Source organism: Pezoporus flaviventris, unplaced genomic scaffold (genome assembly GCF_033815535.1).
Source record: "Pezoporus flaviventris isolate CSIRO_AGI_PZ_B2104156 unplaced genomic scaffold, CSIRO_AGI_Pfla_v1 ptg000041l, whole genome shotgun sequence".
In the NCBI taxonomy this organism is placed as follows: Eukaryota; Metazoa; Chordata; class Aves; order Psittaciformes; family Psittacidae; genus Pezoporus; species Pezoporus flaviventris.
In genome coordinates this window covers 5,243,587-5,382,611 of record NW_026892589.1, presented here as the reverse complement: position 1 = coordinate 5,382,611, position 139,025 = coordinate 5,243,587, and the positions used below count along the sequence as shown (strand labels likewise).

General features: G+C 42.2%; 5 protein-coding genes across 19 annotated transcripts; 2 read left to right on the top strand and 3 right to left on the bottom strand.

The window, feature by feature from the left end:
* The first annotated feature begins 1,945 nt into the window (after positions 1–1,945).
* Positions 1,946–31,539, top strand: LOC133275800 (T-box-containing protein TBX6L). Of its 3 annotated transcripts, XM_061465981.1 has the most exons (13): positions 1,946–7,087; positions 7,756–7,876; positions 8,479–8,618; positions 9,842–10,032; positions 19,225–19,551; positions 23,883–24,027; positions 24,995–25,097; positions 25,546–25,710; positions 26,025–26,171; positions 26,679–26,749; positions 27,903–27,994; positions 28,771–28,963; positions 29,602–31,539. In XM_061465981.1, exons 5-13 carry the CDS (start codon positions 19,536–19,538, stop codon positions 30,026–30,028), a joined length of 1,359 nt encoding a protein of 452 aa, XP_061321965.1. In that variant the 5' UTR covers positions 1,946–7,087; positions 7,756–7,876; positions 8,479–8,618; positions 9,842–10,032; positions 19,225–19,535; the 3' UTR covers positions 30,029–31,539. The 3 variants fall into 3 exon arrangements, with proteins under 3 accessions (XP_061321965.1, XP_061321967.1, XP_061321966.1); XM_061465983.1 differs by lacking the exon at positions 1,946–7,087 and having other exon boundaries at positions 7,542–7,876; positions 27,903–27,991; XM_061465982.1 differs by lacking the exons at positions 1,946–7,087; positions 7,756–7,876; positions 8,479–8,618; positions 9,842–10,032 and adding an exon at positions 15,264–15,331.
* A 13,513-nt stretch (positions 31,540–45,052) lies between these two features.
* On the bottom strand, positions 45,053–62,599 carry CRKL (CRK like proto-oncogene, adaptor protein). The gene is made up of 3 exons (XM_061465980.1): positions 61,739–62,599; positions 57,800–58,262; positions 45,053–48,856 (listed from the first exon to the last, which is right to left on the bottom strand). Exons 1-3 carry the CDS (start codon positions 62,050–62,052, stop codon positions 48,722–48,724), a joined length of 912 nt encoding a protein of 303 aa, XP_061321964.1. The 5' UTR covers positions 62,053–62,599; the 3' UTR covers positions 45,053–48,721.
* A 5,693-nt stretch (positions 62,600–68,292) lies between these two features.
* On the bottom strand, positions 68,293–85,162 carry KLHL22 (kelch like family member 22). Of its 7 annotated transcripts, none has more exons than XM_061465972.1 (8): positions 85,039–85,153; positions 83,742–83,833; positions 75,669–75,938; positions 74,610–74,775; positions 72,730–73,448; positions 71,700–71,892; positions 70,189–70,422; positions 68,293–69,431 (listed from the first exon to the last, which is right to left on the bottom strand). In XM_061465972.1, exons 3-8 carry the CDS (start codon positions 75,893–75,895, stop codon positions 69,054–69,056), a joined length of 1,917 nt encoding a protein of 638 aa, XP_061321956.1. In that variant the 5' UTR covers positions 75,896–75,938; positions 83,742–83,833; positions 85,039–85,153; the 3' UTR covers positions 68,293–69,053. The 7 variants fall into 7 exon arrangements, with proteins under 7 accessions (XP_061321956.1, XP_061321959.1, XP_061321957.1 ...); XM_061465975.1 differs by having other exon boundaries at positions 75,669–75,921; XM_061465973.1 differs by lacking the exon at positions 83,742–83,833 and having other exon boundaries at positions 85,039–85,162.
* Positions 85,163–85,369: 207 nt separating this feature from the next.
* On the top strand, positions 85,370–115,523 carry MED15 (mediator complex subunit 15). Of its 5 annotated transcripts, none has more exons than XM_061465968.1 (18): positions 85,370–85,557; positions 92,119–92,206; positions 93,717–93,768; positions 94,156–94,185; positions 95,394–95,609; positions 96,161–96,423; positions 97,207–97,587; positions 98,690–98,779; positions 103,711–103,830; positions 109,581–109,723; positions 110,021–110,148; positions 111,042–111,176; positions 111,538–111,601; positions 111,770–111,836; positions 112,304–112,464; positions 112,662–112,828; positions 113,717–113,815; positions 113,956–115,523. In XM_061465968.1, exons 1-18 carry the CDS (start codon positions 85,490–85,492, stop codon positions 114,087–114,089), a joined length of 2,406 nt encoding a protein of 801 aa, XP_061321952.1. In that variant the 5' UTR covers positions 85,370–85,489; the 3' UTR covers positions 114,090–115,523. The 5 variants fall into 5 exon arrangements, with proteins under 5 accessions (XP_061321952.1, XP_061321951.1, XP_061321954.1 ...); XM_061465967.1 differs by having other exon boundaries at positions 113,953–115,523; XM_061465970.1 differs by lacking the exon at positions 97,207–97,587 and having other exon boundaries at positions 113,953–115,523.
* A 2,460-nt stretch (positions 115,524–117,983) lies between these two features.
* Positions 117,984–135,249, bottom strand: SMPD4 (sphingomyelin phosphodiesterase 4). Of its 3 annotated transcripts, XM_061465998.1 has the most exons (19): positions 135,211–135,249; positions 134,883–134,969; positions 134,258–134,400; positions 134,036–134,111; positions 133,006–133,114; positions 132,394–132,446; positions 131,654–131,805; positions 130,247–130,379; positions 129,549–129,620; positions 126,135–126,224; positions 123,577–123,722; positions 123,080–123,170; positions 122,096–122,196; positions 121,675–121,838; positions 120,746–120,951; positions 119,974–120,207; positions 119,146–119,277; positions 118,855–118,983; positions 117,984–118,446 (listed from the first exon to the last, which is right to left on the bottom strand). In XM_061465998.1, exons 1-19 carry the CDS (start codon positions 135,247–135,249, stop codon positions 118,120–118,122), a joined length of 2,484 nt encoding a protein of 827 aa, XP_061321982.1. In that variant the 3' UTR covers positions 117,984–118,119. The 3 variants fall into 3 exon arrangements, with proteins under 3 accessions (XP_061321982.1, XP_061321984.1, XP_061321983.1); XM_061466000.1 differs by lacking the exon at positions 119,974–120,207; XM_061465999.1 differs by lacking the exon at positions 126,135–126,224.
* Positions 135,250–139,025: the final 3,776 nt, after the last annotated feature.

The following is a 139,025-nucleotide window of genomic DNA, read 5'->3' as shown; positions in this document are numbered from 1 at the left end:
TTATTGTTCTGAAAGATTCCTTGGCATTAAGCATTTTGCCTGGTTTTTTTGTTTTGTTTTTTTTTTATCCAGCGCTTGCTAAAATGCCTGATCTTGAGCTTTCTTTTGACTTCTGGTCCTGCTTTTTGAGAAGGATTTAAATTTTTGCTGGTTAAGGAGCAAAAACAGTAAGTGAAACTGTTCCTGTCAGTCAAGAAAGCTAAACTTTGCTGATCTGTCCTAAACTCATTTTAATCTTCAAACTATGCAACTTGTTTTATCCTATATTCAAAACTCTTTTCTTTTTTTCCTTTTTTAATCTATGTTCTTTTATTCCCATAATGCTCTTGGGTAGCTCAAGGATTTTTTTCTCAAACTCAAGAAATTACTGAGACCAGATTACACAGGTCACCTCCTTCAAATTCTGCCCTTCTGCTAATGACTAAATAGTGTGTTGCTCAGCTGTGGGCCATCTTCAACAATGGCTAAAGCAGCTGTTCTTCATATAATATATTCTTTTGTGAAAGCGTCTCTCTTTGCAGTTTGTGTAGTTCTTCAGTTCAAGAAGACATATTCTGGAGTGAAGATGCCAAGATCACTGGATGCGTCTACATACAATGTTTGTCTGAGGCACCATCTCTAAAGATACTTGGAGCAAGAACTTCGAATCCTTACAGACAGAAGTATTCATTAATTTCTCATCTTTTGAAGCCTGGCAATACAATTTTGCGGAGTTTTCAGGGGGAAAAAACACCATTATGGTAAAAGTGCAGTTAGCTATGTGTTTACTTGAAGTAATTTCCTTGATTTCAGTCTAGTCCTAGTTGCAATACTTGAAATCCAAGTATAGGCAAGGTCCAAGTTCAGCAAATCAAATGAAATGTAACATCTGCCTTCAGGATTTGCAGGATAACCATTGCTTTTGAAATCTTGGTTTTCCCAGGTTTCTTGCTCATGTGCCAGACAAATAAATGGCAGCTGCTGAAGTGTATTGCTTTTGTATTTGTTCAGTTCGGTTGGGTTTTTTCTTATGAAGTTATGGGGACAGGAACATAAGGTCTGAGGTCTGTGCCCAAGTGGGGTGAGAAGGAGGCTTTTACTTTTCCCCCATTTCCCCCCCTTTTTTTTTTTCCTCCTGTAATTGACTAAAAAGCAAGTCCTTTTTGGCTGCTGAAAAGCCAGACTGTTGGAACTTGCAGGCAAATAACAAAAAAGGTTTTGTTCCAAAGCAAATGGAAGAAGAAATTATTTTGAGTTGGGTGTTGAGAGTAATTTGTAGATAGTTGATAGACTTTCTGTGCCATTACTGGGCATCATTTTTACACATGGTGAGATATCTTACACTGATCACCATTGCTGAGGTATATAGTAGTGGGAGTAGGCTGTGCTTAATGCAGTTGCATTTCCTGGCACAAGGTTTATATAATTTATGTAATAGTTAAGACCATCAAGAATTTATGTCTCTGAGGCAAGCACTAATGTTTTACTAAGAATAAATTTTGTTGGGCTCAGCTGTCATTAGTGGCTTCTGCCCACTGTCTGCAAAATGCTGTTCATTTCCTTTCACAACCAAAACATCGCGTCAAGGAAGAAACTAAGTATCTTCCTCAGTTTTATTTCATGCTAGAGTTTGTCAGTTGTTGTCTCTGTGGTTTTTTTTGGCTTGGTTTGAGGTTTTTTTGAGAGGGTTTTTTGTTTGTTTGTTTTTTTAATTAGAATTAGGTGTCCTCATGAATAATGACATCAATGTCTTTTGCAGCCAAAATATACCATATGGTCAGGGAGCAAGTGACCAGGAAAAGATGAGGAAGGGATGGCAGCCAAAGCTGATTAAGACACAAAACGAACTGAGTGGAAACAGAGAGGCCAGGTGAGAACAGACTAAGTCTTACCATCGAGGGCAGGGTCACACCTTTGTTAAATTCAGTACTCTGGTTTTGGCGGTACTGATCCTCCAAGTGGTACTGATATTCCAAGTAAGGTGAAAGAATCCGTGGTGTACGTAGTTTATATGCACAGTGTTATCTACCAAGCAGAGACCATTTCTGTTCCTGCAGGTGCTTGTCATATTTTTTAAGGAAAAAAAGGTGGCAGGGTAAATTAGTTGAGATGCTCAGAAGAAAAGGCAGCAGGCATAGATTTTTGTCATCTCTTACTTAGTCATGCAAAGCTGGGATGAAGAAGCTTTGTTCTTGAAGGTGAAGATGATGGCAAGAGCTTCAGTGTAGGTGTTGAGTGTTAATTGCTGTCTTTCCCTTTCTTCTAGCTGATGACTAGGAATCCACTAATGTTAAGCTTTGAAGCATGCGTCAGGATTTTAGGAGTAACCTTGGGATACTGTATATAGCACAGGCTATACAAGCCCAAGTTATGCCTTTATGAGAACTCCCTGTGAGACTCTTGAGATGTTGTTGCAGAGCACAGTCCAACAGGTAGCATTGCGAAGGGTGACAGACCAGGATGTGAGGTTTGTTGGCATCTGGAGGACAACTTCACTTGAATGGCTCTTTCATATTAATACTTAACTCCAGGTAAATCTCACCAGATGTTAATGACATGTCTCCTTGAATCGTCATCTTTTGTTCTGCTGCTGTTTATCTAATGCATGTATGAGGATGACACCCCATAAGCAAGCATTTGTTAGCCAACTCCAGAGCCCCTCTTCCACACTCTTCAAAGCTGTCATATCTGCACCGAGGTTGGAGAGCTCTTTGTTCACATCATGTATCTTGCTGCCTGTGGATTTCTTTTGGCCACAGCTGACCCTTAGAGTTGGGGCCTTAGAGACTATATATGGAACGTGAATGTTTGCTTTCCCCCCCACTACCCACAGGCCACCTCTGCCAAGCACATGGGGGTCAATCCTTGCGGATTTTCTGATGCAGGCTCAGATGGCAACCTTGCAATGCTCACATGAACCAGCACAGTAGCTATGGATGTCAAGGAGCTTTTCTGTATATTATCTCAAAAACTTCTTCCATCCTGTGGATGTGTTTATCCCTAATAAAATGACATCTGTGAATAAGAAGGCGGCACGTGGTGGGTCTGGCTGGAGTGCAGTCTCAAGGCTGTGGTCACCTCTCGATATAGCCGTATGTTCGAAGTTCATCCTCTCAGTTTGAGAGCTACGCTGTCTGCTCTGATAGCACTAGAGGGGGCCCTAGGACAGAGAAGAAAAAGGGAAAATAAAAAAGCCGGGGGGAAGAAGGGTTAAAAACAACCACCACTGCAAAGCCGAGGATGGATGACCAGGACCTGTCTTTAAACTACTGAAATACTAAATTACATTGCTAGTTTTGACCTCACTTTTAAGGGCCTTCTGCTACTGTACCATAGGTCCTTTTCATAATGTATGGTCTGGTTCAAAGCAGAGGGAATGAGAATCCTCATAGTCAGTTTACAAGATTCTGGCCATGTTCCTGGCCATAGCAAAAAAACCCAAACCCACAACCTCACTGTTTCCATCCTACAATTAACAGGAGCACAGCTTCACTATATACTTGCTTTTCACATGAACTCTGTTGGCACCATAATGGTGTTTTTCCTTTATTTTTTTTTATTTCCCTATAAAAAGTCTCCTGGGTATTTTCCATTTTCTCAATATGCAGCAAATTATAATGGGGGAGAGAAAGAGCATCTTTTGGCACTTAATCTTGTGTAAAAGGACCCAAATAATGCTTTCAGCTTTGTCAGTGTAAATCCTGATTAATTCAATCCTAGTCCATCACAGTGGCATGGAGTTTGTACAAGCATTATGGGTCCAAGAATAGTGACAAAAATGTAACCCAGGGATCTGTAAAGTGTTTTGAGGTAGTTCTGTTAAAGTAAAATTCTACTTAAGGACAAAAATGTATATGAAAACGATGGAAGAAGTGTATAGCTTTCAAGCTTGGAAAAACCCCTTATATACAGTCTGCTATCTAAAGTACCCTGGAGAAAAGAACATACTGTAGTCATCTGACAGAAATGCACATGAAATGGGATGGGGAGATGGAGCTGAGGCTACAAACTGACTGCAGAATCACAACAACAAAGTAATTTCTATGAAGGGGAAAAGTAGAATCACACTTTTGTCTGCATTTGAGATTTATCTGCGCAATTAAATGATTGTGTGCATAGCTCGGTACAAAAACATTAAATTATATAATCCCAGTGGGAGGAACACTTTACAGTCTGAGTATGTTGTCTTATTAAAGGAAACTGCTTATCTAAAACCAAGTCAATGTATGTGGTGAAAAGTAGGTTTTGCCCTCAGATCAGACATGGGTATATCCATCTCAGTTTTTTTTCAGCCAGTTTTTTTCTCTCCCTTCTCTTTCAGAGACCCTGCAAACAACAGTGAATTCCAGTATAAATGGAATATAAACAAAGTTCATATATGGTATAAACATATGAGAACCGCAGTGGAATGGTATTCATATAATTTTAGTTAGAGTGATGTTATTCTAACTACAAGTGAAAGGCCATGTAACAGACAAAGGTATTTTAGACTTAATGCTTCCTGTGTTAATGCTTAATTGTTCTGTGTAACTACAGTTAGCTTAAGAACCTGTCCTACTTATTCACACTCTTTTACTCTCTGAGGTATTTGGCAGATAAATAGGACTGTTGACAAGAAATAACAAGCAATTGAGTTTTATTTGCAAATACGCATTGCATGAACCATTATCTAATACAGCACTGAACACATACTGTTCAGTAATAATTAGAAAAGGATGTGGTATGAGCAAAAAAGCTTTATTCTTTAGAAGTGTTCTTTGATTCCTTGTAATGTAAGTCACACCAGAGGTTTCATTTCCTTAAGTTACACGCTAAAATGTATGAAGAGTCACATTTTCTCTTCTAAATGCATGGGTATATATAAAATGTAATTTCTTCAATATGATTGCAGTGATAATTTTCCCCTTAAGAGATGGCATTAGATATAGTCTCAAAGAATACCGTAACTTGTTAATTGAACTGCCATATAAAACCACCATCCTATATGAATGTCAGAAAGCAGTAGTTTTGAGTGTGGAAATTTGTCACTTAGGAACGTCTAGACTGTATATTAGATTTCCATTAAGTCAAAGTGGGTTAGAAAAAAAGGTTTAGAAATTCATAGTGGAAATTATTGAGCTTACATCAATTTGCAGCACTACACCCTCAAGTAATCAGTGCAAGTTCCAACAAATCACAATGCTGCTGGGACTTTCCCAGTAGACAGCACTGCTGGAAATGCTTCCTATACTTAATAAGTAAACGGGCTTTCCTGGGAGCAAAACAAGGAGTCTGACATGTTGTCTCACAGTAAAGAGCACCGGTACAAGATGATTTTTGGCTTGGCTTTCTTGAACATAACAGCTTGGGATTGCACATCATAAACTACTGCTGCAAAAAGAAGTGCAGGAGTTTCCGCTTTATAACCTGGGTCCGTTGATCCCCTTGCTTTGCTAGTGTAAAGAAGCCTCTGAATCTGCTTGTGCAGTTAGAAGTAGGCATTAGCATCTAGGCAGGGCTGTCTGTTCACACTTTAGTTGTGAGAAGACAGACAAAGGTCTTTCTTTGGAAGCTGAATAAGACTAGTGTATGTACAGGGACATGCTTGCATGCACCCTGGTGCTTTTCGTTGTCTCTAAAGTCAATCTTCAGATGAACTGAGCAAAGACTCTCCTACAATAGCTAGTTCTTCCAGGCCTGTACTTCTCTTTGGAAGTTTTTCATTCCAAAGCAGGTTTTCTCCATGTGAGAAGGAAAATGGGAAAGCAGTGCAGTGTCAGGGTCGTTTTAATTCCTTGATGTCCTCCACTGCCTCCACCTCGGCCACAAAGATGTCCCTGTTCTGCTGGGGTGGCAGGTGCTGAGCCTGGGCTGAGCATTGCAGCCCTTCATCTGCAGGAGCAGAACACTCCCCGCGCTGAGCTCCTTGGACATGTGTATTGGCAGCTGTTAAGGGGCAGACACAAGGTCCTTTAACAACTGCACATAATTCAGATGACTTCTCTGGAAATGCTAATGTATAAGTGAACAAGTTCACTTTTAGAGACAATTGATAATTCAATTAAAATGTAAGAGTAAATAGAATGTGCTTATATGCACTCCTTGCATTTGCTTTCTTAATAAGTTGAACTTCTTGCCATTTCAATGAAACTCAAATACTTACATTACCATTCTAATGCCTGGTTTGTGTGTATGGTCACATTTCAGTAATGACAAAGCGCAGTGTAGCAACTGTCACGTTACCTAGTACTGTGAAGACAAGTAGCTGTAAAGAATATGAAAATAGGGAAATGTTATTCCCAAGTGCAGACTGTGCTGGGGAAGAGGGGGACATGAGAAGGATGATATTTCATCTAAAATACATGTCGGGTTCAAAAAGGTACCTAAATATAAGTACAAAACACTACTACTGGTGACAGTGAAGATAGCAAAGGGCATCATCAGCTCTATTTCACCCTAGCCTTACACTGTGTACAGTTTCTCTAGTGACCTAAAGTCTTTCTTCAACTAAAATTTCCATTGAAACCATGTGCTTTAAAATAAATACATTTAACTTCCTTTGTACTCATAAATGCAAAATTTCACAGTTAACCACTGAAAAATGAGAAAGGCCAAAGAAAGGTTGAAGTATCTCTGCTGGTCAGCCCAGATTAAATCTGTGGGAAACTGAGTGACTATGAAGAATAGGCTTGGGTACGATAGGGTGTACAAATAAAATGACAATGTAATGTGAGGTTTTGACAACAAATCAATCAGAAAAAGCAGGAACAGACCATAGTTTTAAAGTCGTGCTGTGTTAATTTGAGAGCAGTACTAAGGAAATCAAAATTCACCAATTAACTCTCCCTGAAGTGATGATGGCTAGGACATGTAGATGAACTTTAGGGAGCAACTGGTGTTACCCACCTAAGTTCCAGGAAGAGAGATCATAAAATGAAGTTCTGTTTGGCGATACCCGCCTTACAATGGGGCAGGGTATTAGCAATACCATTTTCTTTAACACCTTTTCTTCCCCATCCTCACTGGTTGATACTGTTCCAGCAAGGAAATCCTGGTGGTTTGCAGAATAGTAGCAGCAGAACTCGTGATAGTTACTGAATATGATGGACTAGAAGCTGGTTCGGTTTTGGTGACTTCTGTATCTGGGCTTTGTAAATATTCACTTCCCACACCTCTTTCCTAATAACACCATTGATCTATTGGTCAAAAGAACTGAATTGTGCATCAGAACTTTCCCACTAGCTGGTAAGTTTTTTAATTACCCTTTATCTTCCATTTTCTGTTCCCATAAAATGGAAGCTACATGTCCAAGCTCCCACCCCACCCCAAATGGCCACTGAATTTGAAGCAGAGATTTTTATATATCGGAAATTGTTTATCATTTTACCTTCTGATCAATTTTAGTTAAAACCATGGATTTTTTTCATTCTGAGTGAATGAATAATAATAACCTCTCAGAACAGATTCCATAGTTGAGTTGAACAAGAGCAATACAGAAAGTCACCTGAGTTTTTGTCATGATGAATAACACAGAGATTCCCTTGAGCAGAATTCTGGAGAAGACTGACTTCTCAGTTAAGTGTAGAATATGCTTAGTTTTTTTTGGAGAACCCTTGGCTCTGATTGCTGAGAAACTGGGATAATTCAGTGCAGCAAAAAAAAAGTCTTTTTTTCTAATCAGGACTTACTTGTATTTTTCAGTTTTTACCTATTCCCTAGTTGAAATTTCCTGTGTCTTGTAACCATTTAACAATATGTTACTAACCATCCATTATGTCCTGCTTTATTCTCTTTTAGATGAAAGAGCCATGTAAAAAGAGAATTCACCAACCCCTGTGACTGAATTTGAGCGATAATGTCAATGGAATTAACACATTGCCATTGTTGAATGGTCTCCTGTGGCTATATAAACATCAAGGTAACACATTTCCAAAGCAGAAGACATTACTGCTGTGGTACTGCTGTTCTGTTGTTTTGAGAGTATTTCCTTACTGATATAGATTTCCTACTGATGTAGAGCTGCCATTTTGCCTGGTGGAGGATGATGTTGGGAGAAAAAAAAAAAAAAAAAGGTTGATTTTTTTTGCTGAATTCATATTTGCTAAAGAAAATCTATTACATTGTTTGGCTAAACATGGAATGAGAGCCCAAGTACGCTAAGGTTTATTTAAGATGGCCTCATACTGGCAAATACGTTTAAATGACATCTCTCTTGAGGACCTAATTCCATTTCTGAAGAAGACCTTCTGGAAAAGCTGGGACAGAACTGCCTTCAGGAAACCCAGGGTTCTTCAGCCTGAGCAGAGTTAACTCCAGAATAATTGCCTCCCATACTAGCTTCAGCCATTAGCATAACTTTCATCTCTGAGAATAGAAATAGACTGAGGCTTAAATACCTTCAGTATGTTGCTGAGTACAATGTTAGTAAGCTGCAAGTTTCAGTTTTAACTTCGAGGCTGGCAAACAAGTTGTGAGACCAGGCTAGTCAGAAAACTTTTAACTCTGGTAATTCCATTCTAGGCTCATTGTCACCGTCTCACCTAATGCAGGAGACAAGTAGCTGATGTGGATGTTGCATAGGAACTATAATTTCTTGTGTCACAAAACCACTGACAATGGCTGCATTACAGAAGCCAGAGCTGGTCAGTTAGGACATGCAGGTAACAGTAATGATTTTGTTTATTATGAGCTTCCTTCTCCTGGTTGCAAATGGGAAAAGAACCTGTATTTCTGCAAGTATATTTTCATTTGTCTTCAGGCAAGAAAAAACTCAGGCAGTAAAGTGCTTAACCAGAACAGAACCTGATGAGTTCCCTTCCTAAATACCCCATTATGTGAATTTCGCTTCTCTCCAGTCACCTTTAATCAACTGGTCAGTGGGTTTGCTGCATTTCTATGAATCAGAGACCATAACACAGGTTTCGAAAGGTGGGAAGTCAATCTAAAGCTTGACCTCACCAGGCAAAGACAGACGTATCCCTCTCCAGAATCCATTAGACGTACCCACTGCCTCTACCAGACCTGGAAAAAAATGCAGTTTGCAGAGCTGAATTTGGCACTTTCGTGAACATTAGGGCTGAAACAAAAGAGAGGGAGGTATTGTCCATCCCCAGAACAGCCCTGGGTTGGATTCCTCAAAGATGTTTCAGTGTAGGGAATGTTCTGTTTCTGCACTACTCTTGAGTAACAAGAGGTAGAAAAGAAAGTTGTGATGGAAGGAGCGAGGAGCTGCCTATGACAGGAATTGTTAGGACATGGAAGATGACTTGGTGAATTGTGAACACTGTGCATATGTTAAACTAAGTGAGCAGTGTTTGTGTACACTGTAGTCGTTTTCAGTCCCTTGAGAGCTCTTTGAAGCTCTCTGAAAACAGAGAAGATAACAGCTACTAAACAGCTACTAAACTTTGTGCTTTAGAATGCAAGAGAAATTGCTTTTTATCCATGGATCAATCTTTTGTCAGCCCATACACAGTGGCTGATGGCTCTAGTGTATTTTCATTGTCACTAAAAGGCTTTTCTTGGAAAATGAAACCCAGTGGCTCAATAACTTGTCACCTTTCCCATGACTCTTGCTTAGGCCTAGGAGTGGGGAAGAGGAATGCTCTGCCAGGCTCAGCAACATTCAGGTTGCAGTCACACTCACACCTCACTTAGGAGTCTTTTGTGATTTATGATGTGTAGAAATGCAGGATTTTATTTTTGTAGATCCTCAGCTGGGTACAAAAGCTGATGTCAGGCCCCTGAGCCCAGCAAAAAAGATACCAATGGCAAAAGCATGCCCCCCATCTTTCATTTTTTCCCTTCTTTCTTTCTACCCTCATTTTTACAGATACTTTTCCCCCACATACCCATTTCTTTTTTTGATCTTTTGGAAGAACAGAGGATCTCCTGAACCAGTAAGAGACAGCTCTTCAGAAGAACAGGAGTTATGGAGCCCTTCTGCATTTCTGCTCTAGGGTTCTTCAGGAAACTTGTCTGCAGATGGCTCACAGTTCTAGTGCCAAAACGGTCCCCAGCCTTGTGACGGCTGCAGCTTTGGCCAACAGCAGGGGACACCAGTGACAGTGGCAGGTAGGAGAAAGTGGTCCATCTTCTGAGTCACCTAATATGCTCATAATTTTATCACCTCAGACTGTAGTAAAGTAGTTGCATATATGCTATGAGATCTAAGCATTTAGCAGGTAATCTTGTGGGGAAAATCTAGCATGATTGCTCTAGTTTATTTCCTGTTATTAGACTAGCTCTCCATCATCAAGATGCTGAACAAAAGGCAGGCATAACCACTACTAAGGGTTATTGAGGTTCAAACTTGAGCATGAAAGATTCTTTCTTTTCATGTTTCACTTGATTTCCACTCTGACTCCTTTTGGGATGATGAGTGTTTCAGCTCTGGAGCAAACTTGGGCTGCTTTGAAATGTATTGATGGACTGGTTAAGCAAATAATCTTAGAGGAACAGCAGAGCTACTGTTTCAAGAGACAAATGAGGATGAACAGAGTGGGTAGAGGGGAAAACTGTGTGCTGTGTTCATGTCCAGCATGTTCCATTGGCAGCTGCACTTTTTTGCTTCTCCTGGAAGCACTAGGTAAATTCTAGTACCAACCCTGAAGTAACAACGCTCAGTTCTGCTCTCTCCTGCTGTGCAGACACGTTCCCTCCTTGCAGCTATAGCTTCAGGCCTGGACCTTTACTCTACCTCCCCAATGCTGATGAACATCATATCTTAGACAATGCCCACTACAAGTGAGAAACTGTTGCAAAGGCTCATCCCCTTTTCCCCAGACACTTCATCCAGATTCTCCAGCTCTTAGGAGTCACTGAAGAGAGAAACAGTCTCCTTACAGATAATTAAGATCACCAATAAAGCTCTGAAGCAGTATGATCATTTAAGAGAAGCCTGGACATTTTCCTCTTCCTGAATCTGTATTGAATGTGTAGTGCTGTAATCCACAGTGTATAAGTAAACCCTGGTTACATTGCCCTGGGAAGCAATCTGTTCATATGCCCGTAGAACATACATTTTTCTTTGTGGTCCTAGAATTCATTTAGTATCTGTTTGAAGAATCATAGGAATAAGAGATAAGCAGGTATCTCAGACCCTTCTTTGCTGCTCATGTGAAGGCAAGATTGTTCTCTGCAATACCACTGGTTTGTGCAGAAATCATTTAAAAGTCTAATACGATAAGGGTTTTGCCTGTTACTTCTGTGAACAGTCTGCCATTGCACAGCTGGTACTTTTTTTTCTGGATTCTCAAATTGCTTCTATCTCATTTTCATCCCTACTAATGAAGATAATTATATCCTTTTGTAGCATATTAATTCCTCTGTCATGTGTATGTTTACACCCTGCAGACATGTTCATTTCTTCTTTGTGCACAGAACCATCAGTCAAGAAAGCTTTATTTAACAACTCTTCTAATCTTTTCTGATGTTCAATTCATCCAGTCTCCCTCCAGTTCCCCAGTAGCTTTGATAATGAGGTGATAAGAATTACATGTAGTTTTACCAGTTTGTTTTATAGCAGACTAACAAAGAAGCCCTGCCACTTTCCTGCTTAACTATATGCTATTTTTCCATATGCATCCTGTGGTTATATTTGGCTGCTTTTGTTTCCTTGTTGAAAACAAAAGCATCACACTTACTGCAGAAAATCATCTGAACTATCTCTGTATTGTGCCCTCTTTAGTATTGCCATGGTTTTTTATAGGTGGATATGGCTGAACGTTACTGTTTTCAAAAGAAAAGATTAAATTATTCTCATAAACCTAGAGATGGGGGCAAGGAACCACAGAAGTCAGCAATTCCTCCCTTGAACAACTCCTTGGCAATAAGATGTGAGGGGAGGAAAAGGAGTAGTTCCATCCTGGAGAGGAAATAAAAGACAAGTCAGAAAGACAGAATGGGGGACCATGAATGGGTTTAGATTTCAGATTTTTGCCTCAGGTTTCTGATAATCTGAACCAGTCCTCCCGAAGTGCTGTCATAGCTTCTTTACCCTGTCCTGGAGAGCACAAGTGCTCTTTACATCTGGTAGGCAGGCTCCCTCTGGTCCATGAGCAGTTACTTGAAAATGAAGTACAATACTAGCAACTTCTCTAAAGCCGTAAGTGCCTACAGGGATGCAAGCAGGTTTGATGCCATTGTCTGGTCCTCCTGACTGCTTGTGTTGTCTTTGGCCCCAGATAATTTTGCACTTTGTGCACAAATACCAAGCCAGGTTCCATGTGGTGCTGACCAGCATGGATGCGTGCACCTTACCCTGGAGCACTGTAGCTGCCTTTACATTTCTAGAAGAGATTTTTGTGGCCATGACAGCCTATCACAATTCCAAGGTGACCGTTTAAGTTAATTTAAATTAGAATACATACACAATTAGTGTAATTGATTATTTTTCTTACTTTAGACATAATAAAACCCCCTAGAATTTTGCTACAGCTTTGTCCAGTAGAAGCCTTTGAAACCTCAGATCATTGTAGTGGGATATTCCCCAGAGTACAGTGAGTATTCTCAACCTTTATTCTTTTGAGATTGCTTCAGGTTAGCTCTTGATCACCCAGAATTCATATGTCAGGAACATTGTGAAGAGGCAGGAAAATTAAATGCTGAATTGTCCTGTCATAAGCAGTCCTTAACAAGTATATGTGAAATATATCTAAAGACTTTCTTGATCTTAGCTTGCTGCCTGTTTTTCTCTCCTAATAAATCTTTAACCCAGTCTCCCAATTTCAGCCCAACTGGGCAGAAGTACAGAAGTCACACAGATGAGTTAGGTCCTATGGGTTTCCTGAAAATGCTCTGTCTGAGGGAATGGCTGCAATGTGAGTTAAGATAATAGTAGACAACAGAGAATCCAAACAGGAAATCTCCTTTTTAAATGCCTTAATTGTGAGAAAAGCGTCAGTGAGAGCTCAGGATGGGCCACAGGTGTATGTTGTAGTAAATGCACAAGTGTGAGGGTTCCTTGTGCCCTGTGATAATCTGGCTGGGTTAGTTTTTTTACTTTGTATTAAGAGGAAGAAACTGAGCAGCACCAAGCAGTGAAGCAAGATCGCAGTGAGGAGTGCTGTGAGCTCCCTGGTGGTGAGTCCAGGCCTGCATTGCACGTAGACTTAACTCTCACCGAATCCTACCCCAACAGTAGCTCCCTGCAGAAGCTTAAACCATTAACTACAGGATTAGAGGGTGGCAAAAGCAGTGACTTCATTATTGATAACCATCGAAGCTGTGCTCAGAAGGAATGCTTGCTCTCAGATGTGACTTGGATTTCCTCCTGCACACTCCCCTGCACCCTTAGCAGAATTTAAATATCTCTGTTGAATTTACATTGTATTGTTGTTTGTATCTGCGTTTGGTTGGCAGGCATAGCTTAGGTTGTAAAGTACCAGTCATTTAAAACAGTTTTGCCATCACAAAAGCAAAGACTGTGTTTTTAAGAATGGTACCTATTCTGTGAATGACCACTAGGTGAGAGAGGAGAAGAAATCAAAGTCTTCTGTGCCTAAGTAGATGAAATCCAGTATTTTAAGTATAATGCAGTCATTGCATACCTCTGTTGTCCTCAGTCCCTGTGGAACTGCCTGTATAACTGTTCAGATACCTCGAAACTGTGTGTCCTCCCTTGGTTTCTTAAGGAGTTGCAACTGATTTATTTAAATTATTCAAGTGCTTGATGTTCTTAACAACTTAGAAGCATTTGTCCACTGTAGTAGGGCTAATTTTTAATTTATTTTTCTAAACACATCTATCCAAAATGATGGTGGGCTTTTATATTCACAGCAGGGAGCATTGTGAGGTTTAAATATCCCTTTAATCACTAAGGATGTAATAAAAACAAGAAGAGTTCTTTGAGCTGCAGAGTGTTACCCAGGGAAAAATCTACTCTTGAGCTTACAAATGTGGGTTGAAGAGACAAACTGGGCAATAAAATCCACAACTATGGACCAAACCGGCTAAAAGTTGGTCTGTAGCTGCCCATCAGGAGTTGAGACTTGGAGGGGGGAAAAGGCCATTCAGCACCTCTACAGCCATAAGAGCCAGGCCATAAACATTTCACTGGGTAGGGGGAGGGAGCCGTGGGTCTGTGATCCTGCCTGGAGCTTGTACCCTGGCCTGTGACTGCAACAAAGAATGAGTATGAGTAATTTGCCTGTATAAGAAGAATGGGGAGGTAAAAAATCTGGGCAGATTAGGGATTACAGGGAAAAGTGGTGGCTGTGACTGATGATGTCAGTTCACGTACATTTGCATATGAGTGTATGCACATGTGTATAAATATCGAAGTACTTCTGTATGGATGTTAAAGCAGAGCTATTTGCTGCCTGTTTTCTAAGGCAGGTCCTTTATGGCTCCTGCTGGAGAACGGTGGGTTCTGGCAGGGTTGCTGTCTCCCCAGGTGCGGGGAGGAAGAGAGCCTTCCCCGTGCAGGAGAGGAAAGGCAGAGCTTACTTACACGGTGCTGCTTGGTGGCCCTTTCCTGTGCTGTGTGGCTCTTGCTACTGTAAAGTCCTTTCAGTATGTATTTTTTGTGGATTTGAGTGGGACGGTGCTGAGCCCTGTCTGGGAAACACAATGAGCTGACAGGAAAGCAGTGCACCTAACATCAGGAGTCTGTGAAAACTTGAAAGAGCTCTAGACAGAAATATTTTGCATTTGACTCTGGACTGTGGCCTTTGAGGCCAAACTCAGTCTTTAGTGTTAAGTGGCTGCTAAGTATTTCCCTTCTTGTCCTAATGCTAACTGACTGCTGGGAGAAGGGTGCATATTCCAGCAGGGCTGCGGGAAGGCGGATATGATAAAGGGGAAGACAGAAGAGCGTCCTCTTTAGTTCAGGAGCACGGCTTTGTGGCCAGATACTTCAATCCACAAGAGGAAAAGCCTTGTGTTAATCTCATAATGTACAACTTTCCATTTACATGAGCCACTTTCACACATTCCCTTCCAGAACAGACCCCTCGCTGCCGAAATGCAGCTCCTTGGAGTGGGCAGAGGCATGCGGCTGGTCCCCACAGCACAGTGTGCCTGGGTCCAGGGATCCTGTGGTGAATTAGCGTTGAGCTGCTACCAAGAGGCCCTCTCCAACCGTTTTGTTTTGCCAAATGTGATTTTTGCTTTTTGAGAGCACAGGGCAGATTTGAGGGTGATACAATTTGGGGCTCAGCATGGGGTTTTCATCCCTACTGAGGTCTGCCTTCTGCGTGTTCCCAGGGTAGGAACATCTGCACGGCAGTGCACATGGAACATGCCTGAAGACACCAGACAACTTTTCCCAGATTAAAAGCTATCAAATCCAGCCATAAAGAGAAGGGAAAAGGTGCCATTTCCCACCATCAGAAGAAAATGCTATGTTGTGTGAGCTGCTGTAAGGAACTGGGTAGGAACTGTTCCTTATGCAATCGCATGATGGGAAATTGCATGTACTACTGCTTCTTCAGAGGATCTCAAAACACTCTGTAGGCTTTTATCATTCCTGTAGTCACCCATAGAGACTTACTCATAAAGCTGCTCAAATTCAGGCTGTGCCCATGCTGCCAGAGCTTAGCTACTCCACTCCCTTGGTCAGCTCCATGCTGTCTGAGGAGCTGCACTTTGATTTCCTTTTCTTCTGTATGAGATGTTGGTCACTTACAAGCAGTCACATGCTTCAAGGCTGACATGGGCCTAGGAGCAATAGTTTCATCAGGCCTTTTCTCTGGAAAACATGGCTTTTCCCCATGGCCCTGTGTGTGTAATCAGGCCCCATTTACTCTGCAGCAAGCTGACACTGTATTTAAGGGGCAGGTTGGTGGATTCTGCAGCCTTATGGAGAGTTTGAGGTTGCTTCATGTTTTTAAGTATGAAAGTAAGTAGCTATAGTGTAGGGCTATCGACTTTGTTTTGGTCTGTTAATGACATGCTGTCTTTCCACATTTTCAGTATTTGTCATGTTGCAGATGGCAGAGTATCCTTCATAAAGAGTTGCTAGGATGCTCTGGGACCATGGCCTATGTGTGCCAGGTGGGAATCTGCTAAATGAGTTACTTTTAAATGGCAGTAAGCCTATCCTCATGTTTGGAGGGGAGTTTATCTTCAGTGCAGTTTGCACTTCTCCACGTTACTTTCTCTTCCTTTTGCAAACTCAGGTGAACAACACTGCTTCACTTAATTATAGTTTTATTAAAGCTGACACAGAAATGCTTCCTCACAACCCTGTGCTCAGAGGGAAGCTGCAGGGGCTGGATTACTGGCTACTGCACCAAGTGCTGGTATACATGAGCAATAATCCAAGACTGTTTCTTTCCAAAGACTATTCTTGCATTTCAGCAGTCTCCCAATAGCTTCATGCCTCACACCTGAGCTTGCTCTCAGGCAGAATGTCCTGGAATTGTCCTGGAATTTCTGCTGGACAGAGATGGTGGGACATCCTGCGCAGCCGCTTGCAGACTCAGATTCTGAGCCTCCTGCAAGCTGACACGTTATCTGTTCTGGGTCTGAGAGCCCCAGACACCAGCCAGAGATGGTGAGATCATCACCCAGAGCTAGGAGGATATGCACAGATCAGTACCCTATAGGGTCCCGTTGAGTGTTAAGGGTTAAAGCTTCCCTTAAGGTGAGAAAAGTGCCAGAAAACATTTGCCTTACTACGAAACCCAGAGGGGAATGTTTCTTTCCAATCACCTCCTCAAAGAGATGCAAAGCAAAACTTCGTGGCCTCTGCTTTTGTCATCGCACATCCCCTCCCTTCTGCGCTGCCCTACTTCATCCCTTTCAGCGCAGGGGGAGAGCCTACAGTTAGAGCTAGGCACAGCAGGATTTTTACCTGCTGCTGTAAATGAGCTTGGAGCAGACCTGTGTATGTCACTGACTTACACATGTCAGATCCACTATCTCTCCCATCCCTTTCCACACCCCCAGCCTCCAATTTGCCAGTGAATTGTTAGACACCAGCACATTCACCTCTGGCTTCCCGGCAAACTGCCTGAGGGCACTCCATGGACAGAGTAATGTGCTAAATTCCCCCTTTGCTAGTGATTAATTTAGTGATTAATTTCCTGGGGATTGCTTCTGTTAGCCACGCTTTCCAGTAGTAGTAACAAATTCACTTTTTTTTTTGTCCCCACTTTTAAAACCTTTCCAGTGCAACTGGAATGGCTGGGAGAAAGCTAGTTGTTAACTGGTCATGGGTAATTAATGACTCCACCTTCCCCATCAATCAGCTGGGGAAAGCCAAAAGGATTTGAGTACTTGTAGCAAATGTGTGTTCTCTAGACATGCTGATAGGCAGTGTGCAAATGAAGTGGCAGCAGGAGACCATCTCATACCTCTTCCTGGAAGAAGCAGTATGTCATGATACACATCCCACGCTCTTGTCAGGTGGAGAGTCTGAAATTGCCAGTGCTGCTGCTGTTGTGCAGTTTCTAACTGTGTGGGATGTTGATCCATCGCTGCTAGCGTGAATCTGACCCAATTTTTGTTCTATTTTTTCTTCTCAGATTCTGATCATGGTTGTCTTTTTGACATTCTGAAATTAAAATACTAGCATTAGAGAAGCAGGACATGGTGGGGGGCAGATTTGATGCTGGCTTTCCCTTTGTGACAGAGCAGAAAAGCATTTCTGCATCCTGTTTTGTTTTTGTTTGGTAGTAGCAGTGCAAGTACAAGCAGAGGAGATTTGACCTTTATACTGTGTTCAGCTCACCTTTTCCTTTCCTATTTACATTTCCACAATGTAATAAATTATCTCCAGTTGAGCTATAAGTTGATGTTCTTCCAACACATGATAGTTCTCTCCTCAGTGGTACTGAGGCTCCTTAGCTCTGGATGACCCTAAGTTAGCTGAAAGAGAAGAGCCTGTGGTCTTCTGTATTACCCAGTAGTTTTAAAGGGATGTCGGGGAGGGTGGATGTGGTTCTTCACAGGTGCCAGGAGCCGATGGACCATCTCCTGCTATAAAATCCTCCTCAGGACTTCTGAAAATCTCTAACCTATTTTTTTTTTACGTGTTCTTCCTTGTCATCCTAAGCACTGGCTTTTCCCTCTCTGCTTGTACTGGGATGCCTGGAATTCAGCATACTGCTGAAAGAGAGCCAGTCCCTCTTCTGATTGAACTCCTTTGTTCTCTTTGCACGTCCTTGCATTGCCTGCTCCAAAAGGCAGTAAAAACAGAACGAAAGGGATGTTGTTTGGGTATAGGATCTGACTAAATAAATTCAGAGTATGTTTTACATGTCACTGACAAAAAATGTTTATTGGAAGCAAAACTAGAGGGAATCAGCTGCAGCTTTACAGTAAGCTCCTAAATTTGCTGTGCAGGATCCAACACTGGCCCATTGAGACTGATATCCTGCTTTTGACTGCCAGCTTTTGAACATCATCCACCTGTAAATGTTAGTATAGCCATTTCTGTATGTGAATGCATAGAACATGGTCTTAACCCAGGTGTAGTGGCTGTTTTGTGCCCTGAAGCAGGAGACTTGATTGCTGTCTCTTAGCACTTGTAAGCACTTATAAGTACAAAAGCTAATGGTCACACTTACAGAATAAACTAATTAAGGGAAAACGTTCAAGTCCTTCAGTTTCTGCTCAGCCTTCCTTCAGTAAGAGCAACACCTTGAACAAGGCCTAAAACCAGTGCCTGGCCCACTGTGAGACTTTTGAATCGTGCATTAGCCCTGAAAGGTGCCAGCCGGAGGAGTTGGGTGCCAGGAAAATGATACCCTAGCAGGGCTGAGCTGAGAAGTTACTGCATATAGAGCAGCCTCAGTCCTGAGCTTCAGAACAGATGTGGTGCAGTGCCCTGCTGTAGGAAAACAGTGCAGTAGGAAAATCAACCGTGCAGTCAGGGGCTGTGAATGCAGACTGGGTAGGTAAGTAATGTTGTATCATCAAACGTGTTTGTGTTAGTGGAGAAGGCATCTGTTGGTGAGTGAAGGCGTTGCTGCAGCATCCTAGTTGTGAGAGCAAACTTTACCACAGACTTAATCACCCACTTGGGAAGGAACAAGCTCAATACAGTCCTGATTCTGATACCAGAAATCAAGAGTTATTCTGTGCTTTGGCAATGAAATTTATATTAAATCCATGGACTAGCCAGAAGGAATTTTTTTCCTGCTTGCTGCTTAAGGGATAGATTTTTTTTTTCATTTTGTAGGTAAGTCTTCAACTGATGGTTTTGGTCTTGTCTCTATTTGTTTAAAAGTGCGTTAGCAGTAAATCAAAGTGCATTTCCCCTGTAGGGTTTCCTGTATGTCAAAGCCATGTTAATTCTCTTTGATTTTCTTCCCTTAGCCCCAGCCATTGCTGCAGATCCTTCCTCTCTTTGTCCCTTTGGACATCAAAGGATCGCAAGGGGACAGCCCTGGCCAGAAGCTCCTCCCTGCTCATTAGCCTCCATAAAACAGGAACTCACCTTGGCTGGCTGTGCTTGGAGTCCCATCCTCATCCTGGTCACTCTTGACACTGGATCTCAGAAGGAAGGGCTTTTGCTTATTTCAGGAAGTCAGACCTGCTTTTGAACTGGACTATTTTGGCACCCCTTGTAAGAACTTTGCTGTCTCTCCTGGCCGTGCAAGCTCCTAGACTCCACAGTACATGGCAAAATGCAAGCTTTACCAGGTAAGTAAAGGACTCCCTCCTTTTTCTTATTATGTGGAAAGGTCCTAGGCTTACGCCAAGTGTGCACAGTCATTTTAGAGAGAGAACAAGTGCTCCTGAAGCAATACCAGCATTTATAGTAGTGTGTGTGGCTGGAGAGGATTTATAAAATGGGTGGTTTTGGTAGGAATGGATGAGAAATTGTGGGTTTGAGAGTTATTTGTGAGCTTTGAAAGACCTTTCAGAAGGTAGGGAAGGTTTACTCACAGTTGTGCCCAAAACTCACTTGTCTGTGTCACAGTGATTGTTCACTGAAGGTTAGAGGTGTTACCTGTATGTTGTCTGCAAAGTACTTTGAGTTCCTTCAAGTTGAAGGCCACAGAAGGTTTGGAAATACTTGTTATAGTGCAAGTAATGGTTCTGATGCAAACTATTTGCTTTTTCTTTTGTTTTTTCTCTGCACTTTGAAAGCAGGCATACCCCCCCTCTGCCAGGTTCATGCCCAAACACAGGATTTTCCCGATTTCCTTAGGGTTTTCTTTATGTTTTTCTTCATCAGTCCATTTCATAACATGCTGTTAACCTCTTCTGTGTGTGGCATGATCAGACTGGCCGCAGTAACGGATAGGCATTGGAAAACCTAGATTGTATGCGTATGTTAGAGTTGGCTGGCTGTTCCCAACTTCATTTCTCTACATCTGCAAGATATTGTGTCAGTCCTAAGCAAAACGCATCAGATAATTTCCATCGTTACTGTTGTTTTGGGTTTTTATAAAGCAGTCCACACTGTGTTGATCCGATTCCTAATGATTCCTGCCACTTCAAAAGAATTTTGAGTTGAAAAGCAAATAAGCAACAACGAAAAATATAAACTGTATTATGGTATTTTACCCTGTTAAAGATTGCAACTATCGCAGAAGTCTCCTCATTTTCTTACTGAGTTGTTTCTGGTGTAAGACCCCATAAGGCAGAAATATTCAAGGTGATGACTGGGTGCATTTGAGAGGTGAAACTATTGTATTCGTAGAAGCACCATACTTTGGTTACTGCCAAAATGCTTTCTGAGAAATGAGGTTCCCTCCAGAGGGTTGGGGTGTCTTTATTTATAAGATGAGAGAACATGGCGTGTTTTTTTGGTTGTTGGCGAGATTAGTTTCTCAGCTAGCTTTATATATTGATGTGCAGTTCTTCCCTGTGGACACTGCATAGCTGTCAGTGACTTGCTCACTCAGAAGATAACAGCAACAAATGTAATAATAACTGGTTTTAGTGAAGGTAAGCAGCATACCTTTTGTCTTGTTGGAGTTTTCCCACTATTGCAAACCCCAACCCATATAGTTTTGGTAGGCTGCAACAAATTTTCTGATGTAACATTGTCCCAGTTATTGACAATTAACTGAGGGGCTGCTTTAGGTGAGTGGATTATACTCCAGCGTCTCCTATCCAAAGATCTTATTCCCCCTGCAAGCATTACCGAATTGTCTCTCATTTCTTTTTCTTTTCACCTCCAAGACAGGAAAGAGATATGCACAGCCTAGATGCAGAAACTGAAGGACAAGCTGCTCATATTTGCATAAGGACTTAAAATTAAGCATGGAAGACATTAAAGATCACTTAATTTTCAGTGTCTTTGTTACAGCAGCAGTCTTCTTTTTCAACCTCATCTTGGCATAAGGAATATGTTTTAAAGTGTGCCACATGCAGTGACACCACAATTATAATAATAATACTTTTAAAATAGATCTGAAATTCTTGCAAAATATTTAAATCTCTTTCAAATAGTACTTAAAATAAAAGCTGAGTTACAGAGAAGAGGAAACAATAAAAGTACAGCTTTAACAAGTTCGGTTCAGTGCTTGGACACCCTGCCACAAACCTTTTTTGCTGTAATTCCAACATAGAGGCATCATTGTGGGGGAGATGTGTGTGTGAGTCTTGCCATTAGTTACATAGGCACAAAGTAGGAGTGAATTTGAAGTGCCTTGCAAGCCAGCCTCTGGCTGTGCAAAGAAAATCCAGAGTGGATCCTACAAATGGATCTGTCGGTGCAGAATCCTGCTGAAGCCAATTGCACATGAGTGTGTAGCCAGCTGTGTGGATCCATTAGCAAGCTCACACCACTGCTGGGGTCCAGATCCCATGCAAACTGTTAATGTCCTGTTTTTCAGCCTCAGACTGCACACAAAACCTGAAAGGCAGAAGACATTAACTGCATTTCAGGATCTTTGTTGCAGTGTTTATTGTACGCGCAGCTCTTTTGCCCTGCCTGCTGTAGTATTTCACTCATACAGGTGAATTGTGGATTCATTCTGGTAAAAAAAAAACAGATTATAACATCTGCCTTTTGATTTTTTATTCAGTATTGAACTCCTTTCACTTCAATTCCCCTTGAGTTCATCGAAAGTCTCCCCTCAATAAGGACTCATTTAATGGCACTGGAATTTGCTTACAAAAACTTAATGCTGCAATTCATCTGGGGAAGGAGCGAGCATCTGTCTAGCTAAGCAAAATCTGTTTGCATGTATCTGTGACTGGATGACTCCTGTGGGAAATCAGCCCAATTTTATTGTAACTCCTTTTGATACATGTGCTGCATTGAGCTACTGAATGCATCGTCTCATGGCAGCTTTCATGTCTTTGCAAGAGGATATGGGGGAAGCTTTAGTAAGAAGATGTTAACAAGCTAATCTTGGTGAGCAAACTAGGTGTCACTTCTTAGCCAGTTCATTAATGTTGGATCAAAGCAGAAAAAAGGGTAGAGGATATATTTTTTTTTAAATGCCTAAAGACCTTTACAAACTGACAAAATTACATTTAAATGGTTTTGTTGTTTTTTTTTTTAACTTCTTAAATACTTTTTTTTACTTCTGAAAGAACCCCTTAGACTCACACTGGGTTGTTTTTGTGGAAAGATACTGCTTCCTGAACAAAAGCTGATTTCTCTGGAAAGAGTTGTCTACTTTTCATGCTTGTTCTTTTGAAGATGTTGCTCAGAAAAGCTGTAACAAGGTGAAAATTCCCTTATTTCTGTTATGTTCTGAATAAGATCTCGTCAGGCTGAGAGGCAGAAAAGTGTCTCTCTTTTACACAAATAGCGGTGCACGGCTTTTAACACCTCACCCAGCATAAGTGGCCTGCTGGCACTGCAGTGAGCACAGCACTGCTGCTCTGAGCGTCCCTGTGTCCAGCAGGCTTATCAGTACGTGGCTGGGACCGCAGGGCAGTGTTTGTGAAGCCCTGCTGGGTATGAAATCAAACCATCAGTGGCTATACCAGGTCATGTTTTCACCTAAAATTAAACCGTGGCAGCAGCAATCTTGTGTGTGTTACAATACAGTTAAGAATGCCTATAGGAGGTTTTAGATCCAAACAGCTTTAGAGAGGTGGTAGGTGCCACCAGCACCAAAATGTTCCTCCAGAATAGTTTCCCTTCCTCTTTCCAAGGATCATAGTCCTCTGCCTGAAATAGAAAGTGCAGGCATATTGCAGGCAGCACTTCTGAAGTGCCGTGATGTGTTACTGAAGAGGCACCTTCCACCAATGTCACAGGCTCCTCAGTGGTCTCCATCTCCAAGTCCAGCTCAGACCAGCCTTCCTCTTTTCAGAATGTTCCATGGTCTGGCTCTGTCACCTCCCTCTCTCCTTGCCCTCACTTAGATTCCGGTCTCCTGTCTCTCCCTTCTTTGTCCTCTGGAGAGATTTTTCACCTCTGCTACCACCTACCTGTCATTTTCTCCCATTACCCACCGGTACACTTAAAATCTTCAATCCTTTCATCATTCGTTCTGTTCTCTTGGTTAAGTGTTTTGTGGAGCCCTGATCAGGAATGAAAGTGGATTATGGCTGCCTGCCAGTGTGAGTTTTGGAACAAAGTAAAGTCAGGTTGAGTTTGTGCAACACATAAATCTTTACAAAATAATTTATCAGCTAAACCCAAACCTGCTGGAGAAGCCTTTTTGCCTTCTGAGCCTGCTAAATAACAAAAAAGCTTAGATAAAACATAATGGCTTTTCTGTAAGAGGTTCGTTGTGGTGCAGGCTCTCTACTTCTTTGCAGCACCTGGAATCTTCATGGGTAAAATCATGGCATTCAGCTCCCTGAGCTGAACCGGTGTGGTGCACTGCACAGTAGTTTGGGGCTGAGATGTACTGCGGCCAGACAGGAAGAGTGATGGACAGATGCACAGACCCCATCTTACAACAGTGTGTGAAATTCAGGGAGCTGGCACTGGGGGATACTGGGAGGGCTGATGTGGGTGTTGTGTCTCAGGGCCCTGGCCCTGAGCAGAAGCTGTTTCGTGTCATCTTTCCTTCTGCCCATCTGAAGTTACTGTTTTCTCCCTCTCTTGGTAGACATGAAAGTGCCATGTGAGGCCCTTCCTTCCCCCAGCCTGGAGCACTACCCACAGAGCTCCATTGTGGTCACCCTTGAGGACATGGATCTCTGGATGAAGTTTCATCAGATAGGAACTGAGATGATCATCACCAAATCGGGCAGGTGAGGGGAGCAGGACAGCTGTCCACACCACAGCTCTGCAGGCTGTTGTCAAAATCTCATGTTTGGAATGGTAGCCCTTTGACTAGTTTTGTAGCTAACCGTGCACATCTCCCTGGCCCTGACAGAGGATTTGTGCTTTCAAGGATGTCCTAGAAGTCCAAACTGTGAAGTGCAAAAGGTCCCTGTGTGGCTGATGTGCTGAGAAAACTGTACTCTTATCTCGCCACTTAACACTGATGTTCTTCCTGTCCCTAGACGGTTGCTCAGGATGGTGCCCTGGGCTTCTTTTGCCTCAGTCACAGGCAGCAGGAGTTGGGCAGTAAATACCTGCGTTTGAGGCTGCATTTGCAGACAAGAACATGGTGTAGAATAGTAATGATCTGTGCGTGCAGACTCGTCTGAAATTCAAATGAGTCATGCATTGTGGAGCTTGCAGTGAAAGAATACGAAGTTGTGAGATTGTAATGTAGTATGTCAAAGCTGCTGTGAGCTAAAATAATCCCTTTGGATAGGAAGGTAGGTGTCAAAGCTTTTTTGCAGAGTCAGAAGATGAAAGTGGTGGCAGGGAGTACTGGAACAGAAAGCTAGATGTGCTCTTATATGAGAGCACGTTTTCTACCCATGCTAGAAAATGCTCTAATCTATCCTCCAGGTCTGATAGCTGCAGAAGGCTCGGAACTAGGTGCAAATTCCCAATATTTTCTTTTAAGTTTCCCACTGTTGTGTTATAGGAATCAGAAGAACAAAAGCAGCGACAGTGTCAGGCCTTCAGTGACTGCTGCCCTGTTAGTGCCTATTCTACCTAAACCCATAGGACTAGATAGAAAAATGTTCAGTAGGTGGCCTGTAGAATTATGGCTGCCAGAACTTTGCACAGTAGTGAGTAAACATGACATGCTTCTTGATCATGAGACAGTAGCCACTTTATAGAGAAATCCTTATACTGTTCATTTCATTTCTCCTTCAGACGAATGTTTCCACAATGCAAAATCAAAGTCTCTGGCTTAATCCCTTATGCCAAGTACCTCATGCTGGTAGATTTTGTGCCAATGGACAACTTCAGGTACAAGGTGAGTGCTTTGAATAATAGAATTTATGCTGTCCTTCCATCTTTGTTAGAAGTAGATTAATCTTTATGCTTCACTGGGCAGGCTGATACATAAATTGTCTTTGGACAAAGTGCAGAAGTAATTGGTGGATCTTATCCCTCTCTTGAGTTTGTTTGTCAGTTTTGCTGGGGGAGCAGCTGGAAAGGTAACTGATTTTCACTCTAAGTGGTACAATTTTAATCATGATTAATATCAGACTTCTCTGGCAGCTGCTGGGACAAAGGGAGGAAGAATGAGGCCTAAAATGGGAGCTCTTTTGTTAACAGGATCATAGTTCTTAAAAGAGAATCTGCTACTTGTGCTTCAGAGGAGGCCACTAAATTGACAGTGAAGCAAAGTTGCTGGGGTTTCCCTGTAATGAAAGTAGGTTTTTGTTTTAAGCTCTAGATTTCTGTTTTTTCCTTCACAGTGGAATAAAGATCAGTGGGAAGTTGCTGGAAAAGCAGAGCCCCAGCTCCCTTGTCGCACCTATGTCCATCCAGATTCCCCAGCTCCTGGCAGCCACTGGATGAAAGAACCTGTCTCCTTCCAAAAACTGAAGCTCACCAACAACACTCTGGATCAACATGGGCACGTAGGTTGTAGCTGGGCTGTGTGTTATGCTGTCTTGGAATTCATTACAGATGGATGTTACAGGGCATAAGTGAGATTTGTGAGAAATTAGATCATGTGGAAATCTAAATATATTCAAGTGCCCTTGTGCCCTCATAACTACCTGTTAGGGAAGGCTTTAGTCTGTACTGTTACTGTGCTGTAAAGGCATGGTAGAGACACTAATCACAGGCAGGCATCCCTGGTTTGAAATGAATGTCTTGGGAGCCCCCACAGAAGACTTTGCGCAGTGTGTTGACAGTGATTGCACATGGAAACTTTCTCCTGTGTCTCCAGATCATCCTGCATTCCATGCACCGTTACAAGCCTCGCTTCCACATTGTGCAGGCAGATGACCTCTTCAGTGTCCGCTGGAGCATCTTCCAGGTCTTCAGCTTCCCTGAGACTGTCTTCACTTCTGTTACTGCCTACCAGAATGAGCAGGTACAGTGTGCAAGTACTGCTTTTGGCCAAGTTGCTAAATACTATCCTTAGAAATCTTGTAGAGGGGAGGTGTCTCTTTCCAAGCTACTCACCCTGGGTGGCTACAATGGACAGTGGGAAGAAACAGGCACATTATGGTTCCTGTGGAAAACATCTATTCTGTGATGAGATGAATCATGCACCTTAATTAAGTATTAAGTGTGCTGTCAGGGAGTAACAGAACTCTAAATGAAATAAAAAGTATGGGCAAAAGTCCAGATACAGATACTCACCCTATACATTTCTCTAGTCAGGTGAATCCCACCCAAATTCCTGCCAGCCTGGCAAAAAGTCATTTGTCTCTGTATGTCAGTTCCTAACAAATAATGGGAGCTGCTGGGAGAGCTCAGGTACTGTGGCAAGGGCCCTCAGACAAGCTCTTGTGACAGATAATGATGTAAAGGTCTTGAAACAGTAAATAACCCAACCAGTCACCATGAAACCGAATCTTGTTCCTTTTATTTTAAGATTACAAAGCTCAAGATTGACAACAACCCATTTGCTAAAGGTTTCCGTGAGCATGGGAAGAACACACGAAGGTAAACTGTTTTTTCTTCTTTATAACCGGTCTTCATTCGTGAATTTTACCCAAGACCTTTGAGCAAACTAGATCACCTATCTCTGCAGAGCCTGCTGGGTTGTGCACACTGCGCTTGCCTGTATCTGGGAACGATGTCCTCCTGTGCAGCCTCCTCCCAAGAGACTTAGGGTGTGGGAGAAGATGCAGGATTTCCTACAGAAATGTGGGAGGTGTGACAAATATATGAGACCTGCATTCCCTTGCAAATTGGAGCGAGGCTGGAGTCTGACATGTGAATGGCAGTGATAACAGGAGTCCACAACAGATCACTAAGTCTGTTTAAGATCAGCTTGATTCTGATATTTGGAGGTCCCTCATCTTTCCATATGTGTGGAAAAGTGTCTCTTCCAACAGGAGCTTTTCTCTGTAAGAGGGAAAATGGGTACCAGTATCAGTGAGATCTTCTGTCTTGTCTGAGGGCAGCCAGTGGATGAGAAAAAAAAAAGCTTAAATGCAACCATAGATTGGCAATAGAGAAGGAAAAAACTGTTTTTTTTCCAAGCAGAAAATGTTACAAAAATATCTTAGGTTCTGGTTTGTATTACTTTATGCCTGAAAAATATCTCATTTCCTGGTGAAAAAGGCCAAAACTGAGTCTTTTTTACTTAAATTTTGAAAATGTCATGGAGTTTTTTCCTCCTCTAATAGGATCATTTCTGACTAAGCTTAGACTCATTTTACAGTTAGGAAAAAGCTGCTTTCAAGCAGAAGACCCACCCTACTTTACTTGTACCTATGTGTATAGCATGTATATCCAGCATCGGACTATAATTCCAAACAGTGCCAAAACCTCTGGTGCTGATTTTCCATGTTGATTGTGCCTTTTGTACAAACATGAAGCAGGGAGCTCCTTCACCAGTGTATCCCCAGAATTCTGCAGGGTGAGGGCTCTCATACACTGATGGCAGGCAGCATGGCTAACCCTGTAATTCCACTATGGTAAGTGTATTCCCTATGGGCCTGTCAGGGTACTTTGCTAGGAGAGGTGTAATACACAGAGTCAGAGAGGTTCATCCCATTTTTGTCTTCCAGGGCTTGTCCAGCATCCCTCACATATTTGTCTAGGCAAACAGCTTTCATACAAGCTACCCCTATGTCTTGTTTCTTTCCAGGGAAGGACGAGCCAAATGCCAGAAGCCTAGTCCAGCCAAGGGCCAGAAGAGGAAGCTACCTGAGGAAAAGGAGTCTGGTGCAGAGGAACGTGGTAATATTGATCACAACAAACCCAGAGAATGATTTCCAGCAGTGCCTGGACTGCAGGAAGGAAAAGAAATAGCAACATAGCCCCCTCTGTGGGGAGAGTGGCCTGTGTGGAGTCCTCCCTAAAGAGTGCTGTGTATGGCTTTGAGCCTCTGACTCTTATTCTGGGGCTGATCCACAGGAGACTTCTCACAAGTCACTTGTCATTACTGACGACTCATCAGCTCTCTCAGCCTGGCTCTGCTTTGTAACCATGTATGATAGTAGGCTGTGCTTTCATAACATTTCAATAGTGACGTGAGATTGCAGTGTCACCCATCGCTTTCTTGGTTCTCCTCAGTGTGCCAGCAGTGCAGTGCAGTGTTTGTGCAGCTGGGCTGGGATGCAGATGTGGGAACTGATACTGTTAAAAAAAACAAAAAACAAAATGAAACCAAAACCCAAAACCAACCAAAGCAAAAACCAACAAACCCCAACTTGACTGTTTGTTAGTTTGCTTTTAGGCTTGATCGTTCCTTGCTCTAGTTCGCAGTGATGCTTGCAGTAGCATAACCAAGGAGAGAGGACAGAGCAGGACTGAATACAGTGTAAGGAAAGAAGGAAGCTGGAAAGTGCTAGGACAATCACTTTAAGACAGTATGACTGCAGAAGAGGAATTAGTGCATTTTCTTCCACCATCCTGCGATCAGTGCAGCTGCCAGTAAACCACTGTGAGCTCTGGCTTTCTCTTCCCCCTTCTCATTTTTTTTTCCATTCTTTCTTTTCCCCGCTGTGAGTCAGATTTTGAGAAAGATGAGAATGTGGATGTGAAGGAAGAGAGTAACCCCGTGGTGGTCAGCAGTGGATACCCCTTCTGGGTCTCAGAGCAGAACAGCAGCCATGCCTTTCCTGCAGCATCCCCAGTGCCCGCTGACCAGAGGGAGGGTCTGGCCAGAGAGCAGCAAGTGCCTACGCCATCCTACCAGACATATCGGTGAGTCCCACCTCCTGGTGCTCATGTCCAAAGCCTCACTTCGACTGATGGGATTCCTCCTTTTCTACTGAGTATTCCCTAAGAAAAACACCCAGTGGGAGTGGGGAAGGATGTCTTTCTGTTGGGCAGCATACCTGGGTGATAGGTGCTTAATTAGCATGGAGATAGCTCCACAACAGAGCCTTTTTGTGTTACTTCAAACCCACTGATTCTGGGCATACTCATGCCTTTGTAATGCGTTTTATTTCCTTGTCCTGAAATGCTCTCCCAGCCAGCTCTGTACTGCAGAGCTTGCCTGTCCTTTGGAGGAAGTGTGTTGGAGGAGTGGCAGGACTCCAGTGATTTTCCCCTCCTCCTTATTGTTGCAAATTCAGGCATGAGCTATAGTGAGCCCAGACTAGAACTGAGCCAGAACTCACCTACTCTGGGCTTACCTCCTCTGGCATTAAGGTTTTCTGTGTAAGTGACATCAAGGCTTGGACTAAAATCCATACCACCAGTGAGATGAAGCAGTAAGCAAGGGGAAAAAGGCGTGCTAAAATCTTGCCCTGCCTTTCCCCAGGGGATCTGTGTGGGTTTTCAGTGGTTTCCCACTGCGGTAGGTTTGACTCAGTCTTCTCTCTGCCCTTGGGGCTCAGGTTCCATGAAGCTGGGGACAGCCAGCAGCTTCCCACCCGCGATGCCACAACCTTGAACGACTTCCGGGCAAGGTGCCATGCCTTGGATCTCTCCACAGTGCCTGAGCACGACTCCAAACAGCTCCCAGAGGGCTTCACCAACCTGCCTCCTCTCCCCCCGCCTCTGCCTCCTCCCCAGGACTACACAGGAGTGGTGAACATGGCTCTAGACTCTGTCGGGAAACCCGGGGCCCGAGCACCCATGTACAGTCCCTATGGCACCGAGCAAGGCCTTGGCCAGTGGATGGTGCCTTCCCACAGCCAGTACAGGGCAATGAGCTACTCAGCCTTCTCCACAGAGTACAATACACAGGGGGCTCCGGGACATGCCCATGGGACCATGGCAGAGTGGAGCCAGTACCCTCTGTTCCCCTATGCCTGCTGGTGAACTGGGAGGACCCTTCCCAATAAAAAACTGAAAGAAAACTGTAAATGAGATCAGACCTGCTCTGGGGTGTTGACCTTTTGAAGCCTTGCATACACAAGGCAAAGAGGTATTGCTGCAAGCAGTAGCGTGGGACTTCCTTGTTGCCTTGCTCAACAACCCTTGCTATGTTTCACAAGCAACAGCTAAACTGATGGCTGCCTGGCCATGGCACTGTGGGTCTGGCTGAATAAATGTGTTCTGCAATATTGGGGTGTTTTTCAGCAGGAGTAGGAAACTGCAGGAGCTCCAGAGCAATATTTAAAGAGCTGATGAGCTCTCAGACCCAGCCTGTTTGCATCTCACATTTGGCTGTTTCCAAAATCTCTTCCTCCCAGGACTTATATGCAAGGAGAGAGAGGCTGAAGAGTTTCAGTAAACTGTCCAGGTGGCCAAAAAGCTGTAGAGAATTATTGCAGAGATGAACAAAAGAAGCAATCCTGGTGTCCCCTTGAGCAGTTTCCTCACTTAGTATAGTCAAACTAAAGTTAGAGTCTTGCCTTTCTTCCAGCAGCATACGAGAGTAAAATGCACAGCAGCACCTGTGTGTCTGGAGTGCAGCAGTGGCTCGTGCAGGCAGGGAAGAGTTTGTCCTGTTCAGGAGAAGCAGCAGCAAGGCTGTGTGTTGTGTCTGCATGTCCCCTGTGCCCTCTTCTGTCACCCCTAGATTCGAGGTTAGTGAAACACTTTTCTTTCTGCTGGTGGTGGAGGGAGGTTGTTCAGAGTGTGGGGGGCTGCTCTGGGGGGTTACAAAGGCCTGTGCTGGTCAGGAACAGGGCCACAAACAGCACTGCTGGCTGTGCCTCTCAATCTCTTCCTTTCAAGGGAAAGGATATCTTTCACTGTGACCTTTTCATCCTTCTTCCACCCCCTGCAGCCCCACGAGAATATAATTTATAGTTGTTGTTATTGTGCTACACTCTGAGCAAGCTCTGTCAACAGGCAGTTCTCACCAGCCTGGCATTGCTCATCAGGAATATACTTCAATTAATACCCTGTAGGCACTGAGCTACATGCTGCATTGCTGGTCAGCAGTCATCTTTCACTGTCTGGAGGGTTGTAGGGATCTGCTTCCAGGTTCAGTTGTTAGAGGCGTTTCAGCTCCCTCATCTCTGTGGCCCCATCGTGGGGAGGAGCTGTTCTGCCACTGAGCAGCCTGTATGCTGCCTTGCAAAGAGGATTTATTTTCATCTTCATATTAGAAGGGGGGAGCATCCCTCTTTGCCCAAGTGGCAGAATGGCCCTGGCAATGGGGTCTTGTTTGAGACGGGCTCTTTGCCTCTCAGGGAGAATAGACGCGTTCCTAGGTGTTATTTAGGGGATGTTTTCTTGTAACACTTTAAATAAACTGCTGTGTGGCCTGTAGCCATCAGTAGGCAGTGAGGTGTGTCATTTATCCTGTATGCCAGATGGGTTTCTCTCTGTGTGTGCAGCAAGGTGTGGTCTGTGAGCGGTCCTGCTTGGGTTTGTGACCAGTGCATTCACCAGGAATGGCTGTGTCTGTTTGGGTACCGGGAGGTGTTGAGCCATGTTTGTTATTGTTAAAATGACTTTGAAAAGTAGCCCTACAAATCTGTGAAACTCACCTACAATTACTGCTTTGTTATTTAAATCATACATCGATAACTGCTTTTGTAGCACAATTAAGAGACAGATCAGCCAAATACTTCCCCTCAGCTTCACAGGATGTGAAGATGTGCAGCCTTTGAATAAAGGTCAGGCTTCACCACAGTATATGCATGTAATACCCTATTAGCCTCTCCCCTGGCAGCACCCTGGCCAGTAGTGATTTATACGTGCTGTGCATGACACGTGTGGATACGAGCAACTTGCTAAAAAGAAATCTGGTAGGGGAAAAAATGCAGAGGAGATTGTTTGTAACCCTAGGATATTGTGATTTGCTGCTGTGCAAATGCCAGCAGTGTGAAGGCAGCTCAGCTGTAAAAGCCTGTGGGCTAGAGGAATATTCTGGCCTTGACCATTAGTAGTTCATTTTGCCACTACTGCTCTGCACATCTTGGAAACCAGATGGAAAGGTGGCTGGGGAGTTTGGTGCTTTGAGCCCCATGTGCAGGGGTGGTACTTTCTGCAAGGCAGTTCTGGTACCCTGCCGTGATTGTTGCAAGTGCCATGCTGACAAGAAAGGGGAGAGTAATACATCCCCCCTGGTTAGATCTGTTTCTTTATCTTTGAAGTTGGATTGTATTTCCCTTTGTCACAGGGTACTGATGGGGGTGGAAACCACACTGTGGTAAGAGTAACTGAGGAAAACTGGGCAGCACAGAGAAACTCCTGTGCAAATACGAGTGTCATCTTCTTGTCAAGCCTTCAGAGCAGCCTTGCGAGTGCTGCTGCCCCGTGGGCCTGTTGGTAGAGCTGGTTTGGCAAATGGCTCTGCACCCGGGTAAAAGACTCATCCTTGTGCCTAGGACAAGCTATTAATTATTCATCAGCCTTCTGTTGCAACAGGACTCCTTGCCCTTCCTCAGTGAATCATCTGGCTCATTAGAAAAGTACCTTTGCTTTCCTCGCTCGCCTGTCTCTGGTTAGAGACTGGGGCTTGGCTGCTTTGTGAAGCCTTTGGAAATCTTGCCTGTAGGTGTGTGCTCTGGACTCTGCTGCCGCCTCCTCTCTCTGCAGTTCCCACTGTCTTGTTGTCTTCAGCTGTGGCATTTAAAACTCTGTATGAGCTCGACTGAAACGCTGGTTTTGCACGCATGTGAGATAATGTAATGCCTCTGACAGCTCCAATAAAAGGAGATGAGACACGCGGAAGGCAGGCCATTAAGAGCAATAAAATAAACTCCAAAGTGTGTTTTCTGTGCATCTGTTTCGAGCACACCAGTGGCTCCCCTTTAGTCATGCTACCTGAGGCCAGTTTGTACACGCATGACATGCTGTTGATCTCAGTGTTCATTGTTCTCAGTGTATTCAGTGAGCCCCAGGTTATCTGCTTGCATCGCTAGATGTGACTCAGACTCTTGCACTAATTCTTTGCAGCAAATTGTTTATTTTCTCTGTGTTTTCTGCTCCTCTCCTGCAGAGGAGTTACATAAGGATGAGGGCAAATGATCTATAAATGGGATCTAGGTAAATTTCCTATGGGAAATAAAGATCCTGGTTTATTTCTGTTTTTCCTAATGGTTTTTGCAGCCTTAAGCCTTGTCTGACACTGCTTTGGTCCAGATGGGAATGGCAGGAAAATGCTCTTTGCCGTTGCTGCAGTTCTTCCACAGACAGCCACATCCCAGAGCAGCTGCAGGCTCAGGAGAGGCACCTGTGACGCTGTTTCCCTGCAGCACAGCAAAACACCCACCTTTCCCTCTGCTTAAAAGATATGGCAAATCCTCTTGGGGGTCAGGAGCCCTCTCGCCTGGCCCAGGATGTGGTCTCTGCTCTTGTAGCCACCGGGTCACCCTCTGGTTCTGCTGGAGAAGCCACCAGCTGGTTTCACTAAGAGTTATCTGTTTCCCAGGTGCTGGGGTGTGCTCAGCTGCTGAAAGTCAGCCTCACTGCCTGGTGCCATCAGAGCACTCTGGGAGGGAGCACCGCTCTCTGGCACCTTCTGCAGCGCCTGGTGTCAGCAGCAAGTGCTCATGTGTGCGGTGTGGGGCAGGGTCTGCTTGTCCCCACGGGAGCTCAGTGGGGCCCTGGGAAGCCTCTTGCCTGCAGAGAGGGGTGAGGATGTTCTGAAGAGCAGTGTTTCCAGGCCCAAGTGGGCTGGGGCACTTGAATTGCCTTGTAACTGGACAGCCAGGCTGAGCTGGACTCGTTGCTTCCTTTGGATTGACTTGATTGCCCAGCATGGGGGTGCCTGTTGTTTGGTCTTTGGTGAGCCTCCCAGGAGACTCCTGCAGTGCATTTCCTTGGCTAACATATGTACTGGGTCATCTTAAGCAAATCCAAGCAAGCAGTGCAAACCCCCTTCCAGGAATAACAACATTCTTCAGGTCAAATGGGTTTTTATTGCAGAGCTTAAAAGCCACTTAATTCCTGAGCCCCAGGTTGGGATCCCATAAGGAGCCTCTTAGCAGGGGGGATGCAGCATTTGGCTGACAACAGCAAACAGCAGCCTCCTGCCGTGTGGGGCTGGACCAGCACGAAGCCAAATACCTCCTGCCTGGGAGCTGCAGCAGCTGCCAGCCCCTCTCCTCGCTCATCAGCGGCCAAATGTGTGGGTGCAGGTGGCTTCACTGACCTGCTTGCACCCCCCAGACTCTATTTGCCTTGTAAAGGACCAGGAGCAGAGAGGGGGTGAGACTGTGGGGCCAGCTGGGGAAGGGGGACAAAGGGTTTGCCCCAGAGTGTGGGGATGGGGGTGCTCTGTTGCACTTTCCCCCTGTGCTGCGGGTGATGCTGCCCAAAGCCCACGCAGAGGCTGGCTGGGCCCCTGCGGTGCACAGGGGCACTGCTGTGCTGCGGGTTGGTTGTGGCTGTGCAGGCTGTGCCTGTTTCTGCCTGTTTCCCCAGGGCTCTCGGTTCCCCTGGCTGCGAGGAGCAGGTGTGCTGATGGCCTGCGGCCCGGCGGCTCCAGGTAAGCTGCTCTCACTGTCGTGCTTTGCAGGGATGTGCTAGGGTTTACGTGTGGCTTCGAGACATTGCAGCAAACCTGAGCAAGAGGAGCGCAGGGAGGGTAACACAGCTGCTTGCAGGCTCAGAGGATGGAGTGAAGAGAGTGGGGAAAGCGTTTCTCCTCTGCAGCCCCTGCTCCTCCCAGCACACGGTGTGAGCTGCCCAGACTCCAGGGCTCCAGGCCTGCCCCGGTGTCAGACATTTTAACCAAGGCTGCAGCAATCCTTCAGTGCAGGGGTGAGGAGAGGAGCTGCAGCTGTGAGGAACAGGCTTGCTGCTCAGCTTGGGTTAGCACTGCTCCTTTCTTGTTTTTCCAAGTCCTGTGCGTGTGGTTTATGGCATGAAGTGCTTTGCTGTAGGGGGCTGGCTTGCCTCTGACACTTCTGTAATACTCCATTTGTTTCCTTTGGATGTGCAGGTGTACAACTACAGTGTTCCTGTCCAGACAGCGCCCTGCTTGGTGAGTGTAATGGATGGATTTCATTTCCATCTCCTACAGTTCTTTGGGGACATGCTGAGATTTTCATTTCTTCCTCTCCTGTTTTTATTGAAGACGGAAAATTTTGTGCCTCCACAAAGGCGAATGGGAGTAGGTGGCTCACGCTACAGGACAGGCACACCATCAGTCATGCAGCCAGGCATGGAGCATTGCTCAGTTTTGGTATCTCTGCCTCTCATTGGACAATAAGACTGTACATGTAAAACACAGCAGCTGGCATGTGGGCTCTCTCTGTGCAGCATCCTTGCTGGGAGATGGTGCATTAAGGGTAGATCTGTGTGGAAATGGTGGTGCAGAGTAGAAGGGGATGAGTCAGGCCTGATTTCTGTCACACCATGGGGTCCATTCCCATTGCTGGCTCTGTTCATGCTGGACAGACAGCCCTCTGCTCGCCCACAATCTGGTTTTGGCTCTGATTTACCGTCTAGAAGGGGCCCTGTGGAGACAGAGCTGTCCAGAGCAGCTCAGGCACTACCCAGCAGCATGCAGGTGAAGGGAGGTGAGGATTGCTGCAGACCAGGTAAGTGTAAGTCAGCCCTCCTGCATCCTTCTGGGCATCCCCAGTCAGTGAACAATGGAGCAGTGGAGGGGATGTGTTCAAAACTGCCCTGTTTACCAGGGCTATGCTGAGCACTGCGCTGGCACAGGGTGAATGACACCAATGTGCTCCCTGTAGAGCCCCTGGGGACACAGGGGCATTTTGAAAATCACGGATGAGAAAGCTATGCCAGGACAGGAGTTTCTCAACTCCTCAGGCTGGGCTGGCAGTCCGGTGTGGAGCCCTGCCGCATGGGTCTCATCCCTGGCTTCATCCTGCCCCTATGTCTGTTAATGGCCCTGTCCTGCCTCCATCCTCAGGGATTAATTGCTTCACACTTGAGCAAATGTGCTTGGTGTTTAAAAAGAGTCTATCGATTTGTGCGTATTCCTGAAAGCCTCTCAGGGCCCCGCTCCCTTTGAAGTGTAAAAGCATCTGTCTGCCTCTGCTTCTCCAGCAGTCTCCTGCACCATTTGCATCCCCTCTCAGGGGCAGTGGGGGGGGAATCCAGCCCTGACCGCATGCAGCGCTCTGGTTTCAGGCTGCTGAGGGGGCTCCCTGCACGGGGGACCAGACTTGGAGACAGAGGTGCAAAGCTTCAGTCTAGGCAGGGGGTTGAACTTAGCATGCTCAGGATGGAGCCATTTCTGAAGGGCAGTTTCCAGTGCTCCAGTCTTTGGGAGTGCTTTTGCTGCATGCTTATCTGGGGTGGGTGCATTGATTAGGAAGGAGAGGAAACAGCCCCTGGCTTCTTCTCACCATGGTACTTGGCCAGACAGCACTGGTTGATAAGGAAGTAAGATCAGACCTGGGCTGCTTTGGCTAATCCACCGTCCAGGAGCTGAACTGCATGAGGTGACCAGAACCCGGGGTAATTCTCTGTTGTACATTTGAACAAATACTGTTGAAATGCAAGCGTCTGCTTGGACAATTTGCCCTGTGATTCTCCCCATCCCAGCTCCCCTGGACAGTGGGACTGGCCCTGGGCAGGCTGCTTGTCCCCACCAGAGCATTTGCACAACCTTGCAGGAGCGACTCTTTCTGGAGCCAGGACTAAAAGCTCTGTCACTCCTTGGTTGTCGCTGGGGTGGTGGTGAAAGGACAGTGGGGACAAATCCAGGCCTGAATTGCAGGGGCTGCCTGAGCCACTGCCATCCAGCACCTCCCCAGTGGTGCGCTGGGTTTCCTGTTTCAATGGGGCCTCAGCGGAGCAGCCGTGGCACCTCGCTGTTGGAGGCAGTAAATGGGCTCCCATCTGGTTTTAATGATCAGTAGCACTTCAGTGCTTGTTTATTCCCATGGTTTATGCTTCAGCAATAAAATACTGCTTCAGTTTGTTCAGTCCATCCTGGCGCTGGATGGAGATGAGTTCACAGCCTCTGACAAAGAGGTCCCAGTGGCACGCAGGATGTTGGGGTTTTTAGACAGCTGGGCAGGATCAGATGATGGAGTGGCAATTAGTCTGAAATACCAGTGTCAGTGGGCAGTGTAGAAGGTAGGGAGGGCAGCTTATCATGTGCCTAGCAAAGAAATCTTGTCCTTGGATTAAAGGAGGAGACTTTTGGCTTTGGAACTGGAACGACGGTCCAGTCCTTCTTCTGTCCCCCACGAGGCAGCACGGAGCTCTGATGTGGAGTCCAAATGAAGTTAGTCCCAACTTTAAAACCAGGTACTTGAGGAAACATTAGTCCTAAGATGCTGCCGTGGTGGTGAGTCAGCTGCAGGGCTGTGTTTTAACCCTCCCACCCTGTTAGATCACTGAAGTGGTGGTGGAGATGGCAGAAGTGCTGGCAGGACCACGTCTCACCATGGGCACAAGGCGGCTCTGCTGGCAGTTACTGGGGCAGCTACGGCAATGCTGGGAGTTGCTTTACAGAATTAACTGCAGTGAAGACGGTCTGATACCAAATGAATCTGAGGAGGAACCTCTTTGTGAGGAGCTGGGGGCATTTCTGGTGTCGCTGCCCCTGACCAGCACAATTGCTGTTACCTGCCTGGGAGCGCAGAGCCCATCTGCCGGGCGTTCGGGCACTGGTAGGATCACCATCCTTCATCCGAAGGGATGCGCACTAACATGGCATGGCTCTGGCAGCCGGTGTCTGGGGATCCTCAGTTATTTTGCAAACAGCAGTTAAGCGTTTCAGCACGTCTGGACGTGACTCTGTCCTGCGGGGTAGGTGGGGACACTAAGGCAGAGAGAGATTAAAGACAATAAACCTCAGAAGGGAGAAATGGGCTCTTTGTCTCCTTTCTGACTTTTATGGAGACCTGGAAACCTTTGCTTTCCCATCTCCCATTTGTCCTCTACCCTAATGGCAGAGGAACAGTCTCCTCCGTTTTATTTCCCGACACTATATTCCTTGGAGGATCTTTAGCTCTTACCTCTAAAGAGCATTGATTTTCAGCAGAGATTCTTTTTCCCAGCTGTTTGTCTAGGCTCAGAGCTGTAGGTGGCAACTGAAGAGAGGATTTCAGCAAACAAATCACCCCCTTCTGAGTCATTCAGGGTCCATTCCCGTGGTGCCACTGATGTTGCATTTGTGCTGATTTCCCCTGGAAGGCCTAATGTGTAGGGGGAGCGATTAAAGGAAACTTCTCGGGCTGCTTTTACACACCTGGAAGCAGGCAGGTAGGCAGCTGCTGCGTCCCTTGCCTATTGCTTTCCTCAAGGTCATCCCCCCAGCCACTGCTGGAGCCAGGACTCCTTTGGAGTGTACCACTGAGATCTGTCGGTCCTGGCAATGTGTGAGGCAAAACCAGTCCCTCAGACCCCACCAGGTACCCTCCAGAATGGGGCTCCGGGTTACACCAAATGCGTCACCTCCAGCTTCCCAAACAAACACAGTGTGTCCTTGTGGAGCGAAGGGGCTTGTGCAGAGCAGAGCGGGTATTGCCATCATGGTGTCAAGAAAGGCTGCCTGCTCCTGGGAGCCTGAGCCTGGCCTTTGCCTTTCAATTGTAAATGAAGCAAATGGCAAAGTGTTGACAAAGAAGTGGAGCTGGGTGCAGCGTCTTGGCCCTTGGTTCACCCTGGTGATGTAGAAGCTCCTGGAATCAGCGCATAGCTGTGTTGTGGTGCCTTAAAAGCTCTCAGAATCAGGGCAGAGCTGTCACGGTGCCCTGGAAAGAAGCAGCCCTGATCCCTGTGGATGCTGCTACCAGGCTTGTGCTGCTGGAGCCGAGAGGGGCTCTGGGAGACAGGAGACAAGCAAAAGCAGACTGGTATCGGGGCACTGTCCTCGTCCTCACACTGCTCCCAGCCCAAAAGTGGGGACAGGGGGGAGAAACAGTGCTGTGATTCCTGGGATTTGGGGTTGGGACAGCCTGTGAGTTGCAGCATGAACTCCCCGAGTCCAGACTATAAAGTACTTCACAGGGCCATCCCAATTGCCTGGCCTATTAGTTTTATGGAGGGGCATATTGTAAAGATGCTGTTGATCTCCTTTTACCACGGTAATGAAAACATAACCGTAGTGGGGAAGGAGGGCGGTGCAGGGGGGCAGCGAGACCCCCTGCTTGGGCACCGGGGTCACCTCCCCACGGGCTCCTGGGGTCCCCGGACATCCATCCCTAACCCGTGGCTGAGCTGGGTGCGCTCCGGGAGGAGAGGCCTTGCTGGGGATTCCTCCCGGCACCCCGAGGAGGAGGAGGACGGAGCTGGGCGCTGCACAGGCAGTGGCACAGTGCCACCCAGTGACTGCGTGTGACCTGCGAGGGGACAGCTGGGGCAGCCTGCAGGGCTTTGCTGCCAAGGTTCTGCGGCCCGGGAGGGTGTCCCAGAGTGATGGAGAATGCGGGAGCACCCCAGGCTGGGCCGCGTTGTGATTAACGCGTGCGAGGGGCGCAGCTCCCGCGGCGCGTCTGGAGCCAGGGTTTGCGGGATCGGTCTTGCCTGGGTGCTGACGGAGGCTGCGTCTGGGGCAAGTCAGGGCTGAAGCCGTTCATGTTTGGGGAGGGACCCTGGCGGCAAAGCGAGCGGAGGAGGAGGGGGTTACCCAGTGCGAGCCGCTCGCCATGGGGAGGATGTGTCTGCATTGGAACGTGCAAGGGGGCTCCTGGGGCCCTGGGACCAGTCCCGGGGAGATGGGGCTGCCTTGGAGCTGCTCAGTCTCTGCCAGGCTGGAGCTGGACCAGAAGGAACCCCTCCTTGTGTCAAGGTGTCTTGGCGTTAGGTGGCAGCCGTGTGTGGTGTCTTTCCGACTCGCACCCCAAGGTTAATGCGGGACCTTTCCTCCTTTCTGCCCAAACCCTGCCTACATTCCTCACTGGGTCGATACCTGCGTCAGGTTCTCAGGCTATAGCAAGCATCAACAAGTAGCTTGAATGGTGGAGAAAGGGAAAGGAGCCAGGTACAGTGGGGTGCGGTGTCAGCAGCTCCCGAGGTGGGTCCCTGCGCTGTAAATCACTGCCCCAGCACTGCCCTGACACGTTTCCAGCAGGGACTCTCTCTTGGAGGAGGCACAGACTGTGGTTCTATTCCAGGTGATGACTACAGAGCCCACAGAGCATTTGGCAGCAGGGAGGGGTGTTAAACCAGCCTGTTCTTCTCCAGGTACATCACCTCCTCCCTCTCCCCTTTGTTCCCTGGCTGTTTCAGTGCTGCACTGCCACTGGGCTGCAGGACTGCAGTGTGAAATCAGAGCAGTGCAGTGGGGGAGGCCTGATGGATGAAAGCCCCACATCCTTACTGCCCTGTGCACACTTTCTGTTCCTAGGTTGCTCTCCAGTGTGTCTTTATTTTTGCCTGTTCAAATTTAGGCCAGCATTGATGCCACAAACACGGCTGTGGAGAACTGTGGCTACCATTGTTGCGCAGCACAAACTGTGGCTAGAAACCCAACACCATACCCCTCTGGCTGGAGAGCTGTTGCCATCCCATCACCTTACCTCTGCCTCTATTAGATGGTCACTTGTGATGGTGAAGGTGGGTCCCTCGTACAGGCAGGAGCTGCTGTGGAGTACTGGAAGTAACCTTTTTGTTGCTACTGGGATACATCCTGTCGTTTGGGATGATTTCCAATAGTGCTGATACCCTGCGGCGTTGGTCAGGCCTGTGACAGCCCATTCAGCAGAATCCCAATTTTAGCCTTTCCATTTCTGGCTCACCCTGATGTGCCTGATGTCCAAGCCAAGATGCTATTTCTTGCAAGGAAATTATCTTTGTTAATTTTAGATCTCATTCCCCAAAGTGCTGCATAACCACAGCTATTCCAGGTAGTCATGGGCAGCGGGAAGTATTTGATCGTTGAGGGATATGGCTCTTTCTTGCAGTAAGATGACCACATCTGATGGATTACATTTCCTTTGTCCAGTGCAGGGCATTAAGGCTCAGCAGGAAGCCAGCCCCATGCTGTGTGGGTATCAGCCATCACTGCAGACTCGGAGCCAGATCACCAGCTGCGATACCTGGAAAGAGAAAAGCTGTTTCTCTTCAAGGTCAGTGGATTAATGATATCACTGGTCACAGCATGAGGGCAAAAAGCAGCCAGTCCAAGATTACAGACATGGATTCAGCATGTAGAAGTCTCAGAGTCCCCGAAGTCCATCATAATCCAGATCACGTTAGTAAAGTAACATGAAGTATATTTGATAGAGTGGCATTAGGGTCTAGAAACACATGGGGCGGTTACTTCCCAGTAATGAGAAATGGGCAAGTTTAATTCTTATGTTTCTAATGGCAAGTTCAGGATAGTGCCAGTGTGCTCTGAGATCTGGCTGCCTTCGTCACTTTGTCAGGAGCAATCCCGGGGCCTTGTTGCCTGGTTTGGCTGCCGAGCGGTGATGGGCTGAGCAGGAGTCAAGTGCCAAGAGCTGTAAACCAGCTCCTGTTGTTCACTGATGTCAGCCCCTTCTGTCCTTTCAAAGAGCATCCTCTCCTCTGCCTCAGCGCTCCCTTCAGTCAGTTGGGTCTCGGGTGCAGGGTAGGCCAGGGAAGGCAAAGGAGCAGGTCCAGCGCTGCCTTCCTGCCCCACCACCCTCTGCTATGGCAGCAAGAGCTCTTTTTGCCCCCGGGCCTGGAGAGGATTCCTTAGATAGCGCAGGTTGGGAAGCACAGTGCAGTGGAGGGGTGTTAGCAGTGCCTGTGATCCACACTTTTCTGTTGGGCTTTAATGCTTGATTTCTAGACCCAGCGCAAGATCGCAAGTGAAGGATTTTTCAGCGCTGACTTTCAGCTGCCCTTGTTGGACCAGCCAGGATGTACAGAGCAGGAGTCGGTTCCCTGCGGATACCCCAGATTTAGCTCTGATCCCGATTGTCTGGTGCGCCAGCGGCGGGTTAGACTGATAACTTGTGCAGGGAGGGTTCTGGTTACAAAATGCCTGGAATGAAGCAAGCAGGTGCTGGGAAGGTTATCTGAGGAGAGCGCTGCCTTCATTCTCTGCATCTCTCGTTCCCCTGCCTGCCTTGGGAGCAGCATGGAGGGCATCTTCTGCAGGTGAGGCTGTGTCTGCACTTGAGGGCTGCTGTCTCCTCATGGTTAGCAGCCATCACACCACCGAGTAGGGGCAGTAGCTCAGCTTTTAGCTCCCAAAGGTGGTGCTAGTCCGAGGCAGGAGCCCCTGTGAAGCGGAGATGTGTCCATGTCACAGTGGTGAGTGCTGGGCTGTCTGGCTGCTCCGGTGCAGGGTGGTCCACTGGGAGCAGTGTGTTGATAACCTGACTCCAGGTGGGCACACAACAGTCTCTTGGTGACTTACAATAACTGGCGCAGCTTTGGCTGTGTGCAAGCTCTTGGAGCTCAAGTTTCGGAGCAGGAGGCTCGCTTTGGGACAGCTGTGATCGGTTTCTTCCCCTGCTGCCTGCCAGTCCCTGGTGCATTCACAGTCCTGCTGCAGGAGGGCTCAGCTGTTTGCACAGTGATGCCACAGTTCGCAGCTTGGGGTATTAAGGTAACCTGAAATTGGAACTGCTTTACCTTACCACTCTGAGCTGTGACTTGTGGCTTAACAGCTGCTGTAGAGCAGCTGATCTGCCCTCTAAAAAAAGGCAGAGGGGACAGTGTAGGGGACAGAACCCGCTACAGCTGCCCCAAGGTGAGCTGTCCCTGCCACTGGGTACAAACCTGGAGGTCTTTCCTGCGTGCACAACTCACACTATTGTAAATCATGTCCGAAATTACAAGGAAAAGTGTTCTCTTTCTTTGGCAGCATTTATTTGAGTGTATTTAAGCCTGTTTCCTACTGGTATAAGCTCAAACAGGGATACTGCTGGTTGAATCTAAAGGGGTGGTTGTTATTGCACTGGTTTAGAAATAAAACCTTTTAATTACATGAGACAAACATGTAAACCCAGCTGGGCCCAGGGTGAGGTAGAAATTAAAGCTTACTCTGCCTGTTGTCGGAGTGACGTAGCTGAAGGAGTTCAGATTTAGATCAGTGAAGCCTGTGTGCGGGTAAGCCAGAAACAAACCCAGCCCCAGAGCCTGCCTGCTTCTTGTTACCGTGGGCTTTGTACTGAGTAAACGTGGCTGTCGCTGGAGTACAAAACCTGAGTCCTGACTGCAGTGAGGGGAGAGCAGCACCAGGGAAGAAAGGGAGTGTTGAGCAGTGGTCCCCAGCTGGGAAATTACCTGGAAGTCAGTGCCAGGGGAAGGAAGCTGGAGAGGGAGGATAGAGCCAGTGCTGGTGATGGACACCGTGCACTGCTGGGGCTCTGTGCAGGGGTGGGCAGGAGCTGCATGTTAAAATACAGACAGCTCAGTGTCCCTGCAGCCCACTGCAGCTGTGGAACATGGAATAATGATAACTGCCGTGTGCCATGGTAAAGCACGTGAGCAGCCTGTCAAAAGGAGTCGTTGCTAAACTTGCAGTGAAGTAAGGGAATGTAGACTGTTGCAGCCTCACATCAGTGTGAAGCGGTGCAGCTTTGTATTTGGTGACACCGGATGTACTTGAGGTACAAATAAGATTCGTCCATAGAGAAGTATTTTAAACTTCCCCCAAGCCCCTGGCTGTGAAATCACTTCATCTACCAGTGTGTGTAGGTGCTACAGTTTAGTGTCTGAGAAGCCTGGATGTTACCAGAACAAGTAATCTTGCCCCAAACAGAGGGGTGGTATTTAGCCGGTAGGAAGCATATGTCTGGTGTAGCTGTGGACGTCTGGTTTTGCTGTTAATAGTAAAGCAGGAGCTTCTGTAGGCAGCATGAGAAGCAGCTGCAGCAGTGGGGTAGTGCTTCTGCTGGCAAACTGAAGGTTTCCAGAGTACTCTGAAATGGGATATGGTGCCTCCTGCATGCACCTTACCTGTTCTTGCTCAAGTATTTGAAATACTACTGGTTTCCTGAACTGCACCCCACAAACGTGAGCATCTGATGGTAAGACATTATGCAGAGTTGGCTGTGAACGTTTATTAACATCCGATGGAAATCGGTACTCCAGAGAAGACAGGCACCAGGCTGTGAACATACCTACGGAGTCCAGGGAAACCACACAAGCTTTTTAGACTTCTCCTTCGCAGCAGTTGAGCTTCTGATGTTCCTCTGAAGTTTCTCTGCTCCATGAGATCAGCTCAAGTTTTAACACACTGTTAATGAACTGAATGGTCCCAAATACTTAAAAAAACCACCCAAACCCCTTATGTTCTAGTTAGTGCTGTTCTTGATCTGGATTGTAAAAAGGCAAAATGACCTCCTGGTTTTTACTTGCAAAAGCAGGTATTTTTGACTTCTTATACTGCCACCTTTCACCAGTGGCTGCCATGCCAGCCATTCCCCCTCCAGAACCTGCACCGATTACACCTTATGAAACAATAAGCTAGTTCAAACCATACACATAACACGGTCATTCTTACAAGCAGAGTCAAGGGTATCACAGTAAAAAGGTCATGATTTCTACAGAGACCTTTGGAAACCTCAGCAAAACAGCAGCATTAAACAGAGTGAGAGGAGGAGCACTGAAGAGTCGGGTGTGAGGGAGGAAGAGCCAGCAGTAATCTGTATAACCAGAGATGCATCTCTTGCAGGTGAGCCTCCGGAGCAGAGCAGCATAGTTAGAGAAGAGGCACGACGATGGAACCAGGAGAGCAGCATTCAGCCCGGCACCAGCCTTTTCTCCTGCTTAATTCTTCCTTTGCTTCTGGGAAACTTCTGTTGGAGCGCTCATTCACACACCAAACAGGGCATCCTAGTGACAGAGTCAGGACCTGAACACTCCGCTGACAGTGTCAAGGTTTTAAGACTAAAGACAACAAATAATACTGTAAGTGGAGGCAGATTTTATTTGGACTGTACAAACAGGGCACTGGGGGGAAAAGAACCCCAAACAAAACAAAAAAAAAAACCCAAAACCCAAACAGTGGCTTAATGTTGGGACCAGTTCTATGAAATAAGTGGGGTAAGAAATTAAAAAGGCACTAATCTTAAGAAAAGACACTCCATATCTTCTAAGAATATAATTCATTTAATACTGTTAATCTTATAGCACAAAAAATAAAACACGCTATGATCCCCAAAATAAACTTTAAAAGCTTACACTTAATATTATTGCCTGAAGATCATGGTCTTTAATTTACATATTGTGTTTTAAAGTTTACACAGTGAAGACTGTCTCAAATACAAGGCCACCTTTCCCACTGCAGTAACTGTATCCTTGTCCCAAACCACACTTTCATTTAACGCAAGTAAACAGAAAATGACAGCTATACAAGAATGCTTCCACTGGTCCCAAAGGCAGTCTTTTAGGCAGGTCTCGCTTTCAAATGCAGGTATTGAGGAAAATGCTTGAAAACTTGACTAGAAAACAAAGGCAGCCCACTCGTTCCCAGGATGTTAATACAATATAAAAAATTACTTTACAGGCACATGAAATGGCACAAAGAATGCTGTTTTTCCCTTTACAAAAATAACGCCCAGGCTCTTCAGAGCCCCAGCCCAAACAGGATATTCCCTTCTGTTTATTCTTTCCCAATTTGTAAACAATCATGAATTAAATTAGCGCTTATCCAGTGATGGACACTGATTAAAACAGTTTCCATTTAAACTTTCAGACTGGTCAGAGACTTCAATGTCTATATACACATGTACACAACAGGAGGAAGTCAAACAGTAGGTCTTTCGTGAGAGTTAACTATTGTGGCACCAGGTAATTAAACCAGCTCCTAGTTCAAAAGCAAGAACAACTTTAATGGTGCACAGATTGAAGCCATCACTTGTAGGCTCTCATGCTTCATATTATGTATACCTTACATGCCCGAGGTACATTTACACTGATAGTTATCACTCCAATTTCAGAGGCTTCATAAAGCAACAGACAACACACGTGTAAGCAAGCAACGAGCGATTGAGAATCCAGAGTCCTTCAGAGAGAAACACACACTGATCAAATGCAGTCTTTATATGAAAATACTTGTCTTATAGTAAAATAGCAAAGACACGGTTTGAAGCAAGGTTACAATCAGCTTAGGGTGGTCCGTATGCTACATTTAAACCGCATTTAACACACCTGAACCACACCGTTGCTACTCAGAGAAACACTGTTCATCCCTGGCCTAAAACCAGGGTCACAAGACGTTTAAGAACTCTTGTCTTTGCATCAGATACCACTACACGCAAGTTTTGCATAGTTTTGAAGGCAAAATATTTTGCTTTTCCGCAGTATCAGAACATAATTAAATATAAACCAATGCACCAATGTTCCAAGTGTATACCTTATTCAATGAGGGATGAGTTACAATGTTCATTTCAGTGAAAAAAATCAGGTTAAAAGCCGTGTTCAAGATCTCAAATCTCACAGTATTTATTTGCCATGCAAAGGAAGAATTCTACAATCAGTCTTCTGAAGAGCAGCCTGTAACCAGGTCAGGTCTGAAATAAGATTTCTCTGCAGCAGACTGAGTTTAGTGCAGTTTCTGTATTCAGAAGATGACTTTCAGTAGTACAATCTATGTAGTAAACTTAGGGGTATAGCTGGGGCACAGGAAAAGCATGACCTTCTTTAAGTTGAGAGAGCTGCATAGCTTTTCTTTGCAAGACAAAATGTCAATGCCTATTGTCAAGAATTACTCTTACAGCACCAAATACTTCAGTCAATGCTACTCTACTTCACAGTTAATCTGGTAGTAAGATGCTCTACAAGAACTAGACTGTCAGCCACTTGATCAATACTACGGAAAACAGCTAATAAATGAACAGTGACCTCTTTAAAACCCCGACATTCCAAATGTCTTGTTGCAAATGCCATGTTTGTATTTCTTCAGTGCCTTCCAATTAAGGATCTCATGGCACTTTCACATGAAATAAGAACAACGTGCTTTTATTAGGATCAAGCGACACAAATCAACAAGAAAACATGCTGGAACTTAAGACAACAACTCTTATATAATTTGACATTTATAAGAACTGGGGGGATTCTGTGGGTGTCTGAAGTTTCTCATTTTGCTACAATTGACAGCCTTCAGGAGCTGAAAAATGGGGGCTGCTGTTTTCCTGTCAGCTGCCACAACAGCCACTTCTCCTTAACACGGCTGTCTGAAAGGCAGGTTTGTAGTTGCAGTCTTTGCAGACGTGTATTGTTAATTCAGTGTTCCATTATGTTTAAAAGATCATTCCAGTTCATCTACAAAACACAGTTAAAGGTGGCAGCACAGGGCACCACTATACCTAAGCTTTCTTATCCTGTGCACAGGCTAAGGACAACCTGCATGGCATGAATTGTACTTATTTTGCTATAGCCATATAGTTCCCTACTGCAAGTACAGTTACAGCAGTACAGCTTACATACAGAAAATGGGAAAGAAGCTATACTGGTAACAGACACCTTTGTGGCCTCCTCCAGCCTGAGTTTTAATTTAGCACATGGGGAACCCAGACAGCTGACTCCCATTAACCATTTCCTAGAGGATGCTGGGAGGGTAGGGATGTGGGGCATATATAAACCAGAGCCAACTCACTTAGAAAGGTAAAAAAAAAAGATGGCAGCATGCAGAGGACCTGGGATACAAGCAAGGAAAAGAGGGAAGGAAAAAAAGATGATGGAAGCTGCCCTGGAGAAGAAGCACAGCAACATGGAGACACCCTAGGAGAAAAGGTATTGTGTTTGAAAAGGAGCTTTCCATAAGCTGGGGCTGGCATAGCTAGGAAACTTTGGAGAGAGAAGGGAGCCTGCAGAGAAATGGGTATCAAAGGTATAATAAGAGGATTTTATCAGTGTTTAGCAAGTTCTCCTGTCTCACTCCTCCCTTACCTCTCTCCACACCATGGCAATCTGATCAATCGATCTACCAAATATAGCTTGGTGATAAGCACTTCTAGTAAGACTACACTTTCAACACTGCAGAAGAGCTGTATGTAGACCAGGTCAAAGTGTTTCCCTTTAAAGCTCGCTTTCTACAGTTAGTGCTTGCAAAAATCAATAGAAATGTATTAAGTATGTCAAAACCAGGTTACAAGTATCAACCCCTCCTAAGTTTCCTTATAAATAAATGCCTCAGCTTCAATGCAGCTCAACCAATGGTTATTTGCATTTAACACACACTGTTTCAGTAAGGTCAACAGCAAGCTTAAGAGTTAACAGAAAAGAGCAGCTTCTAATACAACTGCTTAGAATACATAAGCTTCAATTATTGTCCTTGAAAGAGACCATCATTTAAAATGTACTACCTTAGGACAGGTTCTCTTAAAACTAAGTCTTCTTCAGTCCTAAAATTGCATTTTTGTTGTTGCTTTTTGTTGGACAGTAACACACAAGTTGTATGTTTGATCTAAGGTTAGGGCTCTTCCTACTCAGCAAGCCAGAAAAAGTCTATGGAAGTCTTAACAGGAAAAGTTTCCTTCCTGTTCTTCTCTCCTATATACCAGTTCAGTCTTGTCCAGCTTAAGGCCCAACAGAGTTTTAAAAGTGAAACTAAATTCTGGATGACACAACTATGGTATGAAGGTCAGCAGTGACTTCAGCTGTATGGATTCCAAATGTATACTAAAAGAACTGTCAGACTGCAGCAAGCTGGAAAATGGGCAATGCTAGCAATGTGCCATTAAGTCATCATCCCACCTTGAACAATGCTAATGATAGCCAGGAAATGAAGCAGCAGTGTAAATGGGGCAGAGGGAATCATTCATTCTCCTCGGGGTTTTGAGGGTCAAATATTTTGACATGAGTGAACGGGAAGAGCCCTTTTCGACCATTGACTTCTCCTTCCCACTGACCGTTTATGTTCATCCGTGTAACCTTCACAATGTCTCCAACCTGTAAAATTGAACAAAAGCAGTTATCACCCATGGGAATCTCACCTCTGATTCAAATCAAATGAAGAGGGGAAAAAACAAACACAAGCCCATCATAGGGGGGAAAGAATCCCACTCTCTTCTTGGCATAATGTTCAATTGAAAAGTTACTTTTACTTTGCTAAAACACCAACGTTTTGCTGCTAGACATCATAGTGTCTGGGTTCTCTTTCAGACTCTAAATGTGTATTCACATATTCAGACAAATTATTGAACTACACCTTTTCCTATAGGAAAGCTTCAACTTCATGCAACAATAAATTTAGCTTAGATACAAATTAACATCACTAAAGCTACCATCAGTAATGAGATGCAACATCCATTCAAAAGAGCACAGCACTCATTCAGCATCAACTGGCTTGTTTCAAAGGAAAATTAGTTTTTCAAAGAGAGATTCCTACGGCAAAGAAACCATTAATGGAAGCTCTAGTTCTGGTTATCACAATCTAAGAAGCTTCTGTAATTTCTAAAATAATGGTACGCTTCTGAAGCAGGCATCTCAAAGCTTCTTTTCTCTTAAGAATCACATGCACAGATTCTAACTTTATTTGTTGTTTTCACCTCTACTTCTTGCCAAAGAACTTGAAACACGTCAGGCCTTTCCTACAGTAACTATGTCTCTTCCTATTTGGCAGTGAAAGATGACAAAAGCTAAACTATGATCAAGCAAGAAACATCAGCCCCAATGATAGTAAGTTATACTTTTATCATTGTTCAACGCCTGCATTTAATTTGATTGAAATAATTTACAAAGGAAAACATCCAATTTGACAACAAGTAGCATTTAAGACCAGCTAAATACTCATTTCTCCCTCAGATGTTTCAGAATAGCTGAACATGTATGTGGTCTGTTGCAGCAGCTCTCTAACTTTACACCTCCCTTCCTGTTTACTTAATTTTACTCTGTGTGGTAACTATAGTAAATATTAGAAAAGTGACATTAGCAGCTGAGAACCAATTTCACAAAATGCAGAACCAGCTATGACCAAGAGCCACTGGTTCATCGGTTTCTTCCCCAGATTAGGATCAAGCTCTTTGTAGTTGAGTCTCGGCTTCAAGGCTACTTCTTTAAGTTGCCTTGGTAACTAGCTTTGATCTTATTAAAAGAAAAGCTTGATTTTTGTCCCGCTGCAGTATGTGTAACTGTTTGTCTACACTATCTAACTAGTATTAAAATTTGGAACTGATGCAGACAGTTTAGGAACCTTGGCCAAGGGCCTCAGATTAAAACTCTTCAGGTTAGACCTCGGTATTTTTTTGTTAAAGGAAAACACCCTGAATTTGAAAAAGTGTGCACGCCATTAGCTGATCTGAAGCCTCTTTAAACCAGTTATCATTGCTCCAATAGATATTTTTGGAAGATCACTCAGAAGCAAGAATCCTCAAGTGAAGTTTAAGATACTCTAATAAATTCCTTGTCAGTCACTCAGTGTTACATCTCAAAACTTCTCAAACTTTGAGACACTTTAGAGTCTTAAATTAGACATTTAAGCAAAACGTGTTACCCCTTTGTTCTTATCTACTACTTGGGTTGTTGGTGTCCCACCTCCCCCCAAGATTCAAGACTGTCACACTTTGAACAACTGTAATCTTGTGCTTTTAAGAGAGGAGAAAACCTCTGAACTCCCTTAAATTCTTGGGATATAACTGAGACTATATTACTTTCTTAAATGGACATCTTTACTTATGTTGTTCCTAAACTCAAGCTGCAGCCAAAATATACTATTAAGTAGTAACACACTGCCCATGATACTTAGCACATACATAGAGCATTAATTTGACTCATTTTCACCTCTTCACAGACTATTGCAGCCTGCTTTGTGTATTTGCTAAAAAAGCACAATTTGTCAGACTTTTCACTGAATAGAAAAGGTTAGAGAAAGCTTTAAATAGCATCAAGATGACCTAAGCAGGAACCTAACAAATGTCTCTTTAGGAAAAGGCTGATAACATCTGTAAATACTCAGTGTTAGGTTGGTAGATTTAAATAAACCTTGAAGACAAATCTAAGTTCCCAGTTTTAAACCCAAATTCAAGAAGATGCAGCCAACATCACCACAGTTAAAACCTATTACGAAACTGCATTTGCATCACACATAAAAATAATCCAGAAAAGCCTAAACTGTTGTACTACACTGGATTGAAAACAGGGGCCTGTGTTTTCTGAGAATCCAACAATTTAATTGTGCTCTGGAGATCAATCCATTAATAATTTTGAGGGTCTAGAAAAAGACACCCTTCAGTCTGATTGATTCCTATAATAGGAATAGGTTTGGAAGGCTTGCTGTAAGCCCACTAAAAAAAATACAATTTAAGTCTATTGCATTGCAATAAACTGCCATGTAGATTAACAGTGTAAAATATTCTTTGGACTCCTGGGTGGGCAAAGTTGCTGCAGATCAGAATATGCCACTAAAGAGTGGTAGCTGACAAAAAGTTATGCAAAGGATATTTCCATATGCAGCTGTTGGAATAGTAAATTGATTTACAGTAACTATACTACAAGTGGTGTGAGTGGATTTTTTATGCAAGCTTCTGAATACCCTCTTGTGCTATGTTAAAAAAAAAGCAGTTCCACATAGAAGATAAAACGAAACAAGATTTTTGGAGAAAGAACCTTGATGTCATGATAAAATAATTCATGGATCTTATGTTAAAAACCTCCATTTTGACAATGTCTACAAGAATCTGGTCAAGTAGTCCCTTTATGCAACTTTTTCCCAAAGTACTAACTAAAAGCAGTATTTGGTAGACACTTTTTAAAGCATCTATAATGTGGTCAGCTGAAGTGTGATCTCCCACTGCAGTTATTTAACATACTATTTGTAATTTTTCAGAGAATGTTTTAAGCCAGTCAGAAGAATTGCCTTACGATTAGGCATAGGACAGAGTCAGGAGACCTGATTCTATTCCCATCTCTGCTACAAACTTTGTGTATGACTCTGGACAGCTCATGGGCCTTACCTATAAATTAGGATAATTCTTCCTGAAGTCTCAGCATCTCTCAGATAAGTTACTTCACTTACAAAGCATGCCAGCATTGCTGGATGGAAGTATCAACTGCTGAAATGAGTAATACTCCTGAAATGCAGCCATTTGGTTCCACCCAAATGATAAAAATCAAAATGTATTTTAGATAGCATCCTTTCATTATGTCCCTGTTGCAGCATGAATTCAAAGCCCGGGGGAAACACAAGCTATGGAATATGCCAGTGAGGAAAGTTACTTCATTCACTCTAGACTCTTCCTTACCTGTCTTTTATTTGAAGCTGATTCATACACTGCTAAAGGTTTCCTGCATGCCATTTTGGTCACACAGTCAACCAATTCAATGTGTTTTACACAGTGATATCCCAACAATTGTATGCTAATAGTTCTATGGCTGATAGAGTTCTGTAGTATAAATTTAAAGAGATAAAAATGCAGTTAACTCTAAATCATCATTATAGCCCACTGGGTCAATAGTTATTGAATACCCCATAAATTCCAGAGAGACGTTTTCTATCTCAGTAATTATCCTGATTAGTATCACAGCTCACTTCTTTGGAAACAGAAGTATTAGTACTAAAACAAGTGTGCAGACCAGCTGCCTGTTCTGGAGAAGAATAAACAAGGATCAACACTAAGAAATTTGTATCCTCAAAAGACACAAAGCTGAGCTATGTAAGAGAGGCAGAGTTCAGACATGCTGCAAACAGGACAAAGTGACACTGAAGTAGTTGGTGCTTTGTGTATTAGAAGATTCAAGAAACCAGCAGGCTGAAAGCACAGCTTAATTATCCCCATGTTGTGTACTGGAAGAAGAGTTGATGCCCAAATTAGAGGATTGAGTAGTTCAGAGGAAAGACCATCAACCATTCTTGAGATAAGAAAGCAAGTCCAAGGGCAGCATAGACATGTTGAAGTCCTAGATGCAATTTAATCTAGTTTCATATAAGAAAGGAGTAAAGATTTCAAGTATACCTAGAATAATTGCCAGAATTGGGAGTTGCAGCACCACAGAAGTGCTGTAAATGATGGTAGCCTGTCTCCATCTGATTAAGCAGCTGTCATAACTGAACACAATTTGGAGAGCACAAAACTCCACAGACCATCATTCTTGAGCCACACTGAATCTCACTGTTGCACAGGATCTTGTCTAGGTTACCCATGTCACTTTCATTTTCACCCGAAAACAAGCTGGAAACAGTTCTGAGGGTGAATGTATATTTAAATTGAGGCACTCAGCACTGTCATGACAGGGACTATCAATAACTTGACTGGAAAAGGAATTTGCAAAGATTAAGAGTGCACACAAAATTTTCAAAGTAATTGTCAGTTGTATTTTCAAACGTAGCATGCTGAAAAGTTGGTGCATGTCAGCACAGACACAGGAATCCTGCTGCCAGTGTCACTTTCAATTCAGTAGTTACCAGAACTAAAGCTCCCTGATCAACATCGCACTACACAAGTATAGGCTTGATATTTTGTTTAAATTCTAGACCTTGTGGGTTAGATGCATTTCACAGCATTGTTCAACAGCAATGCTGTTTCCTTGGCTTAAGGAAAGCACAATGCTTGTTGCCTAGTGAGAGTAGCCTAATTTCCTAATTAAGAAAGTTCTACTGCTAGCACATTTTGGCCTACTTGTCTCAAGTTTCTTTTGGAAAGTTAACTGTAACCTAATTGTAACACGCTCAAGAGAAATACTGTAAGTCAGTTATATAATTATGGTGAATTGATACCTATTTCACCAAAACATTTCAGTGACAGGTTAACTGTACTAGAAAACATAAATGTGTATGTTTGATACATTATGAACAGATAAACTATTTAATACCTTAAAGCTGGCACAAGTCTAAAGAAAGCCATCATTAGTATAAAACATTTGCTATAAAAATATAGTGAAACTCTTGGTGGGTTTTGTTTTGGTTTTTTTTAATCTTTTAATTCCATAACACTGTCATGTTAAGTCTGGAGATGAACTCTAGGACTACAACTATGGTCTATGACACTTACCACAGCGTCTGCAATATGTTCAAGAACAATTTTTTAAACACATGAGAGACATAAGTCTGGTGGCTGCTGCTGGTCACCCATTTTTCTGTTACACTATTTCATTCCATTTTCTAAGTGAATTTTGAATTTGTTATTCACATCCTGAATCAACCTTGAAACAGTTCACTAATTTTTAAGGGCCTTATCCACCATTAGTCTACCTACTTACTTTGCTGGACAAAGAACATTGCTGTGTAGAAGTTAGTCATCAATCAACTACTTTGGATACAAACACAAGTACCCAACTGCCAAGAGATAAGCTCCTTTAAGGTAAAAACATCCTAGGTCTTAGTCCACTGGGTACTGCATACACATCTTGTGCTGGTTAGAGCATCCGGTTTAAAACAAGGCTTCTTTAGCATACTGTTGTTACCAGACTGGCTGTTAGAACTACAGGTTATTAAATGCTGAGAAACTTCAACATAGGCTTGAGTGCTCTGTATCATAGTAACAGTGCCAAAAAATCTCAGCTTTGAACACAGGATTGCCCTCCTAGTTTTCCCGAAGAAAAGCAGGATTGAATAACACTAGTACATAATCCTGCCATGTAGTGTTCTAGTCCCAGTAAATACAGGATGCAGTATCCCTGTCCTTCATATTCCTTCCTCTAGAGCACCAGAAAGGAAGGAAATTGTTTCTTGACTAAAAGCTCACAAGTAAAGAAACAGATCTGGGTCACTGGCCTGGGGTTTAGTTTTTTGGGTTTTTTTGTTGGTTTGGGTTGGGTGGTTGTTTTTTTGTGGTTTAGTTCAGTTTTTTGTTTGCCCTTTTTATTCTTTTTTTTAAATGCAGTATCCATGAAAATACTACACACGTAGTAAGAAACTTCAGACTTTCACCATCTCATTAAAAATATTATATCTGAACTGGCAAGGTAACTGATTCAACTGACAACAGTGTATGTAAATCTTAGAAATACATACAATTTATCATAGGCTTAATTGTTCACTGGTTCAGGGAGATGCTCAAAGTTGTATGTGTGCCAACTGCATGCTTTGAGGTAGCAGCTATACTTAAAACTTTCATTTTAGCCTATTAACAGAATACTGTTTGTTTTTTTTATTTTAGAGAATAAAAGTAGAGCATATAATGCAGTAGGACCAAGGCAACATTCAGACCTTAGTCACTTCAATAATACCACTATGAATGCTAAATAATTTGAACCCAGCAAGATCCAAATTGTAATAAACGCTGTATTAACCATCATCCTTACAGGAACAATATTGTAGTTAAATGTCACATTTTAAGTATTATTTAAAAGCTAAGCACTCCATCATCATCCAACTAGACTGACTTTGTTTCCAGATTTTCAGTAGGATATTCACTTGTTTTACAAATTACATTTTTCATGTGAGAAACTCTTAAAAAATAATTATGCCTCCCTTACAAAACAAATTTCTCTATAAGAGGCTATGAATCTTTACCTTTGCTTAAGGAAAGCTTCTGACAACTTATGTAAACAGTAGCATACAACAGAAAAACTGGACTTGCAAGCAGAGAGGTTGTCCCATTTTCAAGCTGAACCCAAGAGGATGACATCCCTCCACTTAAAAGGAAGTCAAGCAGATTACTATGCAATAGCTTTATTTACTCCAGATGGTATTCTCTTCCTTTTAAGTACTGTGTGCTGACCACACAAAGCTAGAGCCAGCAAAAAGATACTCTGTTCATATAATTTTATCAGTTTAAATGAGATTACACAATTGGGCACTGTATAATTATACTAACAAGGTGTTCTACCTGTACAAGCTGAACTGCAATTCAGAGTACACCTATACTAAGGTGGAGTACTGTCAAATACTGTTACTCTGAAACAACACCAATCACTTTCTTCCCCCAAACATTCCCATAACTTGTTGTTTCTCTACTACTAGCTACTTTCAGTGGTCTTACAAAATAGAAGATTCAAATGGTCCAGATTTAGGGGCACATAAATCCCTGACAAGGTTGGGATTAAATACTTCCTCAGGGCCCAGCAGGTTTTAGGTAATCTGAAAGAAGATCAGGAAAAAAAGGTGGATTTTTTTTTTCCCTCTCTAAGAGTAGTCTATGTGACAAATATTGCTCTGAGTCTGCTTAAGTTCCCTATGCATGGATAGATATGAAGAAGCTGTAATCAGTGATTTTAATAAAAACGTAGATCAGTTCCCAGAATTCTGCTTATGAAGCCTCTTTGGAAGCCACAGTGTGGCTAAGATGCGCTTGCAAAGAAAACAGACTACATAGGAAGACAAAATATGCCAGTGACAGGAGGCAAACACATGAGGCAATACATGATTGGAATTCAGGGAAAGAGAAGCATCTCTCAAACAAACAGCAATTTGAAGGCTCAAAATAATTCAAACCTTGATGCTGGTCAGAAAATTAATCCTGCTGGTATGCTAGAGTACCTAAAATGACTGCATTTACAGAAAAATTTATTTGTGAAGGACAGACTTCCAGGTGGTTCCGCTACCCTGCGGCAAAGCAAGTTCCCTGAAGTAATACCATGCCACATTGGTAACATAACAAGATCAGTTGCTTGCCTTGCTTTCTTTACAGAAGCATAAGCAGTTTTGTCAGGAAACTTCTGACAGTGAATTTACACTTTGCTCTATGATAATTTTCACACGCTGCTTGCAAATAACAGGTTGCTAAATTTCATAAGACTTTAGGAAAATCCAGTGATACATATTTAACTTTTAACCCAGTAAGAGTAATTGTCTGTAGAGGCTTTACAAATATAAGAGGAAAACACTTAGTGCAAGTATTATGAATAACTGGAAGTCACAAATACAACCTTTCAAGTCTCAGCCAACAGTATCAGTTTTAGGTAACAAACAGCTTTAGCTTGCAAAGTAATTGAGCAAAAGCTACAGGAAAAATTCAGAAGTATTTTTAAAACCACTATTATTTACTTGCTAAAATGCTGTTGCTTCCTTTGCTTGTTTCCTTGCATTTGATCCTTGAAGCACTGTAGCAAGCTCAAATGTCACCTTTTGAGACAAGTGCTTTTTCCAGGTTCATTTTTGAACTGTGGGTTAATGAGCCTTCAGTATAATATAAACCCAGTTTTCCAGATATAGCTTTAAAAACTTCTTCCAATCCATCATTCATACAAGTTAAACTAGAATTGTAATATGAATTCTTTACCATTTAAAGAATAGAGCTCTAAAGTCTTAAAAGACATCCCTAAATTAAAAATAAATACATAAATAGAATGCTTTGGCAAGTACAGGAACTTATTAAAGGTTCAGAGGCTACACTGCAGCCTTTCATCCAACCCTCTCACCCCCAGTTTAGGTCTTAAGGTTTCTTAAATCCCACTTTCAAAACCAAAGTAAAAGAGACTAGATTATTTGATACATTTCTGCCCAGATTCCAGCTCTCAGCTCCGGGTATCTCTCAAGTTCATACCACATTACAGATTACAATTATCAGCAATCCTTACTTTTCTCTGAAGGATGCCACTACTTCCAGTTCTCAACCTGCAATGTTGCAATGATTAAGGAAACACCTCTTTTGCTCACCAAGATTAGGTGGACAAGCAAAGTCATCCTCTCACTAGCACTTGCTTTCACAGCAGGATGTGCAATACCTAATAGCAGTCAGGATTATACCACTCTGCTACCCTTGTAAAATATATGCACCATTAAAGAGAGGGTAAATACAGGTTCTGAAGTAACTTGGTCACTTTTCTCAAAGGAAGTGGTATAGATGAAGCAATTTTGTGGGTCTTTCTTCAGAATGTACTCTAACTTCTCAGTCCCTTGACATAGGTAAGCAAACCCCATATGAAGTCATCCACACCAACTTTGCTACTAATGGTTTTTAGTTTCTTATTTTACAGAACAATTGAAAACCATGAGACTTGAGAGGAAAAACTTACCTCTAATGCCAGCGCAGTCTTGTCATAAGCACAAGGTACTCTCTTTTGGATAGCTTTGGCATAGACTGGTCCATTCTGTGTTAATGGCAGGGGATTGATCACTGCTCCAGGTGTACTGGGTACTGATGGAAGGGGAGTTGCAGTTTGAGGCTGAGCATAAGCATGGGCAGGTTCTGGAATACCGTAACTGTTGGAATTCCTGTTTCCATGCTTTGCATGAGAAGATCTGACTAGCTTTTCTACATAAGGAACAGGAATCATCCCAATCCGACCATCCTTGTTTCTGGCACTCCACCACTGTTCTTCTGGCTTCTCTACAATCACCAATATCTCACCCTTTTTAAATGGAAGATCCTCAGCATCATTGCCAGGAAAGTCATAGAGAGTCCGAACATACTCCACATTTTCTTCTGCAGTGGACATAGCAGGGGCAGATCCAGATCCCATTGGTGGACTTGGATACCTAAGTTTAAAAAAGATTTGGTATAAGCAATAGCTATTGTTTATTTCCACTAACAAAGCTAAGCACCAGTTTTACAGAAGGAACACCAATTAGAGGAGATCACTTACTCAGCTTTGTAAAAGAAGTATTGGCTTGGTAACACTGTGAGACATTTCATGAGTAACTCATGCTCTCAAGTAATTACTTAAGTACCCAGTGAGCCAATAAAAATCTAACATGGCTGCAGAAAATAGGGAGAAATAATTGGAAACCTTTATCCTTGTGTTTTGTATTGTTGTGAGGATCTTGGGGCAAAATAAAATCTATAGCTTAAGTTGCAAGAGTCATGATGCACAAAACCAAGTTAAAATTATTTAGGTGACTTCGGGTGGAAGTGCTCTTGGGGAGCTAAATAATCCTCTTCAGTTCATCACATCTACGTTTTTAACTTCAACACCTATTTCTAAAGAATTTGGTGACCCCAAATGCTAGACTTGAGGGAACACAGCAGGAAAGAGAACCAAAGTAAGAGGAGGTTTTTCTAACTCAGAGTTTTCTAACACAAATTTAGGAGTCCAATGTTGTCTTTCTAATTGGTAGTACAGTATTTTTCTAACTAAATCCTTCTACTTGCATGCAGAATTTTTGGGACAGCCAGTGAAATTTATACTGAAAACTCCTTTCTTTAAGAAAGGAGATAGGCAGATGCTGTGCTTTTAGGAGACACTTTCTCCTTCTTTTCTGGAAAGTAACATGGAATTAAGCTCTCTAATCTTATTTTAACAACTTTAACTCTCAAAGGGTTGTTATAATACAGAAGAAAAATTATTAGTTTCAAAGTACTGATCTTTTCTGCATATTTAAAGAGCTAATAACCTGAAAGTGGTATCTTCATAAAAAAAGAGTATGAAATACTTGCATCCACTGGTAAGAATGGAGTAAGAAATGAAAAAGCTAACCATACAGGAATACTCTTTTGCCTTATTAACCATAATATTGCTTTTAATTTACTCACATCACTGTTTAATACTATGTCCATCCTCTGTCAAATACAGTAATTTTGTTGTCTGAGATAATGTATAAGATTGTTCATTACATGAGACTATCTTCTCTGTGATTTTCATCATAGATTATGTATATTTTATTCAAAACAGCTGTCAGAAATCTTAACATATATAGGCCATTGCAGATACTTATTGTTTAAGCTACAACAGCAAGGATACATTCCATTAGCCTACTTCAATTCTCTTCTGCTATTTGCAAAATAAGATGGAAATCAAATTCCTGTGTGTTTTGCAAGATATGCCAAAAGCACTATACAAAAATATATGCTTCTTTCAAACACCCTGTTGCAGCCAAAGCCAGGAGAGGGAACCCTTTAGAGAGCAGTCACGCCATTAACTGAGCTCAGGAACATCTGCAATGATGGTCAGAGCTTGCTACTGACACAAAACAAATGGAAAGCGTAAACTAGTCAGTTTTCAACTGCTTACAAGTTTAAAATGTCATCTCTGAGAGCTAAATGTGTTGTATGGCTATATACAACAAACTACTTAAACCTACCATGAAAACCACTCTTCATACTGCACTTTATGAAATTAAAAAGAATCAACCGCATTCAAAAGCATAAAGCACCTGAGCACAATGTTACCCTGAAAATGCCAGAGAAATAAGAATTGGCAATAAGAGCTCTTAAGCACATACCTGGCCACCCCTATTCTAATCTAGTCCACTAGCTAAAAATAAATAAATCAAGAAATGCTATCTGTCATCCTCCCTCCTGCAACAGGAAGTCTCCTTCAAGCAAAATTTCAAACCATCAACCATGTCACTGATTTTTCTAAAAGAATTTAGAACAAAAATCATGCTAAGGAAAACCACCTAGTCAGTCCCATTTCTCACTTTACAATAAAACTCATCAGCTCACAGCAGGCGAGGTCCCATCTGTCTCTGTATGCTGAGAGAACAAAATGCAATCAAACCCCTGAAAATAAGGTGGTACTAAAATGTTCACAAAATGTTTCACACCAGACTCCTAACAAATACCAAGTGAGCAAGTGGAATCAGCAAAGTTTAAGTATTTTGAGAAAGTCGAGTCAGTCATTGCCACAAATGATTAAGTTTTTAGATCCAGAAAGGCACAAAAGCATCCAGGTTAAGGAAAACAAAGATAAGCATAAAGATTGCTTTAGTGTAGACTCTTTTCCTCGGAACTATCCAGATTTAAGCTTACACGTAACACTGGGCAGCTCCATTTAAGCATTCCTATAATGGTGAAAATTTTTCCCTTCACCCTAACCATCTCTCTAGCCACAGCACAGTCACTACCTAGAAGACTTCTCAGCAACTTTGAGCGTTCCTGATGCTAGTGCTTTCTTGTCACATCCCTTCCATCACCCCACAGCTTTACAGAAGATTTTTTTTTGACCGTTTGACAAGCTTCTGATTGTCATTACAAACTCGCCTATGCCAAAGTTAAATCGTGACTATAAGCCTCAAAGTTACTCTTCCCCCCTAAGAACCTGCTAATCCACAAGCCAGTTTTATTTTAAAATGCAGAATTTAAAAGCAAACCAATCTGAATTGCTTGTCTAATGCACTGCTGCTTTTCAGGCTTTTATTGCACTTAATTCTATCCAGGAAGCCCAAAAGCTTTGAAATAAGATACTGGGAAAGGCTTTATTAATTAAAAGCAAGGAATATGTTCTAGAGTTCTTGATAAGCAGTTTACTGATGGCAAGTTGCAGGTATGTCCCATGCGGGAACAAGACAAAGAATGAGATCATAGCCAAGTCACATTTTCCCATCCTCCTACAATAACATTTCTCAATGTAGTGCAGAGTGAGTATGCAGATACAGATGAACAGTGCTGTAATCAAACTATGAGAAATAATGGTTTACATTTTTTGGGGGTGGAAATGCCACTCGAAGTTTGGGAAATTCTGTCCTAGAATATATTAATGCTGATTTAACAGTGTGAAACAGTCTAATCACATAAAGGCCTGTTCTATTGTAATCATTATGAATGTAGAGACAGACAGCAACTTAAGCTCAGAGGCTGTACTTCAATCACTGAGACTTGTGAACCAGCTTCTCGGCCATCATCGGAACAGGACAATACCAGAAGAAAGAGTTGACACAATGCACGACCACACCCTCTTTCAAGGCTATTACAGCCAGAGGTAGAGATAGATGCACATGGTACCTTTCCATATGCCTGCACACACGGTAAGTGTACTATATGTATATAACGCCAATGCATTGTACAGATGATGTGATTGAAACAGCAATGTACAATGGTCATCGAGATCCAGAGTGCTAATAAGGACCACTTAGAAACAGCTTCAAACAAGAGCCATAAACAAATGGTTTCCTTCGTACATATAGCATGGCCCTACATTCAGTGCTATATGATGCTGGGGCTATTAGACTGGACTAAGACAGCCACCTCCTTGTGTCCTTGGCAGGGGGTGGGGCGAAGGGGGCATGGTACTCACCTGGGCGCAGGCTCGATGAGGGTGGTGGTGTCCAGGTAGTGGATCTTGTAGAACTCCAGCAGGGCGGGCAGGTGCTCAAACTCCTGGTCGCCGATCTTAAAGCGGCGGTTAGGCAAGGAGTTAATGATGTAGTGGGAAACCCGGGAGTTCTCGGACACCGAGAGCACATAGTCCCCTGGGCAGGTGGACGAGTCCCGCACTAGGAACATGCCGTGCCGCTGCCCTTGTAACCGCGTCTGCGCCTCCGCCCGAGACACCGGGCCCACGTACCAGCTGGAGCGGTCCGACGAATCGAAACGAGCGGCAGAGGACATGGCTCCGGGCGGGGAAGGGACACGGGGAAAGGAAGGTGAAGAGCCCGAAGGCCCAAGCGGAGGAAGAGATCCCGAGAAGGGAAGGCCTGGACAAGGAGGCCTGGAAGGCGGACGGGCTGGGGACTAGGAGGAAGCGGCTAGTGCCCAGCCCAGAAGATAGGAAGCCCAAGGAAAGGGGGATAAGAGAGAAAGAAGCCCCGTGCTTCTGGAGGCGAAGGACCGAGGAGCGGCTGGGGTGGGGCTGGCCAGACGCGGCGGTCAGGGCCCCCGAGTCTCCCTCAGCGGCGGGGTGTGCAGGGCATCCTTCCCGCCTCTCTCTCAGGCCTGCGGCGGGCCCGGCTGGGCGGGTGGCGAAGATCAGCGGCGGCTGACAAGGACGGGCGGCCCGAGAAGGTGGCGAGAGCAGCCTGCTACGGTGCCTCAGCGCCAGAGCCGGGCGGGAGCGCCGTGCTCCCGGTTTCTTCTCTCGGCTCGCTCCTCTCTCCAAGCCGAGCACCAAAATGGCGGCGGCGCCGGGCGGCTGGAGCGGTCCGCAGACACCGCCCCGCGCAGGCGCGCGGCGGATCCCGCTGCTGGGAGAGGGCGGTCGGGGGGCGCGCGGGGCCGGGCCCGCCTGAGGGAGCGAGGGGCCGCGCTGAGGGAGGCGGCGGCACGGGGGGTGGCTCCGGGGCTGGGTGCTGCGGCCGGAGGGCAGGGGTGGAGGAGGAGGAGGATGGATGGCTCTGCTTTCGCTGTCCCTCCGGGGCGCAGTCATTCACACTCCCCCGGCGCGCAGGGGCAGCGCCAGCTGGCGGGTGGATGAGCGCGCACGGCCGCGGTGGCGTGAGTGAGACCCCCTCGCCTTCTGCAGCCCCTCAGGGAGCAGGGCCGCCCGCCGCACACGCCGCTGCTGTGCTGCGCTGCTGGCACGCGTTACCTCAGGTCGCCCCCGAAGGCTCTGCCCAGTCCTTGATGGGGACCCGCCAACGTACCTTCTCCATCCTCTCTCCTGTCCCTCAGCACATCGGTGGTGCCCGGCCTCCGGCTCTACCCGCGCTCCGCCATAGCGCCCTGAGGCACCGCGTGCTTCCCTGCCCTCCGGGGGTCCCTGATGTCCTGCCTCGGGCCGCCCTCCTCAGCAATTCGAGCGGTGGGATGCCCCGCAGCAGGCAGCCTGACCGCAGGCAAGAGATCCCCTTCCCTGAGGTTTTGTTGGGTTTATTAGTTGATGATTTTTTTTGTAAGGAACAAATTGGACCACTGTGATAATCTGTTCTCGAGATAACGTCCTACATGCTCTAACTGAGAGTTTCCTGTCTTTTTTATAGCCTTGTTCCCAGATAAGGGTGTCAAAGCAAGCCCCGTCTGTCTCGGGGCGCTGGCGGGAGGGAAGATGGTTTGGCAGGAGCTGAAGAGGAAGGAAACCCCGGAAAGGAGTCAGTAGGCCTGGCGGGCAGTGGCTGGGCAAGCGCTCGGCACGTGATGCAGCGCGAGCGGTTTGAATTTGAGAGGGATGCTGGCGCACAGGGACCTCAGGCGGGCAGCGGGAGCCTTGTGTGGCTGGACTTGAGGTTGGGAGGGCTGGCAGGCGCCATAAGCACGTCCAGCTGCAAGAGGCACGGGCACAACAAAATAGCTGCCAATTCCCCCAGCAGGCTAGGAACCTTTGGAAGTAGTGTGCTTTTAGCTCGGTCTCATGACTTTGTCAATGTGTGCTTTTGGTTTTGTTTTTTCATTTTGCTTTAGGGCTTGAAAGCGAAAAACATTTAAAATGGATAAATAGATTTAAGATTACTGTCTTGAAGTGCCAGACTGGACTGTTGTGCTGACTTATTCCAGCTTTCCCGTCTTTCTTTAATGTACTGCCTTTTCCAAAAGCTTAATCACAACATGTTTTTTCTATGTTGTTCTTCCTGCATTGGTAACGAGTGCCAACTGGGGTATTTGGACTGGAACATATAGGCTCTGTCTCTGTAAACGTTTAGCAGAGTTCAGTCCAAAATGGAAGATTCATAAGTGTCCTTGTTATGTTTTAGACAAAATCATCTTAGATAGGCTCACAACATCACTGACATGAAAGGATCTTAAAGTTGGCCCCAAATACATGTGCAGGTATCACTTTACCAGCTGCTGAAATACAGCCATCTCCTGAGTGGAAAACAACAGCTGTTTAGTAATGCACATCAAGACTGGCAAAACAGTAGACTCAGAAGTGAATAATACCAGCTGAAGACTCACATCCATGTGAAAATGTTTTGTGCATTGCAAGGGAGGCTTGCTGAGTTGCTATGCCTTTGATCCATTCCTACTGGTTGAGGTGCTTGTATCTGCCACTGAGAGTCAGTTTTAAACACATGTAGATAGGCTACAATAGATTCCAAAGGTTATTATGTTTTCTTCTGTCATTTGTACAGGTTTGGATTGTTTTCTGTTTGGCCATGGCCAAAATACAAATTAAAAGATACTACTTGGACTTGCAATAAAGTGCTAAATAATGTTTAAAAATAATTACAAAAGCCACAAGTTAGCAGCAGTTAGTAACACGTAGCACGTAAGAAGGAAAGAAAAGTTCCTATTGCTGCATTTGATTGAGTTATAATTTTGTTTGCCTCCATTTTGTATGCATAATGCTAAAACCTCAAGAAAGTTGAAGCATGTCAGAAATAAATAGTATTTAATTATAAACTAGATTTTGTGGAATACTACATGGAGCTGGACTGATGCTGGAGAATCAGCACATACACCTTCTTATCCAGAATGGATTTTAAGGCACAGAGAGGTTTTCAGTTTGGAAGGAGCTGCTACAATTAGCTGTTCTGAACTTGTATGTACACAGGTTGTGTGCATCCTTCAGTAATTCCCTCCTCAGTTTCAATAACTGTGGTTGAACTAGGCCAGCTCTTCTAAGTAAAAGATCCCATATTCTACTTGGATTATAAGGGAAAAAGTGACTTGTTCAAGATCATTAATGTTATCTGGTAAGACTGGTCTGCAACTTCCTAGAATACAGTCATCTCAGGCGCATTACATCTCTACAACTGCATTTGGTTTAGGAAGAATGGATAAATGTATGACACCACATAATCTTTCTATGACATATAAATGTATTTCTGCTCTTTGTCTTACCTGTTGGCAGCTTCCACTCTCAGAGCATGACCAAATAGTTGTAGCACAGCAGAGGAGGTGGGGAGCTCTTAAAATGCATCAGCTGCCAGTGAAATGAAAACTCACTTGGCAATATTCCCTTGAGAAGGTGCTGTCTGTCTTTCGCTGTGCCCAGCTGCTCCTTCTTCCTTCCACCAGAAGCTTCTGACCCCATCAGCTGGGCCAAATGCCAAATAAACTGTTTATGTGGCTGGCCTCTAAGTAAGAAATATATTTCTGTCAAGGGTATAAAATGAGAATCCTTATTTCTTTCAAATCAAGTATGGTGTATGCTTCCAATGCAAAATTAACAACCCTAATTTAAACCATAAGGAAATGGGAAAAGATATGTTGGATTTGGAGGTAGACATCTGGAGAAGAAATACAGTAGTGGAAGCATTTATGAAACAAAAACTGAAGCAACCACAATCACTTCTCCAAATGTGGAAGCCTGAAAATACTTCAGGATGCAAGTCCACTAATTACACACCTAACTAATATGCCTATACAGCTTTACCGCTGTGCTAGCAGGAAATAGGAAAACACATCATCAAGAAACTTGGACCTCCTAAACTATCAGCAGTGTAAGTGCTAATATTTTGACCACTTAGTTCTGGAAGAGTTGTTTGGCTATTCTCTTACAGACCAGAAATAACTTAAAGCTTTTTTAGTTTATTTTCCATGTGTCTGCAATATCTTGTGCTATACTGTCTCTGAGGACTCCCTGTAAAGCAAATGCTTTTCACTGTAGGATACAAGACTGCCATATTCAGAAGATCAGAGAATTTATAAATTAAAAAATATGGAATCAGCCTAAAATCCCTATGGGTATCTCTTTTGCTTGACATAATGCAAAGTTTAAGTAGGCTCTTGAAGGCTGAGTTCCTGAAGCATCATTCTTGATAGGAAAAACAATCAATACGAATTACAGCTCTGTATCAATCTGTAATCTCTCCTGCAATTTCTTTATATAGGTAACTGTAGTAAACAAGAACGATGTGCGTTATATCTGCTGAGTTAGATAAAATTTCCAATCTTAAAGCAAAGCAATTTTATTATTGTTTCACCTATGTATTAGTTTGTAGAGGTACATGGTAGACTAAAATGAGCTACTGCTAAATGATTAGGATGGTTTGATCTAAGCTTAAATCTGTGCGTTTTTTTTCCTAAACAAAATACATGCAAGTAAGATAGTTCATACCATAAATTTCAGCAGTCACATTACGCTCAGATGGAAAGAATTTTTTTGGGTGAAAGCAGCAGAAGTTTTGTTTTTATCAAATCAAAATATGTAATAGCTGCCCTTAGGTTTAGTTCATGTCACTTCAGGGATATTATACAAGTAACTAAAAAAATCCCCCCAAACCAAAACCAACAAAACCCAGAAAGAAATAATGCATCACTCCTCTCTAAGGCAGATAATCCACTTTGAGGAAAAGGAATTTCCTTGTAACTGCATTCTAAGCCTTATATTGATTTGCTTTGCACAGCATCCAACTGCAACACTTAGTAAATAATGTGATCACAAGATTGCATATACTGATAACTGGAAAATCACCTGACTGACTAAAACCAGTATTCAAACACAGAAGGAGTGATGGGGTAGAAGCTTGGGGAAAAAAATCCAACCAAACATGAGTTTTCTCAAGGTGTTTCTTTAGCTTAATAATTACTCATGAATGTCTTACATTATCCTATGTAATCTAAGAATGAGCCTGGTTGGTTGTAATTATAAGTAATACTCTCTATATATTGGTAGTATACATAAGAAAAGAAGCCAGGCAAAAACCGATTACTTTATTATCATGAAAGAGGCTAAATAATATTTTCACTTGTATAACATAGGGTATCACTGGTCTGTTGAGCTAGTGCAAGTTAAAACTGAAAATGCACTGCAAGCATCAGACTTGAGTTAGATGTCTGGGTTTAGTTAGAGCAGCTGGGTCTGGAGTATGACCTGGAGCACTACAAGTCTTGAATCACTTGTTTGCAGACGAAACAAATTGCCACTGCAACACTTGCAGTCTGGAAGGAGTGGTTCTAGTGATGTCCAGGTCAGAGAAATCTGTCCTTATATCTGAGGGCTACATGAAATTCTCACAGATTAAAAATAACTCTGTTTGCAAAACAGGAATACTGGTCAGTCTCCAGCACTGCAGTGTAGTAAAGTCTGTATTTCCAGACTCCATGTGCAGTTCAGAGTTCATTATTAAAAGAGATTTTCTGAAGCAGCTCATCATCAGGACTTCCTGCAGTTACCAAGTCTTGTGTTTTATTTGCCAACTGGCAAAGGTTCACAGGCTGAGATGAAAACTGACAGTGCTGGAGAAAAAAATCTGACAAATGCCCCTCTTTTAATAAGCTGCTGAGCTTACTAAAAGAGGTGTACAAATACTCTTCAATCTTTTCCAGATGCCCAGTCTACTAATGTACAGTCATCTAGGTCCATTTTGAAATCATCTTTGTTTCCCTAAACAAAATATCCCCAAGTAACGGTGGTATCTTCAATTTCTCTGAAGTAGCAGGTCAATGTGCAATATTTGTCATGATATAATGATACTTCACTAGTTGTGTGTCATTCTGATGGTCACTGTTTTTGCCTTTCTTCTGCAACCTCATTATTGCTACAAGATTTAAAAGCTTCTGGTAGTTTGTCATGATTTTCTGGTGGCATGGGTTACTTCTCGCCTAAGAGTAAGGATCCCGTAGTATTCAGGTATCACACTGGTTCAGCCTTTAAATCAGCTTCTAAACTAATGGTAAGCAAGATGGTAGTCAGAAGCCAATTAGTTTAAGGCCTCATGAAGGAAAGATTAACATGCCTTATCTTTCTGAGCTGAAGTATTTCTGTATTATGTCCTTGGCATTAGTTCAGCTACTGCAGGGTCCTGGAGCAGTGTACTCTTCAATACCTCTAGTTATCTTACTATGTTTTTTTTTTCTACTGTGGCAAAGCAATCTCTACTCTCTTCTAAAGCATAAACTAAAAGAGTGAAAAAAAATTGCCTTCTCCTAAGCTGGTGTAACTTCACTGGTTCTAGTGTAGTACTACAGGATTTAATTTAAGATCACTACCTTTCAGACTCCACATCACAGTTAATAAAACTGAAACAGTAGTTAAAAAAGTTCTGACAAGGATTTATTAATTTATGCTTGTGAACAAATGTGTCTGACAGTTGAGATTGCCATAATTTGTACAGAGAGAGTTCCACTGTGTTGACAGAACTTGCAGTAGAGAAGTTCAGGAGTGGGTGTCAGTTCACAGACTTTAACCCAGTTACAAAGATGGCTGCATGCCCAGATGAGATGAAGGTTCAGACTTTCTTGCTACTGTTCCCGTTTCTGTATGTTCAGTCTTGCTGAAAAAGCAATCAAGCTGTCTGACACCTGGCACAGGAGGGAGACACTAAGTGTTACCTCCCTGTGTTAAGATGGTTAGGAAGTTTTGTTACCAAAAAGAATAGGGAAAAAACCACCCCAACTCTCAAAAAGCTATTTCAAGCTAAAAGCTGGAAGGAAAGAAGCTAGTCAAGCTGAGCCTTCTGTGCCTTTTTTATTGTCCATGCTGAAGACTGAGAAAAGTATCCTTCAAAGCAAAAGAACCTCTATATTTTACCTGGGAAAATGGCAGTTCTGTGGTTACTTTAAGAATGCTGCTTTCTGGCAGGTGGGCAGGTACTGAATGTAAGCAGCATTTTGTGCAGAACACTTGCAGATGGGCAGGTATTGACTGTGAATGGCATTTGTGCAGAACACTTATTTTCCAAACCTTTAAATATTGATTTATGCATATAAGAAAGACATATAAAATCTCTTAAGTATTTTCTTCAAGCCTTAGTTTCCTCATTCACTGGCAAAAAAATAAATATTAAAGTTTTCTAATCTTCACTTGAATTATCAAATTCCTCCCAGTCTGATACGCTCATAACTTCTGATGGAAAGTCAAGGTGATACTTCATGCGGTCTGCATGCCATTCTGAGAACCATTTCTCTGTTTCCATTAAAATAGCCCTTGGCAAAGTAAGGACACAGGCAGCCATCCCAGAAATATCATCCTCCAACTGGGGTCCTTCCTCCCAGCAGTCTCTCTCTGCATCGTAAATGTGGACATAGTCCATGCGGATTCCTCTGTTGTGGGATCTGCCTCCCAAGACATAGATCCTGTTGTCTAAGACTGCAATACCTGGCTCTCCATGTCCTGCAGGAAGTGGACATACATTTGTCCACTGATCAGTGCTTGGCCTATAGCAGGCAACCTGTAAGAAAACCCAAAGAGATTACCCAAAATTGCACTTGTATGTTAGTGACAGAGGCTGGCCATGTGGCAAGCTATTTAGGAAGCCATACAGTAACATCAGTCTTTAGGTTTTAGGTTTCATTGGGTAACCCTTGGCTAACTGCTTTTATTTGTAAGCACCTTTTTATCATTCAGATATGCTTTTCAGGTAGATGTATTTCTGTCATCTTCATTGGCTTTGTTCTTGCAGTTAATTATTGTGTTTTCTTTATGTCTCTAGCAATTCTAGAAGCTGGAATAAGACTCCAGAATTCTCTTCAGCCATCACTTATCATCAGGTACTGTACATTTGATTGCATTATACAATTGCCATCCAACCTATCCTTAACAACTCTGTCCTGCAATTACATATTGGTAATTCAAAGGTCCTTGACTTAGGAATAAAAACCATGTGAGAAGATAATGTAAAGTAAATTTAGTTGATGTGCTGCTTATTGGGTATGTACATGTCACTGAATGTTATCCATCAAATATGTTTTAAAATTGATAATAACATCAAGTGCTAGAGCTTCAATGCCTTGTGGGATAGACAGTGCATCCAAGACAGACAGCAGTAAATAAATCACTCCAAGATCTGCAGCTGAGTGGGGTGACCTGGTGCAGTAGCTGTTGCTGGGCAGACAGTTACTTAGTGGGAGAAAGACATTACATCAGAGTGCAATCATCCACAAGAAACAGCTTCTCCCAGGAGAGGCACAGGTATGATATGCTCCTACCTGGTGAACATCCCTTCTGTAGCCAGAATCATTGTTGCTTCCTCCAATGACATAGAGCTTTCCTAAGAGTGCAGCCATCCCATGCCAAGCGCGTCTCACTGGACCATCTGCTAAAACGTCCCAGCGGTCAATCTTTGGGTCATAACATTGTAGCTCTTTCAGATAGTCTTCTCCTCTCCTCCCACAAGTAATATACATCTTTCCATCCAGTGCTGCTCCAGCGTGTGCATATACCTGTATCACCGCATGGGAAAGCAAGAGGTTGAGCTCTGGTTTTGTGTATTTCTCCCAGTTTCAAAGTACAGAGTAGACATTAAGTGAGTAACATTGTTTATGAGTTATGCAGATACCAACATCTGGAAGGATTTTTTTCTAGAAAGTCTGTTTCTAGGTGATTATGCTGTTAGTGTAAATTTCTGAATGAAATATACTAGAATTTCTAAAACTTCCAGAAGTGCAGTGGGGTCTCATTTTTATTACTCCTTGATCAGAAGATCAGTCATACTATTATTTTTCTCCGAAGTCCACTTGGAAGCCTTTTTTGTGGAGATTTTTCTTACACAAGCAGTGTTATCAGGAATGCAACATCTCTCACTCAGCAGCACTCAATTGGATCTTAAGGCTTTTTATATTCTCAGCACTGACGCATAGTTTCTTGAAAGATTACTCAGGATTTTAGTTTTCTTCCCTAACCAAGATTCATCAAGCAGTTGTTTTTTGTTTGGTTTTATTTACTTACTTATTTATTATTTGCTGTATTCATCTTTGCAACACTTTTAACATGGAAATGGAAAGTTTTGCCTTTTTTAGCATTACTAAAACTCAGAACAAACTGTTGCACTCATAACCCCAATTCCCATGTCACTCTACCATTTCCTGGTTTCTGTGGTCATGACTGCTACTTTGGCAATAGCTGTTCTTGAAGAATAAAGGGTACTGATGACATAAGAGACCTATTCACTCATGTATACCAAATGAGTAATTTGAAATTATGTTTAGCTGGCTTAGATGTGATTCTGCACCACATAGGTTATTGTCATCAGAACTTGTTACCCAATCTCAGTTCTGTGTCCAGGAACTAAGTAGTCTGTAGAAACAGATCTACCCTCTTTACTGGGCAGTATCTTCTCTGATCAGGAGTAAAGCATGTTTTCAGGACTGTGATCAGAAACTTGTACTACTGTGTCTTACAATTTACCTGCCTAGGAAGAATGGGAACTTCCTGTTCCCAGAGGCTACGTGTTCAATTTTAAATAGCTTTACGGATTAACACAACGAAGGTGCAGGGGAAAACAACAAGAAAACAGGAATAAAAAGGCATTTAGCCTCAAAATGTTATTTACATAAATTATTACTCTCCTTTCTTGATATTCATTTATCCCATATACAGAGGCTACTGTTTCCCATCTGAATATCAGCAGATTTAAAGCTACAAATGAGAAAAGCATCTAAAAAGATTATATCAGGAACTGGGGAACTGTAGTAGTGTGTGTGGCTAATGTACTACTTACCTCCTTCTTCAGAGGTGTCACATATTCCCAAGTGTTGCTTTTAGGGTCATACCTCTCCACTTCCCTCAGGTCTTCATGGTAATCTCTGCCTGCGACAGCATAGATATAGTTGTCCACAACACAGACACTGAGGTCAGCATGCTCTTGCTGTAGGGACTGGATCTGGAACCATTTGTTGTGTCGAGGGTCATACCTTGTAAAAGAATGGGATCAAAGAAAGTTATTCATACAGCCACAGAATCATTGGTAGAATACCAGACAGCACCACAGATGTGGGTTACTGTACTGTCTTTGGCTGAAATTGAGCTCAGCTGTAAGTGGGGTGAAATTTGGCCTTGTCAGCATTTTATTATTAGCAAAGTTGGTTTATTCTATTTTTAGAAGATGTATTTTAGCTGACATAATCATGCTATAAAAGCCTAGGGTTTCCATTATCTTATACACTGCTGTCAGTAAAACCGGTAAACATGACCACAGTATAAAGACAAAAGGGTTTTTATCTGGTTTTGTGATGTAATGAGCATGAAGGTCTAAACCTGATCCTCCTGCTTCTTTTTCTGGCACAAAAGAATATAAGAGGACCCTGGAATGCCACTATTGTGCACACAAATTCTTGAAAATCAACCAGTAGTAGCATTTTCTTTAAAAATCCTTTTTGGTAACTAAATCCACAAAGTACTTATAGAAAATCCTAGCTCAAAAGCATTTAGACAATCTAGGATTCTAGCTTCATTACTGTTTTCAGCACCTTTAATACTTCCCCCCTCCAACAAGACAGAAAGTAGAACATGTAATACTCTTGAGAGTACTGTTTCTACCCTGTCAGGCTTGGCTTTGTCCCATAAGCTCTGCTGGAAGCTTCCTGTTACTATAAGGCTCATTTCCTTATTTCTTGTGTTTTACTTCAGTGAGGCCCCTGCTCAGTTCCTAATCTTTCATCTAGCAAGCATATAGACCTTGCTGTCTTATTGACTCTGAGATGGGCAACAGGGTGGTAACAAAAATAATGGCAGGATTATCGTCATCTTACCTCCAACACCTTGACTCTGCTCGAAAGCCACTTACATTGTTGTCTCCACCAATTAAATATACGAAGTTATTGAGAACAGCAATCCCTTGGTTTGACATTCTGGGAGCTAGTGCAGCTGTAAAGTGCCTCCATTCTCCCAACAAGGGGTTCAGATACTTGGCTTGATCACTGAGGACAATGGATGGAGTAGAATGCATCCCTCCAAATCCTACTACACACTGGAACTCTGATCTTAGTTGTGTCTGGGAGCTCTGAAGCATTGGTTGAAGACATTCATTCTTGTGGTACATTAATGCATCTGCAACTGTATCTTTTAAAGGACATGGACTTAATTTGTCATGAAGCCTTTGTAGGATCTGAGGTTCCATAAGAGGAAAACGAACTGTCTCAAGTAGCTTAAGGGGCTCCATCAGGGAGACCTGATCTGTCTCCAGTTGCTCTGGTGAATAATGATAAAAAAGTGCCCCATCATAAACTTCAAACTCATAGTTAACTTCCAAACGATTGCTGCTGAGAAGGGAATAGACCTTCTGCAAAGGTAGCTGTCGGTACACCTGTGTCCTTGAGAAAGATGCAAAGTTCTTCAAAATGTAGGAGTCCAGCTGATCACTCAAATGTTTCAAGTCATAATGGTCAGCTAGTCTGTATACATCGAGTATGTTCTCTTCGTCTACCCAGGACATGAGAAAATCACAGCAGAACTTAATGACTTCTGGAATCTGCAAGAGAGAGATACTTTTAATTTCAGACACCTCTTACCTCACACTCGAGAGACAGGTGATAGAAGCTGGGACGACTGTAAGAAAGTTGTCCACAAGATGACTGCTCTCCTCAGTCTGATCACCATGTTCACTTGTGCCCAATTCACCTTTCTCCAGAGCAAAAGAACTCAACATGGGTAGGTAGATGAAAACAATATAGATCTTCTAGCCACCCTATACTGCAAATCTATGAGTTTGGCTTCATGTGCAGCAGCAATGTGTTTTCCAAGAAGACACATGGGACATTTGACAGCCAGGCTGTCTGGTTTGTTAGCATGGCACCAAGCTGTAGCTCTCTGGGAGGACATGGTGAAAGCCAGGTTTACAGTCACTTTGCAATTGTTCTTTCAGAGCACTATAGATAGACATACTGTATCAAAGACTGTACCTATAACAAATATGTGTGCATCACTCGAGCACAGGAAGCCATCTGAAAGGAAAATGAATATCTTACGAAAACAATTTGAAGTTGTATCTGGCAGGAGCAACTGATGGCAAACAAAGAACTAACTGCTGTCCAAGACCCCCTCTGCTACAGAGTGGTGCTGATTCTGTAGAAACCAACCAAAGCAAGCACTCAGAAAGTTTAAGGTTTAGTACCAAAGCCTTGTGCAGCAGTTAGCTGCAGGCGAAATCAGAGAAAAAAACTCATCTTAAAGGCACACTGAATTCTGCACTTAGTGCAGAAACTATAATGGCAGGATTTCCTGTAGTGATGGGGTCAGGGGAGGTTATGTGCCTGTCCACTCAAATCTGGGGAAGGTCTTGAGCCGCACAGCAGTTTCAGAGCAGCAAGCCCTGTCCTTTACCATAGGCCAGAAGTATTCTACTTCATAAGCAGATCAGTGGAAGTAAGTGCTACATAAAATAGTCCTCTAGATGAAATGGTATATGTTTATAAGTAATAAAGCCATTGACACAAATGAGATGTGCAACTACTCATTAATTGTTCCTACCCTTCCATAGTTCCAGTGGAAACAGCATCTCAAAGAAATTCTTCTCATCAGACCCATTATTCACCTCCTAACCCTCCGTTTAATCAGATATCCAGGTCTTCTGTTTCTTTTATTGTTGCTTTTGTTTTTTGCTTGTTTTTTGTCGTATCTCCCAGCACCTCACCTGAAGCTGACAGGCTGCAGCTAAGGTTTCCTGTACACTGTTCACACTGAGTTCCAGCTCAGAAGTGTAAATGAAGTTCAAGATTTTGCACATCGCATTGTAGGAGATGCCATGAATATGAACTTCTTCTTGTTCCATCTCTCTTAGTCCTCCTGCAAACATTCCTCTGTAAAAAAAAGACAATGGCAAATGCTATGGCAGATTTGCTTTGAAGCTGTTTTCAGTTTGCTCATCTTACGTTGTCCTGGGAACATAAAAAGTATTCAGAAAGATAAAAGCCTAGCCAGACACTTTTATGGGATTACCTCTTCTCTAAGCCAGTGATACGAAGAGTACAGGCCTTTGGAACCTAAGAAAGTAATACTCTTCATTCTGCAGGAAAACAGTTAAGGGCCATCTGAAAGGTAAGATTTACAGCTGAAGACTTGAATACAGGATAGTCAATGGGCAGAGGCAGATACTCTGGGTGTTGGAGAGGAGAAAAAAAAGAGGAACTTGGACTGTAACAATTTTTGTTATGCTAGAGCAGTTCTTCCTCCAGTTAAAAGTTTGTCTGGCTTGCGTTGGGATTTATTTGTTTGCTCTCTGAAAATAAAGTCACTTCAAGAAACTGCTAGCCAAATTGACAAGGGGAGTGCCTGGTTTAATGGACAGTGAGTCACACTATAGGCATGTAACAGAGTGACCCACTTCCAGTGACTTTTTGTGTATTATGAAATGATCACCACAATGTGCAAAGTGTTACAACGCTAAGGATATATTAAAAACCAGAGTGCATTTATGCAGAAGCCATCTGTTCATATATATTCTTTCTATACCTCAAAGTACCACAGGCACTGAATTTAGTGGAGGTAAGCTCAGTGTGCAGGAACAAGAGCTTTATGTCTGTAGAGAAATAACAGAGATGAATAAGGCCATACTTAGTATTTTGAAACACATTCAGCTCCATCTTATGAGTCCAATTTTACATCCAGAAACAGCATGCCAAGATAGAAGATTTGGATGCTGCAGGTTTGAGTAACATTCAGACATGTTCATTACTGCCATACTGAAGTGTACCTGAAATAGTCACAGGATGCAGCTAGGAGTATGCGGTGAGCCTCAATAGGTTTCTCTTCCACTACCAGAACTACATCGAAGAGGATGCTGCTGTCTCGGAGAGATACCAAGCCACTGAGCAAGGCCTGAGAGTGCTCTGCACTGCGGTATGTGTTGCTGGTGCGCTGCTGAAGGGAGGGCGCGAGTTGAGCTTTGTGTGTCTGAGTCAGCTCCTGATCCTCCGCCATCCCAGGCAGAAATGCTCAGCCACCAGCTGTAGCAGAATGAAATCTGTGAGACAACAGAATCAGCAAAGGTTTGTGCCTTTTGCTTTACAAATGGTCCTCTGATCCCCGCCTACCACAGAAAATAAACCAGTCCATCTCTTCAGTCAGTTCTACCCTGCAGAAATTATTCACAATGATGACAGGCAGGTGTACCTCAGCACACCAAAGTGGCAGAATGTGGTTTTTCAAACAAGTATTCTGACTCTTGGGTTTTCAGTCCAAGAGTTAGATTATGTAGCATGCGGGGATAGTTTTTTTCTTAGCAAGAGTGTCACTTCCCAACCCATGACCAGAACCCCTTTTTTCTTTTGCATTTCTGCATCACTTGTAACAAATGGACATAATTTTGTCAAATTCTAAATTGTCTAATATCCTCAGATAACTTTGCTGCAATATTAACTGCACCTTCCATCTTTCTCTTGATATTTAACACAGAATCTGAAAGCTCTCCTCTCTCCCTATCTTTGCTTTTTCATTTTCCTTAGCTGAGCGCATTTCCAACTGTGATTCTATAAAATACTATTTGAAACCATAGACCTGAAAGTGAGTTTCTTTATTGTGACAACTTCAAGCTAGCATGCACAACTGTTTTCCACTTCACCATGGTTCCCTGATGGAATTTCCTCCAGTGTAGGCACCACCAAGGGCAAGGATACTGTACCTTTTTCTAGGGCTGCCACTGACACTGGAGGAAGGTCCCCAATGGCACATGGGGAAACACCTGAAAAAGCTATCTGGAAGTGACTTGCATTTTATGTCTGCGGTTAAGCTCTCAAAATCTCATGAGTCCTCTTCTACCATCCTGTAATCTACCCTTTCCATTGTCTTTGAAGAATGTCAGAAGTTGTAGCAGTTAGAGCTCACAGACTCTATCCCCTTGTCAGAGCACATTAGAAAAAAAACAACTCACCCCAACCACAAAACACATTAGCAAAAGGAAATAACTTAGCTGATATGGCTACTTAAGGCAGTTATAACAGCCTCTCCTCCAACAGCCTGGGAAATAGCTTAGTGGCACAAGTGACAGTCACAGGAGGTAACCAGCAGTCAGGGAGGCAAAAGCAGAACAAACTCATCAAATCCAAACAAACAAGGAAGAAATGGAACCATTGTTTAATTGTGCCACCCATAGACAGTGAATGCAGCATTGGAAAGCTCTCAAAGTACTGCAAGGTATTCTGTGTACGGTCAGTGAGGAAGGAGCTATCTGGATGACCCCAAGAAAACCAGAAATGTTTATTGCTCTGCCTGAGGGAAGTTACCCTACACTGGCCAAACCAAAAAGAAGCTAGGTGCCATTGCATCATAAATAGGATGATACCCCCCCCCCCCCCAAATAACTGAAAAAGCATATTAATTGTTGTCTGCTCTTTGCCAGGAAAACCAAGGCAAGCAGCTCAGAAGAGGAGCTCTGATGAGACAGCCTTCTGTTGTGAGCACATTCAGGTTGATTGTATGGGGGAAACTATCCATCATCAGCTGAAGAGATGAATAATGGATTATTTTTCATGATAGGTAGAGACTTTTCCTAGAAATAAGATGACTGCTTTTGAAGCAGACAAAACATTACTGTATCATTTGATTTGCTTCTGGGGAATATTAAAAGTGATGGATTGAGGCAAGGGAGATCATATAGTAAGAAAGGCAGGTGAAGAGTAAGAGTTACTAGACCTTGCTCAGAAATTTCCCACTTCACTAGAAGGGAATAAATACAGCAGAAACAAAGTAAGGTGAGATACGGTCCAAATTCGGAACGGATTCAGATAAACCACATTAACTCCGGTTTTGTGGTTTAATGTGGTTAACACTTCAGAGTGAATGCTTAAAAAAAGGTTGCATCTTTTCAGCTATTTAGAGAGCTGTACCAGAAGAAGTCTCTAAGACTGTAAAATCATTGAATCAAAAAGCAGAATTAAATGTAACAAATGAACTATTTTCTGAATTCAAAGACTTTTGCTGGGTAGAGGAAACAGCATGACCTTGATACGATATTACAGGGTGTCCTTTTAGTGTAGTCATTGGTGGAAGAGAGGCTAGGGAGAAGTTAAGCAAGACACTGTCCTCGTTTTGCCTGGGAACGACAGGAACTGCACAGGCCACTGAACCTTTGTAACAAGTGTTAGCAAAGAAATGCATTGTAGACATAGAAAGATAAGAAATATGTCCAGAGAGAGAGGTCTGGAGAGGGAGAGGTACATGCAGGGTAGAGAGGAAACACATCATGTCAAGACTTACTTAGGTCTATCTTTAAGTAATAGATCCATAGACAGTTACTATCCAGAATACATTCTGTATCCAAATAATCTTAAAAAAAGAACAGAAAGGGGGTGAAGCGTTCAGCAGCTAAAGACCCAATCTTACAAATATGGATCCAACCTTACAAATATGGTAACTGGAACCAGGAAGATCAAATGGTATTATGAAATAAATAAATAATAAAAAATAATCAGGGATTCTGAAGCCTGTATGAGCATTAGTATCTGCACAACTTTAAGTGACAAATGGGGCTGTTTGGGACATCTGTAGGGAGTTTATCTCACTGCTAGTTCTAGTAGACACGGACTTGAATTATCCCATGACTGTTAGCAATAGCTGAACAAACCAGCCCTGCTTACCAGCAGACCTGTGTAAGCCCCATGTGGTCAAACAGATGCTGGGAGTGCAGCTGATTTTTGGCTAGTCAACAGCTGAGCCTACATATTTTGCTACACTCTATTTTCTGAATTTTGGCAGTGCCTTCTTGTTCTCAGCTTCAGGCCCTGGATTATGTTTTGGCCATCACTGGTGAGCTGCACTGTCCATTAGGGTGGTCATACATGCACCTACACCAACAGAAGAGCTGCCTTGTGCATTTGGCAGACAGAGCCACCATGACACAGAAAATCACCACTCTTTAGAGCTACCTGTGAGTATTTTGCCATCTGTAATTATTTGTTCTAACCAATTTTGGATGTATTGCTAGAATACCAGTACTGCTGTGGAGAAAGGGTAGAATACTACCCAGCAAGTACAGTGTATATTGTCTAAAACTTGCCAGCACTCTTAAGTTCTTTATGTACATGGATACATGAATTTTCTTAATACACTGTAATTAATTCATCGGGGGGAGGAGGGCGATGTTGGGAGTTGGAACTAGATGATCTTTAAGGTCCCTTCCAATCCAAATCATTCTATTATTCTATGATAAACTGTGGCTACTCAGAGAACCTCTATCCTGCTACATGTACCTCCCTACTCTCCTAAACTGGGCTTTAACGCTTATAAACAAATATGCATGGGTGGTGTCATAGCTTAACAGTGGTAACAGACTAGAAAAATTCTCACCACAATGATTTTCATGAACTGTTTCCAAGTTACAAAATTAAAAATGAACATTTGTGGTGTTAGTCTAAGATGTCTGACTGACATAGTCGGTTAATTCCTCTTCTTTGAGCCAAAACCCCCTTAACTCCTACCTAGGTAGTCTTAGGAGCTGGCAGAAAAGACCATAAGACAAAGAAGGGTAGAAGACTATTAAATGGCTTGTGAGGGATGGCCAGCAAGATTCATTTACCTGATTGCTGAGTATGCTCAGCTTTGTAATAGCTGTACAAGGAGCAGCTGGGGTTAGGTGAGTAGGAAGTTACAAAGAGTGGTTGTTGAAGCAGGGTTAGTGGGTTGTGTTGTGGGTTTCTTTGAAAGAGAAGTAGGGTGGTTTTGGTGTTTCAGTTTTCTGGACTAAATGCAGTGTGCCTGGTGAGCCAATAGTTTTGTGGATTTATCTGGGTGTTGTTCTAAATACTGAGTACAGATTTGCTGAGGAGGGATACTGGTGTTATCACAGCACCTTGCTTCTCAGACTGTGTGTCTAACTGTGACCTGTGTGCTTTGTGCCTTTGTTACTGTCCAGACATCCAGTGGAAGTGTGATATTTTATGTGTGGTGTACCAGCTAGGTGGGAGGACTGGCTGTTAAAGTATTTAGGAATTGTTGTGCCTTGTAAGTGTTCATTAGCCTTAGGAATTACAAGAAAATTTGTTGAATCACCTCTGTATATTTTGAGATGAAAATAATTTAATGTGACCTCCTCAAATGTGTATTTTGCTTAATCTTTATTGCCCGTTATGAAAAAAAAGATCTAAATGGAGTACAAGCAGTACAGTTCTGCATGGAAAGACACAACAGGTTTGTTCAGCCTCTTGCACATTGCAGAAAACCTTCTATTCTCTTTTTTCTTCCTGACCACTCAAGAACTTTGTTGGCTTTTAGGCCGTGAGACACCATTTTTGCAGGCTGGCATCTGTCCCTGTGAATGAAGGAGCTTTAGGCAGGCCCTTGCTAGCAAATATAAATGCACAGTCCCTTGAACTGTGCAGATAAGTTTCTTCTATCTTGACCCTCTCTACTGTCAGCTTCTTGCTTGCAGGATATTCTTGAGTCCCCTTTGTTCTCTTACTTCTGTTATTCAAAAACTAACTCTGTGACTGAGCCAAGTTCCTAAAAAGCCGAGTAATCCTTTTTTATTTCCTCTCTTCTTGTGAAAGTTTCTCAGTGCTGGTCCATCTGTTAACAGTGAGATTCAGTGGCTGAGTACTGCAGGATTGACCCTAAAGTGGAAGAGATGAGGAACACTTTCTGTTCACTGTGCTTTTTTAGCAGTAGCAAAGATAAGAAGTATTGTCTCATGTGCTGTGGATGCTGTATCCAGAAACAAGGGGAAATAAATCCTTGTTCCAACCAGTTTGCAGAGAAAATCAGACTAGAGGTCTTTAGCTGGCTCCACAAGGTATTTGAGACTAGTTATGTTTGTATGACTTGTCTTTTAGAGACAGTGGGTTAGTGTAGTGATTAATGATAAGGTATTACCATTGAGTACCAAGTACATAAAGAGGAAGGAGGCATATGAAGTCAGTAACTGTATGTGCACTTCTACAAGCAATCCTAACATAGGAAGACATGCGCTATTTGGTCACTTCAAGGAATGAAAAAAAACCCCAAAACAAACTAAACAAAAATCTCCCATAAATGGCAAAACCCTCAGAGCATTTCCCAGCAGCTGGGTCAACATATGTCCTGGATGCATCCTGCTGCCATCATAAATACACTCAGCCTTTATTTTCTGGTAAGAGATGCTGTGCACCAATTCTGTGCTTTAAACATAGTGTAGAGAGTTTACATCACTGAAGTCTGTTATTGGTATTGCATAGTATGACATATACATAGACAAGTATTCACCCCTTTTATGCTCTCCATCCATGTCATAGGGTGATGCTTACTAGTGGGTGTGGAGTTTTTTTTTCTTTGTATAGTTGTGCTGACAGCCTTGATCCTCTACTGTAGTGAAATGGCTGGATATAGAAAGGATTATCCAACTTAAGTTTCTATGGGAACTCAGACATTTTTGTATTCAAGAGCTTGTGGCTGTCAGTTACATCTCTACCAAGAGGTGTTTTACGCAGATAGTGATATTTTCTTGTGCATCAGCTGTGCCCAAAATAAACTAGAGCTTGCTGGTGTCGGGTATCCAAATCTGTTTAGCTTACTGCCATATGGACAGGTGGTTCACAGTTGGTGGGGGTCCCATGCTCTTAGAATCATAGAATAATTTAGGTTGGAAAGAAACTTGGGAGGTTTCTAGTCCAAACTCCTGCTGAAAGCAGGGAAAACTTCAAAATCAGGTCAGGATGCCAAGAGCTTCATCTCGTCAACTGTGGAATCTTCAGCATTATCAGTAATGGGAAAACTGAGTGCTTAACCATCAGATTTGTTTTTTTCTTTATCCTATCTGAACTTCTTTTCTTGCAGCTTATAACACTTGCCTCTTATCCTTGGCACTCTGTGTTACAAAGAAGAGTTTGGCTCTACATTTTCCTATACCCATAGGATAACTTAAAAAAATGGCCGCTGGCTCTTCCTGTCTCTGTATTTAACAAACCCAGTCTTCTTGCTTTGTGGGCTTTTAAGTGCTGAATAAAAGCGAAAATAGTAATTTCTCACAATTTACTGGCTTTGCCTTGCTAACACAGCTCAGCATGAAGCTGGCCCCTGTTGGAGGAACCATATTCACCTTGCTGCTCATCAGAACCCCCAGGCTCTCTTTTGGCAAAGCTGACTTCTAGCCAGGTTTGTCTCCAGCCTGCTCTGACTCAGGTGCATGACTTTTGCTATTGAAATCTATATGGTTCCTCTTGGTCCATTCCTAAAGCCTGCTAGTGCCCCTCAGTTGCAGGTCTGTTCTCTTTCTTGAAGGCCATCTTCATCACTTTTTCTCTAATACACAGCAACCAGTATGGTGTGCTCTGGGTGTGCTGTACTGTGATTCAAACAGATTAGGCCCTAAAAAGTCTTAGTGCATTGGAGGAAGTTTAAAATCTGTGCCCTAAGGCTTCCCACACCTTCATCTCTCCCTTAGGGAGTAAAGAGAATTAGGATCTAAGCCAGGATTTGGCTGAAGGTCTAACAAGGAGACAAGATACAAGACTAAAGCAAAACTCTACTTCTTCTGACCCTCAGCAGATGCAAATAGGCAGAACCTGGCTATGTACCAGAATTTTGACAGGGCAGAGGGCACACAAACAAACAGGTCAAACAGTAAGGGAGCGTGCAGAATGGGGAGGCAGCTGGGTGCCTGCCAAAATAGTTCAGAAAACAGATGTGATGCCACCAACAATGTAAGCTGAAAAGCAAAACCATTGTTCATTCTAACTGGAGTGCAAATACTGGAATAATTCATCACAATATGATAATTTGTAAAGGGTACTTGTAAGACAATGGAGTACAGCATTAGGTGCAGTCGTGACTTAAGTCAATTTCATGCCTTTTGTAGAAAAAGGGAAGAGGGGTGAAATAAAAACAGAAGCTCTTTTCAGCAGTGCTTCTTTCAGAATTATCCCTATGCATTCACAAGTGTGGAAAACCCCTCTCTTCCTGAAATACCACTTAATTTTAGGAACTTCTACAAATACAGGAAATGACCCAAACCACTCCTTTTGACCAAGGTTTCCACAAAAAGGAATGAAGACATCTGGTACCATATAATATCTCAATGTTAGTTTTGAACACTCATCAGATGATGAGATGCTTTTGCTAGGTCTATGCACGCCATCTTTCTTTAAGTCCCTAATGGGAACATGCAAGCATGTCTCCTTGTGCTGTATTTCTGAGCCAGTTTCAGTTTCTCGCATTAGTAGTACACTTGAAGTGTGGGAGGAAACCAAAAGGTGTGATTCGGGAAACAGCTTTTGCAAACTATGCTGCCTCGTAAATTTTGGCATTCATTTCTTTCAGGGTGTTTTTTTTTCCCCAAGCCTATTACAAGCTATCTGTAGAACATATTGAGAATAAAACTCCTCATATTTAATATGAGAATATGGCAAAACTCCCATGAAATGTATCTAAATACAGATATTTAAAAATATTTCTCCCCTGTGAGCAGGAACATAACCTAAAGAGTATGAATTTTCTAACTTGAATATCTCATCCATAAGAAATTTACAACTTATCCAAATTCAGAGAACTGAAAAGTTTCCTGTGGTGCATTTTTGGGAGGTGGCCCAAATGCTACCAAGAAATTGTAATAAGGAAACCAAAAATGCAGTAAGATGCTAGAATGCTTTATGGCTTCAGCATATTTTTAAGAGTCTGATCATCTCTTACTACTCTTTTGGTTTTCTGATTGTTTTTTTTTTTTTCCCCTCATTCCTAATCTTGAAACAAGATTTGCTTTTCATCTGAGTCTTTCAATAGCCAAGTTCAGGTCTGGATGGAGCAGCTGCTTGTTTGAAGAGAGTTATAACCAACTATATTCAGGCAGGGTGTACCTGCTTACCCTAAAAACTAGTGGTCCATCACTAAGGCTCCATCTTTCTTCCAGAATCAGGATGTAGTGTTCAGTTCTATGTCCAGGTGGATCTGGTAAATCTGTGAGGAATACGTTCTTTTGACAGAATTACTTTAATGATCTTAAAAACTCTTAGCCCCTTAAAAAAAGTCTTTTCCACAATAAGAACAACACTTTTTAAAATGAAGCTTCTACAGGATCAAGCTCTCTAAGAAATAACTATACTAAAATGGACAGTTTCTAAATTAGCCAGTGGTGTATGTTCTCTTGAGAGACTCAGCTAGTTGCAAGACCTGAACCTGCATTGTTGAACTGCTGAAACCAAATAATGGATTTTTAATAGTCTAAAATATAAGGAGGAAAAATAATGGGCAGTAATTAATTCTGTGCCAAATAGAAGAATTAAGTGACTTGTAAGAGAGCAAAGGCCTCTTCCAGCATACTCCAGTTCTGATTTGTGTATCAAGCATGAATTCATCCATACTATTCATCACATTAATTTTGCTCCTGCAGGGAACAGAGGTTTCTCCTCTGCCCCATAACTTATATATTTCCCCATCAGGAACGCAGAATGAACAGTTTCCTCTGCAGGTGAATGCTACCTGGAGTTGCACATCATTAAAAGAGTTTGCCTGACTCTATGCAAACCCTGTGATTAAGAGGTGAAAGACAGTTCAAGCAGGCTTATAGTTTTACTTTGTTTTTCCCTGTTGACAATGCCTTTGCAGGTCCCGAGACCCACTACCCTTCCACTTGCTCACCCCACCTCCCGTTCAGGCAGCCCTAGTGAAGCAGCGGGGGAAGCTCTGTGCAGGGATACGGGCTTTGGCCTTGCCAGGGCATCCTCAGGGGTTCCATGCAGGCAGCAGGGCCTTGGCTTCAGCCGCGGCCTGGCTGGGTCTGCCCCGGTGGCTTCATGCGACCAGCAGGGCCTTGACAAGGGACGGCCTTGCCAGGACGAGGGCGGCCGTGCGGCTGTCAGTCGCCGTTCCGGTGCCTGCCTTGCCCTGCCCTGCCCCAGATCGACTCTGCCCGTCTCCACTGGCAGCCCTTCGCCCGTGGTTTCGCGGTGCTGCCATCCCTGCGGCGAGCAGGCAGGTGCGGGACAGCGCCTCACTTGCCCGGGTCCTGTCCTGGGGGGCCAAGCCGTGGCAGGCTCCTGTACTAAGCGCACCCGGGGGAACGGGTCACTCCGGCTCCAGCTGGAGGCTGCCTCCTCCCCGGAGCACCGGGCGGCCCAACCGGTACCTATCCCCCTGTTTCCTCCGCCGCCCCCGCCACCTACCGGGAGTGGCGGCGGCGGCCTCCGCCAGCGGCTTCCGCCTTCATGTGCGACCCGGAACCCACGGGGACGGTGCTTGACGCGCCCGCCCCGCGAGGGCGGGGCGGCCGGAACCGGGGCTGGCGGGGGGGGGTGGTGGTGGTGGTGAAAGTAGCCAGGGCCACCCGGTCACCCGGCGGAACTGCCGTGTTCCTGGGTGCAGTGTGCACCGGACCTGTCACCCTCCGCGGCGGCAGGACCTCGCTGGTGCTGAGGGCTGAGTGCCTACATTTCCCAGCGAGCCTTGCGAGCGTCGGCAGCTCTCGCGAGAGTTGGAGGGGCTCACGCCGGGGCTCCATTTCCCTCAAGCCTTCAGCGCGACAGTAGTGGATCTGCGGCGCTCCCGCGGCGGTGGGTGGCGGAACGGCGGAGGGGAGTGCGGTGGCAGCGGCGGGCGAAGCAGGCAGCGGCAGGGATGGACGTGACTGGGCCTGAGACCGACTGGCGCAGCAGCACCTTTCGGCAGAAGCTCGTCAGCCAGATGTGAGTGCGGGCTGCGGCCTCAGCGCTGGGTAGGCCACAGGCGGGCCTCGGCCTTTGCCGAAGGGACTTCAGCGGCTCCCGCTGCTCCCGAGGCTGCCTGCCCTCCCCCCCCGCCCCGTGTTTGTGTCCCACCCGTTTGAGCTCCTCTGCGAGTCTTTCCGGGCACTTCCCTTGCTGCCTGGGTTCATACGTGGTTCCCGGTGTTTCCTTTTCCCTAGGCCCTTTCACCCTCCCCCTGGGAGGGGACCTCCTTACCAGGATTTACTCAGACCCCGTGCGAGGGGTTAGCCGGGCCCCTTCTTTGACTTCATTTCTCTGCTTCTCCTTCCCGTTCACTTTCCTCTTGCCCATGAATAGCGGCTTCCTGTCCCACTTGACAGGATCTGCTTTAGGCCTTTGATTTTGGCAGTGTCCGTAGTACTGTCAAGTTTGACATATTCTGTCCTATGAAAACCACTGTTACTATCTTGCATCTGCCATTTTAGGGCAAAAAATAAATAGAAAATGTTGGGTGATTTAGTGTGAACTTCAGTTTGTTGCCTTTTCACTTGTCCTTTGTGAAACAATATCTACCTGAACTACTTTGCTGCTCTGCATGCTTTCTCTATTTTATGGAAGGTTCTTCTGTGGTATGAAGGGTGGTTTTTACAGGAGTGAAAACACTGTTCCATCCTTCTGAAAGTCATGTTGAAATCCTTATGTATTGTTCTGGGTTCAGCAGTAGCAGTCATTTTCCTCCTTCTTAGTAGCTGGTGCAGTGCTGTGTTTCTGACTTTAGTCTGGGAACAGTGCTGATAACACACTGATGTTTTTAGTTCTTGCTAAATAATGTTTACCCCGATCAGGGACTTTTTCTTTCTCACGCTGTGCCAGTGAGGAGGGGCACAGGAAGCCAGGAGGAAGCAGAGACAGGGCACCTGACCCAAATTAGTCAAAGGGGTATTCCATACCACAGCACATCATGCCCAGTATGTAAACTGGAGGATTGCTGCTCTGATTGGGCTGGGTATCAGTCGGTAGGTGGTAAGCAATTGTATTTTCTCCCCTTGTTATTTCCCTTATCATTATTATTATTGGAGGCAGCAGTAGTGATTTGTGTTATACCTTAGTTACTGGACTGTTCTTATTTCAACCTGTGGGAGTTACGTTCTTTTGATTCCCCTGCCCATCCCTCCAGGAGCTGGGGGAGTGAGTGAGTGGTTGTGTGGTTCTGAGTTACTGGCTGAGCTTAAACCACAACATGTATATATGAATGCTTGAGAAGCTTGATCTTGCCCTGTTGCTTGTGAGAATCAACGTTTAAAACCAGACTGTCTGACATGCAAGCAGTATACTGTTTGGCTGCATGTAGTTTTACTGTCTGGCTGTGGGCTTTACTTAAGGTGTTTCAGAATTAAAGTGTTATGATATTCATTAAAGAAATAGATAATTTGTGTCTGTCAAAGCCATGCAAACTTTCTTGTTTCTCAGAACTGATGTTTTACTTTTTAAACTTTCTGCAAAGTCACTAATCTTAGATTAATCCTGTGCTGCTGCTTCTCTTCCTCTTCTACTGCTTCATCAAAATAAGCAAAGAAAAGTGCCCTCCAATGCTGTGTAACTTTGAGGAAATAAATATGAATAATGAGGCACAAACCTTAATGAAATAAATCTTTGGTTCTGCATTTGCACTGCAAATGGGAACTGTTTTTTCTTGGAGCAGTAAATGCTGATAAACATTTCAATGGAAGCATATAGCTAGAGATAAAAAAAGGCTACCACTGACTATTAATCTTTAGGGTTAATGCCATATGAAGAGATGACAGTAAACTTCAACTTCTAATTCTTGTTCTTCAAAAGTGGAAATAAAATGTCCTCAGTTTATTATCTTCTGTATATGCTCAAGGGGGTCTGTATATGATCTGTGTGTGTCTCTCTCTTTTTAGGATTGTGTCTGTAAATGATGCTTCTTCCTTGTGCTTTATCCAGTTTTGTAGTATACATCATATGTTTGCATTCACTATCTTGTTTTAAAAAGCAAACACACTTGTTACTGGGAGAAGTGTATAATGACCAAAAAATGGGGATTTTTTAAAGTATTAAAATATTTTATTAGTATGTGGAAGATATCTGAAAACAACTTGCCTTGGTTCCATGTTGGTACTTAGGATAAAGTGAAGCTAGCCAGAAGTAGAATTTATAATAGATAAGTTTGTTGAATGAGAAATAGAAGCAATATATTGGCTAAAAAGAGCTCTGTATGCATGTAGTTCCTGTCAGTTTTGCCATTAGTGAGGGTTATGTAGTAGGTAAAAGAGGGAGGTAATTAAAATAAATACCGGGTGAAACATCTGAAAGCTTTCTTTATTTGTGGGAAGGTTATTCCTAACAGTTACGAAAATACACTGTCTTCCATGTATATCTTCCAGTTCATCCTGCAAATAACAAGTTATATTTATTTGTCAAATGCATATTAATACTTGGTCTTAAAAGTTAACTTAAATGTGTGGGATCATTCTCATAACTCATTTTAAGTGCGTTGTTATAGCTTCTGGATATAGAACTCTTAATTTGTTGCTATTTCACGCTTGGGTTTTCATTATAACACTGAATTTAAGTTTTGGGGTTAGTTTTGGGTGGGGTTTTTGTATTTTATGGTTGGTTTTTGGTTTGTTTTTAAAAGAATGACATTATGTGGGTGAACCTTTCAGGGCTGGTGTGCAAAATAGGCATCCTAATGAATGTGTCAGTGGTCAGTGCATATGATTTGGTTATTATCATTGAAAGAATACTGTGTTTGATGACCTAGGAAGCCCTCTTTAGTATTAGGTTCTTGCATAACTGCAGGCCTAAGCAGGACTTTCATAAGATCTGGGAAAGCCTGAGCTCAGATGACTGAGGCCAGGGAACAGCTTTGGCTTCTCTCAGGTTGTTCCAGGAGACAGCAATGATGCAAGAGTGTGAATATACACTTCTGCTTACAGGGCACCCCTTCATTCTGGCCCTTGCTAGGAGCAGGTATGTCCCGGTGCCTTGGAGTCTCCTTTGTAAAGGCCTTTCCTTAGTGTTTTTAGATGTTGATATGGCTGAAGGACAAATCTGAACTGGGTTGTGTTGTGGGAAACTCAGTATGTGGCTGTCTGTAGTTCCTGCTCCAAGCTACATCTGCTACTTTGGTTCTGCCCCAAGCTGTGTTAGAAGGGAATTATGTTGTGTGTAGAAAAAGGATGAAACTTGTATGATAGTCCCTTATTTTTGTGTTCATTTTTTTGCTTGAAGTTTTGATGTGTATATTCTCACTTAAGATTTGGCTGATGGTTCAGCTAGGTGAGAAGAAAGAATGTGTGATCAGAAATAACGATGAAAATGTGGAAAGCACATGAAAGGAGGTAGAGGTGGAGCCTGAGGAGCAAGCAGGCAGGAGACGAGCAGATAAGCTAAAGATTTTTGAGTGAGGAGAGGAAAAAAAAAAGAGAGCATCAGTACAAATGATCTTCCTATTAAACATTTCACAAAACCAGCTGATAAAGCAGCCTTCATTTTATATTCCAGCCTTGGTTGGATGAGAGTTCTCTGATGAGAATTCAGGCAGAAAAAGTTAAGCAGGACCATAGAAAGTGAGGAATTAGTTTTATAAGTGCTTATTTTGACTGACCTGAAGAAGCTGCTCCTCTGCAATACCTCTTCATTCCAAGTGTTTGGGTTGCCATGCAGTGAACCTGATAGGGAAATTTCTCAAAGTTATAAATAACTCGGGAATGGTGGTTATTTTTAGCTTTGATTGTTCTTCAGTACTGCTGGTTGCACAGTTGTACTGACATAGCTTGGAAGGGGCAGCTTCTTACCTAGTCACCTGTACTGGAGGATACTTCTGCTGGAGGATATCCTTGTGAAGCTATGGAGGGGTGATTCTGTGTTGTGGGAAGGGTTTTTTTTTTTTTTTTTCATCACTGCAGAATAGGAAAGAAAGATAGTGTTAGAACAAGTCCTCAGAGAGACTGGATGGTCCTTTGCTTTCGCCTCTGTATCTGAAAGAGGTCTTCCGGGGACTGAGGCCCTTCAGGCTTTTATGTGTTCTGTTAAGCAAGTGTAAAGGAAGTAACATAGGTGATTCGTGTTTTGGGTCTTCTGCTGGTCTGTGTTATGTGGGTACTCCTGCAGTGAGGGCTGCTCCTGCTGAAACTTGTTATGTCTGATCTATAACTAACAGAAATGTGTGGGACAAGATCAAGTGACTAAAGTATAATGCATTTGTTGGTGTTTCCTTGGAGGTTTTTAAGACTTTTAATGTGGATAGATGTGGCTAATGGCTGAGCAGCACACTTCCTTCCCCTCCCCCCCATTTTTTTTTTTTTTTTAAGCAGGAAAGGTTTGTTATAGTGAACAAATAGTCTGTTTTATGAAGCAGCATTTGGTGATGTTACGTACTTAATGTAGTGTCGGCCATGGAACTCATTGCCCTTTAGTTTCATTGGAAGAACTGATTTATGCAGTTAGTTCATGGTATGAACTGGAAAGGGGAGCTGGGAGAGTTTTGAAGGAGAACGTGTCTTTCAGGATTTTTCAACTAGGCCAGCTGGCTTGAGTGAGAGGTTGCACATTGTTGGGCTGGAAGCAGCTTCTTGAGAATGAGGGGGAGTTCCTGAAGCTGGTGTAGCTCTTAAATGCTTCATCTTGTGAAACTGCAACTTTGAGTGTTCTGCATGAAATGAAATAGGCAGAGGTTTTGTGCCCATCTTATGATGGGTTTAGTAAGTGCTTAAGAGGCATTTGAAGGTTGAGCTGGTACCATCTAGTTTTCAGAATTTTGTTGACACTGGTGTTCTGCAAGGATCTAGAGCTATGGTCTTTTTTTTTTTAGTGACTTTCAGTCTTTTAGCGTAAATCTTTTTATCTTGATTGCAGATAAATATATGAACAAAGAACGAGTTGTGTATTTTTTCCTCCTCCTAGTCTAAACCTTTATTGGAATGCTGACAGATATGTCAGCTATATTATGGAGTGCTATTTTTAGTAATGCAGATGTAGTCATTATAAAATGTCTTTCATGTTCTATAACATCAAAAGGTGGATACATATAAAAGTAGACAGCTTCTTTGCTGTGGATTTTTTTTTTCTCAAAGCTCTGATACCATGTTAATCACTGTCTATGTCACAGCCACTTAGCGCTACCTGCAAGTTGCTTCCTCTGCTTGCCTCTGCATAATCTTTTTCTTGTCTTCCTGCCTGCTCAGTTCTTGGTGCTCTCAAAATGAGAGGCACTGGGCATTGTTATTGTACTGTTGGACTGGGAAGTTGAGGAGGATTCAGAAAGTAGTGGCAGCCTTTCTGAAAGGGAAAGCATTAAAGCAGGGAGGTGTCAATAATTAATTGGATATAGCTTTTTCCTCTGCAACAAATCTCCTTTATGAGCAACTCACTTTAAGGCTTGCTTGCACATGGAGGAATAGTTATTCTGCATTGTGTTCAGATTCTGCTTCAGTTTAGGTAACCTTCATGTATAACAACAGGGTTTTTTTTTTTAGTCTCTGAACACAAACAAATTACTATGAGGGAGCTTTACAGCTGGTGGCTATGTTCTGTTCTCTGCATACAGGCTGCAGCAGATTAGCTGTATGCTACTAGTTTGCAAAGTAAGGGTGTGAGTTGTGGCAGCCTAAAGTCTTGCATTTTAAGGCTATAGCATCTCCTCACTTCTGTGACTGTGTTACTGAGTTAATCCAGGAAGCTGGACCAGCTTTCTGCTTCTACAAGCACCATTCCTGCTGAATGGGAGGTGGTAGAAATTCAGAGGGAAGAAAATAGGAGTCCTCCTTCAGACTGGCTGAAACTTTCAGGGATCACTGCCGTTACATGCACGCTGCTCATGCAACAGCAGCTACTGAGCAATTAGTTTCTGAGATGTTAATTACAAGGTGAAAGTATTTCCTGATAAGTTGCTTGTGGAATTTTGATCGTAGCTGCTAGGTTGCTTTGGAGCAGAACAGGTTTTGCAGGGAAGTGACATGTTTCCAAAAATGAGAATGCCCAGAGCATTCAGGCCTGTTCATCTGACTGAACTCCTTGTTTTAGGATGTGTTAATCTCAGTGCATGTTTCATAGTTGAATTGATTGCTGCTTCCTGATGTGCTGAGAATGCCCCTTCTTTTCCATCCACATCCTTAGCAATGTGTAGGGTTTAGTTTTTCCTTTTGTGTGTGGTTTTGTGTTTGTGTGGCTTGGTTGTGGGCTGGTTGGGGTTTTTTTGCCTTTTCATTGTGTATATTTAGTGTCCCATCCAGAGGGCAGATCTGGATCCAATTTACTAGAGGTGTGATGGAGGAAGGACAGTAAGTCCCTGTGATTCTGGCTGGTAGATGGAAAAGAACAGTAAGGGAATTGAAATTTTTTATTACCAAACCTGTTATTTTTCTTCACCTCAACTTTCCATCGCCAGGCCCTTCTTTTCACCTTCCCGCTTCACCTGCTGCTTTCATGTTGATTGTCCTCTCCCTGCCCTGTCTATAGATCTTCCTACCTACAGAATGCATTTTCTGATGTCCTCAATTAATACTTGATCTTGGTTTTTCCTCTTTTTTTCAGTGATGATGCTATGAGGAAAGCTGGTGTTGCCCATAATAAATCCAGCAAAGACATGGAGAGTCATGTGTTTATGAAGGCCAAAACAAGGGTAAAACATCTCTATTTGTTTCCAGAAGTTACTGGGGGGTCAAAAGCAGTTTGGAACAACTGCAGGAATACCAAACCCAGTGCACTTAGTTAACTGTCTCTGCTTGGAGTACATAGTTATGCAGGATTTTTTATTTTTATGTGCTGCTTTTATCCTGATGTGTTTTGCATCCAACTGAACTTCAGTCCAAGACAGGTTTGCTGCTGCAGCAGCATTTAATGCGTATGTGGGACCTCACTTAATTTTTATCCAGAGACTTGTGTATAGTGAGTTGCATAGAATTTCCTTCATCTACTGTGTAGTGCCACCCCGTATGACCAGTTTGTTGATGAGGAGAAACTAGAATATTAATGAAAAGGCTGTGTCAAGAGTAAGACCAAGGGAAATGTTGTGGTCTCTGTGAAAGTCTGGTTATCAGGTACATTTCTAGACTACCAGAATTCCGACATCTTTTTCTGGAGCTGTGTTATAAGAAATTGCATACTGTTGCTGTCTCCAGACAAGCCATGTTTAGGGTAGAACTTGTCTTGGTGAATATTTTATAATGTTAATGTTACAAATTTATGCCTGCATCCTCACTTGTGAGGTAGTAGTTTCACGGACTGCCTCAGTCCTGTGCAGTTTCTCTTACACTTTATGAAGCACACTAATAAAATTCTGCAAAGAATATTTGTCTTTTCGCTTCTGACACTTGTGTCATATGTTAGTCTTTAAAGTTGTTAACTTGTATTTGTAATACTATCTTGGCTTAGAAAATGTTCTTGTAGTGTGAATGGTACATAGTTCAAGGACTAAAGTAAGTTTGTCTACCAAATAAGCAGGTTCAGCCCTTAAGAAAAAGGAATTGGAGTGGGTAAGAGGTGGAAAATGAATTTATTGGTTTATAATTATGTTCACACATTGTGATCCTCGAAGCGTGACTGTCATGGAGGTTCTTTCCAGTGAATTTTGTGGTTCCTTGGCTTTCTTACACCAAGAACCATAATGACCTATTAGTAAAAATATTATCACTTAGAATCATAGAATAGTTGGGGTTGGAAAGGGCCTTAAGATCATCCAGTTCCAACCCCCCTGCCATGGGCAGGGACACCTCACACTAAGCCATGCCACCCAAGGCTCTGTCCAACCTGGCCTTGAACACTGCCAGGGATGGAGCATTCACAACCTCCCTGGGCAACCCATTCCAGTGCCTCACCACCCAGTAAAGAACGTCTTTCTTATATCCAATCGAAACTTCCCCTGTTTAAGTTTGAACTCGTTATCCCTTGTCCTATCTCTGCAGTCCCTAATGAAGAGTCCATCTCCAGCATCCTTATAGGCCCCCTTCAGATACTTGAAGGCTGCTATGAGGTCAATTAACAGACTGTTCCTCACAAGTTAACTGCTCTGAGAAGCCCACAGAGACTGCCAAGTAAAACCTGTTAAGTTGAGGAAGAATACTGGAAAGCCAGAAAGTCGTGGCTGGTCTGTTTTTACTTCCTGTTCTAAAATACTCGTTTTTCACCTTTAGGAGGAATATCTTTCTCTTGTGGCCAGACTTATCATCCATTTCCGAGATATCCGTAAGTAATCGGGTTGGGGGCTGTGGGTTTTTCATTTCCCCTCAGTAATGGGATTGTTTATCCCATCCTCCCCCCAAAAAATAAATTTTAGGGTTTCTGTGTGTGGTTCTGCTTGTGACTCTTCAAGTTGCTTTAAAAATTTCATGTAATATGCATGCTTAATTTCTAAGTATTATTCCTTTTACACATCCATCTATAATTGAAGAGTCTTTGAGAAATTATTTAAATTTACTGCTTCTTCCACTTTCCTAGTTTTTTCCTGTACTTTTGCTTGCTTTCCATTACCTGTATAGCATCTTAGTTACCAAATTGGCTTAGGTTAATGTATTTTGGGGCCAAATTTGTGTGATGATATTCACAAAGGCAATTAACTGTCTTCCTTTGCAGACAATAAGAAATCTCAAGCCTCAGTCAGTGGTAAGAGCTTCTTTTTACTTCTTTCATTTTTTTATTTTCCTCCTGCCCCCTGTTTCTGAACAGAACAGCTTAGAAATCAGGGCTGTAGTGAATTAAGAAGGTAGATTTTGTAGCTAGAATATAAAATGCTGCTGTAGGAAAGGAAAGGTATCATGATAGCTTTGGAGTTGTTCCATGGTGAGGGTGAAAGGGTGGGCAGTATTTTGGATGTAACATGGGAGACTTGTTTATATCCCAGTTTGTACTTTTGTTAGCTTGCTACACTAAAATTCTTGAAAGAACAGGAGTGATTGAAACTAATCTCCTGCTGAGCAGTCCAGGTTCCTCCCTGTTACCAGCTTTGGGTTCCTCAGTGTGTTGTCAGAGGGAAGTGCTGTGTTTGTGGGGCGTACGCAATCTGCCATTTACTGACGTTGGATCTGATCATGCCTTCTGCCTCCATGCTGGTTTTATAGCAATTTATGTTAGGAGCATAGTAGGATCCTCTGTTTTTATCCTCTCACAGGCTAAATATGCAGTGTCTGTGACTGGGTAATATTCAGTCTAGACAGTTGGAAATTATAAGTATTCTTAAAAAAGAGGGGGTGTTACATTCTGTACCTGATTAATTCTGCTTCTGCACCCCATGTTGTGTTTTGCCCTCTTGAATGGCAGTTCCTGCTTTGACTTTACTCTTCTGTGTGCCTGAGGTTCAGACTACGACAGTTGTCTTGAAAGGCACTGAATTTATCCACTGCATAATAAACGTAATGTTATGAAGGTAACAGTATAGCAAAGTACATCATCTTGTCTGAGCCCTGCTTTTTTGTGTTGACTTCAGGAGGAAGAGGCTAATTGGATCCACAGTGGGAGTCATTTCTTGGGTTTTGAGGTTACTAGCTGTATATATCCTCATGGATATATGGGTTTTGACTTGCATATAAATTCAGAGGTGACTAGTAAATTCCTTTACTCTAATGTATTTAGAATATTTTTGGAACTTTGCAGGTTTGAAGCATTTTAAATAATCACAATTCTGGTTACAGAGAGACAAAGATGTGCCAGAAGCCTTTTGTCTCACAGCAGAGCACTGAATGTTAGGTTCTCAGGGCTTTGGATCTAGACACGGTCTGAAGCCAGCAGATCAGAGAGTGGATGATGGTGAGCAGAGGATTTTTGGGGTGGCAGTTGCGTGGCTGGTTGCCTATTGGTAACTATTTTCTTTGTAGATCCAATGAATGCCCTGCAGAACCTAACTGGGGGTCCCCCAGCAGGGACACCTGGAATGGGCATGGCTTCCCGAGCCCAAGGAGCACCGCTGAGTGGGATGAGTGGCCTTGGTCCCATGGGACAACAGATGAGTCTCCCAGGGCAGCAGCAGCCTCCTGGAACCTCAGGAATGGCCCCTCATGGTCTGGCTGGTGTCTCTGCAGCTACTCAGCAGAGTAAGTGTTCAGTTTGCTTCAACCACTGAAATTGTTAGATCAGCTTTTCAGTACATACCTCTTTTCCACCAGGAAAGGGTGCTGAAACGGTTTCATACTACTGGCTAAATTAACTAAGTGAACTGCAGGAAGAATTGGTTTCAGATACTGCTACTTAATGGGATGTCTTACTTAGTGTAGTGAAGAGTAGTTTAGCTGTTTATATGAGAAAATGCTTCTTTAATCCTACTTCAGAACTTTGTTTTTGTAGAACTCACCTATTTTTGCTATGGGTAGGGTGCTTCCTCTGTGCATGTTTCCTCCTCCGTATTCTATGATTCTATTTCTACATTCTCTACATTCCTGACTCAATATAGGCAGTGAGGAGTAGAGGTTGGTAGTAATTCCCCCTCTTTAATGTGCCTCATCCATTTGAGGAAGCAAAAGTATATGCTGCTAAGGAAGAACATTAATGTACTTTAGGGATTATTTTCAGTTATGAGTTATACTGGGTAACTGTCTCTGGCACTGTTTGGGTTTCATGTTTTAAGTCCAGTCTACCTTCTTTTTAGCCCAGCTTCAGCTTCAGCAGATAGCTCAGCAACAGCAGCAGCAGCAGCAACAATTCCAGCAGCAGCAGGTGGCTTTGCAGCAGCAGCAATTCCAGGCCCAGCAGTCAGCCATGCAACAACAGTTTCAGGTCCAGCAGCAGCAACAGCAGCAGTTGCAAGCTGTCCAGCAGCAGCAGCAGCAACAGCAGCAATTGCAAGCCGTCCAGCAGCAGCAACAGCACATGCTAAAACTGCAGATGCAGCAGCAGCAAAACCAACAGCAGGTGACAACAATGGCAATTGAGGTGATCTGTGATCAGTTATTTGACAAGTGAGGCTTGGCTTGCACAGAAGTACTGAATCTCAGCTCTGCCGGTTATTAACACATTTCCAGTTCAGTGCAGGACTTCAGTTTAGACTGACAAGTTAATTGCCGACAATGTTACATCCCAGAGGAAGGGTTTAACATTGTTTGGTTGCTGTCTTCTGTCATAGCAATAGAGAATTAAAGCCCTTGTGTCTTTCTCTCTGTAAACATCAGGATAGTCTTTCATTCTGACAAGAACAGAGATATGAGAAAGAACTAAAAGCACTGATACTACTCTAGAAATGGTTGTTTTGTCATTGTGTGAATTATACATTGCTGCTTTATAACATATGTGCCAATACACATGTATCATCCTCAGGCAGAAAAGCAGAAGAGGAAACTTCAGCTGTCATGCTCTTGTGCAGCTTCTGGTAAACAGTGGTGTTGATATAGGCTGGTTATATTTGAAGGAAGTGATTCTGAGCCCATTTGTGCAGGAGAAGCTGGTGGACTTCATCTTTGCTTTTGAAAACAGTTTTAGTAGCAAGACAAGCTTGTAATATTGAAACCATGGGCTTTGCACTATGTAGAGTTGGGATATATGAAGCTTGAGTGGATTAAAAAGGTTGAGTTTGCCCTTTGGGCTTAAAATGTCAGACTGACCTACTAGGATTCTGTTTGCTCTTGGTTTATGCTATAAAAATAAAGCTGCTATTGCATCGGTGGAAGCTTTAGCATCCTGGCCTTTTCTGCTTTTCAGATACAGCAGCAACAGCAGCAACAGCAACTACAGCGAATTGCCCAAATGCAGCAGCTGCAGGCAGCACAGGCTATGCAGGCACAACAGCAGCAGCAACAGCAGCAGCAGCAACAGCAGCAACAAATACCACAACAGCAGATACAGCAGCAGCCACCTCAACAAGTAATGCAACAGCAGATACAACAGATGCAGCAGCAACAACAGCAACAACAACAGCAGCAGCAGCAACAACAGGTTGCTCAGGCACAACAGTCTCAGCTTCCACCACAATCCCAGCCTCAACCCCAGCCCATGGTGTCTCAGCCACAGGCAATCTCAGGACAGATTCCTAGTCAGGTTATGCCTGTTACTCTAACGCCACAGCAATTAAAAGCAATGCAGGTAAGGGCTGGTCACCAGCTGATTGTTGGTTCATTATGATCCTCTAGAGAAATAAAAAGTCTTTGACTTTTACTAATAATGAAGTAGGAGAAAACACAGGTTGAGATCTGTAGTTTGAATGTTACGAGTTTAGAGGTTTATGTCTGAGCCTGCCAGTAGAGAACAGTTTTGTGTCCAAGAGTAGGACTTATGGAACTCTGAAAACCATTTATACAGCTCATATTTAGAAATAATTTCTTCTCTCACTCTTAAATAGACAAGTTAGGAAAAAAAAAAGAGGAAAGAAAAGAAAAAGAAAAAAGAAACAAACAACTCTTCTTAAAGAAAAATGATCTCTGTGATGTTTCCTGCTGTAGAACATGAGCAAATACTTTGAAATGCCCAGTGCATGTGACTGGAGCCAGTGCTGGCTATCTAGTATGCTGGCTTTGCTTCTGCTGCCATGCTTAGAAGTTCTAGTCAGAGTTTAAGATACTGGTAGTTCCTGCCTTGAAGAGAATGGGGACAAGACAAGAGTTTTGCTCTGTTGAACTTCTTGCTGGGTTATCCTCTTAATGGTGCAGCTTTTTGAACTGTTGCTTCTCTTTTGGGCCTTGCTGGGGAGCAGTGGTGGGCCAGCCACAGTTGAGTAATTACTGACCTCAGATGGGCAGGTCGATATACCTATGTTGTGCTCCTAACAGCTATGCTAGGAGTAGTTAGAGGTCACATATATCATCTGACAGTCGTAATGCATGTGTAAACATTGGAAATATTGGTTATTGGTAGGTGCTTAATGCAGTGTGCTTGAGGGAAATCAACATGTATGCAGTTAACTATGTTTGCCAGAAAGTACCTAGTATTTTCATAGAAAGACCTCATAGTACAGGTAAGAAGTTGCAAGAAGAAATTGATCCTTGAGCCTGTAATCTGTGGAAGACTGTTTTAAATGTTAAAACCATTGGAACTTTCTTTCATAAAGAAAGCTCAAAAACTAGGAATAATGTATATGAGGCTGATGTTGTCTTCACACCCTTTTTTATGAGCATAGTGAACGTAGTTGAAACAGAAATGTCATACCCTAATCAGATGTATATGTTTACTCTTTCTTTTTGCACTCTAGGTAAGAGCTCAGCTGGTCCAGCAGCAGCAGGCAGCAGCAGCAGTGCAAGCAGCTCAGGCACAAGCTGCTCAGATGGGAGCTTCAGGGCAGGTAAGGGACCAGAAGCCAGTATTGCTAGTTATAGGCCTGTAGCAAGTGCATGGTAGAGATAAGCATGGAGATGGGTTTCTGGTGGCTTTCTCGTGAGGGGTCTGACATTGGTCATACCCTTTGTAAAGGGGATATGGGCTTTTATGCTGCTTCTCCTTTGCCAGGAGTCAGAGGCAGGATTTCATTGACAACCTCTCTGTGCATGTTTTCTGTCCCAAGTAGGTAAGATTGTTGCTTTTACTGACACAGGAATGCCCATCAATAAGACATCCTTCTGTGGTCACACTACAAGTCTGACTGTTGGTACCTGGAGTGTATCACCTCTTCTTTTGTTAAACTTTCTTAGGTGACCACCTTGTTGCATAAACTTTATTTCTGTACTGTGAATCTTTGCCTGCTCTCTTTACTCACATGTGATTTACCTTCCATCTCTATGTTTCAACTACAAAAATAGTATAGACAATGAAATCTCTCTGCACTCCCCTTTCATTCCTTTCATCTTTCATTCTTTTTCTGAGTGAAATGGGCAGTAGATGTAGATTGCTCTTGTTCTGAATGTGAATTGTGAAGAACAAATGGCATGGGTCATAAGTGCAGAGTTATGTTTTAAAGAAGTGCTGGGTGAAAGCTGATTGTCTAACACAGTTTTCTTATCCTGCAATACACTTATAGCCCCAGTGATTGTTCATTGATGTGTGTCTGATTTGAAGGATACATGGTAGGGGGGAAATTGGGAATAGCTTGAGCTGAACCTCTCATCCTGTTTTCCACAAGAATATGAAATAGTCTTTCATGGCTTACCTCTGTAGTGTTGAGGCATTTTACAAACACGGGTAAGTAGAATTACCACCACTTTGTAGATGAAGAGACTGAGCAGACAGATGAAATGAGGTTTGACTAGGATTAATGGTAGAGGTCTTTTTGTATACCCAGACATTCCATGTCTGCATGCACCATTTTCCCTTCAACAAACAACTAATAATATAGATTCAATAAGACCTTTGGAAGCTTTTTACGTTGACTGTGATAACAATTGGTTCTTTAACGTGTATCTCCCAAATATGTAACAGGAATAGTATCTTGTACTATCATAGCTCTCATGTGGCCCACATGCTTGTTGGTGGCTAAATTCTGTTTCTGTATTGGTCCTTTTGCTTGTGTCGATGTAACACAGGATATAAAAGCTGAGCAGTGGTAAGTACAGTTGGTACAGTACTGTCAGCAATGTAGAATTCTCTTTCTACAGTTGAAATATGAATTAAAACTGGTTTATTTCTTAAATAATTTCCAGGTGGGAGCTGCAGGGACTTAGGCTGGCTGGAAGGAGACTGACTTTTTTTCTTTTTACTAACTTAATGGTGCTCTTTTCAACTCCTGAGCAGATGGATTGTGCTTATATCGAGTCAACTTGATTCTTCCCGTTTAGTGAAATCATATGCCAGTGGCTTAACAGCATGGCGCATTTGAAAAGTTTCAGGTGATAAGATGGTTGACAGCAGGTTTTTTATTGCAGCTTTGCTCAGACATGTGTAGTAAACTCAGGGATTGCTCATTATCTATTGCAGGTGGAGTTTAGAAAATTCCACATACAGGCTTTGCTCCATTTATTTTCACGAGTCTACTAAAATTCACATAGTGCTGTGGAGTCCAGTAATTAAATGGGTTTCTCATGCTTGTGTAAATATTTTCTGTGTATCCTATTTAAGATTGTGGCAGTGTACAATATTACAGTGCAGCTTTGGTGTTGAGAGTACATTTGGATTTTCTTTAATTTGTAAGAAATTTCTCCTAAGAGTAGATTTTGCTTTGTATTTAGTACATTCTTCACTAGCACCAGCATTTTTAATGGATCTGCCTGGATTTATTTGGGTCAGGGAAGCTTTTGTTATAAAAAAAACCTATCCTAATCTTTGCTTGTTACATTTTAAAATTTATCTCTGGGTGCTTTCATACCGGGGATTTTGGTTGATATGGCTGCATTTTTCCTTTTCTGTTAAGTTCCTGTGCATCCTTCCTGCATAAAAGTAGAAGCACTTCCAGGTTTAAGCATGGATCCACCTGAGTTTTGAAGTTCTTCTCTGAAGTCGTAAAGACACCACACAGGTCAATGTTACCCTGCTTGGGTATCTAGTCCTTGAGAGCATGTAACTCACAGGTGAAGCTGAGAAATAAACACAGCAGTGTCCTAGTGACTGCAGCGTGCTACAGGAGTGCTTTCAGCACCAAGAGAAACGCTGTAATCAAGTGGAGTTAATTATTAATAAAGTTGAAACCACTGTTCTAGTGCCACTCCTTTGGGTGCTTAGAATGCAAATTGGCTCTTGCTCTTTGAAAATCAGAGCTACCTTTAGTGGAGCGACAGTGGCACTGTACTTACATGTGCTCACCAGAAGCTGCGTATTTATAGAATTCTGAATTTTTGGATTTTAGATGAAAGAAAAATACAGACACAGGATTCTACTTGTATATTCCACTTTATTTTTATCAGATAATGGGGTTTGTATCTCACAGGGGAGGGAGACTCTCTTCCTCAGCTTGTTCTCTGTTGTTACAGGGTAAAATTCTCAGTTCTGTGAATTGAGATAAATCAGATTTGCCTTCAGTTTGAATCTTTTCAAAAGTACTTGAGCACTTCTAGTTGTCTTCTGTTTTTAGACTGACAAGAACAACTCCTTCATGGATATATTGCTTTTCCTAAAACGGATGCAATCTTTGGAACCCCCTTTCCCAACTCCTTTGTCAAAGGATCACAGGTTTCATACATGTAAATCAGCTGGTGAATGGGGAAAAAATAGATCACTTCTGTTAAGAGAGTGGTGGAATTGGTATAATTTTATATATACACTTGCTTTCTGAAGCACACATTTAAAAAAAAAAAAAGAAAAAATAAAAGAAAATCAAACACAAAATTGTCCAACCACAAAACCACAATCAGCTGAAAACCTTTGAATTGCAATTTATTATACTGGTGTTCAGTGGTTTGCCAGACACTTAAACTGTGAATATGCTTCTAATTTCCTTGCCGTTGGAGGAAGCAAGCTGATCTTCACACTTTGGTGGCGTGGCATGAGAAACAGGACCAAGGTGGGACGTGCGGGTCACCATAGCATCCCTGGGATTTCACACGCTCCAGAGATCCATGTGCATTCACGAGGGTCTAAGATGGGGTGATTGTGCCTGGAAGGATATATTCCCCTTCCCTCCTGTCCCTCTCCCAGCAATTTTCAAGTTTTTTGTTTTTGGTTTTGTTTTGTTTTTTGGTTTTGGTTGTTTTTTTTTGTTTTGTTAGGGTTGTGTTGCTTCACCAGCTCTCATGTTGATACTGTAGCTCTTCACTGCACTTTGTAGCATCCACCTGTGCTTTGTGCCAGTGCTGGGTTGTTGTGTTAGCTTGTGGTGGCTGTTGCATGCTGTGTGTGTACATGTGCATGTGTGTGTGATGTCTGAAGTGCTCTCATTTGTTTCTCTTTTGAAATCCTGTCTCTGACCATCCCTCTTTGCCTTGGATGGAAGGGGACTGCATTGCTCTGATGTTGTGAACTAACAGCTGTGCTGAATTTGACACTGTTTTCTTTATCAGTTATTGCTTCCTTTTTCAGTCTTGCTATGTTGTATTTAATTTTATTTAACAGTTGTAAGCACATGCATTCTCTGACATCCTCTAGAGACATGTTGCTGGCTGCTTCAGTCCATTTACATTGAACACTAAGCAAGAATGCCCCAAACCATTTACTGAAAGGAGACTTCATTAACAAGTAGGTTAGTTAGGGCCTGTTTAGGTTCCTTGGTAATACGTATGCTGGAGGAAAAAAAGTAGCTTGGAGGACTACTTTACTGTAGATCTTTGAAGAACCAAACAGAAGCTCTTTTACTGTTGACTGAATCTGCCAAAGTTACTGGAACACTACTTCAAAAATATGCTGTATTTGCTGTTAATTCTCGGCATAAGTGGTATAATATCAAAACTTTAAGCAACAGAGGGTTATACAGATATATATTATTAAATCTGTGTGGCTTACTCAGGCTAATGGTTCTGAAAGGTACTTCTAGACACTGCAGAGTAGTGTAGTCCTAATACTGTTGTAAAATGCAAATCCATTCCAGTGCTAACCTCAGCATTTGTCCTAAGTGCTGACATTTCAGGGTGTGCTCAGTCTGTACATCTGGAGAATCAAATAGTGCATGATCAAGGCAGATTATAAGACTCGTAACGAGTATTTTTGCATAGCTTAGTAATAGAGGAATGGATATTTTTCAGAATATTGGAGATTGCAAGGATATATTTGACTTATTCTTTGGGTTATAAAAGGAAGGAAATAGCTTTTTCAAACACAGAAGTCCTTTTTGTTGTCTTTGGTATTATTATAGTGTCATAGGTTGGTCTGAAATCTTGCTCACTGTGGAGCATTTGTACTCACAGCTGCTGTTGAACTGTCAGCCAAATACTTCTGTAATGAAGGATGGCATATGCAAATACTGTTAAATCCTTTGAGCCCTCTGTGGGAATGAAAGCACATCAGCAACCTATGGCATTATATAGCTTCTTACATGGAGCATTCTTGACAACAATTTTAGAGTACTTATTTCCAAGAATTCTAGAAATTTAAGATTTCAGACAAAATTTAGGAAAAGCCCTTCATGTAAATGGCAGCATAGTGAACCCTCGACCCAGGAATCTGAATCTATGTATCAGTTCTCTCAAGATACCTAGAATTCATTAGATGCTTCCTGAAACTGGATAGGAAGGATGAAAAGGAGTTTGATTTATAAGCTAGCATGTTAGATTAACCTTTAGAGAAAAGCTCACTAACCTTCCCTTCATGCTCTCCCTCCCCCTAATTCCTGGAGGTTGCATGTGCTTCTCATCCTGCCAGTGCACTGCATTTCTTGTTTTGCGATTACTTTTGTCTGTTGTCCCTCTGTCCTCAAAGATGATCACCGCACCTATGGCCCGAGGTGGGATGCAAATAAGACCACGGTTCCCGCCTACCACCGCTGTGTCTGCTACACCGCCAAGCTCCATTCCTTTGGGCGGACAGCAAATGCCACAGGTATTTACTGAGTCAAAGCACATCGTGTCAGGAATGGTGCAAAGCATTCAATATGTGATTATATAGCTCTTGCTTTCAAGCAAGAAGTCACTTCTTTATGAAACAACTAACTTGCTGGTGTTACTCAGGGTACTGGGTTGTTAAGGTTTCTTATGGATCCTTTTTCATTTTAAATAATAGGTTTTCTGAGAGCTTGGGATATCAAATAAAGCATTTTTAAAGCAATATAGATCTTTATTTTAACATGTACATCATCTGCATGCTCAGAATTGAGTCAAGTCTTAAATGAGAGGTTGTGGTTTCTGTTCGGTTTTTGTCCATACTCCCCAAGTGTGCATTCATGAGTACTGTGAGTCAGTACTGCAGTGTCCTAGCTGAGTTGTGTCTGGGACCTTACTCATGTTCATATTCTCTACAATTGCTTCTTTCATTAATGGTAAACTTGGCTGATATCAATTTGAGTAGCTTCTTGGCGTGATACTGGGAACCAAGAAAAATGGAGCTGTTCCTTTGTTTCATAGTTGCGTAGGTGGAACTGCCAGAAGGATTCCACTTGTACCTGCATCAGAGAAGAACCTGTGTAGGCAAGGCTGGCAGCACCATCCAGCTGTTGTTGGAAGATGCACAAGTACTGCATCTGCCTGGTGCAGTTCTGCATCTTCTAAAAACCTCATGGTCATGTTTTGCAAGTGAAACGTTTCATTTTCGGGGAGAACTAGAATGGGGAGAAATAGAACTGAGTTCTTACCAGGAAGTCACAAAATGAGGCTCTCCTCTGCTGAAGTGTCCTGAGCCCTGTGATTGGTGGTGATTTAAATCCACATCATGATGATGGAATAGCATTCAACTGCGTTTTTCTGTCTGTTATTCCTGAACCTCGTGTCTTATTCTTCTAGATGCTAATTTTCAAATTTAATGCCAGATGCAATTTTAGTTCTCAATTTTGTTCATAGGTTTCATGAAAGTTTCTTCACTCTTTGATTTTTGTTTCCTTTGCAAGCTTCTTGTGGGTCTCTGGAATGTCTGAAACTTTGCTTCCTAGTGCTGCTGCACCAAGTTCAGTAGGCACAGCCTTTTCTCAGGAAGGTAGATACAGTAACCAGAAAGATTCTGTAGACCTATGCAAACACATCTTTTGTTGTTTCTAGTTTAAGATGGATGGTCATTGTTCTTACCTTAACTGAAATAAAACCCAGGCATAGTTGTTGAGTCAAAAGACAATTTACTTTGAACATTATTTACTGTAGCAGTTACATGTAACTGAGACAGTTACCTGCATATGAATTATTCAAATGTTTGATTTGACAATGAAGCCTTCTGATAGATATTTAAGGATTAGACTGGCTTAAATTTAATATTTGAGTCATAATAAAAGACTTCTAGTTTAACCATTCAGTGCCATAGGCTGATCTTTTAGTGCTGTCATGTCTGTGATTATTGAGGAGCATTGATTTCTGATACCAAATGAATTGGTCATCCAGGAGCACTCTCAGTATCATTCCAAGGATTGTGAAAATGATGTAAAAGGCTGAAGAACTAGAGACGGCAGAAGAGGAAAGGAAATTTCTGTATGAACAATAATTGGAGTGAAAATGCTCCTAAGCAGGTGGTAGTAAAATGAGTGAATAAGTCATAGTTTGATGCTGGCAGGAAGCATGTTTTTAAAGCCAGACTGACAATGCCATATACTTGACAGCTCTAGATCAGGATGAATCTCTAGTGCTCTTTCCAGATCATTTTGTTGAGGTTCTAGGTAGATTAGAACTTAGAAGTGTTGTTATTTCTACCTCTTAATTTCATAAAATGCTTAAATAATATTGTCTAACGGATATGTTATAACTGGCTTATCATCAGAGCCCTTGCAGGTGCTTGCCACAGGAGAAAAAGGGCTATAGCATGTATCTGTTTATTAATTACTCATTGAAGCCTGTCTTCTTATTGACTACAGTACCAAAAGTCATTTAGACTTGGTGGTAGGCAGTTCAGAGTGTCTTTTCTCTTTAGAAAAATATCTTGGTGTTGCAGTGAAGAATCCCTTTCAACAAAAGGGGATATGATATAAATACTGAGTGACTATTTTTACTCTGTATGACAAAAATGTCAATTTGTGTTTTTTTTACCTTAAGGCTCAGTTGATTCTACAGTGCTTTTTTTTTTTGTTTAATTGGGATTTTGTTGTTGTTACTGTCTTTTCAATGAAAAGAATGTACTTACTGATACTTGATAGTGTAAACAGTGATTTACACTGAATTCCACAACCTCCTGGTCTTTTGAATTGCTAGAGTGTTAGAACTGAATTTTTTTTAAACTTAGCTGAAGTTTGAGCCTGAATAGTTACCAAAGATGAACTGCTGTCAATGTTAGTGCCACTTTTTGAACAGCTAAGAGAAGATTGATGCTCCATATTTGGATTCACTCAAGAAACCTGCTCTTACTGAAACTTACTTAAAGATTAATACATAGATTTAGCAATTAGATAACAAAATTATTGCAGTCTGCAATAACGTGAACTTCCACTTTATTGTTGGCACAGAAGTATTCAGCAATCTGAAAATTCAGGGTGGGGAAAACCAAGTAAACCTGAGTTAATATTAAAATGAAGGAAGGGATACTAGCCTGAGTGGGAATATGGAAACTTGTATCTGAACTTATTTGAAGCTCTGCAGAGTTGACATTTTGTCATGTAAAGCAGCATAATGGTGAACTTTAAACTCAGTTTGCAATGGATTAGGCAAGGCTGTGCTTACTGGCTTAATGTTGAAATGTTAAGTACGCTGTAAGTAGTGTAATGGTTTCTAGAGTTTTCCTTTGGACTTAAGTGTTTTTACTGTTCCTCTTTACCCACCACTTCCTTGTTGCAGTCTCATTTTCCTTGTTGATCACTTCTGCATATTGTATGCTCTTTCTACTGCGAGCTTCTGAAAAACTCTTGCTAGCCTTATTTATACTGTGTGCTGTCCCTTGCTTGAGACTCAGCAGACTGGATGTAGGCCTCATAGCTAAATTTATCTTCCAGCATGGTGTGTTCTGAATACTAAGAATAGCTTAGATTTAGTGGTTACTAAGTGCAAACTTTTGTCATGCAAGCCTAAGTATCCTTTGGGCAAGACTTCAGAAAAGTAGGGCTTAGTGTCATGATCAGGTCACGGCAGAGTTGCAGAGCAGATTCACATTCAGTGGGCTGTAATTGCTGTCCATGAATATGTAGATACAGAAACTGTCTTCCATAAGTGAAAAAGTACATAGTTGCATTTCCTTACGTATGTGGAAAATGGATGGTCAGTAACTCTGGAGTTAAATGAGGAGCTAAATAAGTTTAATGGAGTTAAAGCTCTGGAGGAAGGTTGGTTTGTTTTTCCTTTTTTTTTTTTGTCTTTTGGGTTTAATGGTATTTTTTGTGTTTTGGTTTTGGGTTGTTTTTTTGTTTAAGCCTTCTCTTTAATTGAAGTTAGTTGGAAAGAACATTATCTAGAAGTTAAAATTTCATTAAATTTTTGTAATATCCTGCAAACAATGTAGAAATCTGAAGCTAAAAGCATCTTTAAATCTGTTCTATAGAAAGACAACTGAAATTAATATGTAGCAAATTAACTGCTTTCAAATTAAAGTAAGAGAGTAAGTTCAGGATTGCACACTTCTGAGTACATGTTTTTGACACTGTCACAAATTGATTAATATTAGACATTAGCCTTTGGTATTCTGAAATTAAGCTGGCAGAGCAAACCTGTTGGAAGAAGGAAGGCTGTTTGCCTATGCATGTACTTAAATCAGAAGGGTTAATATATAAATAAAATCTAATTAATTCTCTGCTTATGTGCAGAGTAGATGCTGCATGTTCTTTTCTTTGCTTTTCTGCAACATTTGTAAATTAATGTGAAGGGATCTTGGTGTTAAGTAGATACAGAAGCTTAAATCTTGCAAAAGCCCTAACGAAATCTTTCTTGTTGTTTCCCAAAACACAAGGATTTAAGTTTTCAGAAGTAATTTTATGTAACCAACTTCAGACACTTAAAAGGGGTGTGATTTTCAGGAAATGATAAACCACAAAATGTTATCTTTTTGCAGTGTTCATCATAGCATCCTTCCAGAGTGGTGAGAAGCTTGGTTTCTATGGGACGCAGTCTGTGCTTTTCAATCTCAGAAGTGTTTTCCTTACTGTTGAAGGGACATGTACTGTTAAAAAAATCCACCTCCTAGGAGAAACAGTAATCACAGTCTCGGTATTTATTGATTATGGAGAAAATGAAGGTATCACAGCTGATTTAAAGCATCATTTCAGCCTCACTTGTTCTAGGTATTCTCTTTGCAGGAGAGGTTGCGAAGATAATGGGGTAATTGAAAACGGAAAAAAATCTTAGTATGTCAGACTCTGTTTGATTTTGATTTTATTTTTTTAAGCTATGCTGTAATGGATTATATAGTAGTATCTTCGGGTTTAACAGTTCTACATTTGCACCTAGCTGAAGATTTGTTTGGGCCCATTTTTCTTTCTAGAGAAGTGTGACTTCTTGCATGCTGTAATGGGGTGTTCCAAGCGAAGTATTTCTTGTCATGTTCAGTGTGTACATGCGAAAGTAGGTCATGCAATACTTGCTTTTTCATGTGCTAAATATCACGTCCTCTGGAAACAGTTGGATGATTTAGATTCATATTTAATGAGTGAAGGACAACACCAAGTTGCAGTGGCCATGAAGTGTTTGGGACTAGTGGATTACTGGGACCTTAGCTTAAAAATGCTTTAGACCGAGGGAGACAGAGTTGTTAATTCATGAAGGTGCTAACAAGTAACTTACAGAATGGACGCTTGGATGAGTCATAATATGCAGTCTCTGGAGGCTGGTTTGATTTATCTTTGTATGTATGTGTCTATAACCACAAGAACTCTGCATGTCCCTTAAACGAACATGATCACTTAATATCTGTGCACTACTGTGCACTACTGTGAAACAGAGCTTTTTTGTTTTAAGGGATAAAGGGGAAAAGCGTCCATTAGAACAAATTGAGAAGTTGCTTTAACTTGAGCATCATCTGGCTCTGGCACTTTATTGTGTAAAGAATACACTTAATTGTTACAGAGTTTGGTACTGCTCTGGAAATAATCTTACTCATCTTTTTGTCCTTTAGACATACCTCATCATGCTCCTAAGGCCAGAAAGCTACTTCCATTTAATTTCCCATCCAGGCTTTCGGTTTGGCGTGTTTCTATCTCCATCAAGATTTTCAAAGCTGAATGTTTGAGCAAGATGTTGATGATTTGGCTTACTGTGTGCTTTTGTCCTTCCTTCCTCCTAAAGAAAATCCATTGGGAAACTACAGTCAAGTCTGACAAACTGTGAAGATGAATTCAAATGTCAAAATAAGGAGGAGTTTTTATGGCTGTTAATTCTCAAGTTAGAACTGTCTTTACTTCCTGCTCTTCTTTAGTACTATTAAAGTACAGGCTTTTCAGGTGGCATTACTGATATTTTAATTGCAATGTGATGGTGTGGGAAATAAAAACCAATGATTATACAGTTATTCAAATTATGTGCAGTTTTAATAGTTATTTCTAATAAGGTTGATGTGAAGTACTGCCCTAAGAGCCGTAAGAGTAATACAGGTGGGACTATCGTTATGGGAGAGAACAGGAAACTTAACAGTGTAATTTCTTGTAGGTCTGAGGATACGCTTCTCTCCATAGGTAAAGCCTTTTAGTTAGGTTCCCATCCTTTACTCCCTTTTGTTGTTATTGATCTTTTTCCACATTTCAGGTCAGCCAGAACAATATTACCATGATGTCATCCCCATCTCCTGTCCAACAAGCTCAAACCCCCCAGTCAATGCCTCCTCCACCACAGCCACAGCCATCCCCTCAGCCAGGCCAGCCAACTTCTCAGCCAAATTCAAATGTCAGGTGAGCTAGACTCTTTGTCAGTTCTGTAAGGGTGAGGTTTTCAGAAGCATTCAATGTATCTTATGGTGTTTCCATTGAAGTCAGTGAATTTTGATAACTGCAGTGAGAGTATAGGCAGGATTGTGCTGAATACAGCCTGAAAATCCCTATTTTAAATAAACTGTAAGAAATCTTCACCATATCTACTACTGGCAGAGCTACACAGTGCTGTAACAAAGCTGCTGAAAGCATATCTGCTCACTGATCATGCTTCCTTGTCATATTCTGGCAGGTTTGATTTTTATGCTTATTTTCCAGCTCTGGCCCAGCTCCATCACCCAGCAGCTTTCTCCCCAGTCCATCTCCACAGCCATCGCAGAGCCCAGCAGCTGCACGAACACCTCAGAACTTTAGTGTCCCATCCCCAGGTCCTTTAAACACTCCAGGTAAGTGATCTGGGTGCTATACTGCAGACCATGAGTTGGGGTATGTTTTGGTAACTAATAGTTCCCAAAAAACCTTGTATTTTTTAGCATGATGTAAAGTTTAAACAGCTCTACAAAGCAGCTAGCATTACAAGTAATGAACATGGCACATGTACCACATAACACAGCAACATGGATATCTCGCATCAAAATCTATTGAAACTTCTTTTCTCATTACTGAACTATGTAACGGGTTTTTCTAACTTCCCAAGTCTTTTGAAAAAGAATGATACTTGATTTAATGGAGTGAGGTTATAGAGGCATAATGATGCCTTAGTTCCATGCAGGAAAGAACCCATAGCAACAGCATGCAATTGTAAAGGATGTAACCACTTAATCACAGGTGGCAGGCTGCTTTGCTCCAAAACACCTTCCTAGGTGTACTCTGACATTTGTGCTCTTCTCTCTTCCAGATGTAATAAGCAGTTTCTGATACCGTGAATGGAAGTAACATGCTAGCTCCTTCTCATACCAGTGTTGTGTGCTCTGCAGTTGGAAAGCACTGACTTGAGGAAAACTGCAGCAAATTCAATGTGTTGATTTAGTGTTCAATGCACCAGAGTGAAGGCAAAATGAGGACCTAGAAAATGGGTGTATGAAACTTTGGACCATTTCAGAAAAAAAAATTATTAAATGAGAATTGCTGTTCTGTCCACAAACATGTTATTTCTGCACAAAGACTAGAGGATTGGACAAGCCCTTAAACTATAGGGCATCCAGTTGTGAATTTGGATATTTGATGTAAGCTATGATTTGGGAGTGCCACATCTCAGACCCGGATTCTGAAATGCAAGAGTGTTGTTCTGCAGTATCTTTTATCATCCCTGTGACATGCAGTCTTTACTTCTTGCCAGGAAATCCAAATTCTGTCATGAGTCCAGCCAGTTCTAGCCAGTCAGAGGAGCAACAGTATCTGGAAAAACTCAAACAGCTATCAAAATACATTGAGCCACTCCGGAGGATGATCAATAAAATAGATAAAAATGAAGGTGAGGTTTCCTATATTTAGTTGTGCATTTCTCTCTTTCAGCTATCTCTTCTGATGAGAGTAGCAGGAACTTGTCTTTTGTGATGGCTTCTATTCTAGGGATTAAAATTGATAGTGAAAGTTAGATGCTTTTCTTGCCTATGACTGTAAAGATTTACTGTGAAGAATAGATAAAAGCCTCATCCTTAAATTCTCTCCAGTTTTTCTTTCCTACTTATGTTTTTGGGACACATAGAGCTTACACAATGGGCATACTTGTTTTGGATATGCATGCTTTCACTTTTAACATTATATTATATTCCTGTCTGCAAATATGGAAGCTATTCTTGTAGTCAGTGTTTGTGTCTCTGATATTATTTCAGATAGGAAGAAAGACCTGAGTAAAATGAAGAGTCTGCTGGATATCCTGACTGACCCTTCAAAACGGTAACTCTTTCTCCTTTTGCCTGGACATCAGATTCCCCAGCTCTTCCAGAAATTTGTTGTTTAGCATCCAGCCCTGTTGGCATTGAGGCTGTCTGTGGGGCTTAGATACCAGAAATACTTTAGCCAAGGTGACCATTTTGTGGTGATGAAGTTTCTCCTCTTGTGCAGGTGCCCTCTGAAGACACTGCAGAAATGTGAAATTGCTCTGGAGAAGCTGAAAAATGATATGGCTGTGGTATGTAATGCTGTGAACTGTCAAGAATAAACAGTTAATTCCAAATGATGATATGATTTGCCAAGACAGTTTTTTGCATTTCTTGGTGTCATGCTGTTAAGACTTCAAGTAAGATAGGACAAAGTAAGGAAACAGAAAAAAAAATGGGCTAGCATTTACTTTATGTAAGTCATCTGTATGTTTCTTTTAGCTGAACTTTCAAATTCTTGTACTTTGTGCAAAGACATGAGTCCTTTCTAGGAGTTTTTGCAGTACATTTCAGGACAGATCTCCTACATGAGAGCTGTGGGCTGTGGTTGTGTTTTTTTTTTTAATTTATTCCCCACTTAATGTTACTATATGCAGTTTTGAGAATCCTCTGCATTTCATGCATTGGAAGATTACCACTGTCAAATTTTGCAGAGTCAATAGTAAAGATTTCTTTTTTGGTGATGATTAAAAGAAAAGGGGCTTCTCTTCTGTTTCAGCCTACTCCACCACCTCCCGCAGTGCCCCCCACCAAACAGCAGTACTTGTGTCAGCCACTTCTGGATGCTGTTTTGGCCAACATCCGTTCACCAGTCTTCAACCATTCGCTTTACCGTACATTTATGCCAGCTATGACTGCAATTCATGGGCCACCCATCACGTATGTATCATGACCTGCTGTCTATGTTCATTATTTAACAAAAAAGACATTTATCTGTAGAAGCTTTTAAAAGAACAGATGGGTTTATGGTTGAGTGTGAGCTATAGCTGTCCTTTTTACAGCTGTAAAATATTTGACAAATGCAGTGTTGGCACAAAGTTTTCACCTAGTCCTTTTGCGGACTCTGTTTTACGCAGGGCTCCAGTTGCTTCCCCTCGAAAACGGAAATATGAAGAGGATGAGAGACAAACCATACCAAATGTCTTACAAGGGGAAGTTGCAAGATTAAATCCTAAATTCCTGGTGAACCTGGACCCTTCCCACTGCAGTAATAACGGCACAGTGCATCTTATATGTAAGCTAGGTAAGCAAGAAGAAACTAAGGGCTGAATTCAGAAAGAAGTGCTGAGCTTGGTTGAAGAGTTTTTTGCTAACAGCTTTGAATCTTGCTAACCTTTGGCTTCGGCATGAAGTCTGTACTTACCAGATTCAGGGCACTGCTTAATCATGACATTCTGTGCAGCCTGCTCCAGGGTACACCTGGAGATTTCATTTGTGATGACTGATCCTTTCATTGTACTGAAGCTGCAGTTGATAATCTCATTTAGTGGCTAGAAAATAATTCGTTGCTAGTAGCAATCTCTACTCCTGATTTGACCTATATTGATACGTGAGAATGATACGTGAGAATTGTTCTGCCTCCAGCAACTAGGACAGAGCTAGGGAAGTGTTGAGTTAATTTTTGGGAGGGTCTGTTTCAATTTGTACTAGTGATCACTGACAATGGTATATGTTCAAGAAAAATTCATATTGCATCTTTTTTGGTCTCGGCTAAATAATCATAAAGTGCTATAGTCTATTAACTTGTTCTGCTCTTGCATTCCAATGGGGAAAACAGATTCTTTCCTCCTCCCCTCGTTTGAGAAATTGGAACTGGTTTTGTCCTGAATATCAGTATAAGGCACTTAATTTTCAGAAATTAGGTGTCTAACTTAGTGAAGTTCAGCTGATGAAATGGTGAGAGTGGCAAGGTACAGAAATGTGTAAAAGATGGAGCTACATTTGCCAGGCTTTTCCTCCAAGAATTTAAGTGTTGCTAAAGCAAACAATGAGATTGCCTTCAATAAAAATTGAGATGTACAGGTTGGTTCCTCCTTGGGATGAGTCTAGGTTCCAAACTGAATGATGCACAAAAAACCCTTTCGCCAGCAAGGAATGCTTTGTTCTGATGGGAATTGTGTTTGCATTCTAGATGACAAGAATCTCCCAAATGTACCACCACTGCAGCTCAGTGTTCCAGCGGACTATCCAGATCAGAGCCCTCTGTGGATAAAAAACCCCAGACAGTATGGTATGAGGATGCTAGCATGACACTTTTTGGGCATGTGCATGCAGTAATAGTGGGGAAATGCGAACATCGTATATTAATCTTCTTTTAAATACTGTTTTTATTGTAACTCTATTTATCTGTTACCTCTTTCTTTCCAGCAGCCAATCCCTTTTTGCAGTCCGTGTATCGGTACATGACTTCCAAACTATTGCAACTTCCAGACAAGCATTCGGTCACGGCACTCCTAAACACCTGGGCACAAAGTATTCGTCAGGCCTGCCTCTCTGCTGCATAACATCTCATTTCCTAAACCGTGAAGCAAGAAAGAAGGTCTCAACAGCTGGTCTCTTCCACATGCAGCTGGAAAATCGCATTTTGGTGAGGGTACTTCAGAAGAAAGAAACCTTATGTTGTTTTGTTTCTAGACATCAGGTTCAGTAGAGAACCTGATGTTAGACTTGGTTTTCATGCTTTTTATCCTCTGCCTCTGTGGACTTTTGCCAGCATTTTCAAATATACAAAATGTGTATATATGGTTCTTGAGACTGTATTAGGATGAGTTTTTATTGTCTTCTTAGAGAAGAAATTATTTGTGGACTTCCATCAGGGAGTCTGGTATAAGAGGGAGTAGGGAGAAAATGTCCTAATTTGCTTCAGAGTATGCTCAGTGCCAGTATTTGTTTCACACTGTGTGTTTTGTGACCTGATACTGCCCCAGAAATAAATTAGCTGCAACTAGAATGCGGTTGCAAACTTGTCCGTGATTGCAGGAATCTTTTTGCCTATTAGTTTTGCCCAGAGGTGGGATGAATTACAGCTTTTTAAGGCATCCCTCAAGTACTTGAAAGAGATCTGGATAATTATACATGGGGGTGGGGAACAAAATGGGGGGGGGGGGGGAGTATTTATAGGTTATTTAAACACTACTCTGTTTAAATGGTTGGGTTTTTGTTAGCATGAACCACGTTTCTCATCACCTCACTTCTGGAATGAGAAAAAAAGAGATACCAATGACACACTGACTTCCTCTATAAACTCAGTAAATGTGTATGTAAAGGTGTGGGGGAACAAGCCCAACAGTATAAAGCACCTAGTAACACAAATCAATCCAGCAGGTTTGTAGCTACATTTGTTTTACTAGGCGTCTCTCTGAGGTGTCTGGCTTGCTTTGGAAGTTGATGCAGTTCAGTGAAAATGCTCCTGTACTTCATCAGTTTGTTTAAAAAGAAAAGTTAAAACCAACATAGCTCGGAAGTAGAACTGACAACCAAGATTTTGTGCCTTGAGCAATGATGGGCACTCAAATTGGTCATCAGCTGCCTTATCATTGGGCACTGCTAATGGAAACATTTGCCATGAGTAACTAATTTCACGCATAGTGTGATGGTTTTATTTTCCCCATGCTTATAAGTTGGTCACTCTTAATTTCCTGGTGCAGAACAATTTCAAATTTCAGATATTCCCATTGCATCCTCCTCCATTTCCCTGTATTGTGCAGCAAACCTTAAAGAGTAGCTGAGCTCTCTTCCAGTAGCGTCAAGGAATTGCTATGACCTTTGTAAATCTGTGTGGTGTCATCAGTTTTAGGATGTTTTTAACTGTGGGTACTTAGTAAGCACTGACTGAGGCAGCAGAATGCTATCAGTATTTTGTACATGAACTAATGCATTATCTGTTTGTTTCAATTGTAATAAATTTATTATTATTCCTGTGTTGGATGCTAACATTATACTGCTCTTGCCATGTTGATCCATAGATACCATTTCTGTTGTGTCCATTTGGTGATGCTTACATTGTTCTGTGGTCAGTGAAGATTTAAAGGCTTTGAAGGTTAGGGGAGGAAATAATGGCTCTTCATCCCATGCAACACTATCTTTATGGTCCTTGTAGTGAATTGGAAGACCTGGTCAAGTGGTTAGTAATGGTATCTACAATTGAAAGATGTAGATTTTTAACCAGTTGTTACATGGCTGACTCCTTAGGGCAAAAGAATCAGTAGCACTAACACAGTTTATAATATGTAATTAAGTCATAATCCAAGAAATAAGGGTAGAAACAGGGGGTTAAAGGTATTGCCAGGGTCTAACACAAAGGTGCTTATAGCATTTTTTTCTTAACAATTTAAAACATATCTGGAAATAGATGCAAAGCGTGTATCCTTCAGATTTACAATAAGTTTGCTAGTGCAGTTTTCAAAGCAGTCACTGTAGCTGCAGTACTTTTCAGTTTCCTTCAAGCAAGATGCAATGAGATGTTAGACTGAGGGTGGGGTAGACATCCTGACACACAGCAGCTTCTGAGGTGGGAGATAGATCATAAAAACTGGAAGTGGGACATGTACCTGCAGTGTGTCAAATTAATAGCTGTGAACTGGTCATTGCAGAAGATGAGGTAGAAGTCTTGTCTGCAGAAAAAAGAGAAATGATGACCCAAGTCCTGTGACTGCAGAAGTGATTATGGGAGTGGCAGTTTAAGCAAACAAGTTTGCAAAGCTAAGGCCCTCAAGTATCGTATTGCTCAAATCAAACTTGCACCAGGACAGTTACCTTACAGCAATCACAGCCAGGACAATGACTGTAAGTTGAAGTAACTTTTCTTACACTTGGTGTGGAGCATAGAGATGCAGCTCTCAGGCTCAAGCAAACTGATTGGTTTGCTAGCAAAAATGGTTATTGTAGGCTTGCTTTCATACTACTGAATGCTTTTGTTCCTACAGCGTAGTTTTGGATGTTGATTTACATCCAGCATAAGCTGAATGGCCTTAAAATTGTGATTAGCCATAAGCTCTAAAGCTGTTTTCTCACTGAACTTCATTTTACTTTTGATTAGTTGTCTTTCCCACATGCACCATCATGGCATAGTTTTAGAGAGCACAAAATGGTTGTTTTTTTTTTTTTGACTGAGTTACCTTTTGAAGCTCATCTGTCAGGATTCCTCTTTGTGGCATCTCATGATGCATTGCTTCAGAGAACATTTGGTGTTAATAAAAGTATCTCAGAGAGAATTAAAATTGCAGGAAGGAGTGAGAGAGAACATGGGGACAAGTACACAGAGTGCTGTGCTTGCTGTGTGCCGTACTCTGAGGGCAGACACAGGCTGGGGGGGAAATGGAGCATTTTAGTCCTGGGGAAATAGAGATGTTTTGACATTGCAGAATACTGTGAAAACACCTGATTTTTGTTGTTTAGTACTGTTAGGTCATGCTGTTATTTAATAAGTGACTACTGAGGTCCTTACCCTTGATTAGAGATGTTTTGAGGGACAAGTTTTGCAGTTGCTGAATGTGTTCTATCCAGAAACCCCAACATACTTTTTACTGAGGACCTCTCTTTAGTCAGATGTTTGACTCCTGTGTCATCATGGGGGTACTTACTGTGATGACAAGCCAGGGATATACCATAAAGGCATCTAACGTGGAGGTGCACGTGACTTCATTTAAAAAAAACCCAAAGAAACAAAAAACACCCTTATATGTAGTAGTGTCATGGAAGTTGCTAGAGAGCGTGTAGTCTTGCTTCTAGAGGACAGTACTAAATATTCCTTCCACTGTAATGTTAAATCCTCCCACCATTCTGAGCACTGTGTTTAGTTTATGTTTCACAACTTTAGATTCTCACAGTAGCTAACCACAGAGCTTGTAATAAAAAAACACCAACCAACCAGAAAACCCCCACAACAAACCTAAACCCCTCCAATTCCCCCCAAAACCCCCATGACCTGGGAAGTGGTAACGTAGAAGGGGACTCCCTTACTCTAGATCTTTGGGAAGATAAGAATATGGCATTCCTCTTTTCCCTGTGCTTCCAATAAGTATAGCTGAAGCATATGAATTTTGTGACTCATAGTGTGATTGATTGAATTTTTGCAGATCAGGTTTGTTAAAATGTAGCTCAGGCTAGTGCTCAGAATATTGGTGCATTTTATTTCTAGCAAGATGCCTCCAGCTTTTTACCTGCTGTTGCTACCTGGGTAGTGGTTTAGAAGAAACTGTATTTCTATATTAAACTTTAGACCCTCAGCTATTCTGTGTAAACTGACCAGAGTGCTCCTGATTAAAGTTTTCCCTTCAGTATAAAGTCTCATTCTTCCCCCTCTCAAGAAACCCCAGTGATTCACTAGATTCTACAGAATGCTTTTATAAAAAAATAAAATTTACTTTGATTATCCCTACTCCACAAGACAACATAACTTGTTTATAAAACTCAATTAATTTTAATATTGAAAAATAGTTTAGGAAGATCTGATACAGTAATTCAAACAGTCATTGAATCCCAGGTTTATCCTTAAAACATTTATTTTTACAAGTGTAAGCTAAAACAAAGAAATTAGTGTTCATGTGGCTTCCATCTTTCAGAGAAAAAAGTCATTATTGTGGCATAAAGAAAATATCCGATCAGGATAATGAATGTGCAGCTCACTGGCCCAATGTTAAACCAGGATGCAGTGAAGTAGATCATCAGTAAAAAAATGAGAGTCTGGTAGCTAGCCAGAAACCTCAGACTGATTCTTGGTCCCCAGTTCTGGCTTGTTCTGTCCTTCACCATGGGACTACACCTGATTTTCTGTATGAGATGGGGCTTGGTAAGATGGTAACGACAAAGCCTGCCAACAAAGTCTTCCCTGGAGCAAAGTACATCCATCTGATCAGCAAACTGAGGTAAGAAAAGTTTAAACATCAGTATTCTATTATAACTATTGCCATAAGATAAGTGTAACTTACTTTGCACTTTTCTTTGGGGGGGGGAATAATCAAAATGTAGTTGAAAATAGTAGAACTGTTTTAGTGCAGGCTTGCCTTGTATCTATTAAGCCTAGTGGAAGAAAAGGATTTACTCTTCCTGTTTCAGAAACATTAATTCTGAATGATACACCACTGTTCAAACATCAAGCATAAAGACTACATTTAAGCTGTCATATTACAGGTAGAGAAGCAGGCCTGATACTACAGGGGACTACTCGTACAGACCACAGTAAAGGAACAAGGACAAATTTGCAGTGTCATGTATGTGCAAGAACAAATTTGCAGTGGAAAACACAAGAGGAGACAGTGCTGTACTTACCCTTGCATTAAGCACAGAGGATAACCGAAATAGGAGGCGGACAAGAGTGGCATTTTCATAGCTTCGAATGGGCTGAAGCTCGGTATCGCCTTGATACTGCACCTCAAATCTACGTAAGCCATTTATGATCTGGAAATAAGAAAATAAACCCCTTATCTTGTAGGTCCCCTCTTAAACACCTCTGTGCAGGCATCTCTCTTAGCCCCAGGATGTAGAAGGACAACTTGCTGGTTTGTTTTTTTTTTTGCAAGAACAATCTAGGGTAGCAATATGGACTCTTTCTTTTCTCACCTGGTACCTGCCAAGGGGCGTAAGAATAAGGCCATCCTCACTTTCAATGCAGTCTGGAAGCTGGTTTTTCCCATTCTTGTCTTGAGCCATCTCACAGTTCTTCATCATCTGGGTCAGTTGGGCTCCACTCAGCTACTCAGGAATAACACAGATACCAAGAACTGCTTAATAGCAGTTCTAATAACTATTCTATGATTCTATGAATAGCACCTCAGCTAGACATTAAAAGACAATAAAAGTCTCCATATTTCTTGTCTGTGCTCTTCAAATCCAGGAGAGGTGTTCTGTTTTACATGTACCTTACTCCTTGAGAGCTGTCAAATGGCTGTCTTCTCCTAGGTCAATTCTGTATAAGGGAGTGTAGGTGACAGAAATTAATCTGTTCTTTTAAGTTTAACCAAGTACACTGACTACTTCTAGTTAATAGCTGCAGTTATTTACTTGTATTTTTATAGCTCTACATTTAGAAGGTACTGGACCGTTTTTAAAATTTAAGCTATGACTTGCCTGTTTGTAAACGTGAGAACAGGCACAAGTAAAGAGACAGGTTTGGTCTAAACTATAAGTCCAATAGGAGTATTCACTTGAAACAAAGTAGGCTTGGTATTCAGAAATACAGAGCATCTAGTTTCCTCTGTATTGAAAGGGGTTTTGAAGTGGTAAGGGTAAAGTCAAGCCCAGAAGATGTTTACAACAAAATGTGCTAGCGGGGTCTCTGGATGGCTTTGTGACTCCCCAAAGTACAAGAGAGACCCAAGTATATTTGAGGGATCCTGGCTCTTGTACACACTGCTACATAGGGAGAGTTCATAGAAAGATGTTACGTACCTTAAAGATTTGGCACAAGTATTCCAGTGCCTTCTCTAAATATTCATCTGTTTTTTTGATGCTGTCTTGCCCAATTTCATCAAGGTCATTGCCTGTGTAGGAACCATTCATCTCAGATGGTGTAAATCTAAACCACGAAAAGAAGGACTGGCTAGCCATTGTCTCTGCAGAATGGTCTGATATGGATTTTGCTGTCTGCTGTGCCTGACAAATTAACTGAGCCAGTTTTAACACCTAAAACAAACAAACAAACTTGTGTGGGACAAAGATAAAGGAACACTAAGCATCAATACATGGATAAAACTGCACTTTGATACCTGGCAGTGAGAGCAAACCCACTCTCTCACCTAATACGGACTTCTGTTAAGACTGTTAGCTGCATTTCTATTAGGACAAAGGTAGTTATTGTGTGCTGCTTAGGTTTTTCAGCTGGCTTTTATTTCCTCCTGCTATTTTTATCTGATAGATACTAATGAATCAAGTGAATCAGAAGTTCACAGTAAGCATGTCTGAGAGGAAATACTCATAATATCTATATATAACATAATACTCATAACAGCAAGCTGTTACATTAACTTCTGTTTAGCACAGCAAGGAGGTTTTTACAGCTGTGCTGGATTGAGACCCCTCAGATTCCAGAAGTTATCATCAGCAAAGTTAATTATACAGTAGGGCAGGGTGTGAGTTTTTCCACTCTTCACTTACAGTATGTATGCTAAGCACTGAGAAAAATCCTGTCAAAATAGAACGACAGGTGAAAGTTGTTGCTTACCAAATTCCTGACTTCTGTGCCAAACATCTGTTTATACTGGCAGTCCTGTCCTTCTAGGCTGTAAACATGATTCTTCACCTTGAATGATGCATCTGCAGTAGCTGGAGGCCATGATGAGAAGAAGGCTCCACCAAATGTGGGAGTCATAAACAATCTGTGTTGACGATGGGGAATAACAAGCTCTGGCTGCAGGAATAACTGTTCCCCTAGATTTTGAGAAAAGGAGTGAAGATGGTTCTATAATACTCCCTGTTGTGCCTGGGAAAAGTCTAGCTACAAAGAATCTTAAGGCTGCTGGACAATTTGCTTTTAGATAAAGAAGCAGTTCTAGGAGGAAAGAGGCCTTAATTACCTTTTTTTCATTTAATTGTCTCTGCCTACAGCAGAAAAAGCCAGAGTGCATTTAAATGCAGACCATACAGGCATTTTCAGCTTTTAAATTTGGTTTTGGGCGTTTTTTGTTTTTTCTTTTTTTCAAAGGCACTGGAGTGTCATAACACTTCAGACATTGATGCTTCTTGTATCTTACCTCTCCCAAATTTACTGTATTTTAATTATCCTGAAGAGCATATTTGAATAGCTGACTAGTTATTTTGCTAAGTATAAATACCTTTAGAGAGATAAGAACTTTTAATCCTGAGATAAATAATCAGTGAGGCAAGTGTAAAAAAGCCTGACCTTACTGTAGACACCCAATATTGAGTTCTTTAAAAAAGAATCATGGAATGAAATCTAAATGACGGTGATTAGAAAAGAACTGTAAACTTATTAAACCAATACTAAACAAATATTAGTGAAGACACAGACTTTTCAGTGGCAAAATAGCATGCAAAATGGGAGTATTCATCTCAGTGCTTCTGAGGTAAGCTGTAGCCATTGTGAAGAAAGATTGAGACAGGAAAGCATAAGACGTCAAAATATCCATTTACCTTTCAGGATCATTTCAGCTAGATTGGGCTGAGCAAAGACCTTAGCTACTCGGAACACCATGAAGGCATTTTTTGGACTGACCAAGTCTGTTCGAAGAGCTCTGTTCAGAAATCCTGCAAACAGCTTAGTATACATGAGTAAGTTTTCTTGAATGAAGGTAGCCCTGTCAAAGTAAGTACAGGATTTGTGAGTACAGCTATTTAAATAACTGTTGTTTTGTCTTCTGCCAAAAGAGTCATTAAGTAAATGTTTTATACTGTCTCCAGAAAGATGGTGCATTTGCACCAAGACAAAAGATTAGTCTCAAACCAAAAGCTTGCGCTGTAAGAAATCATCTCTAATCTTGTACAAGCAACTAATTCAGACTGAAATCCTCCTCGAGGTTTGGTTCAGGTTACTCACAGCTGCTTTTTTCCTTACCATTTCTCTGACACGCTGTGAGGCAAGTGTTCTGTGCTTTGCGGTGGCTTTTCTGGAGCATACCTCCATGGCTGCAAGTAACTTAACCACATCTCGAGAACCTAAGCAAAATCACACATAAAACCATATAAGTACCGATACTTTTCTGAAAGACAGAAAGGGGTGAATGTTATCTTAATGACAACTAAAAGATTTTAGGAATAAAGCTCTCTCATAATCTGAGTGTCTTTGAAAAAACTGAAAAACTAAGTACATGTTCATTAGGACCAACGTGAATTTTCTATAATACACAAATAACACAGCACTCATGCAGCAGCTATAAAAGAAAACTTAGTTGGTGGCTGCATTTAAGGTGCATTTAACAGCTCTGATAGTGTTCACTGAATCCTTTTTGAACTAATTAAACAAGATGCTACATGAGTATCATTTCAGCTCTGGTCTTCTGTGCAGGCATACCCACGACCCTAAGGATACACGGGAGTAGTCAAGGATACATTTGCCATGGCCTCTGCAGTCATTTCTTCTGACATTGTGCCTTGCATGTGTACCTCAAACACTGTGATAAAGCTAACTGTAAATCTAGTACGTAAGTTACATTCTGCATTTTTAAACTTCTACATTAATTACCAAGAGTTGTGGTCTGATACAGTTCTTTTACTGCTTGTAGGAGGTAATATTTGCAATATCTATCACAAATCGTATTTTACTGCTTTTGTTTATGACCTACTGTATTAGATACTAAGAAACTAGAACCTGTAAGAATGTAACATCTTCTTTTCAATGCCAACAACCTGTAGTAATTACCACCAAGATCTATTTAACTATGTCTCACTTGCACTCTTAACATTAAATGTATGTGTTATATAAATAATTTAACTGCTCTAACTCCCCAAAAGTTTGGACACCAAGAAATAGCTGCTAAACAGTAATAACTAATTACTAGTTCTGTTGCATACAGACTTAGAAAGAGAAGCAGGTACGTACTGCTCTGAAAGAGGCATCCAGAGGCCAGTGGCCAAAACAGTGTTGCAGAAAGATATAAAGTTTCTGTCGGACAAACCGAGGAATTACAACCCTGCAAACAGATTTAAAGACAGATGTGTAAACATCAGCAAATTTTAAAAAGGTAAAAAACTCAACACACTACCACAAATACAAATACAGAAAGCACTGACCCAAACTTGTTCTTTCTTAACTGAAGCTACTTCTGCCCATTGAATTTCAACTCAAATACATATATATAAAATTCTCCACTAACCTTCTCCAGAATCCTCCAGTAGCATTTTCTCTGACTTGTGCCAAGATACTAGTGTAACAGCAAGACATGTCCCCTTAGCCCCCCTTCCAGTGTGTGTGAGAAACAATACATTAGCTCTTACATACTTTTATTAATGTACTTCTGTATTTAGCCATCAAAACAGCCTAATTCAACCTCTCGGTGAAAGCAGAGTTTTTCAGGGACAGGCTGCTCATGTACCTACCTTTTAAACTCCTCTAGTGGGCTGGCTGTGTGGGAGTGGGCTGAAGGGGAGAGAGGCTCTGGTTTCAGGCTGTTGCTGAAAGCATGCAGATGTTTCACAAGCAGTCTTACCACTAGCACATGCTCTTCAGTGGGCTTAAATGACTCCTAAATTCAAAGCAAAAGACAGGAAGATAATGAGTATCATATGCTAAATGTCCAGGAGATAATTCAGGAAAACTTATATTCTCAGATCAGATACTGAAATGCAAGATTGTTCTCCTCCTTCTAGGTTCTTCATTGTAGTTTGGTGCCACCTGATTTTAGACAGACTTGATCCCCAGGATGAGCTGCATCAATCTTCTGCCATCAGTTCACTAAGAAACAGTGGGATATTTTTGATAATGTGATTGTAAAAGAAAGCATCCACAGTACTCTAATGCACTGAATTTCAGGCTAGCATTAAAGAACAGAATAACTTGTAGATTTCAACTTACCCTTTTCTGAAAAAAGAGTATCAGCCTTTCCTTATGGTTATAAGTTCATTGCTGTGGACAGCACAACACATCCTTTGTTTATGCACTTGTCTGGCTGTATTGAGTTCTCTTCCTATGCTGGTACTTATCTGCCTTATAAGAATAATCTTAGAAAGAGTTATGGTAAGAATAAGAACTGATTCAAGTCCTGCATGATCCTGTTGCTCCTAGCATCCTTATGGGTAGACGTAACCTGGGTGGGAGTAGCTCAAGGAGCGATGGTGAGACACAGCAAGTGTATGATATAGCAGGGAGATGAAAAAGATAAAAAAAAGCTAGTTCTGGTGCCCAGCACCGGAGCTGGTCTGCTGAAGAATCTGGGGTCAAAGTACTAACTCCTTTGCTACTGTAATCTGCGTTAAGAGCAATCCACTACTGAAGGCAAAGTTTAAGACATTACTTGTATTCTACATTTCACAGCTCCTCAGGTTTATCAGAAGTTGAGAAAAATGTACATGAAACAAATATAACAGAAGATGCTGGGAAAGTGTATTAGACAATAGCTGCAAGATGTTTTCAGGATGCCAAATGCAGCCATGCTGGAGTAAGATGCCCAATATGACTCTAGGGGACTGGCAGACATTTTTATACAAAAAGCTTCCACTTCTTAAACCCATTCAATAGTGTTTCCACTGCTGGGGTGGGGGTGTGTGTGTTGTGTGTCTTTTCTCTGCAATACCTGAGGCAAAGCAGATGTGGTTTTACAACCTCATTAAGATTTTTAATACACTGTAAAGTTCACTCCAGGAAAAGATTCAAGGCCTAATAGATATAATCATGTAGTACAGCTTTCTAAAAGAGAGGATTAGCCTGTAATGAGTGTCTTGTGTCCTTGACAGCTCCTGGCAAGTCAGCATGTTTTCTACAGCCCTGAGGAGGGGTTTAGATGAGAACTCTGAGAAGTTACTTGGTTCTAGAAGTTTAGGTTGGGATCTCCAAAAGCAACTAAAGAGGTTGAATACTCTGCTATAGGCCTTGAAAAGGTGTAATTAAAAATTGTAGGCTCCCCCAAAGGTATCTTTTGAACTTACAAGACTTATCAGTACCACTGTTTCAATACATTGCTTCAGGTTTTCCCCTTAGCAATTCTTATCATTTCTTCTTAGCCTGGATCAGCACCATTATGAACATTACTGGTTTAAAAACACAAGTGTTTTTGTTGTAAAACCTTAGCTTACAGGATGGATGTGTACTGTTCTTAACACAGTAATTAGATAAATTTAATAGTAAAAAACTATTTAAGATTTAAACACTAGTAGTTCCTGTTTTCTTTTCTAAGCAGTACCTTGAGCTATCACACCACTTAAGGGATTAAACAGCAGGAAAATTCTATGTAGTACTAAAGAGCTTTCAAGTATAACAACAGCTTTATAGTATATATGCTCAGCCCTCCCCTTTCCCAAAATGAAGACCCAATGAATAAAGGGCTGAAGTAGGGAAAGAGGAATCAGCAATCTGTTCCAACAGGAATGTTTTTGCATGCACATTTCCTGAACAATCTGCAAATGTACCACTCGTGTGCTTTTGCAAAACTGTATAGTCAAGTTTACATTGCCACTATAAATTTAGTACTATCCAATGACATCTCACTGGCTAAAACTCTCTACATGTTACCTACCTTAATTTTAGGTGACAGCCATGCAAATTCGGATCTTCTCTTCCATGCTTTCTGCTTAAATGACTAGTGTATGAGGGCCAGAAATCTGCCATTGGGTGAAGCCAATTTTGATGTCAAAAAATACCAGCATAGCTAATAAGCCTTTTTCTACAATGCATTGTAAGAGGGCATCTCTAAAAATGAGAGTTCATAATTAGTTCTCATAATATGCTAGATTTTAACTATTTTCTCCATAGCCTTTGCTAATACCTCTCAGTATCTATCTGCACTGAAAACTTAGTAAATCTCAGTGCAGCGTTCTCAGTCAAGATGTAAAACCACACCTTGGCAGAAAGAGCTGCTGTACAGCTAGCACCAATACACTTCGCAGATTATATGATGGAACAAGATTCTTATAAAGGAAACAAAATGAAAAGATGGTAATACTTGGTATGCGTGGAGGGCCTGGTAGCTGGATTGGGCAGGACTACCGTGGTGTTTACTGGAGATACTGAGTCGGTAGTGGAGAACCTCCAGCTGAGACAACAGAAACAAAAAGGAAGGGGGGAAGGGAAGAAAGGAGAGAAGAGAGCAAGAGAAAAAAAAAAAAAAAAGAGAATGAGCCCAAGGAAGAAGGGTGGGGGAAAAATGAACATCACAAATACAGTCAGGGACAACAAACCACAGTAAGAACTGCAGCCACAGTATCCTTCTTTCTGGTGTTCAGTACATTGATTCCACAATATTTCATGCCTTTTATCAATTTGGAAATACAACTGGGAGCAGGTGTATAGGTATAGCTGTAAGTGGTTGTGGCTCTTTGCTAGCCTCACAGTGAGTACTGGTAGGGGATATATGGAGCTTTTGCCAAATAAACTCCCCATTTCAGAAGTTAACTGAACTGCAGCAACATGGGTTTACACACAGTTACAGTATTTTACTAATGGAGTAAAAGTGTTCAGTGTTCCGCAAGCTTTTTTAATGCTGTTTTGAAAACTTTGTGATTTCTTCCTGTGCTGCTGGAGAACCATGGTTTGTATATTGGGAAGAAACTCAAACTGATACTTTCTTCTTCCCAAGGGACAGGAAGAAAGAAGTTTGCTTCTTTTAAAATCATTTTGACCCTGTCCAGTATATTTCCACTTCAGAGAAATCCTCTGTCTTCTCTTTCCACTTAAAGGCCATTTAGGAAGGCTACAGGTCTTATGAATGTCCTCAAAAGAGGAAATTACTTTTACTACCTCTTCTTGGATGAATAAGGTAAAGAGTATTTTTTGACAAAGCAATGGTGAAGAGGATACTGTAGCAACAGTGACACACATGTATGAAATTAATGAAAAAACATAAAACAAAAAATGTACACTACACAGACCCCAATGACTGTTTTCAGGCATCTAAACTAACTCTCCAGATCACACCTCTGCTGTCTTTGAATAGCCCCTACCCAATGTCCTCTAGTGCCAGTTTGGTATCTTTTAGTTTTACTCTTTTGGAGTGGTTTCTGCAAGCTCTCCAATAACTCAGCCTTGTCTGCTTCATAATCATCTTCCCTGCCACAGGAATCAGCAAGAGCCTGTAGTCTATTTGGCGTTCCACAAGCAGTGCTGGGGTCTGTGGCACCTGGCATTGGAAGGTCAGGAAGCATTACATAAGATTTTATCAAAAATGTCTTTTTAAGGGTTGTCATTACAGCAGGAGGGAATAGGAAAAGAGATGCTGCACACTTAGGCTCTGGATCATTTGAGAAAGAAGAAGAAAATAGACAATGTAAAAGAATGGGAAAACAGTTTAATTAATGGGGAAAACAGTGAAACAACATAGCAAATAGTATCACCTCAGGTTTACATCAGATCCAGAAAGAATTCAAAGCAGTAAAGTAGAAAAGAAATAGACCTTCTCAAAAGAAATTATTCATTCCCATTCCAGCTCCTTCTACTTGTAAAGAGAAGTCTATGATGATATTGCCAAGGTTTACGGAAAATCTGTCATTCCCTGAGGCACTTCACAGGAAAGTTACATATCTGGGATCTGGCTTGGCCCATCAAAGCAAACGAGTCTGGCTGCTAGACAAAGAAAGTGCAAGTTCTGTGGAACCTCATCTCACCTTCCAAAACAGGTATGTGGCCACTTCAAGCCACTGATGGTCAAACAGACTTGAGGGATGAATGATCACTGATTACCCCTCTTTCCAAACGCACAGAATGCTAAATGGGATCAAGTGAACCTACTTAATTATTAATAACTTAAACCCTTATGTTAAAACAAAACTTGTAATTCTGCATATTCTAATTTCTCATCTGAGGAGCTATAAAGCAGACCATTCTCCTTCAGCCCACATTAAGACTAGTCGACAGCTTAGTTTAAACATCACAGGTCCTGTCCCCAGATGATCTCTAACTCAGATCTCAGTCCTGCAGGAGGGATCCATTTATGTGAATCCATTTAAGGATGTCATGGGGAATTCCAGTCCCTTATTCAGATGTTCTAACCCCCAAAGAGTAAAAACTTCCTTTTTCACATGTTTATGATTACTTCCCATCAAAGACAAAACTAAAATACCATTAGGGAGTTAATGGCCTCAAGCTGTGGCTCAACACACCTTGTGGATCCTGAAGTGATGATTTCAGAGAACTTTCAGCTTTACCTAGTCCCTATTCGACCATAACTTTGATAGTCATTGTCTATAACTGCTGCTCCCTAGTGTTAGAAGAAAGCATCTGAAATACAGAGGGTGAACAGAGGAGAGAAGTTTAAAGCAATCATCATTCTGGCCTAAGCACAGTGCTTGACGCACAGAGACTGGACAGACAGACAGACCAAAGATACTTCAAGCAAAGCCTTTCCATCACAGGTGCATCACAGCCATGCTGCTAGGAGTCCCAAGTGGAGACTTTGCAACATTAGTGACTTTGCATTTTGACCTCAAATTTAAGAACAAAAGACAAAACCCATCATGCTTCAGCTCTCCAATGTTTTTTCCTAGCAAAATATAAGTTTGTTATTTTATAGCCTGTGGAGTAAAGGATTAGAATTTCTCAATTGATCAATTCCCATATTGCTCTTTCAAACAGGAGTAAATCCTGAGTAGCTTTCATATTTCTCCCTTCCCTTCCCCCCCCGAAAGTCCCACTGTGACCCAGAGGGAATTCAGAGGATCAACATTTTCTCCTTCGAATTCCCTTTATAATGCCTTTGATCTTGGCCTCCCCAACACTTACTTAATTTTTACATGCAGTAGTTTGTTACTGAACAGGCCACCACAAACTGCTTGTGTATTATCTGTGCAAGAGCTTTTTAAGATATGTAGCTACGGAACTACTTATGACACCATCATGGTGAAAAGCATATTCTGGAATAGGAAACAACAAAATTGGCTTATTCACTTAAGGACAGTTTTATAAGATTTCCTTTTTTATTTTGGATTTATGCTAAAAGATGGTTATGAATCTTAGAAATTACTAACTGGTATTTCAGTAACAGTAGTTATCGCTGCTGGAAATAAATTTTAGCTATTTTTAGCAGCCATGTTGCCCCATTGAGATTTAATACTATCGTGTTATAGTGGCATCTTCCCCATCATTAACAGTTTGACTCTTGGCATTCAGATTGTTGTGACCTTCCTACAAACTCATCTTTCACAAAAAACAAAACACAACTTCTGCAATGAAGGCAAACCTGGATGACACACTCACAACATTCTTCATAACTGGATTAGCAATTTTGACACACTTGTGTAGATATTCTGGTAAATTATTTCTTTTCTTTGCACCAATACACCAAAACAATTATCCACACAATACGAGATTTACCCCAAGATACAAGGTCAACCATCAGATGACACTCATAAGTGCAAACTATTACCTTGACATGAGGGGATTGCATTTTCTGATACATTTCCAGTGAATAATGATGAAGCCACATTTCAACAAAGATCTGCAAAACAAATATTTTCTCAGCTAAGGATAGAGAAATAATCCAAGGTTTGTCAGTCACAAGCTAAGCGTAGGGGAAGACCACAGTATATAATTTGAAGACTAAGTTGTACTTTGTAAATAGATAACCACCTATTCAGAGATGTTTCAGGTTATCATGTCAATGCAAATGACTGAGTTGGCACACTGTTAGCACCTGCTAAGCATCAATAATTCAGTTCAGCAACATGGTAGGAACTTGTTTGAGAACCACTGTCAAGATTCTCCTTTCCCTTGATGGTGAATGGAACCAACTTGTCTCTGCTCAACCTTTGTTTAGAGCATAGAATTGATGTAAGATTTAAAAACAAAAAAAATCATGTTTAGAAACTTTCCTGGAAAAAGAATACTCAAATCTTTAGGATCAGCTGTCAGATACACAGTCTTAATTTTAAAAAAAAGTGCCTTTCTAAATTACAGGTTAACAGTTTCACAGTTGTTCTTTGTTTCACTAACAGAAAACAACAACTGCACTGCTCAATTCCAAAAACTAAAGCAGAACGGCATAACTATCTTTGATTTAAATGAAGAGGTTCCTCAGTTTGCAGCAAGAAATGTGGGGTGTTTTCTTCCTTAAATCCAACTCACCTGCAGCAGTGTTTCTGATCTCCAGATCTCCTGAGAGGCTGGGTCAGCATTCAGAGAGGGCTGATGAGCAATGTGCCGTTTCAGCAGGCTGGTGTGGTGCATGCCATAGGAAGTGAAAGGCACTGCTGGAGACCTTTACAGACAGGTGAATGGAAATACTGAAGTCGGTAAGCCTCAGTACCGGGAAATGCATCATTGCTTTAAATCACTGGATTATAAACTGGAAAGCAGTCTTTAAGAAGTAAAACTATACAGCTGATTGCACAATCTGAACTTCTGCCTTGTGTTACAATTACTAGTCACTTTAAAGAAATACCACATCCCTATTCATACTGCACTGAACCAGCTTTACACAGACCTAATGTTACAGGTTTTCCATTCTCCTGTTCAGTTTGATTTCTTTCACTCTGTCTTCCATATTCATAATTCACCTGATTTGTGTTTTCCTGGGTACAAGCTAAGGCTTAACAGACCGTGGAAACTGCTATTTAAAATGCAGTTACAGAAAATATAATGGCTATTTTTACATTTGTATAAAATTGCTAATATTGATGACATTTTATGAATTTGAGTAGCAAAACTGATTTTGAAAATGTAGATTTTCACACAGCCATTACAAAGCACAAAAGACTGCTTGTACTGGAGAATTTTCACTTTGACTTTGTGAGTTTGGTTTTATGCCATATTCACATAGACATGTAAAACTTTAGTAAGTAGTCAAAAATCTTTCATCTTCTTCCTTCCAGTTGTGGCTAAATAGCTTGATCCATTACCATGCAAAAAGTCACTTGAAATGCAGTCACTCATTATGCAATTTGATTACTAATACATGTCTTGGCTTTATATATCAGGAAGTTATGAACTAAGAGACCTATGAGCCCTATGAGTCTGCAGCAAACCATGGGGACATGGTCCCAACACATCAGTTTCAAAGAACTGTAAAGCAGTTCCTAAGAGCATTCAACAATCAAGGATGGCAACCTCAGAACTGAAACAAAATGACCAACTGCCAAGTTTTGTGGCTTTATAGCAACATTAATGAAAAATGTAAGCTTCCTTGTAACAGTGTTGTCACCAATACCATCTTTACCACATACCATACGTATTTGAAGATAGTAAAAATTACTGTCAAGTACAATCAGATCTGTCCTACTCCAGTTGCAGTGCACAAAACACAACTGGAGCGGATGAACTGATTAATTTTTGTTGCTTGTACATGCCTTTTCTGCTCCAATAATAGCTACTTTTCAGACTTCCGAGTGAAACCTTTATGGTAAAATTAAGTGAACATAAATATATTTAATGTTTGTAATTACATAAGTACATACAGATCATAAAGAGTGGAGGTGTTTCCTGGATTCTGTAAGCACTGTTCCCACAGTTTGCCTCTGGCACTGTAGTCATTACCTGGGAGCTGGGGAAGGGATGGCTCCCCCAGGATTTAGAAGAGGTGGAGGAAGGACACTTCCTTCTGTGGGTAGGAAACACTTCAGGTATGTGTCCACCAGTATGAAATAAGCACTGTTGGAAGGGCTCACATGATGAGTGACCGATGTGCTCTGAAACAGACACACAGGATACACCTGGAGTTATATACTGTTACCTAAAGTCACTGCTCGGGCATGTCTGCTATGCAGCCAGATCCATTTAGTATAAATAAGCAGAAGCCCTCTGGCCTTATATAGAAGGCTATAAAGAGTGAACTGACAATAAAGATACCTTGAAGCAAAGGTAAAGTAACTTTAAGAGAACTGTTGCTGTAGTAGTGAATGTAACCAAGTATGAGAAAAGCAGTGTCATGCAGCACAGGTAACAAAAGGAAAAGGAACCAAACAACCAGACACCATAGTACAGCACTGTGATTACAACTGCATAAACTGTCTTACTGGATAGAGATGTAAGAAACCCATTTGGCATCCACTGCCTACTCCATGTTGGTGTATTGTTGGAGAGTCTGCTTAATGGTATATCTAAGGTGGGTATTTTGTTTATTATTCAGTCTCCATTGCCAACTGAACCAAAGCAATAACAAATTGTAATAGTACAGACAAAACCACTGTAAATTTAGCTTGACTGCATCTTAGCAGGCTCTTAAAGCATTGTGAAGAAAGACTAATGTTAAAGGAAAAATTGTGAAAGGTACTTACCTTCTGTGTAATCAAACTAATTGCAAAGTAAAACATATAATATTCAAATGGATCTGGAAGAACAGTCAAGGATCAGATAATAAAAAACAGGTACAGCTAGGGGTGATGACTAGACATTAAGTTTTTATTTTGTCAATGCTAGCTTAACAGCAAATTCAGCTTTGCTTTCCAACTGACTCAAACATTTAGGTTTTCTCTGTGCCAAGGTGTGTTTGCATTACTCTTAGCACATTTGACCGTCTCAGACTGAAACCAGTACAGCTGCAACTAAAGTGCTTGCAACAACTGCGCCAGCTGCCAAGTTAACATGCTCTTTTTCTATCATATTAAGTAAACTATGAGTAGTACGAAAACAAGAACTGTGAAATACAGGCCCTACTGAAAGCACTGGGAATTTTGTTGTTGACTTGAATAGAGCCAGAAATTCCCCCCAAGGTTTTATAAGAAGACGACAAAATTATTTTTCATTGGAACCTAAACATTTCTAATCAGCCCAAACTCTTTAGCATGACTGTGATTTACCATGGACACACATACACAACAGAAACGCTCGTAATATCTAAGGTTTAGATACTTAAAAGGAATTAAAATATCCAACTGTTAAAAGGATACTAAGAGCCAAATTCAAACCTAAACCACCAGATGAAGGAAACTGGACTTTGTTGTGGTACAAAGAGCATTCAGGTAGGACTTGCTCTTGTATTGAAGCCTTCACGGGGCCCTGAAAGACAGAGTGATGAATTATTACTGTTGCTACTCAGCATATTTGCTGAGTATGTTTTCAGATAGCAAAGTTATGTTGCATTCCAGCATTCTGGGATGTTTTCTGCATTCAGCTCTATGGGATTTTACTACATCGCAGTTAGTTCCTTGTGCAGATGAATGCTCTTTAGAAAACTGCCAACTTTCTCACAGAAAATATGTATCAGGTTGGACTGGGAGCAGCAGGAGACTGCTGTTTGCCTGTTGCTGATTGTTTTGTTAGGGTAAATGAGCTGTAGACCAGCAATTACTATATGCTTGAACGATATTTTGTTTTGTTAAAGACTGTAGAGCTATCTGAATTGATAGCTTCACAGGTATCAGTTGTCAAGAGATAGCTAATAGCAACTGAAGAAACATAGTGAAACAAATCTGCAGATAAATACCTTTATTTGAAAGGTCATACTTCATATCTAGGATTCATACAAAGGATATGTATTAGTCTTCAAGTACATGGGCACAAAGCACAGCCAGGGAATGCACTGCTCTGTGACAAGCCTGGAAAACTATTTTCTGTCCTGTAAGTGAGGCATCCCTGCCCATGGCAGGGGGGTTGGAACTTGATGATCTTAAGGTCCTTTCCAACCCTAACTGTTCTATGATTCTATGAAGTACTGGTAACAATGACCAAGCTGGGGAAGGGATAAGAATCCCAATGTAGCTTTCCTGGCCAAGCAGCACAAATATCAGCTGCTGACAACCCCCATCTCCTCCAAAGTTCTTCCTCCAGCAACTGTTTAGAGCAATGGGTGTGCTCCAAAACTGGAGCACTGAGAATGTATCTTGGCCTGTATTGAACCATATGTATACAGTGTGTACAAAGTTCCAACAACTGCAACAACAACTACATTCTTGTCTTACAGATTTTTCAGTTACTCACTGGAAGATACGAGACTGGGAAATCATATCTGTATTCTTCTATTTGGAGTTTATAAACCAGCTTCATCATTGGTCCACTGCAAATGAGCATCAGAAAGAAAACCCATGGTAAGTACCCTCTCCTGTCTCACTTTTATGAACTTACGTTTGCATAACAGAAAAAGGTTAAACACTGGTTGGTTGTTCACCATACATTTTTAAATCTGTGATGAAATGAGTTTACCTGGGACCCAGGAAATCCAAAGCCACAGAATACTCTGTAGGATTTGTTCTTCCTTGCAAACAGAGAAGATTCCAGCCTATAATGATGCCATCCAGGCTACCAAAAATGCTCTCCACCAGCCATGGGAAGATACCATGTAGTTCCTTTAGGGAAGAGACACAAATATGTACAACTCCTCACTGGAATAATCTCTACTGCATGTCCTAGAGCATACAAATATGCTGCCTGCCACCTATCCATGAACGTTTCCATATTATCACTGGGCAGTGCTTCCATTCAAAAGAATGTGTTATAATATAGCGATTACAGGAAATCGATGCTGATTTCTGATCCTACTAAAGTTGCAATGATACTCATCAGCATCTATCCAATTACTTGTCACACTTTAAAAACTAGTCTCATGAACTGAGGCTGAAAGGTGTTAATGAAGTGCAGTCAACTGAAACCATTTTAAGTGCTTACAAAAGGGTTTTAGCTCTGTGGGAAGACGCTGGATTCCCACTGTTTCAGCTGGGACCTTCTAAACTCTTAAGAAAAACGGGAACAAAGAAAACAACGATATGAAGAAAGCAAATCCCCCTGGAACGGACCGGGCACAGTTTCTGACAGGGCAGCGACAGCTCACCTTGGCGGGGAGCTCCTCAATGACCGTCTTCAGATCGTGGACCCTCTGAGCAAACGGCTTGTTTACACAATCTGCCTTCAACGTGGCCTGTCACAAATCAGAACGGAAATGGGCAAGGGCAGTATTTATTATGGCCGTGATGCAAACATGCCCCGATCACACCGCTCCTCCCGTACAACGTTTCTGCTGACGGGGCTGAAGTCAGGCTGACCGCGCAACTTCACGGGCCGGTAACAAAGCTAACACCGCAAGTCCAAGCGGGACGGGACGCCCCGCGCCGCTCCCGCCAGGCCCCCCCGCGCCCTCCCGCCCGGCGCTCCGCACCCACCAGCAGGAAGCTGGGCTGCTGCAGGTGCGGGCCGGCCATGCCGCAGGAAGACACACGGGACCGGCCGGTAACGCTTCCCGCAGCACCACGGCGAGGACTCCCTCCCGCCGTCCGCGCAGCCCTTCTGCGTCATCATACTCGCCCGGCGCCCAGCGCTGACGCCACTCCCTGCGGCCAGCGCGCCGGGCGGAAGGGAGAGTGCGCTGTTGCTATGGTGATGAGCCCAGAGCCCACGGGATGGCGGCGCTGAGGGAGGAGCGTGCCCGGCCGGCGTGAGCCAAGGCCCGTGTGGGTTTAGCCCCTTCCCCAGCCATGGTGGAGACTCGGGGGAGCAATGGAGGTTCCTTTGCGATCATCCGTGGAGGGCTGTTAAATGCAAACAGCATCGCAAGACAGTAGACCGCAGTCAGGCAAGCCCACAGCAGGTCGGGGTACGGTGACGGTGAAGCTGAAGCCATCCATCCTTTGGCCAGTATTTGGAGAGAATTCCAGTCTAGAAAACAGTAGTTAATTTTATAAAATAATTAACACCATTAAACATGGTTACAGAAAATAATCCTGCTCAGACAAAGTTGGTTTGGTTTGTGACCACATTTATAGGTTTTGTCAGGAAGGATCAGTGTGTAAATGTAGATTTTCATTATAAATTTTATTGGTTTATGCAAGGAGGTGCAGGAAAACTTGAGTAAAGTGTCTGGTTTAGGTTGTGTAGGAGGTAAAATGTGGCCTCGTACTCCACTGCTGCCATTAAGATTGAAACAAAGCGTAAAACATTCTGTTGGAGAGAACAATGAAAGAATTCCTTTTGTAACATCAGCTCTGATCCTTCAAGGTGACTTTATTTATCCAGTATAACAGGATTGTTTGCCATTGTAAAATGATTCACTATTTGCATAAATGCTTATAGGATCAGGATTAAAAATTGGTACCTTTTTTCTTAGTATTGACAAGTGCTTCCACCCCAATCTGCTTGTCCAAACTGGAGCTCAAAACTGCATTTTGATCTTGGTCCTGAGTAAGTGGAGGGAAGGCAGCAGCTCCACTGGCAGTAGAACAATCCAGTTCCTGCCTGCTAAAAGGGCGAATTAAGAGCTTTCCAGACAGCCCCATTTGGAATTCAGCCAGGCAATTAATTTGCTTTTCCTTTTTATATTACATATGGGTTTTTTTTTGGGGGGGTTGTTGTTTGGGGTTTTTTGGTTTAACAGTTACACAGTATTTTGAACGTAGCAAGCTGGTAACAGCTGACAGAGGAATTCTTTGACACGTACAAAAATGTGGCTGAATTATTTGAGCTGTGTTTGCTGTGATGTATATATGTACACGTGCCCTGGCTGGGATGCTGGCCACGCTTTGAAAGACCATTGCAGATGGAAACTGTGGCTCCTTGAAGGATCGGTTCCTCCTGCAGGGGGGGATAAACAGCTATGGTAGCTCCAGCAAAAGCTGGACCTGATGGCAAAGCGTTTGCAATGTGTTTGTTTAGCCATGAAAATTATGGGTATGATTGCCAGAAGTTAAGAAAACAGTTGATAAAAAAAAACCAACAAGAAGTAAATAAGAGGAAACAAAACAATGGGGGTGCTTGCTAGGGAGGCTCAGGAGCACTTAGGCAAATTAATAAAATGGCTGCATGGGAGAAATGTTATGAAATTATTTTAAGAACTAGGGAAACAGGAGAACTGTGGAATTGACAGTTTATTTGTATTTATGTTCTGGAGCCTACTGAAGTCAATGATAAGGTCCATTATCACTCTCGCACGCAGCATTTTCAAATGTATATACTAGGATTATATATGCATTTTTCCCGTTTTGCAGGGGCCCAGAAAAGTTATGTCACCTGCTGATATGCCACCTACCTAGTTTTCCTTTTTCTTTTTACCTAAGCTGTAGCTGGTTTTAAGCCATGGCAACAAGAAGGACTTGTTTTGTTGGTATGTTTTTCCTGAGAGAAATATTCCTGAGATATTTGGAGGTTGAGCTGTTTTCGGAAAGTATTAATTCCATTTAGTGATCTGCTTTGGTGCGTGCTCGGTGTTTTTAGCATTCATTGTGCAAGAGATTTCTGTTAGGCTGTTATATAGCCTTGTACTTTGGCCATGCTAACACTTCTCCTAGGTTGCTTCAAAGGTAAGCCAGCATTTTGTCACCTCAGTGTAATCACTACAGCATTACAGTTTCAATTAAACTCTGCATAGGTAATTAAGTTTATACAATTGCCATAAAGCTTAATGACTCAGTAGAGCACAAGCAATTTGTGCATAGTAGAGTGAGCTAGTACAACACTCAGTACTAGAAAATCCACTAGAAAAAGAGACTAAATCCTCTGATGGCAGCTTGCACTGTTACTGATGCTCAGGTTAAACATTTGGGATATGTAAGAAAACAGACTTGTGTGGTTCTGGTTCTTGCAGTGCTGTCTCTGGAATTCATACAGCCTTTCTTTTTCTGAAAACAGTACTAAACCTTTGAATTAAAGCTTATGGGGCCTCCATTGCATTTTATAGACTTCAGTGGGAAGTTTGGGTACAGAAGGAGTTACATCACTTCAAAATGAAGCAGTGTTTGTAGCAAAAGGTGCTGTGTTTTATAAATCCAGTGGATATGAGGGGGAGAGACAGAGGAGCTTTTGGGCACTGGGACTTCTCTTGGAGTCTGTCTTAGATGCAGCAAATGACAGGTCCAAGCTGGGAACAAGTTATTGTAACTTTAACCTGATTATGTTAATCAACGAACTATTTGTCTGTTAATCAATGAAGCAGTTTATCTTTTTTCTGAGAGAAAAAGATAAATTAGAAATAGTCTTAATTTAAAGAAACAGCACAGGCTTCTGATAAATTAGACCTTTTTGCTTGTGCAGGATTAATTTAATCTCTTCTTGTTAGGGCAGGTTAAGAGTATCATAACAGTGAAGAACTCTGTTGAATGTTTTCACTGAAGAATTGTTTGGGTGTTGATGTGTCAAGGATGGATGAAATGACTAGAAACTTACAATCTGTTCAGCTGTGATGGGAGCAAAACCAGACAACCAGTTAATGTGAATTCAGCTGGAACAGAGCCTGGAGTCATATAGTGCCTTTATTTCTCCATACAGGGGAGAAGAAAAGGGGGATTTTCAGAACTGTGGCAATGTTTCTGGTCATAGAATCATGGAATAGGTCCAACTGAAGCTGTTCAGCTCCTGCAGACATTGACATTATACTGTCTCAAACATGCACAGACCTGCTAAGGCTGTAAGCCAAAGTTTCGCATGGATAAAGATGAGACTTCCTTTGTAGTCTGAGAAAACACTAACACTCATTATATGTAAGGCCTGTGTTCTCAATAAAACTTCAGCAGGCTCTCAAGATAGTTTAACTATTGCAGGGCAGCATATCCACCACTCTTCCTACTTACAGTGTATAGCTATTGGAGCAGTCTGTTATACATTGAATTTATTTAGCCAGGACAAAATATTTAAATATTAAACATCTCTCTCGGGCATTTATTATAAATACATGCCTAGTAGCAGGATCTGTCAAAAAACTATAGGTAGGACTTTCTATGGATTCCTCTTTGGATTATAGGATTTCATCCTCAAATTCAAGACTATTGCACTTGTGCACTACTGATGCCAGGGCACTCTCGGGCAGAAATTGAAGGCTTCATAGAAACGTTGCTCTAGCTCATCTCTTATGTTGCAGTTCCTTTATTAGATCAGGGAACATTTTCTTTGGCTTTTAATATAAAGTAAAAATTGCAGTAACTCTTGGTTTAAACAGACCCAGAGCAGGGGACAGTGGTGCATGGAATGGGGACCTGCTGAAATGTGTGAT

Excerpts from the sequence above, each read along its gene's own strand:
- LOC133275800 (XM_061465981.1), top strand. Across the intron at positions 24,028-24,994 it reads ATCATCACCAAATCGGGCAG|ACGAATGTTTCCACAATGCA; the intron begins GTGAGGGGAGCA and ends TTTCTCCTTCAG. Across the intron at positions 28,964-29,601 it reads CCATCCTACCAGACATATCG|GTTCCATGAAGCTGGGGACA; the intron begins GTGAGTCCCACC and ends CTTGGGGCTCAG.
- CRKL (XM_061465980.1), bottom strand. The coding sequence starts at position 62,052 with ATGTCCTCTGCCGCTCGTTTCGATTCGTCGGACCGCTCCAGCTGGTAC. Across the intron at positions 58,263-61,738 it reads CTCATCGAGCCTGCGCCCAG|GTATCCAAGTCCACCAATGG; the intron begins GTGAGTACCATG and ends TTTTAAACTTAG. Across the intron at positions 48,857-57,799 it reads AGACTGCGCTGGCATTAGAG|GTTGGAGACATTGTGAAGGT; the intron begins GTAAGTTTTTCC and ends TCAATTTTACAG.
- KLHL22 (XM_061465973.1), bottom strand. The coding sequence starts at position 75,895 with ATGGCGGAGGATCAGGAGCTGACTCAGACACACAAAGCTCAACTCGCG. Across the intron at positions 74,776-75,668 it reads GCATCCTGTGACTATTTCAG|AGGAATGTTTGCAGGAGGAC; the intron begins GTACACTTCAGT and ends TTTTTTTTACAG. Across the intron at positions 73,449-74,609 it reads CTGCAGCCTGTCAGCTTCAG|ATTCCAGAAGTCATTAAGTT; the intron begins GTGAGGTGCTGG and ends TCTCTCTTGCAG.
- MED15 (XM_061465967.1), top strand. The coding sequence starts at position 85,490 with ATGGACGTGACTGGGCCTGAGACCGACTGGCGCAGCAGCACCTTTCGG. Across the intron at positions 111,177-111,537 it reads TAAAATAGATAAAAATGAAG|ATAGGAAGAAAGACCTGAGT; the intron begins GTGAGGTTTCCT and ends ATATTATTTCAG. Across the intron at positions 112,829-113,716 it reads GCATCTTATATGTAAGCTAG|ATGACAAGAATCTCCCAAAT; the intron begins GTAAGCAAGAAG and ends TTTGCATTCTAG.
- SMPD4 (XM_061465998.1), bottom strand. The coding sequence starts at position 135,249 with ATGGCCGGCCCGCACCTGCAGCAGCCCAGCTTCCTGCTG. Across the intron at positions 130,380-131,653 it reads ATCCCTTCCCCAGCTCCCAG|GTCTCCAGCAGTGCCTTTCA; the intron begins GTAATGACTACA and ends CTGTCTGTAAAG. Across the intron at positions 126,225-129,548 it reads TGCAATCCCCTCATGTCAAG|CTGGAGGTTCTCCACTACCG; the intron begins GTAATAGTTTGC and ends CTGTTGTCTCAG.